The sequence below is a fragment of the Polypterus senegalus genome, chromosome 7 (genome assembly GCF_016835505.1).
Source record: "Polypterus senegalus isolate Bchr_013 chromosome 7, ASM1683550v1, whole genome shotgun sequence".
Classification (NCBI taxonomy): Eukaryota; Metazoa; Chordata; class Cladistia; order Polypteriformes; family Polypteridae; genus Polypterus; species Polypterus senegalus.
Window position 1 is genome coordinate 145,393,553 of NC_053160.1, and position 144,179 is coordinate 145,537,731.

A 144,179-nucleotide genomic window follows, 5' to 3' on the forward strand; every position below is an offset into this window, starting at 1 on the left:
ATTCCTCCAGAGCTGTAAAAGACTCATTGCAAGTTATCGCAAACGCTTGATTGCAGTTATTGCTGCTAAGGTTGGCCCAACCAGTTATTAGGTTCAGGGGGCAATTACTTTTTCACACAGGGCCATGTAGGTTTGGATTTTTTTCTCCCTAAATAATAAAACCATCATCTAAAAACTGCATTTTTTGTTTACTTGTGTTATATTTGACTAATGGTTAAATGTGTTTGATGATCAGAAACATTTTGTGTGACAAACATGCTAAAGAATAAGAAATCAGGAAGGGGGCAAATAGTTTTTCACACCACTGTAGATAGATACACAAACACTATAATCTGACCACAAACCAGAATGATTAAAAATTAGCAAAATTAAAAAAAAAGAAAACATCTGACTTCATTATCACAATCACAGTAAGGCCTTATGCAGACATATTGCTGCTGGTATTAAAAAGCCCCAGTAGTGTTTCTTGACACACCTGCTGAATGATTCATTGGCTGAAAGTCCTCAGTGTTAGTGTGCCAGAAAGAAGATGTGCAGCATTGTTCATAATGACACTCAGTTTTGTTTTAATTTGCTCTTGATTAGCTTGTTGATTTGGTGGGCCTCTCTTAAAGCGATGTTACCAGCCCAGCACCCCACAGCGTAGAAAATAACGCTGACCATCACAGAGTTGTGGAAGATGTGAAGGATTTTATTACCCACATTCAAGGAACATGGTCTCCTAACAAAAAACAGCCCACTCTGCCCTTTCTTATATAGTTCCTCTGTGTTACAAGAGCAGTCCAACATGTCATTAATGTGGACCCCCAAGTACTTGTAGGAGTGCACCATCTCTACATCTACTTATTGAAAAGGGACCAGACCCAGAGACTCTTTGCTATGGTCAAAGTCTATACCCATTTCCTTGGTTTTGCTGATGTTAAGCTGCAGACAATTCTTTCTGCACCAAGAAACAAAGTTTTTTTTTTTTGTTTGTTTATTTCACTTCATGCAATTTCTTGTATTAGAACTTTGTTAGTTTTTACATACCCCTTGGGGTCAGAGCACAGGATCAGCCATTGTCAGTCTCATCAGTGTTTTAGTAGCATGAAGTACAGGATGAAAATGATGATACAGGACAGGTAGGAAGACATATAATGGTGCTGTTGCCAAGTATGGCTTGCTATGCCCGTATAATTATAAACACAGCACTGAAGCTGTATATCTATAGAACTGGAGACGAGCACATCTGTCTCGCTTAAAACTATCCAAAATGTTCCCAGGTCAAGATCCAACCTGCGAATGCTGCAATCAAGTCAAAGCTTCACTGGGTCACATGTTTTGGGCCTGCACCAAATTAACATCATTTTGTACCAAAATTTTTAAGTGCCTTTCAGACAGCCTTGGTCTCACAATCCCTCCTAACCCATTAACTGGGAGAGCTGTGTTTGGGGTTCTCCCAGATGGGCTTAAACTGGAGAAGGACAAACAAACTGTGATTGCATTCACTACACTATTGGCACGCAGACTTATTTTGCTAAACTGGAAGAATCCTAACTCTCCTCGTTTAAGTCAGTGGGAAACTGATGTTTTATACTATTTGAAACTGGAAAAAATCAGGTTCTCAGTTAAAGGATTGGTACAGAATTTTTTCAAAACCTGGCAGGATCTAATCAATAATATTTTAGAATAAGCTCTTAAAGCACTGAGGAAGCAATTCTTTCCGCATTTCTTTTTCTTCTCCATTCATCTCTATTGCCATTTTAAACTAATCAGTTTAGGTATGTTTACAAGCTTTTACTCTGTTGGCCATGCTCTCTTTCTTAGGGGTGGGGGTCAATTTATTTTCATCCTATTTTTTTTTGTAAAAATTGATCTATTTGTATGGAATGATTACAATAAAATGAATAAAAAAAAGAACAAAAAAAAAACCTGGAGACTATGCTGGGGACTCTAAGCATAATGCAAAGACCTAACCTGGACATAACATTTGACCATCCCAGAACATATATCGACATTTACCTGTTTATAGTCCCCCAATCAGTCTTAAGGCCATGTCATGTTACATGACTTTTTTCCAGTCATGCTCTTTATTTATGTCATCACAACATGATCACATAATATGATATTCCCAACAGCTCATTTCAATTAGTCCAAGACTCGCTCTGACAAAGTCAAACAGGTTTAATTTTATCTTTAGTCGCAGGGTCGGCCTCTGTGTGCATGAGAGCTGACAATATATGAATGCTCACCCAGAAGTACAATGCATAAGAATGCAGTAATAAGGAGAAAATAATGCAGGTATATTTGATTTCACAAACAGAAGAGCAGCTCATCTGTCTGATGCCACTTGTTTTATGTATAATGGCAGAATAGTAAAAGAAAAAAAGGGCCAAAATGGTGGCTGAACTCACTGTAGCTGATCACCCTTTGTACAGAGCCTGCTCCGTCAGTCAGCAGTTTATTGGCTGTCACAAAAAGGGGCAAGCATTCAGTGCTAGAAGACTGGCACTCAGTCAGTAAATGTGACATGGCAAGCGATGTCCAGTCATGTAAACTGACATGGACAAGATCAGCAGACCTGACATACTGTACCTTTATCAATTAGGAGTCACGCTGAATTTGGACTGTGGGCGACACATCGAGAACACAGTGAGAACATTAATGCAAACTTGACACTCTAGTCATTATAGTTTAGAATTTGAGTCAAAGTAAAATGGCAGCACTGCCCACTTTGCCAGCATTCTGTCCAATTTCAAATTTGTTGAACGGACAAAAAATATGTAAATTGGTGGGACATTTTAATATTTGAAACTGATGGTGATTAGCATTCTAAAGAAAGCAGTGATATGCAATCCACCCATTTTCTTTACCTGGTTTCTCTGTATGTTTCTGTGTTATGAGAAATGATGCAAAAATAAAAATTATGATTTTTAAATAATTATTATTCATCCAAGAATCCATTATCTAACTTTCTTCTCGAGTAAGATTGCATATCCTGGCAGCAAATGGGGCAAGATAGAAACAATCTTTCTACTGAGTGCTAGGCCAGAGCAGAATAGACATGATTTATATTGTGTTCATAGGAATTACTTATGAATGCTTTGTAATCATTTCAGTTTTTTTAATCTGGTGCCTCCTGACTCAGTGGTACAAGAAAACACCCAATATGATCGTTTGACTCATTTTTAAGTCTAAAGAATTTCTAACTTAATGTCTAAAGGTTAAAAATGACAAATTTAAAATATATGGAAGTGGGTTATCATTTTAGACTATTTCAAAGTCAGTCATTATGAATATTATATTATTTAGATTTTTTACTAGGGCCCCACGCCTCTAAGAACTTTTATCAGAGAGTGAAAAATTACAAGTGAGAATGCATAGACTTTAAGCATTTAAATTGAAGCATAAGCTATTCTTCTTTATTATGTACTTCAACCTCATGAAGTAAATCATTAGACCTCTTATAAATACCCTGAATTAGGGCGACTTTTGCTAATTCAGACCTTTGACATCCTCCTTATGTCTCCTAGTTTCCTACAAAACATGAGGCCATGACAATCTGCTTCCATCTTGTTCTGTCATTGGCGGCATATGGTGCTTCGTGCCATGAGAAGTGTAATTATTTCATTTCATCTTCTACAGTGTTTTGGGCCTTCCTTGCCTCCTTTTACCAGATGGTGTGCAACTCTTAGCTACTTTTCGGGATGCAGTTCTGGTCCATTCGCAAGACTTGCCCAGGCCATTTCACTCTACGGACCCCCATCACCACACTATGCGAGTTGGTCTTCTTATATAACTCAACATTTGAGATCTTCTTTGGCCAGAAGATATCAAAAATTCTACCAAGGCAGTTATTGTGGAATACCTTGATCTTCTTCATGTCACTCTTAATGACACGCCAACATTCCGACCCATACACCAGAACAAATTTGACGTTGCTGTTGTATAGTCTCAGTCTCATTCTGAGACTGTTTTTTGTGAATTTCAAGATGGGCTGGAGTCTAATAAATGAACTGCAGGCTTCACCTAGTCTTGCCTTAATGTCCTTAACTGCAGCATTGTCCTTGCTCAACAGACCACCAAGGTAGGTGAACTGCTCAACATCTTCAAGTAGGTTCATCAGATCCTGCATGGCATTGCATCATCACTTGGGTTTTGGTGGTGCTCATGTTGAGGACTGATTTCTTGTCAAAGTTGTCCAGTCTAATGGCCTTCTGTTGTAGGAGGACATGGTGGGCCTTTTGTGTAATGATACTTTATTTACTTTTTTGCAATTTTAATTTTATTTGGTGGAAGTAATTATTTAAAAAGGGTTTGCTTATTGAAGTAATCCAGACAATTTTATTGTCAACATTTATAAAAAGAAAGGGAAGATAATATAAAGATGAGTCATTTCAAGTGGATGGATGGCCTGACAAGTTTGTGCTTCTGCTCATGAACATGATGTCTTCTAGATTATGATTTAGCCACTTCAGCTATCTTGCAGCCAGTGGTAGGCTCCACCATCTCAATCCTAAAATGAATTAGGCAGATTTAATCATGGATAGATGAAGGACTGGTGTCATCTCAGCCAGGGTTCCTCCCTTAGCTGGGGTGAAAATTCTTGTTATATGTCTCTTTTGTTAATTTTTATTACTTTTATTTATGTTAATGTGCATCTTCATTATTTTTGGTTTTGTCTATTTATATAAGCTGCCTTTGTGTTTTGTAGGTGGTCCCACAAGAGGCAGTGCCACTTGCCAGTCATCGCCATGACTTGCCCTACACCCTATAAATCTGGAAGGCCTTCAGCAGTTCCTTCCAATTCATTGAGAATGCATTCTGGAGTGGTGAGTTCTTGTGCTTTCATAAATTCTTTATGCCTTTTGATTTTTTTGGATTTTTTGACCTTCTTCTCTGTGTTTTGATGCTGCTTTCGAAATCTGTATTGGGACTCTGTTCACCTTAGATTGCCTTCTTGTTACAAGCAATTCCATTTTGCCTTTGTGCTCCAAGGAGCTTCACTGTGATTGGAATATCTTTTTGTGAAGAATGTAACTTTTATTGCTGTATATAAGGATTTAGTGTTTGCCCTTATTTTATGCTGGGGTTCGATGGTGATATCACCCTCTGGGGGGCATTACTGGAAATGTTTGGGACTATGTTATTTGGAACTCTTTATTGTTTGGGTTTCCAAGTGCACAACAACTGGTTTTATTCTCTACTGTTCTATTTGTGGTAATGAGCAGATAAGAAACAAAAGAAGTCTGACAACAGTGTGAGACCACTCAGTCCATCAGGCTCCTTTAGTTAGCTAATACCTAAAGTTTCCCAACGTTTTATCTAGTAATAACACATTTTATTTATATAGCACCTTTCCCATGCTCAAAGTGCTTAAAAACATCTTAAAAGATGACAAGCTTTATTTTCAACTCTGTATTTTTTTACATAGTCCATAACTCTTTGTGTGAAGAAAGGTTTCATGTGTTGTGAGATTGCCTCAAAGGCCAAAAAGAATAAACATTAAAAATATAATTAATTTAATTCATTAAATTACCTAATCAAGAAATGAAATCAAAAACACAAAAGTCTGAAAATAAAAAGAATCTTCAAAAAAACGATAAATCAATCCAAAAAATGTCCACAAAACAAATCCATTTACAAATTCCCAAATCAATAAACCAAGCCAAGCAAAGGTCAGAATCTGGTAGGTCATCATAAAAGAGTATGTTACAAGCAGGGCAGAACGACAAAGCAATGAATCCAAAGCCTCCACAGCTAAACCCCTCTCAAACATGACCATATACAGTGCAGAGCTAATCCCAGCCCTTGGGAACGATAGATTAATTAAGGGCCTCGTCTCAACACCATCAAAAACAATTAAAGACTTAATTACATTAGCAGAAATGAAGGCTTACTAACAAATGAGATAAACACAGGAATATAATTTTTTCTTAAAAAGTTACAACAGAAACCAGCAAAGGGAGAAGAGTAACTGAAAGAACGAGCACAAGATGAGATTCAGAGGTGTGACCCATAAAAAACCATGACACCTTGCCTTTCTGCATTGCTCCATAATATCCTCCAATATATGAATGAGAGATTTCTGCTTTTGTTTTTTAATAAATATTCAAATTGTTCTGAAAACATGTTTTGCACTTTGTCGTCACGTGTTATTATGTGTAAATTGATGGGTAACAATATCAGATTTATTCATTTAAAATCTCACAACACAATAAACCGTACAGAAAGTTAAGGGCTCTGAATACTTTATGAATACATTGTAACTTATCTGCTTGGTTTACCATCCAAGCTCATTCCAGATATGTGTTACCACCACAGGCCAAGAGGGGGCGCTGCCACTAACTGTCTTGAATTTTTTTTTTACTCTACAGTTTTAGGAAACTGCCCATTGAGGGTAACTGACTCCACCCCTTCAGGTTCCTGGGCTTTAAAAGGGCAACTGCCCAGTAGGAGACATCACTTGATAGAGAGGTGACCTTTGTGAAGGAGCTCCATATTGACAGACCCAGCTGTAGAGTCGGATTAGGGATAGCCACTCACTTCACATGGCATCTGTTTTGTCTTGCTCCTTACACTATCGAGTGTCTGTGTTTGTTGAAAAGGACTGAGAGAAAATGGGGAAGTCCATGTTGGTACTCCAGAATTCTTCCTTTGTCAGACTCTTCTATTCCTCGGATGAGCAGAGCTTGATGTATCTAATTGATGGTTGTCATCATATTAGGAAGACCTAATCAGTTTTTTTTTGTTTTACACTAGGGCCCGTCAAATTTCAGTTATGCTACTGGTGCACACCGTTGTTCCAAAGTACTCTGTTAGAAATGGAAAGACACACAGCACTGGTAGCAGTTAGGAACACAGGTGTTTTTTAAATATTCTTTTTTAGTCATTATGTAATGACTGTAAAGTGTTAATCATTTAACCAGAAAAGTAAAATTAGATCCTGTTTTCCAGTTCTTATCAGCCCTCATCAGCTATAATAACTTTCTTAATAGCTCTAGGAATAGACACGAGCTAAAAGGCTTTTTACTCATTCTACATCTTGATTATACAATGTACTCTGGGCAATATTATCTGACTAAACTCTGTTCAGATAAGGGCTCTGGAACAACAAGAAAGTCACAGACCAGAAGCTCACATGCCAGAATAATTATTGGTATTTTGGGGAGGAATATTTTTAATCCTAAGTAAGATTTGTTATTTGTGTCAATGTAAAGATTCAAATTGATTTATTCCAATGCCTTAAGCTTTATTACACACACGCACACACACATACATTGCTCTGACAAAAAAAGCTTAGACTGTTTTAGTCTGGCCATTCTGCATATATATTCTATTAGTTTAGTTCTAGTTTTTAAACCTTGCACTGTGTGACATTAACAAATATGACGATGCAACCAGTTGTTGGCCCAAAGAATTCAAATATAAAATTAGTTTTTTTTTTACCTTTAAGGCAATTACACACTACATACTGTACATAGAAAGATACAGCATACACTTGTTTTGCTTTAACTCTAATTATTGCAACTACACCTCTTTACACAAATGTTTATGTGATGTCCAGAAATTTCATTAAGCACAGAAGCACTCCTCATAGAAATTCAGGGCATCAAAAACATTCTTCTAAAATGCCCGTAATTAATATTCACTATTTAAAACATCATTGTATACAGTATGTAGTGTAAGTATTGTGCTAAACGTCTTCCTGTAGTTGTAAAGGTGAGGAATTCAGAGGTTATTTGCTGAAATAAGTTGACAGGTCTTTACTGCAGGCCTTTGTGGGCAAGAACAGGACAGTTCAAGGCCAAAGAAACCCAACCCGACCACCGCCATATCCAGTACATTCAGAACGTATTCAGACCCCGTCACTTTTTCACATTTTGTTAAGTTTCAGTCTTATGCTAAAATCATTTGGTAACACTTTAGTTTAGGTACTGCAAAAAAACCATCTATTACTCATTTACTCTTATGGGACAAGACCTTAACAAAGGCTTCTTTTGGTCTTTGTAACACTTCTAAAACATCAGTAAATGGGCTATTCATCTCTGTGCAGTGTGAGATACTGACATGATGGTAAAATGACTTGATAATATGAAAGATTCATAGATCTTGTACTAAATATGTATAATGAAGAGAAATGTGTCTCAGTTAAGCCACCTCTCACTCCAATGTTACATTTTGTTAGTAGGTCACATTGCAGAGATGAATAAACAGTTTACGGATGCTTTGTAAGTGTTATAAAGACCCAAAGTAGTTTATGTTAAGGTCTTGTTACATAAAACTAAACAAGTCTTCGTCTTCTCTCCTTTTAGGGGTTGCCACAGTGGATCATCTTTTCCATATCTTCCTGTCCTCTGCATCTTGCTCTGTCACATCCACTACCGACATGTCCATAAACCTTCTCTTAGGCCTTCCTCTTTTCCTCTTCCCTGGCAGCTCTATCCTTAATATCCTTCTCCCAATATACCCAGCATATCTCCTCTGCATATGTCCAAACCCAGGCAATCTTGCCTCTCTGACTTTGTCTCCAAACCATCCAAACTGAGCTGACCCTCTAATGTATTTGTTCCTAATCCTATCCATCCTCATCACAGCCAATGCAAATCTTAACATCTTAAACTCTGCCACCTCCAGCTCTGTCTCCTGTTTAATAGATGCATTTTTGCAGTACCTTAACTACAGTGTTACCTTTGATTTCAATACCTCAGAATGAAAAAGCAAAAACAGGATTCTATAATTTTTTTAAGACTTATTCAAAATAAAAAACAGATTTTTCACATTCACACCATTATTCAGACCCTTTTCTAGAGCACTTGAAATCTGGCTCAGAAGTATACCATTACTTTTATTATCATTAGGATGTTTATACACCTTGTTTGGGGTCTACCTTGTTTCGGTTGATTGGATATCATTAGGCACATCTTTTTTTAAAAGGTCCCAAAGAACAAAACCCAAGCCATGAGGCTCAAAGGAATTACCTGCAGAGCTTAGAGACAGGATTGTGCTAAGGCTACAAAAAAAAAAAATCCTGCAGCCTTTAGAGTTTCCAAGAGCGCAATTGCCATTATAGTTTTAAAATAGAAGACGTTTAAAACAACCACAACTCTTACTAGGGTTGGTACCCGGCCAAAATGAACAATTGTGTGAGAAGGTTCATGGTAAGAGAGGAGATCCAGAACCCAGTGATCACTCTGGTGGAACTCCAGAGAACCTTTGTGGAAATAGGAAAAACTTCCACAAGGAGAACCATCATTGCAACACTCCACTAATCTGAGCTTTATGACAGAGTAGTCAGAAGGGAGCCTCTACTCAATGTAAGACACACGGAAGCCCACTTGGAGTTTCCAATAAAATGCTTAAAGGGCTCTCAAACTGTGAGAAACAAAATTCTCTGGTCTGATGAAGCTAAGACTAGCATCATGTCCTGAGGAAACCAGGCCCCACTCATCACCTGCACAATACCATTCCAATGGGGGTGGCAGCATCATGCTGTGGGGTTCTTCTTCAGCAAAAGAGACTGGGAGACTAGAAAGAGGTGAGATAAAGCTGAAAAGAGCATAGTACAGAGATATTCCTAACAAAAACCTGCTCTAGATCTCTCTCTTGACCTCAGAGTGGGTGAAAGGTTGACCTTCCAACAGCACAGTAGCACTAAGCAAAAAGCAAAGACAACAAAGAAGTGGCTTAAAATCAACTCTGTGAATGTCACTTCCTGAAAATAGCTCTCCACCGTTGGCCTCCATCTAACCTGACAGAGAGCGAGAGGGTATGCAGAGAAGAAAGGCAGAAAACCCCGAAATCCAAGTGTGCATAGCTTGTCATGTCACACCTAAGAAGACTCCAGGCTGTATTCACTGCCAAAGGTGCTTCAACAAAGTACCGAGTAAAGGGTTTGAATACTTGTGTCAATGGAAAAGTTTCATTTTATTATCTTTAATACATTTGCAAAAATTCTTAAAATCCTGTTTTCACTTTGCAGTTCAGGGGTGTTGAGAGTTGTCTGATGAGGGGAAAAAATGAATTTAAAGGATTTTAACACAGGACTGCAACATAGCCAAATTTGAAAAAAGTGCAGGAGTCTGAATATTTTCTGAGTCCATTGCAGATGAAGATCTATATGTCTGCAGGCTGTATATCTGCATTTAGGCCAACAGTATTTCTTGGTCTATTATGACACCAGGGTCCAGTGGTTGGAGTTTTAAGGCATTTTCACACTCCTAGTCCACTGGCTTTGAGCCAAACCAGGAGATGACTAACTACTTTGTGTCAATTTCCAGTTAACTCGGTGGTGTTGCGCACACAAAAATTTTCAAGTGAACCAGAAGTAACAATAAAACTGTCGTGGACTTTTTTCCTTAAGCAGAACTGATTTTTTTCTTGATAACAATTATAAAGAAGGGTTGACAAGAGCTACGTTTGTGCAGCACCACATTTGCAGTAACTATGGGATTTGTTTTCTGAACTCAGCTTAGTGAACAGAATGCTGATTTTGTGATAACTGGAAGAGTATGTGCAAATGATTCACTACTTCACATGCAACAGAAAGGACACAGGTTTCAATTAGGTGTCATTGTACAGAAGATGGCAAACTCTGGTGGCGGCATGCAGTGATGTGTTTCATTTTCAAGTACACAGTGACCGTTATCAGGTAAACTTAATTTAATTGGATCATGTTGGATGTTTATCCTTCAGTCGATTACTATATGAATGTCATCTCTGTTTATTTTATCTTAAATCATTTTATTTTCTTTAAGCATTTAACATGTATTAATAATGTTCACTTTGTAATGTTACATAGATTCAAAGTTTTTTTTGTTTTTTTGTAATCGATTTTTTATTGATGTCAAAAACAAATATATGGCAACAAAAAAAGGAAAGATATTTTTAAGTACAAATTAAAGAAACCGCATAACCCACTCTATCACACCCAGCAGCTATTTAAGAAGAGTATATTATTAGGACTGACAGAACATGCAGGTCACTGACGGGGCCCAGAGGCCCACATGCCTGGCTGAGGAAAGAAACCTAATAGAAAAGTGTCAAACTGAAATGAGGAGTTTGCTGTCAGCCATGACATGATCAGGGACATAGTGTTTTCCCATTTACTAATAGTGTGCACAGGTAACAGAGCGGTTACTAAACAAAATTAGAAATGATAAAACATACGAGGAGTTGAAGTCCCGGAAAGTGGTGAACAACAAATGAAGGTGTTTGCTTATGTCGATGATGTGAGTATAATAATACGAGATGTTATGAGTATAAATCAAGTAACTGAATCGACACCAAACGTAAAAAAATGTGAAAATGGAAGGAAAAACCGTAAGGAAAGATAAGGCTTTCAAATACTGTTAAAATATTGGAGATAACATTTGGAGACAGCAATATAGAAAGGGGGGAATTGAAAGAAATGCTAAAAAATATAAATAAGAAAACAGGTTTTTGGAAACTACGAATGGAAAGGAAAATATTGCTTGTGAAAGCAATAATAATACCAAAATTGCCGTACTTAACTACCATCTTCTATCCACCAAAGAAAATGTTGAAAAAAAAAATCATAAGAACTTGTTTTGTTTTGTTATGAGGATCGAAATGTGAGAAAGTGGCCAAGAAAATAGTAATGAAAGATAAGGAAAAGGGAGGAAAAGGCTTTCTAGTAAATATGGCCATAAACAAAAGAGGAAAAGTGGAAGACATGATAAGATATTTATTGGGTACAGAGTTGAGGAAAGCAAAACTGTTAAAAATCGCAAATAACAGACCAATTGCATTTAATACGCTTAAACACTCTAAGGCAATAATAAAATGTTTAAGAAAATATATGTGGGAGGAAGGAGATGCCATAATACTGCATTGGGCAGGAAAATAGACTTAAGAAAATATATTGAAAGCAGAGTAAACAATAGTAAAAACTCAATTATTGTCAGAAAAGCAAGCAAAAAAGTGTGTCAACAAAATACAGATAAGGAACTAACGCAAAGACAAAAGGACCTGGGGCGGAAGACAGTGCATGAAATTTTATCAACACGAGCAGCTATGCATAAGAGACGAGTAGCAAAAAGTCCAACATGTCCAAGAGAGAACTGTTTAGAGCTGGAAACAGCAGTGCATGTCTTCTGTGTAGCATGCGGCCAGGGCTTTTGCCTCCATGCTGGAAGGACCGGGGGAACAAGCGTGGCCAGGGTGTTACCTCCCCTGGGATGGTAGATGGCAACTCCCCTGGGATGCAGCGGTCCCTTGGACTCCTGCAGGGGCTTCATGGGAGTTGGAGTTTGGTGCACCCCTGTTGGGAACCACAGGCGCCACCGGGGGGTGCTGCAGCAGGAGCTGCTGAGCCCTTATGGTCAGTTCTTCCGCGACACCCAGAAGTGCTGCCAGAAACAAGTAATCAAGCACCTGGAGCACTTATAAAAGGAGCAAGCAGCCACTACTCAGACAGCCAGAGTCGGGAGGAGGAAGACGAAGCTTGACCAGAGTAGTGGAGGAGAAGGAAAAGAGTGGAGAAAGAGTATTGTTTATGTATTGTGCTTGGACTCTGTTGTGCCTGTGGGAAATGAGGAAGGTGTTTCCCACAAATGAAAAAAGAAAATAATCAGCGGTGCGCCTTGAACTTGTGTCCTACGCTTGTGTGTGTCAGGTTAAGCTGGTGGTGCCAGACTGGTGGGCCACATCTGGTATTGTAGAAATGCATAAGACATGTGGAACAATGTGTTACAGCAATGGAAAGATTTCTTTGGAAAAGAGGAAATCACGAAGGAAGGCATATTGTATGGGTCAGTGGGAAAAGTGTTTAAAGAAAAAATGCCAAAAAGTCAATGGAAAAAAATAGACATAATTAAAGAAAATATGTGGTGTGAGAGGAATGAACTTGTAGTACATAACAAGAATATAACAATTTAGAGAGTACCACAGAAATGTGAGAAAAATGCAATGGAAGAATGGAGAATAAAAGAAGTACAACTGAGCAATGGTCAATAGAGAAAGGATAAGGACCTTTAAGTTTTATTTGGAAAAAAAAAAATTGTCACATGTGGTGAAATGGTGGTGGGTTACAATGAATTAGTATAAAGGCCAGACTTTGTGTGTGAAGCTGAAACACTGAAAAGATAAAGTAAATGTAAGTGAAAGTGGACAAGCAGAATAGTGTTCGTTCAAAGTACTCGAGCAGTGTACTTTATGCACTAGTTGCAAAATGGATATTTACACTCACCTAAAGGATTATTAGGAACACCTGTTCAATTTCTCATTAATGCAATTATCTAATTAACCAATCACATGGCAGTTGCTTCAATGCATTTAGGGGTGTGGTCCTGGTCAAGACAATCTCCTGATCTTCAAACTGAATGTCAGAATGGGAAAGAAAGGTGATTTAAGCAATTTTGAGCGTGGCATGGTTGTTGGTCGGGCGGTCTGAGCATTTCACAATCTGCTCAGTTACTGGGATTTTCACGCACAACCATTTCTAGGGTTTACAAAGAATGGTGTGAAAAAGGAAAACATCCAGTATGCGGCAGTCCTGTGGGCGAAAATGCCTTGTTGATGCTAGAGGTCAGAGGAGAATGGGCCGACTGATTCAAGCTGATAGAAGAGCAACTTTGACTGAAATAACCACTCGTTACAACCGAGGTATGCAGCAAAGCATTTGTGAAGCCACAACACGGCTGGGCTACAACAGCAGAAGACCCCACCGGGTACCACTCATCTCCACTACAAATAGGAAAAAGAGGCTACAATTTGCACGAGCTCACTAAAATTGGACAGTTGTAGACTGGAAAAATGTTGCCTGGTCTGATGAGTCTCGATTTCTGTTGAGACATTCAAATGGTAGAGTCAGAATGTGGCGTAAACAGAATGAGAACATGGATCCATCATGCCTTGTTACCACTGTGCAGGCTGGTGGTGGTGGTGTAATGGTGTGGGGGATGTTTTCTTGGCACACTTTAGGCCGCTTAGTGCCAATTGGGCATCGTTTAAATGCCACGGGCTACCTGAGCATTGTTTCTGACCATGTCCATCCCTTCATGACCACCATGTACTCATCCTCTGATGGCTACTTCCAGCAGGATAATGCACCATGTCACAAAGCTCGAATAATTTCAAATTGGTTTCTTGAACATGACAATGAGTTCACTGTACTAAAATGGCCCCCACAGTCACCAGATCTCAACCCAATAGAGCATCTTTGGGATGTGGTGGAACGGGGGTTTCGTGCCCTAGATGTGCATCCCACAAATCTCCATCAACTGCAAGATGCTATCCTATCAATATGGGCCAACATTTCTAAAGAATGCTTTCAGCACCTTGTTGAATCAATGCCACATAGAATTAAGGCAGTTCTGAAGGCGAAAGGGGGTCAAACACCGTATTAGTATGGTGTTCCTAATAATCCTTTAGGTGAGTGTATATACTGTACATGCTGTGAGGTTGTAATATAAAATATAGCAATAATTTTAAATTGTACATGTTTTTAATGCCGCGGCACAGTGGCGTAGTGGTTAGGGCTGCTGCCTCGCAGTTAGGAGACCCAGGTTCACTTCCCAGGTCCACCCTGCGTGGAGTTTGCATGTTCTCCCCGTGTCTACGAGGGTTTCCTCCCAAAGACATGCAGGTTAGGTGCATTGGCGATCCTAAATTGTCCCTAGTGTGTGCTGGTGTTGTGTGTGTGTGCACCCTGTGGTGGGCTAGCACCCCACCCAGGGTGTGTTGGCTGGGATTGGCTCCAGCATGACCCTGTAGTTAGGATATAGCAGGTTGGATAATGGATGGATGTTTTTAATACCATTGAATATCATATTACACATGTATCAAATTTCCCTTCAGTTGTTAAATATTCTTTGCAGACAAAGTCATTGCTGTCGTACAAAAGTAAGTACCTGCATGGTGTACCAAAAACACCATATGGAACTTTCAACTGCATCCAATTGCTGGGGACACACTGGAGGAAAACCTCTGTACTTGTAGTGAATCAAGCTGAGGATAGATGGCGGATGATGCTAGTAGGTTCGAGTAAAAGGACGCTGAACAAAGATAACTGAGATTGGTGTACAAAATACAGTGTGATTAGTTAAGGGTTAAGCTTAGAGTCCTGCCAGAGCACAAGTGGGAGCAGGAGCTAAATTGATAGTGAGGAAGAGAGGCCAGACAATTTAGAAAAGGGAGAGATTTATAGTTGTCTGTTGATGATTTGTTGACGTGTAAGTGGATGAACCACCCCATTAAACAAAAATGGAAGTTGTATCATTCAGTGCAGCGTTTCTCAACCTTTAAGTATTTGCAACCCGAGTTTTCATAACAGCTTTAATCAAGCCCCCCTAACGTTTTTTTGAAAGGAGCCCACTAATACCAATTTGTTCTTTTTAAATTAATGATATGTCATAGATGCATATTTTATTATACCTACTTAACTTTTATCAACATTTATCTAACTCTATATTTATTTTTCTAGTATCAGAATGTAGTTTAAGTTAATTTGTTTTGGTTTCAATAGATGTATTTTTCATATTTTCGATTCTTGTTTTCTTTTTTTCACATCTTCGTGCCCCCCTTTTTGTTACTTTGCACCCCCCTAGGGGGACCCACCCCACAGTTTGAGAACCACTGATTTAGGGTAACAGGACTGAAGTAAAGTGAAACTGCTATAAAACTATTGTGAAAAGCCAAAACAATGACCTTGGTATTAGTCTAATTTTTGAAACAATTGAATTTATTATAAACTAGCCGAAGCCTGCTGTAGCATACGGCAGTGTAAGAATAGGAACGGAAAACAGTGAGAAAGGAATTCGGAAATCAAGAATAAATAAATACTTCTTGAAAGATGCGTTTGTAAGTAGGTGTTTTGGTGGTGATGACAGATAATGAGTCGAAAGATCTAACCCTAGAAAAAGCCACGTACAACTGTTTGTGGCTGAAGACTGGTTGTTAGAATTATTATGAAGAGTAAACAGCATGTGGGTATGAGGAAGGCCGCGCTTCTGAAATTCGATTACGTAAATATAACCAATAACAACCTTAAAAAAATGTTGTAGTAGAATGTCTCTCAGTAATTCCTGCAGCTTAATCCAAAAGACTCGTACTACAATATCAGGTCTGTACTCAGGTCCTTGGGTATCCGACAGTGCATGTAGAATTTCCAGCCAAGCAAGATTACATGTGAAAGTGATAAATAAATGAGGCTGTCCCAATTTACCTACTATGGACATGGCATCCTGCTAGTTTTGTATGTTATGTATCTTGGACTTCCTGGAAATGTGGATGGTAATATGATTATTTTGCCTACACGTACATTATTATTTTCAGCATTTGCTTGCAGTGCATCTGACAGTCCTTAGTATTGTTCCACGCACATATCTTGTTGATCTAATCTGAGACAGTTGAGACGCGCACCCTCTGTTTTAACATATGCATCTACGATGTACTGTTGGAATAGTTCACCGCTGGAGTGCAAAATACTAAATGTATTCCCTCATTGCTAATCTGTACGCATAAAATTGGCACTGAGTAAGCCTTATTTGCTTGGCGGTTCTTTTATCAGGAACATGTTATAAATCTTTGTGCCAGCCAATGTCTCCGTAAAGCAATAAAAGTGGGTAAACCATAGGATCACAATTCATATTGAGTGTGGAAATGTCCCTTTCGGCAGGCAGTTTGCCATCTTCTCCGACGAAAATTGCTGCAACATTGGTGTGACATGTCGGGGCATTGTATCGTCGTAAATCCTGCCTTGGGTTTTCCTCGAAAAGCATTCGTACATATGCTGTTGGATTGGACTGAGCGATTTCGTGCATGTGTGTATGATTTAGTGAAGGGTTTGATGGTTCTGAGCATAGAATCTATCAGGAGAAGTATTTTTTTGCTGCATGCAGAGTTTGCTTTATTTTGTAAGCATACTTCAGAAGCTTGACGAGAAGTGCCATGTCGGCTGCGTGTGGGTGGGACCGGTTTTGAAGAGGAACCGCTGGCAGCATGGGGAGGGGTTTGGAAGAGGACGAATAGGAATCGAGAAATGCCGTGTCGGCTGTGTGTGGGCAAGACCGGTTTTGAGGTGGAAGCAGGACGAACCAGAAAAGGAATATATATAAGAGATTCATTTTGTTAATTTTGCTTGCTTTTTTTAATTATTATATTATATTATTTATAAAGATATTTTAGAAATATTGTACTCTGCCATTTTCTTTTTGTTATTTTTTCTGTTACTGACATTTTGGGAGTTTTGTTTCATGGTGCTCAAGTTTACTGTTGTATAGGATGCCCACTTGCCAGTATTTAAGATGATAGTGCAGTATTCAATTCATCCAAATTAACAGATTAAATTCCTAATTCTGTAAATCTTTAATTAGTGGTTAGTCTGAAAATCAAAATTACAAATTGTGAGAAGGATTTAGGAGTCATAGTGGACTTTATGCTATCGACTTTCAGACAGTGTTCAGAAGACATTAAGAAGGCTAACGGAATGTTAGATCATATAGCACAATGTGTGGAGTACAAGTCCAAGGAGGTTCTGCTCAAGCTTTATAACCAACTGGTGAGGTCTCATCTAGACTACTATGTGCAGTTTTCTTCTCCAGGCTACAAAAAGACATAGCAGTGCTAGAAAAAGTCAAGAGAAGAGCGACTAAGCTGAGCGACTAAGCTGATTCTAGGGCTACAGGGGATGAATTATGTAATTCATAATTCACATAATTTCAATGTGTGAAGATTAAAATAGCTAAGCCTTTTCAGTTAAATCAAAAGAAGAATAAGAGGAGACACAATTGAATTGTTTAAAATTATGAAGGAAATTAGTACAGTGGACAGAGACTGTTATTTTAACATGAGTTCATTATTATACAAATTTATGTAACATCTTAATTTTCTCACTAGAGGTTGATCTATATTTCCATATCAAGCCTAAACCACTTCACTAATTTGGCATGTTTGGGCTTAGAGCCCAAACGACTTGCAATGCACATTGGGGGCATAATTGCAACACAAAATTTTATTACTTTCAAGAAAAACAATGAAAATATGCACAGAAAGCTGTTTACTATTCAATGGTAGGGTGAACAAGAACCGTGAAGTGCCTTGTAGGATACTAGCTGCTCCCCAAACGTGTGCATTGCACCTCTCATTTTTCTTTCTAACAAATGTGCAAAATTGCCAACGTGAAAGTGAAAAAAGGGTTACAATTAAAATCAGGCGAATGCTTGAAGTTGTGAAAGTTAAACGCTTGACTGTTGGGGATTGACTGTAAAAGACATTGGAAGCAGGAATAAAAACCCAGACTGCAATCTGACACGCTGGAGACCTGTGTCTTGGGAGAGAACGGAATGAGGTCAGGAACACAACATTTGTGAATTGACATTAGACACTGTTTGGGGTGTTAGAAATTCTTCAGTAGTGTAACTGGCTTGGGCGGCACGATGGCACAGTGGTAGTGCTGCTGCCTCGCAGTTAGGAGACCTGGGTCCTCCCTGCATGGAGTTTGCATGTTCTCTGCGCGTGTTTCCTCCCACAGTCCAAAGACATGCAGGTTAGGTGGATTGGTGATTCTAGATTGGCCCTAGTGTGTGCTTTGTGTGTCCTGCGGTGGGTTGGCACCCTGCCCAGGATTGGTTCCTGCCCTGTGTTGGCTGGGATTGGCTCCAGCAGACCCCCGTAACCCTGTGTTCAGATTCAGTGGGTTGTAAAATGGATGGATGAATGTAACTGGCTTACACAGCTGCTTTTCTCACTTTTTTTAGGTTCCAAGTTCACATACTACAAGAAATGCAAATTGACAGAAATAGTGTTAGTTTCTATTATATAAAAAAGTCCTGGGGCGAGATGAGACATTTTTCAAGAGATTTTTTCAAATTCCGCAAGATGAGACTTTGGCCATGAGGTTTTTTCAAGTCACACCATTCTCTCAACCATATTCAAATAAAGCAGACGGTACTCTCACCTCTTTTTTGTGTGAATGCTTTTGACCGACACAGTTCCTGCTCTCTCAGCTCTTATAAATTTTAGTGTTTTCCTCACTTTAAGTTCCCAATTAAAGAAGACGTATTATGTCCAAATCTTTCATCACGAAGGGTTATCAACAGAAGAAATTAGTACACAGGCAATCCTAGCAGCGAGAAACAATGAATTCAAACAAATTAATGCCAAAAATATCGATCGGTTACACGGCAAATTGGTTAAATGAGTATCAATAGACTATGCTAAAACAGTTGGTGGTGATTGTGCAGAAGATGAAAACATCAACTTGCAATATCCCAAAGAATATCTATAACCGTTAACACTGTCCGGTCTTCCACCACACAAAATACTGTAGAAAGAAGGATGTATCCAAGAAAGGTAATGTAGTACATCTTCTGTGGATAACATTCATCAAAAAAGGAGATAGCTTTTGTAAAGACAATTAACAAATCTCAGAGCCAAACATTGAAAAAAGTAATTTTATTTAATAGAGAGAAAGAAACGAAATTCAAACACGGGCAGTTATACGTTGCGTTGTCACGATGAAAGTCTAAACACAGAATCAAAATTCAATGCGATATTGACGAAAATGTAATTCAAAAAATTGTTTTAACTGAAGTTCTTCAGTAAAATTGTAAGTTTAAAAAGTATTTGTATGTCAATACAAGCTAAACAGAACAAAATCATATTACACAACAAATAACTCTAATGCAACATGAAACATAATTTACTTTCAAACTATTACGTTTTACTATTATTTAATATGGTTAATTACTCACTGTAATGTAAAATCGTTAGTTCTATTATGCATATGCAACAATTTCTATGAAAGTAAAAATAAGTTTAAATTGTACATCCGCATCCTATTACTCGAGCGGCAGAACAGCAAAGAGGCTATTGTGTATCACAGGCCTGGGAGTTGGTGAGTGAAGTGAGCAGGGGGCAAAGCCCCCTAGTCTTTATGAAATAAATTCAATTACACTAGACCTGATGGGAATACTTTAGTTTTATCGTCTATGTCTTATGTTTGAAACTTTGCATTTTGCCTTTGATTAGCTCCTGTAGTTTGTGTTTTAGTTAACAGGCCATTTGACTCTTTTCTCTGGGTTGGGGTGGTCCTGCCTTTATCTGTATATTTAGCAACATGTAAATTGTGTGGAACTCACTGTATTGACGTGGTGTAGACACTAAGTACAGATGACAAGAAGTAAAGTGTGGCCTTTGCAGTAACAGATGTCTTTATTAATAGGCAAAGCAGATTTCTCTCAGCAGTAAAGTAATATTCCTGTTCCTTGAAAGTTTATATGGTTAATGACTGCTCAGTGATTTATGGTTACTAAATGCTTTGTTTTATTAGGAAATCTTTAGTTTAGGTCTGTGTTTCCCAAACTTTTTTTGGAGTGGCACACTTTTGTAACATAAAACATTCCAATGCACACCACTCTTCTACTAATCACAAACACAATATATCTCATACACTTGCTCAACTGTCTGAAGGGCTTGGACTACCAGAGCAGTCGGTGAAAAAGTAGCACAGAGATCAGCATTCGCAGTCACAGCACTTAGTGGCATCTCCCACCTGCTTCATCCCTATGCCCACCCCTCAGTTCCTCAGAGGCAACTCATATGCCCACTATCCACCAACCCTGTGAGACTCACTGGTGACCACAAACCCAGGTAGATGGACTCGAGCAGCCAGGAGATGCATCTGAAATACTCTAAGTGCTGTGTCTGTAAAATGGTGATCATGGAACAACTTCTCCAGGCAGTCCTGTCTGCCTCAGACAGGTCTGGAACACCTGTGGAGCTTATCTTTCTCAGGTTCAGATCCAAGTACGCTATATTATTATTTCCCTGGCACACCCGGGTAGCTCCCACAGAGCAACACTGTGCCACGGCGCATTGCTTGAAAAACACTGGATTAGGTTGATCTTATTACAGTGTACATTCATTACTCTGCAATTACCTGAGTCACTTTAGAGGAAAGGGGCACCTATTCTGTTTTCCATAATATGCAGCCGCAGTACTGTTGTTGACAAGCATGCATTGTGTATTAACGGCACTAAAAACTATACAATTTTAGGACAGGGTCTGGGTTCCAGCCCTTGGCTTGATCTTTCACACACAGTTTTCCTCTGCTCACACCCATCCTTATCTTTTGCTTGGCTATGATAATTGGGCTTCAGTTACATGATGGGAGAGGCAAGTGAAGTAAAAGAGGAAGCCTTGGTAGAGCATTTTACTTTAGCTGCATGAATGGGTTTAGTCAAGTTTAGTCCATTTTTTATACTTTTCCTTCTGAGTTAGAGTTTTCTGACCCCTAGTCTGTGCCACGTCTGCTTTTTTGTGTATTGACACCAAATTTTTAGACCACAACTTCTGTTTTGGCTCTCGTGATTGTTTGTCCAGGTCTCCATTGCCACTTTGGCTTGTGTATCCATCTGAGCCTGATGGACTATCACGTCACTCTTAAATCCTATGACCAAGCTCTTCCTCCCTAGATTCTGTCAGGGCATCCGGATTTTCTAAATTTTTGATTATATCTCACTTTATTTTAAGGATTTTGATGTCTGGATATTTTATTGGAAGTTGTTTTCTGTGAATTGCCTTTTATGCAATGCCTTTGTGTCTCTTTTTGATCCTTTCTTTGTATCTTGTTGTTTTCTATTAATAAATCTTTCAATTATAAGGATTGTTCATTTGCCCTCTGTGTGCAAGTTGGGGATTTACGGTTATCCTTCCTCTTTTGTTATATTTATAGTGGTTTTGCCAGCAACCCATTTTTGGGCCTGCTTCAGGTGAAATTATCAGGTAGTTTTTGGAGCCTAGCTAGGTTGAAGTGAGGCTGTGCCGAAAAGACCAGTGAAGAAATAACAAAAGACGAGAAGTCAGAAAACAAAAATATTAAATATATAAGAAATAAACATAAGCCAAGGCAATAATCCTGGCTGAACCATAACAGTTGTGAGTGAGTTTTGACATTTTCTTTGGGTTCATCCACAATTTGCCAAATTTATATTGCTTCATGCTGCATATTATTCTGCTTTTGCCTTAATAAGTTTCATTTCTTCAATAGGGTTAGGGTTGGACGTTAGGGTTAGGGTTACATTCTGTCATGTAATAAATTATGTTTTGTACAGGTGTCCGGTATTGCAGTAGAACAGTCAGTATGCTCTGAAATCATCTGAGTTAAGTATGCATCGGTGCCAGCGCTCAAGCACATGTATACTAAAGTCACATTATTATGACAAGGATACTAAAATCCTATAGACAATGCTGGAACAAATACTGAAACACATATAGCCACAGTGGTTAAACGGCTGATCTGTACTCAAATCATATGATGATTTTTTCCAAAATTTTCACCTATTACGTTCTGTATTGTTATTTTACATTCCTACGGCATGAGAATAACGCCATTTAACAGCATGGTGTGTGTATTGGTGAAGCGTGCACGTAAAAGTGTCATTGAATTTTGCACACAAAAAAATAAATCTAAACTGATTATAATGCATTACGGTTTTTTATAACATCTTTAAAATTTTAAAAGAAACAAGGCCAACTGTACCTTGATACTACATTCACAGGGCCAATCAACATTCAGCCTTACGCATTTTATGTGGCACTTCAAATGCAAGCACAATAACAAATTAGTGAAAAATTGAAAAGGGCAGATTATATGATAAAGCCAAATCACAATAAAGCAAATTGAAGTGCCACAAGCAAAATTTGGAATTTAATTTTATAGCACATGCTGAGCGACTCTTACTAAGTATGTGATGATAAATCAATGAAGACAACATTGTAGTTAAGTTAGTAAACATAATTAATAAGTTTAACTTTTTCTTCCTGGTACACATTTAGTCAAACCCAATATATGATGATTCGGAGTTTGCAACAATTTTAAGTCAACTTCTAACTATTTTTGTTATATATAGTTAAATAGTGAGTGATAAATAACAGGGATTTGTCAGTGATTTTTGTCTCGCTATCTGTTAAAAGGAGACAGAAAGTGACATCTAGGCATCAACATTCAGTAACATCAATAACAATATATGGAGACTGAATCTCACAAAAACTTTTTTTTCTTCCTAAAATGTCATGGATATGCTGTTTTTCTAATATGTGTGCACTCCGAAGCTGCAGATCAATACTTAATAACACTATGGGGTTTGAAAAATGGACACATTCAAAAGTTTTAAGGCTTTTGGTTTGGATGCCCTATCACCTCCATTTTAAAAAGTAAGAACAAACTAGATATATTTTTTTTAATTTGTAAAAATACTTCACTTCAGGCTTATATTTCAGGTGGTAAATCTACTTTAATAAAAGGTCAGGCATCTGTGTATCTGTGTCTGTCTCTGTCATCCCAACAGATGGTGTATCACAAACATTTGTAGCAATAGAATGCATTGCATTTGTCATTCCAACCGATGGCACATCACAAACATTTGTAGTAAAACGTTGTAGTACTACAAATGTTTGTGATGCACCGTCTATTGAGATGACAAATGTGTTGCATTTTATTACTACATTCATAATAAGATACATTCAAATAAATAGTGCACTACAACATTTTTATGTTGAGGTCTACATTTATTATATGGATTTTAGCCCTTCTTCATCGGGAAGCATGGCTGATTAATGTACACCATGATTGTGAAAAACAGAGAGCTTATTCTTTAAATTTACATGAGTTTTGTTAGGAGATGGTGCTGAGACATGGTGATGAGTCCAAAAAGGCAGTCAGCAATCTCAGACAATGGCACCCCACACATGCTAGAGTTGTGGCGTGTGGTTTCAGAACATTGTCTTACTGCAGTTTTGTCTGTGTTATCTTCATGTGTGGATCATACTCTAAGGGAGAAGTAGAGCAGATTCTGTGCTGAAGATGATACAACACTCCATTGCAATTCTGGCTGTACAACTTTAACATAAGATTAGGTGCACTTCACAAAGGCGAGCAGCCTATTAAGCCTAATTCACACTCTACATTTGCAGAGACAGAGTTGCAGTTTCCATCTGTTGTTTTGTGAGTTAACAATATGTACTTTTATGCACTTATTCCACACATGTCTGGTTGTTACTTTATATTCAAACTAGCTGTGTAAGCCTTTGCTGTAAAAAGCCCGGGGTCTTAGAAACTATTGAAATTGTCAGAAAATAAACTGAAATGTAGAGATGTCAGGTAATTGAAAGGAACTACTCAGGGCATCTCTCTCCTAGGAGGATTCGATTTGCTGACATGCTCACATCGCTTGTGCATTAGCAGCGGGAGGAGAAGTAAAAGGGATACGAATTTGCTGATGTTAGCAGCTAAGCAACTTTGTCTTTTGTCTAAGGCTTTGTTCTGCTGACGTGCTGGCCATGCTTGTGTTATTAGGGGCTAAGCGAGTTGTCTGTTTCCTTGGAGGCGGAGACCTTACCCCATCTCCACCTCTCACTTCCGGACTGGACAGACACACACACTTCCACGCGTAGATATTTATGTATAAAATAAAGTTCTTCAGTGAAGAAAAACACTGCAATTTCCAGCCACATGCAGAGACTGTGCGCATACATTTGAGCACACATAGTCCTATTCATTAATTCTCCTTTGATAATTTATAACAAAATCCTACCTTGCTCTCTGGTTCAAATGGAAGGAGCTCACAGCAAACAGCACTCCACTTTCCTGCAGATGAGGCTGACCACATACACTCCAGTCGCCATGATGGAAAGAGGAAAGGGCAGCTGTGAGTGGATGGCTAGGTGCAGGCTTTCTGTTTGTGCATTTTCCAGCAAAGAACATTCACTATTGTTGAGTTTATTGATTTTTTGTGTCTCTTTATGAATGGAAATTATACAGCATGTCACGTTTTTTATAACCATGGTTCTGTGAATGGGGGCTGGTATTACCTCCATTATGTAGCTATGGAAATCATACAGGAATAGAAGAGTGAATGAGGCCTTACAGATAGATGTCACCATTGATGCTGTGAATAATTTTTCCTTTCTACAAGTCACCACAATATGGTTCAACCTTTTGAACAGGCAATTCATGAAAGAGGGCACCTTCCTGTAGATGGTGGAAAGTGCATTCTTTGTGATGACCTGTCAAATAATCTGCTAGTCCTCTTGTGGTATTCCTTCCAGATCTTTGCGAACAAACATTGAAACATTTATTCACTGAATTATTGACATGTAAAAATTGACAATGCCTTCTAGTCACTGTTACTGTATAAGCAAAGTAATATGCAAACCCAATCATTTGAATTCCTGGCCATGCTGCTCTCTTATACTGGTTTTCATGAAAATTAGGTCATGGCTTATGGGTGCAGTAAAACATTTATCCATTTTTCAACCTCTTGTATTTCTTAATACATGAAGGTGCATCAAAAAAGCACAAAAAATATTTTGTTTTCGTAATTGATTACAGCAAAGGTGTATAGTTTTTCTACATAATCTCCTTAGTTCAATACAAATCTTCCAGCACTTACCAAGTGCATGAATTCCTCTAGCAAGCACTTTGAGCATGGGAAAGGTGCTATACTGTATAAATCAAATGTATGATTATTATTATTATTATAAAAAAAGTCATTTGAACAGCCACTCAAAAAGTCATTTGAACAGCCACTCATGCACAACCTGCCACACCTCTTCATTTAATTTGAAAGTTTTTTTGTCCATTGTGTCTTTGAGTGGTCCGAAGATGTTGTAATCACTTGTCAGCTACTGTGGCACCCACTTTTCAGATACTTTGTGGAAGTGGAGCACATCATGGATGATGTGTTGTGCTGAACCACAACTGATATCCAGAAGTGTGGCTAATTCATGCTCGGTCACTTAACGATTTTCCATCATGATGTGTTCTGCTGCTGTGTCAACTCTGGTGTATCTGACCTGGTCGAGTAGAGTCTGTCACAGAACTCGTGCTGTTTCGGAACTTTCAGCTCTACTTGTGCACTTGCTGGAGTGACAGATTGTACTCAACCTTCATTTGCTGATGAATTGTGATAGGCTTCATCCTTTCATCACTCAAAACGTGGATGACAGAAAGCTGCTCCTCGTTGGTGCATGTTTCAAGTGGGGCTGCAGTCTTTATACTATGACATCACCTGCTGATCACACCAAATGCCATTGCTAGTGATGTTGCCAACTTACATGGTAATGGTACAGTGTTTAAGTTTAGGCTTTTCATTTGACTCATCTTCATAATTGTTAGGTGGTTGTAATTATTATTATATTTTTAGCTGACACCTTTATCCAAATCAACTTACAATCTCAGAATATGTCACAAACCTTCAGAAATATTACTTACACCTGGAGCCCAGATGTTTTATATCAATTTTGCAGGTTCATAGGTGAGAACTGAATCAGCAGCCTTGTGGTTTAAAGTTGAAGGTTTTAGGTACTATAAACTATATAGGCTGCGCAATAAACCTTCAGGTGTCCCAATAATGTGTGCAGTTCTGTAGGTTCACTAACAGTAACAGAGAAAATAATTAGCATTTTCACTGAATTAGTACAAAAATTGATTTTTCGCCTTTGGATTGTGCCTAACAAAAAACAGTACTTTCTAATTTAGATTGAAATAGTTCTTTAATATGCAGCCAGCTTCTGAAAGATGTAACAAAAAGATTCTTCTTAACTTGAGGAGTTAACATGCTACCATTTGAAACACTCCTCTTTGTGAATTCTTGAATTTCCCCCCATGTAATAATTAATGAGAGAGAAAACTGAGATAGGAAAACCCAGCCAAAGAGCTGAAAACAAGGAAATTCATTAAAATGAAGTAAAATTATTTGGATCGGTATTTTGCAGCGTACTAAAGTAGGACAATAAGGAGCATGATTAAGCAAAGAAGTTTAATGAAGCACGTTAACCAGTTTCTCCCTAAAGATTTGGATGAAATGTAAAATTTGAGCATGGTGGAGGTGTCCGAGACCTCAGTTTAACACGGCTGTGTTTCCTGAACAAAGCAAATAAACCTCACTGTAAAATCATCCGGTTTGCAAATGACTGAAAATGCAAATAAATAAACTACATAAGCGTGGCAGTTACAACTAAAAGTTTATTCAGGCAAATGCTGCATTATCTCTGAAGGGACAAGATCCTCTTCACTTGTATCTCCTTGGAGTTCTTATTTGCCTTCAGCCAGTTGTACTCTGGGGACAAGATTCTTGTAGGCTTTCTCTGGATCAGATATTTGTTGAGGTAGCTCTCTTCAAAGAGAATTGCGTGATAGTTAATCTCCATATCCTGAAGGATGTATTGAGAACACACCAAAGTTAGCTGGTAGACCTCAGGACATATACCTCCATATAGTTCTGATGTATAATAATAATAGTCGCCTTCTGATATCGAGACATACGCTTTAGAATCCATATTTAGTTCATAGGGGTACAAGTCGATTGGTTTATTGTAGTATTCAGGATGAAGGGTGGCTACAAGGTTCCCAAGGATTTCAGAGCCAACTGGGTTGATAAACACTTGGTCGACATCCATGCAAAACAGATAATCCACTTCATCTTTTAGAAGCTCCTTAATGATGCTGCTCAGTAAAGACATCCTCATTTTGGACAAATGAACAAAGTCTGGCCTTTCAGCAATATAGAATGGCTTGATTTCACGGCCTCCTCCCAAGGTTATTGACGGAATCCCTCTCAAATTATCAGTCAGAATATAATATGTTACCAAATGTTCTGCAAGAAAATACTCTTCAGCTGACGCCAGAAACTGCTGAAGATACTGGGAGTAGGTGCCAATTGCAAATACTGCTAAACCTACAGTGGGTGACCTGTTTATGAACTTTTGCCTTACATTTTGGGATTCTGGGCTATCCCCCCATACAACAGGAGCCCCCCAGGAAGTCTTATTTAGAGAAAAGTCCTTCTTCTTTTCTTTCATGGAATGCTTCACCAAGGAGCCTTCAGGGATTGCGCTTAACTGAATAGGTTTGAGAAAATCTGAAAACAGCATATCAGAAATGTTAGAGCAGAGAATATCATTCATTTTACATTTGAAAGTATCATTCCAAAGTGCTAGTGTCTGTTAAAGCTGTTAGGCACTTGGGAAGAGATGGCAATAGCAAGGGAGTCCATGATCTTTTTAAGCTTAAATTGCTTTATGTAATTACTGGATACATTTACACCAGAATGTCCTGCCACAATGGAAAAAATGGACATGGAAATTTCATTACTCAGGAACTTAATGAATTAATACCTTCAAGAGCAATTATTGTCATACTTCAATATTTTTTTTATGAGCTTGATTTTCCATTACAAGACTGAAAGGGGCTGAAGCCTATCCTTCCAGCATCTGGTGTAAGGAAGGAACAAACCATGGACTGTGTAGTAGTTCGTTGTTGGGCACACTCATGCACACACCCATTAACACTTATATCATATCCGTTCAGTCACATCCGTTTATTTAACACTCACGTGTATATTATGTGTAGAGGGGTGGCTCTGAGGCTAAGGATTTACAGTGGTATCTGGAAGGTTGCCGGTTCAAATCCCCATTACTGCCAAAAGAGATCCTACTCTGCTGTGCCCTTGACCTGCAGTTGCTCCAGGGTTGCTCTACAATGGCTGACCCTACGCTCTGACCCCAAGTGGTATGCAAAAACTAACAAATTCATAATACAAGAAATTCTATAAGGCGAAATAAAGAACAAAACAAAAAGGAGAACTAGGAGAAAGTGAAACTGACATGGATAGAAGACACTGACTCCATACAGACAGTGAATTCAAGAGTCAGGTTCTACTGATCCATTTGGCAGAAAACACATTGGCCTGTTTACCGGCACTATTTTTATTTATTAAATTCATGTTTCATTTTGTGTTATTGGAGTCACAATCTTTTACTGCTCCAAGCATTCACCACATAATAAATTCAAGGGATGGGTTAAAATGGTTGACCTGGGATTTCACAGGGTGTATATATGTAAAATTCAGTGATTATACCACACTTTGAGAATAGACTGGGCTGTCAGGAGCATGTTATTAATTCTGTTTCAGCATTTCATCATTTTTTTTTTGATACCTGTATACTTTTAATCAACTTTTATTTTAATTTTTTAGAGATATTTTGGTAATGTCATTGTGTCAATGTTTGTTTTCATATGGGCAACATCTTTTTCTCTGATTGGTTGATTTTAAGCTGCATGGATCAGTAAATGTGTGGCTTTCTTGGGTCAAACAAATAGAGTAGCCTGGCATATGGTCAAAACATGAAGGAAACCTCAAATAAACTAAGCACTAAAATTCAATCAAAACACAACATCTATAAAAGAAAACTACAAAGTTCTAATTTGTCATTATTTCCCTTATTAGACTAAAAAATAATTTGTTTTAAGGAGGTGATTCCAAAACTTGATCACCTATCTGTGTGTAATACCATCTTTTATAATATTGGCATGATATGACCCTGACACGCCACATTGGATGTTGTTCCTAACAACACCATGGCTGTACAATGAGAACAGCATGGAAAATGGTGGTGCTTATGATGAAATTGACAGCACAAAGGAGACAGGATGATGTCACAAACAACACTGATAAAACAGTAATACCGAAAACGTTCATGACAATAATTCAGGAATTTCAAAAAGTGCACTTATGTCCACACATGCCATGTAACCTGTGATGTCATGGCAGACGTGATATGTAATATGGCCATTTGCATTAAGCAAGTGTCCAAACTTTAAATTGTTTAAAGGATATACTTTTACTGAAATTTTGTTTGAACAAACACAATATTTAGGGAAAATACATTAGCTTTTGACTTGTTATGGTTTTAACTTTGCACTTGCATTGCCCCTGTATTTTTATTATCGGATGCCTTGATTTTGCACATTTCTTATGAAGATAGAGAGATAATAATAATAATAATAATAATTCTTTGCATTTATATAGCGCTTTTCTCACTACTCAAAGCACTCAGCAATTGCAGGTTAAGGGTCTTGCTCAAGGGCCCAACAGAGCAGAGTCCCTAGCCTCAGACAGATAGATAGATAGATAGATAGATAGATAGATAGATAGATAGATAAAACTTCATTTGTTCCCAGGTGTAAATTTGGCATTTTATAGAAGCTCTTAAAAAAATTATACACACAGACCTTGGTCTTAGGCCGCATTGTGGCACAGTGGTGGCACTGCTACCTCGCAGTAAGGAGACCTAAGTTTGCATGTTCTCTACGTGTCTGTGTGGCTTTCCTCCGGGTGCTCCGGTTTCCTCCCACAGTCCAAAGACATGCAGGTTAGGTGCATTAGCGATCCGAAATTGTCCCTAGTGTGTGTTTGATGTGTGTGTGTGTGTGCCCTGAAGTGGGCTGGCACCCTGCCTGAGGTTTGCTTCCTGCCTTGAGCCCTGTGTTGGCTGGGATTGGCTCCAGCAGACTTCCATGACCCTGTAGTTAGGATATAGCTGGTTGGAAAATGACTGACTGACTGACTTTAGTCCTAACACACACTGGAATGACTAATAAGTAAGAAAATTCAAAAGAAAGAAAAGCTTGTCTGGGACTTGTCTGTCCCAGCGAGGCATTATGTAGATGTATTGTTGTTAGTATAAAACAACCCCAGAGCATTTCTTGACAAACTTCTGCTGAATAATTTGTTGGTGAAAGAACTCAGTTGTTAATGCGTCCAATTGAGGATGCGCTCTATTGTTAATAATGGCACTCAGTTTTGTTTTAACTCTCTACTTCGTTACTACCTCCATGGGGTCCAGAGTGTGTCCAATATCTGAGCTTGCTCTTTTAGATGTGAATGTGAGTGTGCCCTGAAATGATCTGGTATCCCATCCAAGGTTAGGCAGATAAGCAGATTAGAAAATACATGTGTTTGATTTAGCATGCAGGGCTTGCTGTAGCCTTTGAGGAGAGAAGTTATACTATCTATCTATCTATCTATCTATCTATCTATCTATCTATCTATCTATCTATCTATCTATCTATCTATCTATCTATCTATCTTATACAAAGTTATTGTCTGTTTTATCTGCATTTTTAGCACTCTTTAATGTAATATTGTTCTTTATGTATGCTGCTGCTGGAGTATGTGAATTTCCCCTTGGGATTAATAAAGTATCTATCTATCTATCTATCTATCTATCTATCTATCTATCTATCTATCTATCTATCTATCTATCTATCTCTATCTATCTATCTATCTATCTATGTGTGCGTGTGTGTTTGTCTACAGCTTAGACTTGCTTTTTGAGATAAAAGAGTACAACATCTCAACAAGTAGTATTGAGATGAAGACAACAAATCCATTCTTGTGTAAAAAACATTCAAATGTTTGTTAATTATAATGATTTTGAAGGTTTGTGGGTCTTGGTGGATAGTTGTACATTAGTATTGAAATGCTTTAAGAAGAAAGGATATGAACCTACGTCTACAACATGTTTCCCCTACAAATAATGTAATGGTTGGAATGGAAACCTGTAGCCACAGAAATGCCCCACAAATGAGGCCTGGAGTTACTCCTGATAGTTTTAACAAGAAATTGCATCAGTACCTGAAAGCATGCCTATTATTACAAAATATTTTTGTTCTTTTAACATACAAATATATTTATATTCTTTAAAAAAGTCTTGATGGCAATCTTATAGTAGGTATTCATTATGGATATATTAACTAATTATACTACTGCATTTTTTAGATGGTATTACAATGAATTTGAAAAGTTTAGAAATACAGCACTGTTAGACTTAAGTTGAAGCTTACATATTAATCCAGCGATGACAAGGACCATGACCAAGATAAACTGTCTTCGGGATACTGAGGGTAAAGAGAAAACAGAATGAGTAAAACACCTTGTTTTATTGTGTTATCAGATACACTTAACACAAAAGGTACCAATTAACCTCTTGGTTTCTTTTCTTAACGGGGAATAGGAAGAAATATCAAAACCAGCTAAGTAACTGTTAATCTGTAACTTCTTACCTGCCTCATTGTCCATGCTGTACCCCACATACTGAACTCTAGAGACCTCTAATGGAAGGCCATTTGTTGACTGGGGCTGTTTTTTATTTCCAAACCTTTATTTTAACTCAGAGGACTTCACAACAGCATCCACTCACTCGTGTCCTTAAGGGACCACAGCTAGACAAGGAATGGTCAATAGCATCTTGGCTATAATAATAGCAATCACACAAAGAGACACTGGCATTTAAGCTTTCACATAAAAAATTTATATTTAGACAAAAAGCAACTGCAGCGGATATAAGCAATATAAGGAATTATACAACCTAGGTGGCTTCATGCAGTCTTCATTCAGCCCCAGATGACATTTACCAGATGGTCTGGTTCCTTAGTTACAGATTATATATCCTTAATTGAAAAATGAAAAGAAAGATTTCTTGCCAGAGAGTTCCTTGGAAAGTGTCCAGCAGTTAAGCAGCAGCAGATACAAGCATAGCTGTATTTAAGTGTTCAAATTCAGCTGAGAGGCTCCATGTAAATGTTCATTTATTATAACTAAGCTGAGCTCTTTAAAAAAAGTGAGAAAAGGAATTGAAAACTCTATTTTTGCAAAAAGCTGTAACTGTTTAAAATAAGATGTACTTTAATATGCTTCTCAGAACCCACATAAATCCAATCAACACGATGTCCATCTGACATACTGTAACTTATCAACTGAAATTGCCCCAATAGCCCTTAAAAAGTAAAGTGTCTGTAATATATTTTTGTTGTTATTGGTTATTTCATTAATTCAGAATTTGTTATTATTATCTGATATTGTAATTTTGAAACATAAGACATATGGAAATAAAAAAGTATAACTCTCAATAAAGTATCTGTAGGATGCTTAACAGTGACAAATCTAACAGATATCACAGTACTGACCTGCTTATTACTTGCCATCTTGAAGACCAATAATTGCTTTAAAAATAGTTTTTACGGTAAGAAATTACATGGGCTGGCATCTCATGCAGGCTTTACTCCTACCTTGCCCCTCATCTTGCCAAGAAAAATACTGGACCACTGCACCCTATTAATGACTTGAGTGGGTTCAGTAAGTGAATATGTGGATAAGGGCTAGCACTATAACGCAATGGAATAGTCACTCTTGAAAATGACTGAATTGATGATATGAAAGTTTATTCGTTAAATGTTTAGAACAGTTTAAATCCATCCATTTTCTAACCCGCTGAATCCGAATAGGGTCACGGGGGTCTGCCAGAGCCACAGTTTAAATGATCTCACAAAAATATTAATTTTAGTAGAAAAAGATGATCAACTTGAGTGATACATCCTTGGATGTGATGGGATGCATCTTCAGTGACGTATCCTGGGGTCATCAGGTGTTTTGGGTCTTTCTCAACATCAGACACCCTGGCCCAGGTGACCCAGCCAAGGGTTAATAAGTCCCCAGTCTGCATCAGAGCAACTCTCGACCACGTAGTCTCCCTCTTCAGCCTCTTCACTCTCTGCAGCATCTGTAATGGCCTTGATGGCTCTCCTCTTTGCCACTTCCACCCACATTCCAAGTTTGGCCATGACTTGGCAGAAAGAGCAGCCTGCAAAGCCTTGCCATCCCACCTCTATTGGCTCGCAGCTAGCCTTTCAAACCTACCTCCGGCATTGTTCTCCTAGCTCATGGTACTTCACACGTTTTCTCTCCTGTGCTTTGTCCATGCGTTCCTCCATGGTAATAGTGAGTTCTATCATAAAATTATCATATATGGTGGAGTGATGTTGCAACCATATGCTCTGGAACCGTGAGCTGCTTGTCCAGGTCTATCCTCATCTGCTAATTGGCAGTTAAGTTGAGGAGGCCCACTGCAGAAGGTGATGGACTGCTTAGGTTGGTGATGTTTGGCAGCAGCAACTGTCTCTCAAACTGCTCTCAACACTTGGTCATGGCACCAACGATAACGTCCGATAACGAGGCACTTCCAGGCAGGTGGCGCAAGTGCATTGAGAAGGGTGGAGACTACATTGAGAAATGATATTATCAGTTTTGTTAGGGTTTGTTCCATTTTCTAATAAATCCCTTTTGATAACTTTAGCTTGACTCCCCCACGTATGTATAACTGCACTGTCTGGGTTTGGAAACGGATGAAAAAATTTCTAATATAAAAATGATAAATTAATGAGGCTTGTAGTGTATTTAATCTCACTTTAAAATAAATATATAAATTGAAATAAACAGATTTTTAAAAATGTAAATATTGCACATAAAACTAGTTTGTACACAAGCTTCAATCCCATAATGACATATTAATTGGGTTCAGAAAATGTCTAGTTTAATTGCGTTCCCACAGACACTTCAATGTGTTATAATACATTCATTTTTTTTTTATTGTGATTTAATTTTTATTGGTTTAACAAAAATATATAAATAAATAAATAATTGCATGTAGCTTTAAATGAACAGTGGATAAAATAAAAAAGTATGTCAATTAATATCTAGATCTGTGAGGGAAATGTTAAGAGAAACGATGAATAAAGACATTGCGTGGACATCAACAGGAGATGACTGCAGCACGACCATTGGGACAGAATAAGAGAACCAACAGAGAAAATTAGGTTTTCACAGCAATTCAGCCATGCATTTTCAAACCCACTTATCCTTATCAGGATTTCAAGGAGTTGCTGCCTGTCTGGGTGGTAATTAATTATAATATTAAACTGACATATTAATTCAGTGATGGAAGGTGCCGCTGAATGGCAAAAATAAGTGTTTTTTCATAAACATTTTAATAGGAAAATTTCCAAGCTATAATACTAATCTCAGGTGAATTATACTTGAAGGCTAGGGGCAATCAAACAGAACAGATATCCTGGTTCACTATCGTAAAATTCTACAGATCAGGTAATGAGAGCTATGAGTCAGCTAAGATGAACAAGCAATACACTAGAAAAAGCAGAAGATGGTCCTTTTGAAAATGCTGAAAGAATGAAGTGCTGTATAGTGTGCTACGTAGACATCCAAAGATGACCATATTGACCATGACCATATTGCTAGCCACTCATGACACTGTCCACATCCACATCACCAAAATTATTTGGATTTAAAATACGTTTATCATATTTGTTTTTTAACAAGTCATTTCCTTATAGATATTTTAATGAACACCTTTTTAAGTATAATCTGACTTGAAGAGGTGCTTCACATATACTTGCTGAGTGCAAACTTTGTAAATGTTATCTAAGAAACTTTGGAAGGAGCTATTTGAAAATTATTAAATGGAGAAAATTGTGAGATAAGGACACCTAGAATGTAAAAGGATTTTGAAGGAAACTATCTTTCTTTCTTTCTGTACTTTTTGAGACCTTTCATTTCCTGGGATGTTTTACAAAGCATTTTTATTCAACAGTGTATCCAGGTGAAAACAGATCAAAGATGCCAATGAAATGCTGGGGTGCCAACCTGGCAACCTAATTTTATCAGAGACAAAAACAAAAACAATATTAGTGCCCTCGGCACTCAGGTTTAAGGGCTTAATTAGCCCAAAGGTTCAGCATGAAGGCCTCCTGATGGGGACTGCCTGTTTTTATGGCGTAGGAACTGTGGTGGAGAAAGAAGAAACCGCTAGTGCCAATGCTACCTCTAATCCCTGAGAGGTATTGGTTAAGTTTTTGGAGCCTAGAAGGTGGTTCCCTGACATGTAAGTTTGATGACATAAATACATTTTTGAATCATTAAAAAAGTGTTTTATGTGAGTGTAAAGTCTAACTTAACAAATACAGATTTTAGAGAATTTTATGTTTTTGACAGTTTGCAAAAAGCTGCAAATAATAGTGACTCAGATTATAATAACATAGGCTCTAATGGAGATCAGTTAATAGATAGATAGATAGATAGATAGATAGATAGATAGATAGATAGATAGATAGATAGATAGATAGATAGATAGATAGATAGATAGATAGATAGAAAGAAATGTATTTGTCCCTTGGGGAAATTTGACTTTTTACAGAAGCTTATTAAATAAATAAATACAAACATACACAGTATTGTCTAAACACACACCAGAATGATGAAAAAAAAAAGAAAATGAAAAAGAAAGAAAACTTCTGCCTTGGCTGTCACTGTCCCAGTAAGGTGTATTGCTGTTGGTATTCAGGAACTTAGCAAAAATAGAATTTTGTTGTCAGCAAAATTCATGGCATTGACAAAAGATGAAAGGTGTTAAGTCAAGTCTGAAATAATTTCCGTGCATTAATTCCACACATGTTAGCCTATCATTTAGAATCTATATAAAGATCTCTTGTGAAAAAAAACAAAGGATCACCAGACTTAATTTTGTTAAGCTGCCAGAAGTGTTCTGATCTCCACTTTGCCAATTAGAATAACAATCTTAGTGATTTCAATCCTAAAGATGTATCAGAGACAGAAAAGAAACTCAAAGCTCCACAGTACCTGGAGTGTGCATATCTCCCATCTTTTTTGATGGACTCCAAAAACATGAAAGGGCAGTTAGTAGGTCACATCAGCACTGTAATAATGTGCATGATGGTGTGTTTCAATTTGTCTTTACGTGGAGAATATGAAGCATATCATGTTTTTAAAAAATGCATTGCGCTTCTGAAAGAAAGGGCATGAATACAAATGATTGTACAGGAGTGTGATGTGCATTACGCAGCTGTAGAAAAGAGCACAGGTAAACACAAAAGTGTGAACAAGGGTTTAGGGAGTAATATTCCTTGTTTTCTACCCAAAAAACTTAAAACCTCAAATAAAAAAAAACATTTTTAATGAGTTTTGCTTGCTGTAATTGTGAAATCGCCCACAAAACAAATTTCAGTGTCAATTTGGTGAAAATGTATTGTCACACACGTGCGACTAGGAGCGAGCTGAAGGGACCAAGTGAAGGTGATTACCCGCCAGGCCAGGGGGTGGCAGGGTGCTCTAAACCTTTGTCTGTTATTTCTGCAGATCAAATACGGGAAAACCTACCTGACCTGACATCACTTCCTGTCCCGGCACCAATGACGGACGTCACTTCCTGTCCCGGTACCCAAACTGACATCACTTCCGAGTTACAAGACATAAAAGCCTCCATCTTGGCTAACTAAAACAGTTCAGTGTGGAACTCGACTAAGCAACATCGCTGTACCCAAGATAATCCTTTGCAGCTAGAAACAATATACGGGTGGCTGCCCCAAACCTTTTTGAGAGTGTTGAGACTCGTTTCTTTTACAGTATACAAATTGAAACTTATCTGTTTTGCTCATCACTAATTATTGGCATATTGTCTAGCCATACATGACCTGGATAAAATCAGTTTAAGGGTGGGTGGCCTGGGCTTGATTCCATAAAAGGATAACAGACTTGAATTATCTTTGAACCAACAGCATTCATACACCGTGGTACTCTTGAGCATTAATAAAATGTATACTCTTGAGCATTAATAAAATGTATAAAAATTTCCTTAAAGCTGCCAAAAAGGCAAAAATTAGACACAGGTAGCAAATAGAGTGCACACTTTCTATTTTTCTTGTGGTTCATTACATTACTTCAGTGGAAGGGTACAATGTGAAGACAAAATGCTAAACTTTACTTCAGCAAATATGCATATGGTGTCTTCCTAAGGGCAGACCATAGGCAGTGTGGGCTAGGAGTACGGCTTGACAGGAAAAGGTTTCTCAAAACCCAATTAAGTACCACACTGACCCTAAAAGGGGCTTCTTAGCAAAATTCCCCTGGTGGCCTAAAATGGTGGCAGTACATTTCCAGTAAGTCCCTTATTGGCCCAGTGATGGTTTGTACCTCATTAGTTTCCCACTTTGTTATATTGCAGAGTAAGTATTGTAGTGAATTTACATTTTTGATGGGTTTTATATTTTGATTATAGAAATAAAAATAACATTTGAATGACTTCAAAAAGTACTGTATTTATATTGGCTAAAATGTTATATATTATTGTTAATTTTTTCATGATCAGGGTTGTAACACCATAAAAAAGCAGAATCTGTACCAATAAATGCAAAGGCGTTTTGTGTTTAGTAAGAATAAATAGTAAATCATATTTTGTATTCCTTTTCTGATAATGTTATATTAGGTACTACAAAACTAGATAGATAGATAGATCTACATGTATTACTCTTTTGTAATAAAACCTTCACAAACACTTCTTTGGGTCTTCATTGCACTTACAAAGCATCAGTAAAGTGTTTATTTCCGTAGTGTGATTGCCTAAAAAAACCTCACTTTGGAGTGGTCTTAGGTGGCTTAACTGAGACACATTTCTCATGATGTTACATATTTAGTATACAACCTGTGAATTCTTCATATTAACACATCATTTTACCATCATGTCAATACTCCATATTGCAGAGACATGATTAACTTGTCTGCGGATGTCTTACAAGTGTAATGAAGACCAAAAGCCTTCGTTAAAGTCTTCTTACATAAGAGTAAATGAATAATAGGTGTGTTTTTGCAGTACATAAACTAAAGTGTTGCCCCTTTTCTTATTAAGTAATAAATTATAAATTGTCATACTTAAACTTAATTTAACTGATAAAAAACAACTAATTGCTAAAAAAATGTTTCAAGACCAGGACCAGTAAGGGATGGTGCAGTGGTAGTGCTGTTTTTCTTCTAGTAAGGAGACCAGGGTTCATGTTCTAGGTCTTCCATGTATGGAGCTTACACATGTTTTCTCTGTGTCCATGCTGGTTTCCTCGGGGTGGTCTGGTTTCCTCCCACAGTCCAAAATCATACAGGTTAGGTGGGCTGGTGGTGCTATGTTGACTCTATACTGTGTGGAAGTGTGTTTATCCTGTGATGGGCTGGTGCCCTGTCCAGGTCTTGTTCCTGCCCGTACACATTGTTTGCTGTGATAGGCTCCCAGTGCCCCTGCCCTGGATAAGCAAGTGTAGAAATGGATGAATGGAATAGTAAGGTATGGACTTTCTGAGGTTCATGACCAAATGTGGGCTCACTATCTGTTTCCTCACACTGGGCCAGTGTTTTTTGGGCCCAAATTGCCTTGATGTGCAAATCCCAAATGGACATTGTTGGTTGCCCAAAACTGGCCTACACTGGCCCAGTGTCAGTTTGTTTGCTAGGACTTGAATGTATTTTGCTGGGCTGATCCCTAGCCTGGCAAGAGCTGATGTACTTCTGGCAGTCAAAGTCCATTTGTACAGTAAGTACATCTTGCACAGTGCACAGAAGGGTCAGCCAGTTCCATTTTACAATTAACCATCTGCAGTACTGAAGCAACAGCACTATGGCAATGAGGCATGAAATATAAAGAGAGGTGCTTTTAGGCATACTGTAGTTCATTTAGCTTAGGGTTGCTTGATAGTTTTTGTTCATTTAGTGTTTACAGCACTTTCTAAAACTGAGAAATAACACCTCCAACACCCTGTAAAACCCTGTAAGCATGACGGTAACATATTAGAATAGGTTGTTGGTTTGATTTTTACCCAACCCTCCTTCTTCTTCTCCTAATTGTAACACAGGTTCTCTGTCACAGTTTAAAGACATTCTGCCAAGCTACTTGCCAACTCTAAGAATACCCTGAAATATATTGACATCACATTCAGGTTTGGCACATGCCTTGAATGTGTACAGAATACTGCCATTTCAAAAAAAAAAACAAAACAGAGGGGGGCAGGAATAAAACATTTTATTCTGCCCTGCCTTTACGTTATATTGTAGGTAATTTAGAGTAGGATTTTTTTTTATCTTTCATGCAATGTATTAAAGCTAATTAAATAGGATTCTCTTATTAGCAGCATTTTAGCGATGCTGATCTAACACCATACCTCCATTGCCTCTATAAATAGTTATATTTGGTAATGTTAATGTGCTGCCTTGCAAAATGGTGGTCCAATCTTCAAGTGTGATAATCTCAGTCACTGAAGAATGAGAGGCTGAAGAAGGAGGGGCAGACAAAAATTAGCCGACATGAAATAACTGGATGAATATGAGTGCAAAGGGGCACCAGATATGGTGAACATCTGGCAACAGTTTCTTCAGTTAGGGATAGCTGCCAAAGATGTCATCCTCTGACGAATATTGTTTCATTTGAAGACACAAGCCTGACGCATTTGGTGAGTCAGGGAGCCACAGGAAGATAACACTGAGGCTTTCAATGTACTTGTATTCTAAAGCCCTTACATCTACACCACAAGTCAGCTGGTTCAGCCCATACCTCAGACTCACTACAGTATGTGTCTTTGAGCATGTCACTTTACAGTGTTAGAACGTTAGAAGAGCTCTGATGAAAACAGACCATTCAGATCATTTCTTTTGCTTCATTTCTCCAAAATAACATTAAGCAGAATTTAAATCCTACTGTCTACCACACTACTTGGTCATTTTCTCAGTGCCTCTTTGCATCAGTGTAAAGAAAAAATGATTAACATTTGTGTGTAATTTACCCTTAACATGTTTCTGTAACAGGTGACTACATCCTTGTATTCTTGTTGAAGACATATTTTAAACCAATAGCTGGGACCCACCAAACAGCTCCTGTTCATAATTTTAAAGATTTCAATAATGTCACCCATTAATTTCCATTTGTAAAAGGTTCAGCATCTTTCATCTTTCTTCAAAGCTCAAACACTGCAGTCCCAGAATCAGCTTTGATGCTTTTCTCTCTTGATTTCCTCTAGCCCTGGTATGTTTTTTTTGTGTAATATGGAGACCAAACTGAACACAGTACTTCTGAATAATGCTTAAGATTGACCTCCTTTGAGTTAGGAAAGGACAGAAGATGTTCAGTGGACTTTTTAATCTGTGAAGTACTAAGGACTTTTCCAAGATTTGGTTTCCTGGACTCTTTCTTTTCTTCTCCTCTTGTACTGACTGGCTTTATACATACAGTAAAATAAAACACTAATGACTCTGTCACTTCATCATTTCTTGTTGTCTCAGCTGCTGTTTTTACTTTCTCATATACAGAGTACTGTATAGGGAAAGTATTGTAATTGTCCAAAAATTCGATGCTGACATTTTGATGAACCTTGACATTTTTGACCTCCCTGACTTTCTCATATATGAGGTATAGGGAAAGTATTGGAATCCTACAAAAATGTTATGTCAAGATTTTGATGAATCTCAACGTTTTAGAACTCCCTGAGTCCAAAAATACTATTTTTGGAATTATGTCTGTGTGTCTGTGAATGTGTGTGTGTATGTAAACACGATAAACTCAGAACGCTTCCACTTAGGTCAACCAAGTTTTGCATACAAGTATTAGGTAGAAAACATAGATTTCTGTCAACTTTTGGGCTTTTTCCGCTAACCGGAAGTAGTACTTTACCTTTTATTCATGTAGCTGCAGTGTCCGATTTATTAACTTTACTTTTATAATAATTGTTCAATATATTATTAATATGATTTGATTTGTTGTTGATGGTTCTTTAATGTACTTAATATAAAAATATAATCATTGTTTTGTGGTTTACACCTCAAATATCTATCTCTATATCTGAGTGAGAAAGTCTAGGGGAGAGCACTCTCGATTTTTTTTCCTGCAAATTTCTTCTTTACACTATTTGGATGTGAACAGTGAAGAGTCCACTACTTCTTCTTCTCATAATGTGTACGTTCAAGTTTCAAACCTCTCAAAGTGCATTTACATCAAATGCTTTTACTACGAGTAATACTTTACATTTACACACATATCTGTAGTACTAGGGTGTTGTACCATGTTAGCCATTATGAATGTAGTGAGCAGTCAAGCAAAATGACACCTTTTATTGGCTAACTAAAAAGATTACAATATGCAAGTTTTCGAGGCAACTCAGGCCCCTTCTTCAGGCAAGATTACATATTTTAATCTTTTTAGTTAGCCAATAAAAGGTGTCATTTTGCTTGACTTCTAACTACTTATGTAAATAGATAGCATTTCCACTCTATTAATGTGCTGCTCTATAGTCCACAGAAAGTGTGTCGCATTGTGCAAGCATGTAGTGTGGTGCATAACTTGGCACACAATCATAGATTGCCTGTACCTGAAGGGATACGGTATGATGAACCTAACCCACCAAATGATCATTTAAATCAGATAGCGTTAGATCTTTGTTTGAATGTAATTAGCAGAATGCAAAAACAAGTAATCAGTTGCAGCATTTATTTTTTAACCAATTCATTTAATTTGTGGTCAATATCACATAGTATAGCCCTTATATTCCGTAGTTCATTGGCCACATCTCTTACAGCATCCACTATTGCAATTTGTAACTCCAGAACAGCGTCCCTCAGCACACAGCCAGATGGTCACCCAGAGGTTTCCGAGGCAGAGGAGTGAGAGCAGCCAGCGCCCAAAGAAGTGCTGGACAGCACTGGAGTCATGTCATCGGCATGGAGGGGTCAGCGTTTGTAATATTCTGAAATAGAATAAACAGACTCACTTTTCACAGCAACTTTGATATCTGACCACTTGTTTTTTATTTTGGGCACTGTGCAACTTTCTGAATTTGAACTTTCAATTGTCTCTGCCATGCTGTATCACTCCATAACTTCCTTTTGGTACTTATACCACTACTTAAGCCAACAAATAGTAAGTTTTTCCTTGCCTCCGCTTCATATTCAATGAAATTCTTCTTTTTTCCACGTGCTTTTGCCATTGTCTTTTAACAAAATACTAAACGAAAGGACCTGTTTATATTCATTGCATATTCACATATGATAAATTCTGAAAGGTGTTGGGGTGGGGCTGCAGGCACGTGCATTAAATTTAATGTTCGTTGGCATTTATTAAAGGGGAATTGCATGGAACTTGGCGTATGCACAATTTTATGCATCTGGGTTTTTTTGTGCGCTTCCAATTCCACTTTTGCCTGTAGGTCACATTTTAGTGTGAATTCTATGCATGGCATTATACATGAGGCTCCTTGAGATGGTGTCTGTTACAGAGAGGTGCTACATGACAGGTATTTGTAATTAATTTAATGTTTGCTTCTTGGTAGATAAACAAGTAACACTGGAAATATAAGAGGTCTGACAAACGAAACGGAATCACTCAGTCCATTAAGCTTGTTTGGTTAGCTGATAATTAAATTGTCCCATGATTTCATTCATATGCTTATTAGAAGTTGCCAACGTCATCATTTTGACCATACAATCTTGGTAGTTTGTTCCATTACTGCTTAAAATAGTGTTTCCCTGGTTTATGTCTTCAATGATGTACTGTTATTAAAAATTTGCAGTGACATGGGTAAGGGATCAGGAGATTAGACGGAGTTGATAGACAACAAAGGTCAACACCAGAAAGTAGTTAAGAAAGACACTAAATCCCAATATGCTAAACAGAGATCAAAGTTGAATAAAATTAAACAATAAACAAACAAGCCCATAAAGTTCTAAAAACAGGAGAATAAGGATACACGAAGTATGTATTATGTCTGAAGCCTTGGAGGAGAAACTAAACATTATAGTGATGGCTTTTTATCCAATTCCAAAAGTGAAACTGTGCACTTTAAATATTCAGTAGGTTGATTACAGATCAACAAAACCTCATGAAATCAAGGTGCCCTGTGAAAAACCAAACTGGCATCAGAAATATTGTAAACATTTTTTAACAATGTTAAATACAAACTGGGCAGCACAGTGGAATGGTGGGTAGTGCTGCTGCCTCGCAGTTATGAGACCGGGGTTCACTTCCTGGGTCCTCCCGGGGAGTTTGCATGTTCTCCCCGTGTTTGCGTGGGTTTCCCCCAGGTGCTCCGGTTTTCTCCCACAATCCAAAGACATGCAGGTTAGTTGCATTGGCAATACTAAATTGTCCCTGGTGTGTGTGTGTGTGTGTGTGTACATGCCCTGCGGTGGGCTGGCACCCTGCCCAGGGTTTGTTTCCTTCCTTGCACCCTGTGTTGGCTGGGATTGGCTCCTGCAGATGCCCGTGACCCTGTAGTTAGGATATAGCGGGTTGGGTAATGAATGGATGGATAAATACAAACTGAAAATAGAAGCCAATGTTCAAGTCAAATGGTCCATTAATCAAAACCCAAAATGGACCAACAAAATGCAAAACAAACATGTAGGGGAAAAAGTACAAAAAATTAAATCATGTAGGGTCAAACAACAAATTCACCTTTAATTAACTTCCACTGATGTTGAGCAAGTGATTCGATGTTTCATTGAAAGAATTCTGCTAAATGGATTTAATCAATACCTTTGAAAAGATTCCTCTGCATCCTTCTCTGCTCTGGACTAATGATGAGCAAACCCTACTGAATAAGCCCCTTATCAAAATGGTGTAATATTTTCATAAAATCTACATACATCCTTTTGTATACTTTTAACCATCTCTAGATTACTTATAATACATAATACAATGTAAATAATTGTTTAGGGGATAATGACAAGAAAAAAATGTATATGTTCAGTCCAGAAGCAAACAATGTAGGCCTAACTAAATAGTATACACATCAGCAACAATGTAACATTTGCTCTTTTTCAACACTTATAGATTGCTCACGCTTGCTCTCTCTTTCTCACAAAACTGTGCTAACATTCACCAAAAGTTGTTGGCTCATTTTTATTTTAATGATTCCTGCTGCTGCCTTTGTGGATCTGTCTGCAAAACTGGCACTCAGAGGGGCTGTCCAGTAACTGAGGTGGACCTGTTCATAGATCCTTATCACAGTTATGAACCTTATGCCATGATAAACACTTACTAACATGGTAACTCACTAAACTGCAGTATTTATGATGATATACTTCGTGATCTCTGATAAATGAATAGATTAATGGATGGAATAATGTGTGGGTGGATGTCTGTAGAATATTCTGCACCAAGGCAGATTAGGAGCCTGACTCTGTTTCAATGGCTGCTAGTCCAGCTGCTCAAGTACAGTTATTTGTGCTCAAATGCTCCAAAGCACACTTTTAAAATGAGTTACAGTAACAAAACAAACCTCTTAGAAATATTACACATGCACCATAAAAGTTTTTTTTTTGTTTGGCTTTGACTTACAGTAAATCATATCCATTGTAAATGTGTCACCACATTGCCCTTTTATTTTTAGCTTCACTAAAGTCAATTTATGTTAAACACAAAATCTTAAAAGGCGTGTATCCTGCAAGTCTGAGCAAAGACTAGATATGTATGTGGAATGAACCAATACTTTTAATTTGTTATTTAAAGTATTCATTTTTACGTGGCAGACGTGAGAAGTAATGGCTGGCCTTCCTCCAAATAATGAGAGATGCTAGTTTGTCTTCACCATCCCCACTAGCTAATTTTCTGGCAAGTCTCAACATTATCAGTCCATTTTCTAAAATTCACTTAATAGAAGTTTATGGTGATGGGGAGACCAGAATGCATTCTGGCAGAACTTGGCACAAAGCAAGAAGCAAACCCAGAAGGGGTACCCATAGTCTTAACATCAAAAATAAACATCAGTGTCCTCAACATTAGTAAATCATTGCGTCATCAAAGATAGTCTACTAGTCCCGCATGACAGACAGATGCACAATTGTAGTTCAAAGTGATCATTTTAGCATTGCAGGAGGTCTCAAGTGTAGTCCCGGATGGCTGCAGGTTTTTTCTTCCAACTCAATTGCTTATTTAGAAGCCAAGCTTTTAATTTTATACCTAGTTGTAGTTTATTCTGCAACATGTTATTGTTATATATCAGATTTATCATTTTTCAAGAATGAATTGCAATTCTCTGTCCTTAATTTTCTTCTCTCCCATTTTTTTCTATATATTTTTTTAAAACAGAATTCATTTGTAGGTTTCATGAAAATCTTGTCAGGATGTCACAAGGGTTTCATTTCTGTCTTTTATTTTTTCATTATTTTGCTTCCTTTCTTTTTTGCTAATGTGTTCTTTTTAAGCTGTTCTTCATTAATTGTTTAATGTTTTAATTACTTTCCTTTACTTACTTGTGTTTGTTCTGTTAATTCACTTCTGTCCTCTTAGTTATTTAGAAGTGTGGTCCTCTACATTTGGACTATTTAGCAAGCAGTGGACACTACTTCTTTGCAGTGGCGTTAATATCTCAAGTGTGTTATTCTGCTTCCTTTGTGTAGGATACCATTACCCAGCTGGAATGTTATGCCAACAGAATATTGACTGGGTTTGGTTCACCAGGTGGTTAGGGGGGCTCAGAATTTTTATTCTGCAAGACCCAATGGTTGCCTCAGAGGCTCTTAGGATCTGTAAGACTTGAAGGAGTCTCAGTGAGCTCAGAGGTGACCTGTAAGTGCTTCATGGTTGGCTGTAGTGGTGTTGGAAGTAATCATGCTTCTATGATATCCAGCTTTTATACATTTTTTGTATGCAGTTCTTAACAATCTATATATCGATTAATATGTTTTGAAACTCAAGAAGTTCAAATTTGGGGTTTAAATTTGTGTAGAACTAATTCTGAAACAGTTCATTGTGTAATCTTGTTTTATCGTGACACCATTTTGTTTCCAATTTGAATGCTGCCATGTTCTGTAACTGCCATCTCCATGAAGATCTTTCCCAGAATTCAATGGGCTGCACTCATTTGTGACATCGTTTTTGTAATGTTATAAATGTTACCCCACACTTTTCTGGGGTATCTGAGCTTGATGTATAGTATAATGTACATCTTGTTTCACTGCACTAAAAGGTCTTCATTTTGTCCTTCCTGTTCTTGTTTTTTGACTTTTGAATTTTCAACTGCTTTTTGGCTTTGATGAAAGATTTTCTTGACAGGTTTTGATCTTTGACCCACCTTTTGACTTTCGATTCTCCTGGTCATTTTTTACTGTCTCTTGCAAGTTAGTACACTCACAACCAGCCTTATTAGGTTATAAGGGGCTCCACATCTTCACTTGGAGGGAGGAAGAGAAGGCCATTGTGATGAAGAAGAGGGAGGCTGAGAGGCTTTACATACAGCTAGCCTGCACTAAAGGAGTATTGGAAAGCCCAAAAGTTGTAATATTTTCTTTCGTTGTACTTTTCTAAAGTTGTTTTAATAAAACCTCGTCCTGACGATCATCTAGACTATACTGGTGCCTTTACGGGTATGGGATCTGTTTCTTGTCACCGCCAACATGTCAGACTCTTTTGTAAAGAATCGGGAGTGATCTCCCCTAGACTTTCTCGTTTACTCAGATATAGGGATAGATATTTGAGGAGTAAACTGCAAGACAATGATTATATTTTTATATTATGTACATTAAAGAACCATTAACAACAAATCAAATTAAATTAATAATATATTGAACAATTATTATAAAAGTAAAGCTGAATAAATCTAACTCTGCAGCTGCATGAATACAAGATAAAGTACCACTTCTGGTCAGCAGAAATAGCTGAAAGGTTGATAAAAATGTAACTTTTGTACCTAATACTTGTATACAAAATTTGGTTGACCTAAATGAAATCATACTCAAGTTACCGTGGTTACATACACATACACACAAACAGAAACACAGACATAATTGTAAAAAATAGTATAGTATAGTAATAGGGAGGTCTAAAACTTTGAGATTTATCATAATCTCGAAATTGAATTTTTGGAGGATTCCAATACTTTTCCTATATTTCATATACGAGAAGGTCAGGGAGGTCTAAACATCAGGATTCATCAAAATCTTGACATTGAATTTTCAGATGATTACAATACTTTCCCTATACTTCGTATATGAGAAAGTAATTAATAACTATATAGTTCGGGCTTTATTGTTTTTTGAAATTTTTGGTGTTGTAATTTCAGATTTTGTAATTTGGAATATGCACTCTTGACTTTGGTTGTCATTTGAATATCCTTGCATCTTATTCTTTTCTTGCATTTAGAATCTCTGAATTTTGTGCTTTGTGATTTGAGTTTAGCAAATTTGTGGTTGTGTGTAATCTAATTTTTAGCATATTTATTTTTCACCAAATTAACATATGTTAATCAAGTTCTTTGTGGTTAGAGATTTTGACATTCTCAACAAGGTTTATTATAGTTATGGGTTCTACTACTTGTTTTCAGAATAATTTTGTGTAATTTGCCTTGTCAATCACTAAAGAACCTGGCATTTCATGATTAGCACATACAAGCGTTAGGCGGTGAACTGCTGGGGTCTCTGTCATTTATGTCTCTGTGCTGACTGCACTGGATGGATCAATACATGTGACAAAAATCATAGTAAATTGAGAGGGCAAAAATTCAAAACAAATAAACAGACATGTAACCTGAGCTAAAATATTAATCTTAACTCATAGTCAACAAACATAGTCAACAATTATTTTAAGGTGTAAGTTGCACAATGCTACCTTTATGCTCATGTCCCAGATAGGATACACAAAGCACAACTGGTTAGCCTTGTCTAGCATGTTCATAGAAACCATGAACAAAAAAACCCTCAAAATAGTGGAAGAAACAAAACAGCATGACGGGAGATCTTTGCTTATTTACAACAGTAAGATTCCTTGACTTGTAAAACAAGGTCTAAATAATTTGCTAAGATTAAGGAGAATTTATTAAAAAAAAATCAAGAATAAAAAGCCTGATCATGACTCTCTTATTGAAATAGAAAACAGTAAATGCATATGCATAAGACTGAAAGAAACAATTAAAGTTTTGAAATCTTTAAAACCCATCAAACTAAATGACTTACTCAATGATTTTCATTTGTAGCTTTCATTTACGTAATCTTAGCAAGTCCTGGACTGTTGTGACAAACATTTACAAATAAAAATCATTTTAACGGGCTGTCAGATGGTGCTTTGAAAATATGAAAAGGTGCTGAAAAATAATGAGTGAGTCTGGTAATCCTCCTTCAGTTGCTAGTCATATGATCTGACATCCTCAAGGTAACAAGATCCAGCAACTGTTGGTACATTTTGTGTTTTGTAGTGTCCCTCTGGACTAACAAGAAATAAAACCTTAAAATCGCTCCCTCTCTTCCTCTCTCTCATCTTGATTTGCGGATTAACCTCCATTTTCTTCGTTCACTAGGTTGAACAGTTGCCCCCCAGATTTTGGGGACATTATAGAACAAGAGTTTATGGCCGGATGCCATTCCTGACCTCAACCATGTTTAGTTTCCTTTCAGAACATGCAAGTGGTTTAATGCAAGTGAAAGAGTAGAATTGCGTTGGAACAAAAACTTGCATCAACTGCAACCTCCAGAACCCTATTGCATTATATATTTTGCTGACATTTCAACCCAAGAAAATTTAATGTACTTGATCAGTATACATTAAATAGTATAAATACTTACAGGGTCATTCACTGAGGCAGAGACAAGTCCTGAATGCCTTGTAGGGACTTGGCCACTATGTTACACTGCCTAAATGGAGAAGTATCAGTGAAGTAGTAGCGATAGGATTTCATTAAAAAGTGGGCCTAATGTGATTTTAATTAATTCATTTCAAAGGATGTATAAGAAGTCCACTCATACCAATGTAAACAGGGTCATCAAGTCTAGATGAATGATTTTTGTTAACACTAATTCAGATTCACTTTGAGGTTGGGAACATGCACTGATACAGTGCACTGCTACACCTACTACACAACAAGCCACCTCAGGATCCCAAATTAGAACCTGAGCGTAACTGGCGACACCTCGGCACCACAGTAGTTTGAATGGAATGGAACAATGTGAGGTTTTTTACAGTGGCTGGAGTGCCAATCGTACCACCAACCCGCATGTTTTCCCTGCAGGTTGGAGGAACTGCTTGCAGGGTTGGATGCAGGTTAACATCATACCCAGGATGGAGCAATTGCAGGTTAAGGGCTTTGCTCAATGGCCCAATGGAGTGGAATCACTTCTGGGATTTACTGTACCTTCCAATTGCCTGGGCAGATCCTTAGTGTCATAGCCACCACTCCACCCGAGATGTACTTACAAATGGTGAAAGTAAACCGAATCCCTACCTTTAGATGTTATGTTTGATTTACTATCCCATAGCCAGACACAAATGGCCAAATAACATCCATTATAATTTTGATCAGTAACTTTAACAAGTTAATGTAATTTCTGCATTTACAAAACAATGCACCATAACTTTCAAGTACAGTAAAACCTTGATTATCCATCAGGGGTCAGGACCAAGGCTGTAATGGATAAGAGAAAAGACAGAAAATGGAACAGCTACTGTAAAAAAGATATATAGTAGATTAGTTTAGCGAATAGTCGTGGTTATTTACAAAACAAAAACATAACATAGTATTAACAAAATGAATTAATTCATACAATATTGTGATGACCAGCGTAATAATCAAACACAGCTCAGAGTAACTGGAGATTTCTACGTTTTACTTAGAGTCTTCTTTCCTTAACAATGTTGCCCTGTTTTAAACTCTGTTATCTGGGTTACGGAGCCAAAACAATGAAAGAAAGATTTCCCTACCAATCAGTGTATCACCTGCCACCCACATTCTGTCTTTCTCCATACCTCAAAAATTCCTTCTTATTGTCTCCTGACTCCCTACACTTCCTTCCACTGTACCTTCCTTTTCTCCTGTCACTCATCTCCTAAGAGGCATGTCTGCTCCTTACAGAACAGAAGCCCTTCACCCAGGCCCATCACTTACAGCATTCATTTCACCATTTCTGCCCCTTAACAGTGCATCACAAGGTGCCTCCACATCACAATATATTAATAAGACATAAAAGAATTTAAAAAGAAAATTACAGTACAAAAGAACATTAATACAGAATAACTTTACTATCAGTGGCTTCCATTTTTGACACATTTTTCAGTTTTGTCAGCATCACAATTTATATCCATCACTGTTGCTCCTCCTACTCTGTAAATTGAAACAATACTTGAAGCACTTTTGCCGTTTCGTAAATGTTTAATAATTTACATTTTTTGTGACAATACCAACACTGCACGCATATGTTTTTTGGCTATAGCAATGTACAGTAGATTAATTACAACAAAAGAGAAAAGCTATGAAATGTTATTAAAACTGAAGGTACATAACTAACAGTGTGATTCAAAATGTGGTATTAAACATGGTGCTGGAGAAGAACATTATATGATAGCACAAGGGAGAGATGTTCCAATGCGCAGTGTACCACCTCGCAGTAGTAGTATACAGTAATAAATAGGCTCTGGCATGTGCAATTTTTTTTTTTTGGACGGTTAACAGAGACTGATGGTTCAACAAGTGATAGATAATCAAGGTTTCACTGTAATTAATGCTTAGAACATGCATGATTTGTGTGTATCCAGTCTCTGAATCTACAAATGAATCTGTTATCAATGAGGTTACCAGCAAAATCTTGTGTTCCAGCCACATACTGTATCTGATGTAGCAATGCGCTACAAGGCTGTGCGCTTTAATCGCTGTACTGTGAATATCAAACAAATCTGTAACACTTGCCAATCCTTCGACATTTGGTGGTGGAGTGGTTGTAGATTTTCCAGCATGCTCAGTAGTGGTTCTGGCAGCAAACCCATTGCTAAAGTTAATACAGCTAGCAATACAATACAATACAACTCATTTTGGTATTGTAATCTTTACTGAGCTCTGTGAACAATTCTCAGTTAAAATACATGTACAGATTATACTAATTACTAAATACAGAACTGGTGCACGTATAAGCACAGATTAAAACACACAAAGAACAAGGTAGAAATGATTAAACATACATTTCCAACCAACTATAGCTGTCCATTAATTAACTGATGAACTATGGCCAGCTGACAACGATGGAGGTTAAAATCATACAAGAGAAAGTCAAATATCAAATCACTTTCCTGCAAACCACGGCCGACTGGCCACCCACCCGTTCCTGGTTTTTCCATTGTGGAGTCTGTGCTGGCTGTCCAAGCTGATGAGAAAATTGTTCCATCTGATGATTCCAACGCTCCTTTATCCATGATGACTTTTCCATATGCCAAGTGCCACATCCAAATACTGAGAAGAGTTTTAGCAGTGAAAGTTTCACTTGGCATTAGGGCATCATTGTCAACATCAGACTCTGGAACATTTTATAATTCTGTTTGTTTCATTTCTCTAATGAAACTTGTTTGTCGAGGCATTATTAATGGTAATCATACCTTGTTCACGATTTCCTCCAACATCATACTAGTTATGTACGTTATGTCCTGTTAACATCACATGTTTTGAGCTTCTGTGATTGGCGAAATATAAAGTCAATCATTTTCTAAACATTGCTAGGTAGATGTACGCTGTTAAATCAACAGGAACAACAACAATATTTATTTCTACAAATTGCTATCCATATATAAATACTTTTTAAGAGATCAATTAATGCTTATAGTGATAAAGGAATAGTGGTGAGTTGCTATGTTGGTTCACGACTAATTGATATTTTCATCAGGGAGGTGTATATTAAAATGCTTGCAAGCAGTACGGACTAGTTTCTATTTATATATATATAAAAAAAAAAAAATTTAAAATCTAAGCCAATTAGCCACGTCAGTGGGCATAGGCCTACCCGGGCCCTATACTGGTGCTAAAATCAACTAAAGGAAAAGTAACACTTGAAAAAGTTGTCTGTGTTGCTTCAGTTCAATTTAAATTTATATTTATAAATTTTTATATTTACTATAATAAACTTTTTTTTTTTAGAAAAGAAAGAAAATTGGGTAAAACAAGTGATTTCAGTGACCTGCTTTGAAAACAATAGCAATTTAAAGCTTCCCTTAACTTGCTAGAAACACAGTGGTGCCATGGTTAGTGCTCCAGAAGCTCCAGGAGACTGCCTACCATTCCCAGCTTCCTCACAGTTGGAGTTCAGTTTGCATGTTCTGCCAATGTGAGAGTTGGTGTCTCTCCAAGCCTATTAGGCAGATTAGTGATCCTGTATTTTCCTAGTGAGAATGATTATGCTATGGTGCCCTGTACAGATTAGCTGCAACTCCCTGACACCAAAAAATCATGTTAAGTGAATTTAGCAAACAGATAATTACTTTGCTTTTTTAAAAAAATAATATTTCTTTGGTAACATGTGTTGAGTTTCTAAATTCAAATAATGGGTACATATGGTCCAAACCTGAATGGAACAAATGCCCAGTATAAGTATTAATTCATGGCCAGTCAGTTAACCTATAGAATATATGTCTGTGGGAGCAAATCAGAATCTGTGGAGTAAGGCCGTGTGAAGACAGGGAGACCATGCCATCTGAACTCAGACAGCGACCAAGTCAAAAATCAAGCCTGGGCTTCCAGGAGCGGTGAGCCAGTCTCAGCACCACCATACTGCAGATCTTTGAAGTAATGCTATAATTACCTTCAATTATTTATATTTAATTACAATAATTTAAAGCCAAACTCAACTTTGAAACTTAAACTGCAGATTTCAACAATCCTGAAAAGCTTTATGCTGAAACATTCTTTACCATCAGTTTTTTCATCACTCCTCATTTAAAATGGTAATTAGGAAAAAATGTTTAAAATGCTCTGCTGAACTGGAAATAAAGAATGCGCAGCGATCTGTCTCTAGGTTTTAATTTGTTTGGGTCTAAAATGCTTAGTCACTCCGTGTTGAGAATAGAAGCTCATTTAATTCAGTGTCAGCATTCCTGCTGTTACGTGCCATGTTAAAAACAGTAGCGTGAAAGCAGCAGCTGTGCCACCATTTGTAATCTTTAGAACTCATCCCCCCTTCATTGTGGCTTCAAGTAGCCTTTGAGCAAAGAAAGTGAGGTTGAGAAACATGCAGAAAAGATATACGTCTCCATCTTTACAATATGTTTGTTCCTCTTCAGTATTGTGTTTGTCCATCCGTGTACTTTCCTTGCACCTGTCCACCCAATAGACTATAATAATAATAATTCATTACATTTATATATAACACTTTCAATGTATTCAAAGCACTTTACATAGTAAATGGGGAGCCACTTCAACCACCACTAAGGTGCAGCATCCACCTGGATGATGTGACGACAGCCATTTTGCAACAGTATGCTCCCCACACATTAGTTGTTATGTGGTAAAGGGGTGAGAGATAGTCGGCCAGTCAGAGACAGGCCAGAATGACCAGGCCATGGTGTACAGTTTAACCAGCACATCAGGATACACCCTGCTCTTTACAAAGGATACCCAGGGATTTTTAATGACCACAGAAAGTCAGGACCTTGGTTTTAGGATGGTGCCATTTTTACACCACAGTTTCCCTGTCACTGCACTTGGACATAGATAGATAGATAGATAGATAGATAGATAGATAGATAGATAGATAGATACTTTTTTAATCCCAAGGGGAAATTGGGATCCACTTTCAGACCACAGGGGTAGGCACCCCCTGTTGGCTTCACGAACCCCTCTTCCAGCAGCAACCCAAGCTTTTTCCTTGTTCATCTACCATCCAAGTACTGGCTGGGCCCAAACATGCTTAGCTTCAGGTGGGTGACCAGTTCTGAAGTGCATGTGGTAAGGCTACTGGCCATAAACCGCACTCCCCACAGAGTCACTACCAGATTACGATTTTGGCAATGCTGCCAAACCTATACATCTTGAATAACCACTGATACCCAAAATTTGTTGAAAACACTTGTAGGGAATAGACTTACTTGTGTTGTTATAGTTTCACAGACGGATAGATGGTGGTATGCTGAAGCCTTAGAAAGACATTGTGGGGTTCTTCCCTAGAAATTCTGTGGTAAGGGAATCATGCACAAAAACCCTAGGGTCTCATTTATCAGACTTTGCTTATATTCGAACCTGAACATATGCATACTCCAAAAAACAGGAAACTGCATACCCCTAAAAAACTCAGCTTTATGAAACTTTGTGTATGAACATTAGTAGGCAATTTATCTTTGCTGTAATAAATCTCAATCATCTTGTATATGTGTAAACATGAATGTGCCTCAAACTCCATCTGGTTGCCACAACCTTGAAACAAACTTATATGGAATTTGCTAATCAACCTCATACATATTTAATCAAATTGCTGCAGATCTTCATTGGCTGTAGAGCAGTCTCCCACCTGACCCATCCATATACCTTCACATGCCCTTATGGTACACTCTACATGACACTGTAGCACTCCTCTGAGTTCGGGAAAAGGCAAATGGCACCAGCATCTAGTAGCCACTATCACTTAGTCACAATTGCTGCCACAATGAATAGTACTGGCCATTTGAAACACTGAGGGTCCAGCCAGTTACCTTACCAACAAGCCAGCCATCATGTACAGCACCTTCAGCAAGTTGTCTGCCAGCACTACTTTACCTCAGAATCATTGAATCATGGGTGAACTGGGCCACCATGTTTTCTTAGTCTCATCTTGGCATTAATGGAATGTAATGGCTTACAATTAATCAAAGCAATTTCTCGCTAAGTGTTCTTATTGTAACATGAGTGCTGTCAGTTGTCCTGATTACGTTAGGAAAACCAGACACTATTGAAAATTACCATTTTATGTTGTCCTGTACACCCACATCATACAGAAACTTAATGTACCATCTCATTTTTAGGTTAATGGATTCCAGTACAGCGAGCACAATGGAGGTCAAGCTTGATTGAGATAATCCTGACCTGTTGGCCTGTTCCCTCTGGTAGGTTCCAGTTACCAAAACGTCAACCATTGTTAAAACTTGGATAAGAACAGATGTAGGTTGATATCGGCAGTCTGTCTTTCTAATGCCAGGCCCAACTCAGTTCCAAGGGAATGGCTCCTTCTCTTTGTATATGACAATTTGTAATTTGTCTTCAAGCAGCGCCAAACAGGCTGTAGGGAATGATATTTATAGTTTTCTGTACACAGGGTGTGAATCAGATATGGGTTTTTACTTATTACATTGGTTTCTAAACCTGAGAAATGACAACAGGTAGCTGACATAAGCTAATTAAAAAGAAATGATCTTCAGTGCAAATACAAAGTATTGACCCTCTTAAAAGGAAACTGAAATAGAGTCTATACATCATGTTCATCAGTTGTAAGACTTATGTTTACACAAATTATAATCATGGCTTGTTGATATGAATTATTATGCGCGTGAGTCGTTATTTGGTTGGATTGACTACATTTTCCTTCTTGATCAAGGGTATCAACATTTCCCCTTTATCTGAAAAGCTGCATATGGATGGGTTAGAGTTGCCATTAACATACGCATGTTCTCCCATTAAATTTTTTTTAGGGTTAGGGATTTTTTTTAATGGAAAGCTACACACAAACGTTTCAAGCCTATTTTTCTGTATACACAAGTTTTATAAATCTGACCCCTGATGCCGATAGAGAGAGAGTAGTACCCATATTATGGTACTAGCAGAATACCCGCGCTTCGCAGCGGAGAAGTAGTGTGTTAAAGAAGGTACGAAAAAGAAAAGGAAAAATTTGAAAAACAACGTAACTTGATTGTTAATGTAATTGTTTTGTCATTGATATGAGTGTTGTTCTCATATCTATCTATCTATTATCTATCTATCTATCTATCTATCTATCTATCTATCTATCTATCTATCTATCTATCTATCTATCTATCTATATATATATGTTGTTCTCATATCTATCTATATATATATATCTCTATCTATCTATCTATCTATATATATATATATATATATATATATATATATATATACTAACAAAATACCAGCTTGAAATGTGAAGTACTGCATTAAAATTTTTATTAAGAAGAAAATTAAACCTTTTTAAACTGAGGGAAAAAATGCCAATAATTATTTGTTAAGGATCTCTTTGTATACCATGTTGTCAGTTCGGCCCTCCGGTTGTAATATGACCAAGCTGTGCGCTGAGCTTACTCTTGATCATGTAACTTACAGTTGGCCATGTGAACAGTAATCTTGTCTCAGATCTCACAGCTTGGATTGCTGCTGTCATAATCGGTTTGAGTTTCATGGTTTGTTTCAATTACGACAATATTTGCAGGATTTGTTGTGTTGAAGTGACATTTGGCATCTGTCAAGCGTTGTAAGCACACAATCGTTTCATCGATAAAATCACATCCAGCTTTTGAGAGTTTAAACATTCATAAACATCAAAGTGTCCACTACTGAAATCGTCATCTGTGAATCTAAGATGTTTAAGAGGCATTGGCGGTTGTCGAAAGGTGTAAAATATTTGGCCATTTCGGTACACTTGAAAGCGACAACCGAACAATTCAGCAGCAGCCATCAACTAACATGCAGAACCATAGGTGAAGGGCTTAAGCATTTCACTCTTATAGTGCTCCTGTGTAATATAATTATCTCCTGTACCGTCATCAGTCCACACCTTGAACCTGTCCCAGTCATTCAATACATAAGACAGAATGTTCCTCCGGATATCAAGAGTGAGCCTGATATGGCCGTGCAATATGTAACAAAGAGAATGGAAAAGGCAGGTGCCATCTCCGGGCATGGAAACCACTCGGTAAGTGACAGTTCTTTGATCGATGGTGATCATCTCGATAGACATGGTAATGGGGGTTGGAATGATAAAGGAAATGGGTACCTGAGCAATGTAAAGTAAGTGTAAAATACCTCTACAATAACTATAATTGTAATAAACAAACAATAAAACAGGGGAGAAGCCGTGGATTAAACAAAAGGCTGTAGTTATCAGTAGGGAGACGTGAATCCCGTGGCGAAGCAAGGAAGGGAATGTAGAGACCGGCGCGACGGATGGTCTTATATAGGCAGGCAGCCAACAAAGTGGTAGGCGCTGGGATGGGGGACCCAACGCCACCTCACACGGTGACCGAGGTGCAGGCTATGGACGTATATATGTATGTAAGTAGGATTCAGTTAGCGTTGGGAACCCGTGTACCAAATTTCTTGAAGATGGGCCCATAAGTAACAAAGACTGTTGAAAAGTTCAATATGGCTGCCAACAGTGGCATCATACCACCAAAATAAGTACGTACATTGGTTTCGGTTAGTGCAGGGAAGTCGCCTACCAAATTTCGAGAAGATGGGGCCATAAATAAGAAAGTTCAACATGGCGGATATTGTTGATCGTTATGACCATTACGTGTAGAATTTTGAAATGAAACCTGCTTAACTTTTGTAAGTAAGCTGTAAGGAATGAGCCTGCCAAATTTCAGCCTTCTACCTACACGGGAAGTTGGAGAATTAGTGACGTTGGAAAGTTCAATATGGTGGCCGACAGTGGTGTCATACCAACGAAATAAGTACCAAATTTCAGCCTTCTACCTACGGGAAGTTGGAGAATTAGTTTGGAAAGTTCAATATGGCGGCTGACAGTGGCGTCATACCACCGAAATAAGTATGTACATTGGTTTCGGTTAGCGGAGGGAAGCCACCTACCAAATTTCGTGAAGATGGGGCCATGAATAAGAAAATTCAATATGGCGGACGTTGTTGACCGTTATGACCGTTACGCGTCGAATTTCGAAATGAAACCTGCTTAACTTTTGTAAGTAAGATGTAAGGAATGGGCCTGCCAAATTTCAGCCTTCTACCTACATGGGAAGTTGGAGAATTAGTGACATTTGGAAAATTCAATATGGCGGCTGACAGTGGCATCATATCACAGAAATAAGTACGTACATCGGTTTTGGTTAGCGCAGGGAAGCCACCTACCAAATTTCGTGAAGATGGGGTCAGCCTTCTACCTACACGGTAAGTTTGAAAATTGGTGACGTTGGAAAGTTCTATATGGCGGCCGACAGTGGCGTCATACCATCGAAATAAGTAAGTACATCGGTTTCGGTTAGCGCAGGGAAGCCGCCTACCAAATTTCGTAACGATGGGGCCATAAATAAGAAAGTTCAACATATGGATGTTGTCGCCGCTATCGACTGTTATGACCGTTACGTGTAGAATTTCGAAATGAAACCTGCTTAACTTTTGTAAGTAAGGTGTAAGGAATAAGCCTGCCAAATTTCAGCTTTCTACCTACATGGGAAGTTGGAGAATTAGTGATGAGTGAGTGAGTGAGTGAGTGAGTGAGTGAGTGAGTGAGGGCTTTGCCTTTTATTATTATAGATCAGGAAACTGGCTTATCATCGGACAACCAGAAAGTGCTTGCCCTTTGTCATATCGAAGTGATTAAGACCCTGAATGTGCTGCTTAGATGGAAAATGGCAGATAATTAATAATAAATAATAACAATTAAAGGTGCTGAACCATAAGCTGAAAGGAACAACAAAAATCAAAATTAATAGGGGTCAAAAAACCAGAATGTCAAACCTAATATGCAAACTAAACAACCAGGCAAAAAAGCCCCAAATCGTTGCACATACTGCATGTAGTGAACCACCATCTACATAGTTTTGCAACTTTTTTGTAATCAAATATTTATTGAAGTTTAAGCAACATTAATGAGAAATAGAAATAATGACACCAACAGGTTTATCAAAAAATGAACAGTAAAAGTAAAACAATTGAAAATGTGATAATAACACTAAACATGCAACCCTGCCTCACTCACAAAATTTGCCCTGTTAAAAAGGTAAAAAGAAACTGGCCTGAGCAAAACCTAAGTGGGAAACACAACCCAAACATCAGACCACTCCAAGGCAAGATTTAAGAAGCAGAAAGAGGAGAGCGACAGCAACCACTGGCCATCCAGCTCCACAGAATTTCTAGTAGAGCAGTTGACCTCTTCATCACCACTGCTAAGAGTTCTGGCCACGATAACCCAAGGGTTTTGTTCTCTGTAATTAATAAACTACTCAAACCCGCATCTGGCCCAACTACCTTTTCTACTGAAGTCTGTGAGAAATTCCTCCACTTTTTCCATAACAAAATTAAAGATCTAAATAATTCAACTAACATAAATACATCATCTGTTTATATCTCTCCCTGTTTTCCCACTCCATCCAGCTCCTTCTCTAAGTTCTCACCAGTCACATCTGCGTTTGTTAATGACCTGCTTTGTAAGATGAGGCCGACTACTTGTGTACTGGACCCCATCCCCAGCACACTACTTAAATCCTGCTTTCATTCCATAATCCTGACTATTACAACAATAATAAACTCATCCCTTGACACTGGCTCTGTGCCGCTCATTTTTAAAATCACTTCTGTAACCCCAATGTTTAAAAAGTCTGGTCTTGATGCTGACAAAAAAAAACAATTTTTGGCCTATTTCCCACTTATCTTTTCTGTCAAAAGTTTTTGAGCATGTTGTAGCCTCCCAACTCACCAACTACTTAACTTCTAATAATTTGATCAAACCTTTTCAATCTGGTTTCAGGGCACAGCACAGCTGTGAAACTGCTCTGCTAAGAGTAACCAATGATCTGCTTATGGCAGCAGACAAACCAGCATATTAATTCTATTAGACCTCAGTGCAGCATTTGACACTGTCAGACATGACATTCTCCTGTCCAGAATGGAGAACATGCTGGGTATCTCTGGCACTGCCCTCCAGTGGCAAGAGTTTGTTAGTCTTGGCAACAGCAGGTCCAGCACAGCGCCAGTCACACAAGGAGTTCCTTTGGGCTCTGTGCTCAGCCCTCTTCTCTTCCTTGGCCATATTATTCGTAGCTATGGACTGGGCTATCATTTTTATGTAGATGACACTCCACTCTACTTTAATGTTAAAAGTGGAACTTCATCAGGGCTTTCTCAGCTCACAACCTGCCTTAGTGAAATTAAAACCTGGATGGAGCAGAACTCTTTAAAATTAAACTGCAACAAAACTGAACTCCTTCAAATTGGGACTAAAATGCAACTTAATAAAATGAGCTCCTTCCCAGTCCATCTTGGTGGTGATCTCATCAGACCTGCCTCTACTGCAAAGAATCTTGGTGTCATTTTTGATTCCTCCCTTTCTTATTCCGCCCACATAAATCACATTAAGAAACTTTCTTACTTTCACCTCTGTAACATATCCTGTGTTCGCTCCTTCCTCTCCTTTTCTAATGCTGAGAAACTTGTCCATGCTTTTATCACATCCCGCATCGATTATTGTAATTCCTACTGGCAGGTGCCCTTCTAATCTTATATCACAGCTCCAGCTTATTCAAAACTCAGCTGCAAGAGTCCTTACTCAAACCAGCAGCAGTGAGCTTATAACACCCATCCTGCTCCACCTTCACTGGCTCCCTGTGTCTTACAGAATCGAATATAAAATCCTACTAATAACCTACAAAGCCTTAAATAACCTCGCGCCAAACTACATCAGTGACCTCCATCACTATGTGCCTCTCCACCCACTAAGGTCCTCTGATTCTGGCAAACTTGTTGTGCCCCACACTAATCTACACTCCTTGGGTGGCAGGGCCTTCAGCTGTATAGCGCCCAGACTCTGGAATGACCTACGAAATTAATCAGATCAGCTGACTCCATGAATTCTTTTAAAAAACAACTCAAAACTCATCTGTTCAGAAAGGCTTTTAGCTCTACTTGACTTTATTACCCTTCTCTCAGTTTACCTCTCTGTCAAGATGCTCATGTAACCTGTATGTGTGTGCTAGACCATCAATTATGTTGTCTGTTAGGCTTTTTTCTCTGAATTTACTGGCTTAATCTTCCTTATTTATTTATCTGCATTGTACAATGCTAATTACTGTATACCCTGCCGTTATTGAGCATGGGAAAGGTGCTAAATAAATATAATGTTTTATTATTATTATTATTATTATTATTATTGTTGTTACGAGAGAGTTTTGCTACAATGATGCTACAACACAACTTCCAGCTGTCATAAATGCTAATGTAAGTAATGGTGGAATCCATAACCATTAAAAATACGATCACAAAGTCAAAATGACTTAAAAATAAATAACCACACTATAACTGAAAAGAGGGTTGCATAATGGTTCAGTGGTAGTGCTGCTGCCTTGCAGAAAGGAGACCTGCATGTTCTCCCCACATCTGTATGGGTTTCCTCCGGGTGCTCTGGGTTCCTCCCATTGTACAAAGACATGCATGTTAGGAGGACTGGCCTTAGTGTGTGTTTGATGTAAGAGTGTGTGTTCACCCTGTAAGGGACTGGCACTCCATCCAGTGTTCATTCCTGCCTTGATCCCTATGCCAGTTAGGATAGGCTCCAGCCCCACCTGCAGCCCTGACCTAGATTAAGTTAGTTACAAAATGACATTACATAGCTAAAAAGAACCCTTCAAAACTAAGGAATCATAATGCTGAGCTTATAGGCCCCTTCTAGCCATATGGCCTTTGTGATTGAAATAGGGAGGTAGTCATTAGATAAGGTCTCAAATGGCTGAATGAAGGAGGGCCAGAGATAAGAAGAAGAGTGGAACTGGAAAAAGGTGAGCAGACAAAAGCGTGCAATAGTGGATAAGAGGACTAGTCACCTTTTCCTGGGAGGTTTTGTTTTGGAAACAATTATGAACTGCACTTATTTATTTTTGTTATTTTTATTTAAATCTAATAAATACACACACTCTTCTGCATTCTGTCTCTTATTAAAATCCCAATGGCCACTTCGTCCAAATGTTTAACATTCATCCCTTAGCACTAACACCCTTCAGAGACATCTTTCATCCCCTGATCTTGTTATTCTTTAATTTTGTTAAATAAATACCCCATGTCTGGTTGTCACTTTGCTCTCAGTGGTCATCTTGGGCTAGGAGTCAGCTCCTGAGCACCTTTAAACTCCATATACTTTACAATAGGGCCGCCTATGTGCATCTATTCATCAGTAATACTGATCAGCGAATTATGCTAAAACGTTCTTCACAGCGAATATGCTGTTATTCCCAGTGACTTTGTTTGCTGAATATCTTTCTATTATAAAAAAAAATCCTGGAAAGGAAAAGCAGGGTGACGAGACGTCTTCTTGGAAGTTCTCGGAAGACACTTAAAAGACCCACAAGACGCAAACAATATCAAATAAGAGCATGGCCAGCAAAACACTCAGTTGTGTAAAGGCACATAGCACACACAGATCCTGTGCTCTCAGCACATATAAAGCGTATAAGGACAATACGTTCTAGATGAAACGTCAACGACTAAACAAAGAAGAAAGAGCAGTGCGGAGAAAAGAGACCAAAAAGTGTTGGAGAGAAAAAAAGGCAGATAAGAGATTATGAAAGCAGTGGAACTCGAAGGGTTCAAACAAACGATGGCGCGAGACACATGCAGAGAAAGGTAAAGAATATGAAAGCAGTAAAATTCGAAAATATTGTAGCATCCCAGCCAGATTAAAGCATTTTTTGTTTTAAGTGATTGTTAGTTCCGATTGAGGGAGGGCAGAGTACAGCACAGAAGATTGATAGCGGGGTATTGATTGATACCGGTGAGACCCAGGGGATGAGGGGTTGGAGAGAGTGCTAGAAAGTTGTGTTTGGGGTTACAAAGTCAGCGATTGTTGAAGTAAAACTTTTGTGACACTTTATTATGTCAGTTGCAACAGTATCAAAAAAAAGAAAGTAAAGATCACATTAGCGCAAACAAAAGGAAATTAATCATCGGCACCAGGTGTAATTAAAAAAATAGCAGGACAAAGCAAGGTCAGAGATAAAAGGCAAAGAGCAAAAAGTCTTTTTGCCTTCGCATCATTCAATGCACAAAATGTAGATTTACACAATAATGGATCATACGCTATGACAATCTGTGGTCCCGCAACAGTTAAAGCAATGACAAGTTTAATTTCAAAGAAAACACAATTCGGTCAGGTGTATATTTATGATCATGGAGAAGCGATGCAAATTTTAACAAGCGACAAGAAAGGTAATGTATATATTCCGCGAATAACATTAGACACCAAAGGAGATCATGATATGCCATTCATATTAAAATGTTTACAGTTTCCCGTGAGAATAGCTTTTGCTATGACAATTAACAAATCAAAGGGGCAAACATTAGAAAAAGTCAGATTATTTATTAGAGAAACAGAAATAATATTCACTCACAGGCAGTTATACATTGTGTTGTGACAATGTGTCTCCAAAAATGGAATCAAAATTCAATGAACAAAAGGTAATTCCAAATATTGTTTTTAATGAATCGTTCAAGTAAAAGTGCAAATAATGAAATTGAAACAATTTCAAAGAAAAAAAAAGCTGTAAAATTGTATATCTGATTACCCACAAGAGACACTTTAACTTGCTCCCAGCTCTTAAAACAATGAAAAGCGACAAGCAAAACACGCAGCTCACAGAGGATCAACTGACCACTTCTCCTTGCATGCGTTCAGCCACCCTAACCATTCACAACGCGAGCAGCAGAGACACGAAGTGGCAAAAAGGACAGCAGTTGTACAGGCTTTAAAATGATCAACGGGCAGCACAATAGCAGCTGCCCCCCCTTCACAACACCAGCAGCATTATACATCCTGCGAGAAAGAAATGTATACCATGCCTGGTTGTTAAGTATTGTTTTTACAAAAATTTTTAAAGTGAAAGTGAAAATAATGCATATTAGAACATTAGAACACTCTAGACGAGAACAGGCCATTCAGCCCAACAAAGCTCGCCATTCTTATCCACTTATTTCCTCCAAGAAAACATCAAGTCAAGTTTTGAAAGTCCCTAACGTCTTACTGTCTACCACACTAGTGTCTGTTGTTCTTTGTGTAAAGAAAAACTTCCTAATGTTTGTGCGAAATTTACCCTTAACAAGTTTCCAACTGTGTCCACCTGTTTTCTTGATGAACTCATTTTAAAATACAAGTCTCGATCCACTGTACTAATTCCCTTCATAATTTTAAACACTTCAATCATGTCACCTCTTAATCTTCTTTTGCTTAAACTGTAAAGGCTCAGCTCTTTTAATCTTTCCTCATAATTCAACCCCTGTAGACCTGGAATCAGCCTAGTCGCTCTTCTCTGGACCATTTCTAGTGCTGCTATGTTCTTTTTGTAGCCTGGAGACTGAAACTGCACACAGTACTCAAGATGAGGCCTCACCAGTGCATTATAAAGGTTGAGCAGAACCTCTTTGGAGTTGTACTCCATACACCGTGCTGTATAACCTAACATTCTGTTAGCCTTCTTAATGGCTTCTGAACACTGTTGGGAAGTTGATAGCTTGGAGTCCACTATGACTCCTAAATCCTTACTGACATTAAGGTGTACTCTCGATTTTCCAACCGCCCATTGTGTATTCAAACCTAATATTTTTACTTCCTATGTGTAATACTTTACATTTACTGACATTAAATTTCATCTGCCACAAATCTGCCCAAGCCTGTATGCTATCCAACTCCTTCTGTAATGATATAACGGATTCCAAATTATCTGCTAATCCACATATCTTGGTATCATCTGCAAACTTAACCAGCTTGTTACTTATATTCCTATCTAAATCATTTATATATATTAAAAATATTACTAGCACTGACCCCTGTGGAACACCACTCTTAACATCGGCCAGTTCTGATGAGGTTCCTCGCACCATCACCCTCTGCTTCCTGTGTCTGAGCCAATTCTGCACCCATCTAAAAACATCACCCTTAACTCCCACTTCTTTTAACTTGATGCCCAACCTCTCATGTGGCACCTTATCAAATGGTTTCTGAAAATCCAGATAAATAATATCATAAGCTCCACTTTGATCGTATCCATTTGTTGCCTCCTCATAGAATTCCAACATGTTAGTAAAACACGACCTCCCTCTTCTGAACCCATGCTGACTGTTCAGAATAACTCCTGTCCTTGCCATGTGTTGCTCAATCTTATCCTTAATAATTCCTTCCATTAATTTTCCTGTGATGTATGTTAAGCTTACTGGCCTATAGTTGCTTGGATCTGCCCTGTCACCCTTTTTATATAATGGGATGATATTTGCCATTTTCCAGTCCTTCAGAATCTCTCCAGTGCTCAGTGACTTCCTAAAAATATGTGTCAAGGGTTTATATATGTACTCACTAGCCTCCTTAAGAACACGAGGATAAATATTATCTGGGCCTGGTGATTTGTTTGATTTCATCTTATTTAATCTGAGCAGCACTTCTCCCTCTACAATTTCCAAATCCCTCAGTACCTCCTTAGTAGTTGCATTTACCTCTCTGGAGGTTATCAACTTGCTCACTTGTAAACACCTCAGAAAAATGTAAGTTTAGGGCATTCGCTATATCATTGTCTGTATCTTTTAATTCCCCTTTACTATTCCTGATGAACTTGACCTCCTCCTTAACTGTTCTTTTCCTACTAAAATACTGAAAGAATCTCTTGGGGTCTTCTTTCGCCTTATCTGCTATATTCCTCTCCAGCTGTCTTTTAGCCTTCCTGATACTTCTGCAACTTCTTTTTAAAATCTTTATTAATCCAATGGAGTGTTTTTTTTAGTTTTAGTTTCCTATTAATTCCAAATTTAGGTATGTATCTGTCCTGCATTACATGTAAAACATTTTTAAACCATGTTTAACATATGTAACAATTCCCATGAAAATAACAATCTCTTTAAATTGTATATCTGGTAAACCAAAAAAGGGGGTGGGCGAGCGAAGCGAGCAGGGGCAGAGCCCACTAGTTTTGCTATAAAATTACTGTGCGGTTGGCATAGGCAAACTTTTTTTTTCTTAGTACTTTGCGTTGCTTTGCAAGACCAGTGTAACATCACAGAACTGTAGCAAGCATACAAGGAACTTTTACACATGCATACTGCAAATGTTCTCCACCTCACACATTTTATGTCGCTCCCCAATCTTCTCTGCAGTTGTGTGAGGTCACTACCTGCACATTATTCTAACTGGATTTGCACCCTGCATGCATTTAAAAAAAAAAACCAAAAGAGAAAACTTGCAATACTTTCATTTAAAGCGTACATTAGTTGATCATAATGAGAATATTATGAATACTGCCACTACATACAGTTTGTATAACACTGATTCTGCTGTGAGAAGTGGAGTACATATGCAATTGGCCACACAGTTAATGATGAGTCAAAACAAACCTTAAAGCATCCCTCTCACTTCCACTTCCTGAGTCAGAAAACACACGAGACATTGTGAAATAATAATAATAATAATAATGAAAGGTTTATTACAATGATGAAAGAAAAAAGTGTGAAGCATCTGAACAGATAGATCAGAAACAAAAAAAGATATCCTTGCCGACCGAAACTTGAAACAACTTGAAAAAATGCTGCATGGCGCAGCCTCAAAGAATGGAACTCGACGAGTACAATAATATATCTAATTTTTTATGTATTGCTACTTGTGGCCATTTGCTGCATTTTGTTTGTGGGTTTCATTCCATCTGCGTCTTTTGTTGTTTGAGGCCTCCTTGCTCAGTGGTTAACACTGCTGCCTCACAGCTCTGCTCACGTTTCTGGTCCCAATAATCATTCCAGCAGAGTTGGCAGATGGTTCCCTATCCCTCATGGGCACTTAAGAGTTTATTGCACCATTATAATCCAATCAGAACTAATTCAGTTACTCCTTCCCCTATAAATGTAATGCAGTTTGGCATGTTTGGTGTAGTGTCTGAACATCTCCGTGATTTCCTCAAGCTCACAGTAAAGCAAACTATGCAGGGTTCACTCATCATTATTCCTTGGTTATTTCTATGCAAGAAAACCTTGGCAAATAAATTTTGGGGGTTAATAAGACCTAAAAAGAACCAATGATGCTTAACTACAGGGTCTACGTATACTGCATCTATTAGTAACTTAGTGTTAAGTAACAACACTTTAACAAAGGCTGTTTTGGTGTTACATGGTGAGGCCTGTATGGGGCGTACCAGAACCCCAAGCCACAGACACAACTACACACATATATACATAGCCCCAGTGCTTTTATTCAATAACAAAGTGTACCTTTGACAGGCTTCCTTTCCAGGAAGTCATAAACAGCTTCAGCTCAAGACAGTACAGCACAGCAGTTTCTTCACTCCTTCTCCTATTCCATCCATTCTCCTCTAGGCCACCCAATCAAGTCTTCTTTCCTGGCCCAAGCAGAGGGCTCTCTTTAAACACCTGACCTGGGAGGACTTTCAGTGCTTAATCCATTGCCACTTCCAGGTCAGGTAAGACCACCCTGTTCTTTGTGCAGTCAATATCCAGCAGCTCACCCTGGTGGCCCCACAGATGCCCATAGGGCAGCACCACTAAGCTGCCCTGTGGGTTTCTATACCGAGTTCTGGCAATCTCCAATGGTGTCCCTCTATTACTACTGGGATGCCATCTCCAGTGTAGTGTCAGCAGCAGGGTCCTTCTATGTCCATGTATTGACATAGGAGGGGAATATCAGAGCTCCCTCACTGACATTCCTTTATAAAGGCCTCCTGGCCAGGCAAGGGAGCAGGGCCAACCGCAGCCGCAATGCCAGTTCATCCATCACAATATCAATATGACTAATGTATGCACTTCAACAAGCCCCTTAAGCCCTTGTTCTAAAGTGTCACCATATTTTTTCCTTATGTTCTTGTATCATTGTGACCCTTTTAAAAAGTATGGTAATAAATGAATGAATGCTGTTATGTGCACCCCAGACTTAAGGTGACAAATACATATTGTATGAGGTTTTTTGAACTTATTAGAACTTTAGAATCCTCTTGGCTTACCAGAATTAAGTTTACTTCCGACTATTTTAAACTTGCTAACTCCTTAGGACTGCTTTGATGCTAGTGGTTTTATTAATGTAAATTACAAGTTTATTTATGGCATTGGCCCTGGGCTGAGATTTCCCCATATGATTGCCACAGCAATTCTTCTCAGATCCACTTTTTGTCTCTCAAGGGACTACAGATAGGTTGCACTTTATAAGTTTTGTGTCTTGTGATCTCCCCTCACATCTGACATTCCTCAAGCCTCTATTCTGGGCTGCCATCTGTCTGATAACTGGGTGCCACCTGTCCAGGTCAGTTTGCAGTGACATCTTGGAGTTACCAGCTTCTTGTCTTTCACTCTCAGTCATAATAGTATCATTCCTTCATCTTCTGCCTTGAAGTGTGGCATCGCTTTTGATTTTCCCTGTCTTTTTCAACCCACATAAGTCCAATTGAGAATGTTTCTTGCTTCTGCTTCTGTAGCATATGCCATGTTCACTCCTTCCCACAATTTTCTGATATTAAAAAGCTTATCTGTGCTTTCATCACATCCCACATTGACTACAGCGGCTGTCTGTTGGTAGGTCAGTCAGTCAGGGTCACGGGGGTCTGCTGGAGCCAATCCTAGCCAGCACAGGGCACAAGGCAGGAACAAATCCCGGGCTGGGTGCCAGCCCACCGCAGGGCAAACACACACAAACCCACGCACCAAGCACACTTCTTCTTCTTCTTTCGGCTTCTCACATTAGGGGTTGCCCCAGCGGATCATCTTCTTCCATATCTTTCTGTCCTCTGCATTTTGTTCTGTTTCACCCATCACCTGCATGTCCTCTCTCACCACATCCGTAAACCTTCTCTTAGGTCTTCCTCTTTTCCTCTTCCCTGGCAGCTCTATCCTTGGCATCCTTCTCCCAATATACCCAGCATCTCTCCTCTGCACATGTCCAAACCAATGCAATCTCGCCTCTCTGACTTTGTCTCCCAACCGTCCAACCTGAGCTGACCCTCTAATGTACTCATTTATAATCCTATCCATCTTTGTCACACCCAGTGCAAATCTTAGCATTTTTAAATCTGCTACCTCCAGCTCTGTCTCCTGCTTTCTGGTCAGTGCCACCGTCTCCAACCCATATAACATAGCTGGTCTCACTACCGTCCTGTAGACCTTCCCTTTCACTCTTGCTGATACCCGTCTGTCACAAATCACTCCTGACACTCTTCTCCACCCATTCCACCCTGCCTGCACTCTCTTTGTCACGTCTCTTCCACAATCCCCATTACTCTGTACTGTTGATCCCAGGTATTTAAACTCATCCACCTTCACCAAATCTACTCCATGCATCCTCACCATTCCACTGACCTCCCTCTCATTGACAGACATGTATTTTGTCTTGTTCCTTACTGAACTTCATTCCTCTCCTCTCTAGAGCATATCTCCACTTCTCTAGGGTCTCCTCAACCTGCTCCCTACTATCGCTACAGATTACAATGTCATCAGCAAACATCATAGACCGTTGGGGACTCCTGTCTAATCTAGTCTGTCAACCTGTCCATCACTATTGCAATTACGTCAGGAAAGGGCATCCGGTGTAATATTTTGCCAAATCAATATGCAGACACACCAAGCACACACTAGGGACAATTTAGGATCATCACTTCACCTAACCTGCATGTCTTTGGACTGTGGGAGGAAACTGGAGCACCCGGAGGAAACCCACGCAGACATGGGGAGAACATGCAAACTCCATGCAGGGAGGACCCGGGAAGCAAACCCAGTTCTCCTTACTGAGAGGCAGCAGTGCTACCACTGTGCCACCGTGCCACCCTTGTTGGTAGGTGCCCCTTTCAAGCTGTTATTTCATCTTCAACTCTGCTTCAATGGTCCTCTCTCAGACCCACAAAACCATCTGCACAAAACACCAGTTCTGTGCGAACTTCGCCGGCGTCCTATTTCGTATACGACTAACTAAATAATTTAAATGCCAACTTATAAACTTATAAATGACCTTACAACTGATTACGTCAGTGACCTCCTGCAGCTCTTTCAGCAATGTTGGCCCACTTCAGTTTACTGATGCTGGCAATCTTGTTGTGCTCCAAACTAACCTGGATAACGCAGACTTCACTTTTTTTGCTCAAAGAAATTGGAATGACCCCTGTAAAAGAATTTGATTGGCTGAATCAATTCATTCTTTTAATGGAAAACTTAAAACACATTAATTTAGCTATGCATGTAACGTACACTGGCACACTGACCCTTTGTCTCAGTTTACTGTCGCTCTGTCCCAGTGCTTATGATGATAACCAGTAGCGCAAATTATGGTTTTCTTGAATTTTGTATTTTTATTCCTATTTATTCTTTCTATTCAAATTCATATTATTTCTTATTCTAGTTTCACTTATCTTTTATTTGGTGCTTAATGCTTGATATTACCTTTATATACATACAGTATCTGATCTTTTCCTGTGCTTTTATTTGTATTGTACCTTTTTGAATATTTATTTGTAAAACAAATTTGAGCATGACGGAGGTGCTATGTAAATAAGATGTATTATTGTCATTATCATTACTACATTCAAATTTGTAAATTTGCCAATCGATGAACCAATTAGCAATACAGGAACATTTACAGACAAGAGGAATGATATTTTAACACCTTGGCACAGCATGAACTTCACAGTGTGGTTCCGGATGCGTGCAACTTTCAATAGAAATATTCCTTATGTGCAGTAGTGCCCTTCCAAAATTCAGGGGAGAAAGTGGGCATTGAATTTGAAGGGGTAACTGTCTAGGAGTGCAAAACGTATACCTGCTGAGCCAGGATGCCACATCTTAGGTGTGGGGGACTTATTGCATTTTTTTAAATTGTTAATTTTCTTTGCAAAAGTGTGGGGTATAACTGTCAATGTTGCAAAAAAAACTGGAGAAAATATGCCTCATGACTTTGATGAAATGTATGTTTCAGGGTTATTTAATGGTGTAATTGTCCCAGTAACCTCATCTTCTGGAAACATTTGTAGAATAAGGGTTCCAGTGACCTCTTGTGTGAATTAGGTGCTTCTTGGTTTCCATCTTGACAGCCCTTGCCCTTATTTTCAACTGGTGCTCGAATGGCCATGTTTTTCCATGTTTCTCCGTGTATTTGAGGGTTTTGAAAGCTTGAATAAGTGTCCCCAAATTGTGAGAAGATTCAAACAATCCATCCATTCATGTTCTTAACTCATTGTTTTCAGTACTGAGCTGTGAGGAGATGGTATCTAACAGCAAGGAGTATAGTGTAGGAGCCAACCCTGGACAACTCCTAGTTTGTTCTGGAGTCCCACAACTCTTTACGTAATGAAGTGCTTCCTGGCTTCAGTCTTAAATGCACTTCTCCATAATTTCCACTGAAGTCCTTCAGCATGTGATTCACTGTTACTTTATCAATGCCTTTGGGATTTTAAATACCTGGATTAGATCCACATGCAGTCTTCTCTGCTTGATAACTAAACAGGTTGGATTCTCTGAGTCTGTCACAGTAGGACATGTCCTTAAGTCCTGGGATGCACTTGGTTGCTCTCCTCTGCACAGCTTCAAGTGCTGCTCTGTCTTTCTTGTTACCAGAACTGCACACAACACTCCAGATGAGGTCCAACCAGTGTATTATATAGTTTTGAGCATAACATCCCTGGAATTAAATTCAGCAGTTATTATTTAACCTAATATTTTACTTGCCTTTTTAATTGCTTCTGTACTTTGCTGAGTCAATGCAAATGTTATGTCAACATAAACCCCTAAATGCTTTACAGAGGTTGCTTCTTGTATGACAGTGTCTTCTGTCTTGTATTTTAATTGATGTTCTTTTTGCCCACATATAGTACTTTGCACTTTTCATTAAACTGCATTTTCCAGGTGTTTGTCCACGGGGAGCATTCTCCTCTTATCTGTAGTCTTTGTCATCTTCTGGTTAACCAATTTGACACCCAGTTTTGTAGGTTACCTCTGCTGCTTCTAGTTTCAGAATTAATCTTTGGTGTAGGACTTAGTGCTGGGCGGTATACCGGTTCATACTGAAAACGTTTTTTATTTTTGTTATGATATGGATTTTTCTTATACCGCAACACCGGTTTAAATGCCTAAACAACGTTCGGAATGTGGCGCAGCGGGAAACTGTTTAAGGGGGACCTTTTTCACTGCTACACAGCTAAACACATACAATGGAGTACATGTGTTAGTGGAGGTGTTGCGCGGGGACTCTTTTTCACTGCTACACCGCTAAACAGGCATGCAATGGAGTACATGTGGTAGCATATGTATTGTGCGGTGAAAATGGACAGAGAACATTCCGAAACTGAAGCTGTAGCCAGATGATAAAGTTGAGCATGATGACACAGAAGAACTTTTGCTGGAAAAATATTAGTCATGTCTGTTGTCTGGAGATACTTTGGATACTTTAAAAGGTTGGATGTGGACCGTTACGTTCGAATGTGTGAATACTGTTTCTATACTACTGGATAATACTGCAAGCCAAGTTGTACTTGTTTTATTTTTTTCAATACTGTGTAATGTACCTGGGTACTGTGTAATAGTATTGACTCTTTTATCGAATTTTTTACTTTATTCTCTCCGTTTATGTCAAGATTAAAGTCAACATGTTTACTTTATTCTTGTAATTTGTCATTAAAGTAGAACATTGTGAACAATGCACACAGTGCTTGCTGGGATGGGCGCAATCCTGAATGGATGGCATATTTAAACATGTATAATGAAGATTTTTTTAAAGTTCTGAATGCTCCGTGGTCTAAGTTTATAACTAGTTTTAATTTCACAAAGACGTTTATCGTGTGGTGATTGGTTATATGGAGAAGGAAAAGTATAGGAACTGGGGGTTTGGTATGTCTGATAGAGACAGTTTGCGTGCAATAAAGAAAGCCCACTAAGAAGAACATCCAGAACATTTCCGTGTTCGTGTCTCCGACCACCAGATCACAAACCCAACATTTACACAATACTGTATTCAAGTTAAACCTGTGCGATACCCATTCATACATCCAGTTTTTTGAAGCCTCATCACACCTGACATAAAATTTACACTGAACATACACCTGTGCAGCCCTGACCTCGAGGGAGCAACACTACCGCCGCAGTACTGTGCATGTTTAATACCTGCTTTAATGCATTTCATCTTGAAAATGACATCAAGTATTTATCTTAGCATTCTAAATTTTCAGAGAGCAGGAATGTCATGAAGTGATTGGATTTTGTGTGGCGATCCCTCCCTGTGCCTCCTCTTAGAGTAGAGGAAGTCAGTTTAAGAAGTGCATAGCAATTAACAACTGGGTCGGGGAACACTTAACACAAAGCATTTAATGTGCTACATAACTTATGACAGGGTTTGAGAAAATCTAGTAAATTAAACATTCATTTTAGGGTGACGTTTAGTTTACGACATTCTACTTTAATGAGAAAATAAACTATGAGAATAAAGTGGAAATGTCGAGAATAAAGTGAACATGTTGACTTTATTCTCGACATATAGTTTTTTCTTCTTCACTGTGGCCCTAATACGCTTCTGTAGGGCTATACCACAAATAGCATTATAAATGCAAGTTGCACTTTTATTATTTATGTATATAGCTTAGCTTGAAGCAAGGTCCATATTAATACAATTTGCCTTAATAATGGTTCAGTTGGTAAAGATGTCATCACCAAGTTGCACTTGTTTTGTTTAATTTTATTTTTATTTGGTGAATACTGTGTAATGCACATGGGCTTGAAGTCTTGAAGTAATAGTATTATAACTGGAAGTTGTACTATTATTTATTTTATTGTTTTTATTTATTAGTTTAAATATTTTGCAGTTTAATGATGGTAAAGTTGTTTAAAAAGTCACTTTAACGTGTCAGTGGACAGAGATTGTTAACATTAACAGAAAGTGTAGTTGGCTTACAAAAAATATTTACTATTCCTTTTCTAAGACATGTTCAGTGCAATACAACGTCTGACAAGCACCTCTAAATGTCTTTGAATGGTTGAAATATGTTGTCAAAATTTTATCTTAAGATGTTTGCAAAATTTGTTCATTAAAAAAGGTTCTATATTTTGACTGCAACTGTCATGCAATGAGATTCCTTCTTTTCATAGTGCCACCCCCTTAAAAACTATCACTTTATGGGGCCATGCAAACCTGTATTAATACTTGTGTGCACATTTAAATTGTTTTTTTGCACAATGTACAATTCCCATGACAGTGGAATAGGTTATTTTTAGCCAGTCTTCTGCAGTAATTGCAGTGGAAAATGTGGTTAACATCCACTCATGCATGGGAAAAAATACCGATGAATACCGTGAAACTGGTATAATTTTGAAAAATACCGTGATATAGAATTTTGGTCATACCGCCCAGCACTAGTAGGACTGTATCACAGGCTTTTTCAAAGTCTAAGTACTGTAAGTTATGTTTTATGATCTATTTTTGTCAAAATAAAAAAAAATCTACAGCAAAAGATTGGTTTGGCAGGACCTTCATAAAAATGCTGGTTGTTATTTAAAATATTATTTTCTTTTAGGTAATAATCTAATTTATTTCTTATTATAGCTTTCATAATTGTGCATGGCTCAGACGTAAGACTTATTGGTCTGTAATTACCAGGACTCTCTTTGTATCCCTTCTTGAAGATTGGAGTCACATTTACAACTTTACAGTCTTCAGGTAGCTCTCTTTTCCCAAGTGACCTGGTCACGGTTTGCTCTTTGTCCTGACCTTCAGTGTGAATTGTGGGATCTCACATACACGGGCGTGTGCCTTTCTAAACAACGTCCATTCAATTCAATTTGCCACTGATGGACTCTAATCACATTTTAGACCCATCCTGAAGATATTTAAAGCAAATATAGGATGCACTTGACCACAATTTTCAATGCCACAGCAAAGGGTCTGAATTCTTAACATAAACGAGAGATTTCAAGTTTTGATTCTTAGTAAATTTGAAAACCTTACTGAAAACATGTTATCACTTTGTTATTATGAGTCATTGAATGTAAACTGATAAAGAAAAATGGCAAATGTATCTATTTAAAATTAAGGCTACAACAGGATAAAGTGGGCAGAGGGGAAGGGGTCCGAATACCATACTTTCTGAATCCACTGTGCCTGCTTTTTAAATTAGATTAGACTAAATTAGATAAACTTGATTAGTCCCAAGAGGAAATTTAAATTCAGCAATAACATAACAACAAAGATTCAGACTCTTAAGACAAATACTACAATCAATTAATAATTAAATAAATAAGTAAATAAATAAATGTATGTTGCATAGAAATTGCAAAATCAGCATTTAGTTTGGACACGAGGAGGAAACATTGAATTGCATGATAGCTGCAAGCAGAAAAGGCCCCCAGAGGGGCTTCTTAACACACAGTGGTGGAATGAACCTGCGGCCAAAAGTGCTCCAAAAGAGCACCTCCTGGAGGGAATGGAGGGGACTTTCCATGATGGCATCTAATTTTGCCACCATCCTCTTTTCCACAACTGCTTCTAGTGTGTTCAGGGTTAGGCCTGAATGGAGGAGGCGTTCCTGATAAGTTTGTTCCGGCATTGTGTGTCTTTTGACCTCAAGTTGCTTCCTAGCTCCACAGTGTAGAACAACACACTGGCTACTCTGGACTGTTAGAACAGCGTTTCTCAAACTTCTTTAGAATTTCATGCGTGGTGGTCCCTTTAAAAATTGTTCAATGGTTTTTATTAAAAATTAAAAAATCTATATTATTTCAAGAAAAGTGGGGGCACCAAATACTTTGCACATGGGTGCCACATTCCCACTGCACGGCACTGCATAGGTACAGGCTGCTATGAATAAAACATTTTTTGACAAACAATTATTGATTCAGAAAATATTATGAACATCTTAGTTATTAAATTTAATTTAAAATTTTAGTGGGATGGATGCATCTGCTTTGCCTTAACCAGTTCTTCTATGTTTGGATTTGTTTTGGCCAGTGCAACTCCAATATCATTTATCATATCATCATTACTTCCCCTCAGATAGTAAAGGTTGATAATTATAAAAATAGTATAAATATGCAATCATTTCTCATGCTGTGAGAATGTAACAGCTTGCTGCATACATCTAACGGCCCGAGTCTCCTCAGGATTTATAGTCTTCATACTATACTTCATGTATAGAGCCACCGTGTTGTCAGACCAGTCCAGTTATATAATATACCCTATATCCAAATATTCCATTATTATTTATATTATTATTTTTTTGCTTGAGGTTTGTCAGTAAACCATAAACTTCTTAAACTAAGCAGGTGAAAACTGTAGCCTTCAAATGAATGTGACACCTAAAAACACAGCCTTCTGTAAAAATGGGATTCTTTGCATACAAAGTGTGACATCATAAAAGAAAAAAGTGCATTTATTACATAAAAAGTCAGACAGAATCACTTGTGATTGCTCTAACAAGTCAAATATCAATGCATGGTGAGCAGGTCTCGACCCAACTTGATACTTCACATGACGAGTCGGTATTTCGGTGCTGTGGTCAGAAGCTGGTGGTCAATGAATAATATAAGGACCTAAACTAAACTTATTTTTCTTTTCTCCAGTTCACAATTACAGCTAAAATGAAGTGCAGTAGGTGAGTTTAATATTTATTTTTCATTATCCCTTTGTTTTATGCATTGTGTATCAAGCCAGTAGCCACCTAAGGCACAGGTTGTATATTAATTGCATGTTGGCTAAATGTGCATTGCTTACATAAAAATTGCTTTTTAAAAGTACGACTTAAAAGTTCTTATAGTAACAAAAGTAAAATCAGGAATATGGAACTGTATAAAACCTTAAAAACATGGAAGTTTAAAAGTGCATGATGAAGAAATATGAATGAACTTGTCTCACCTAACAACAAAGAAATTTGCAAAACTTTCCAGTCATACGTGAGTCACTAACTTTAGCAAATCATTCAGTAAAACATCTTGCTTTTAGTTGTAAGCATGTTTTTTTTTTGTTCTCCACCCTTCAAAAATCTAGCTCTCTATGTAAGTACACTTGATCCCTGAGGGACGACCATAAAAAAGTTTGGTAAGCATTGGAAATGTGGCCAGGCATGTATCATAATGCTTCCATGGTGTTGACATCGTTCTCCTTTACTTACCTGCAGATCATTCATCTCATATATAAAATATCATTAATCTTATATCAGCTACTGGACCATACAGACCATAAAGTATAAAGTAACAAATCGTCACTTTCTTCCAAAATCTCCAGTTAGCCCTGCCACCTCAGCCTTTCTTGGTTTTATAATCTACTGTTTTGTGAATTTACAGATTAGCTAGATGCTGAGCTTTCTGACATCCATCACCAATATCAGATTTCATCTCAGGTGTTGTTGATCCTTCTTCTAGCAATATGGACGTTCCCTTTGATAATTTCCTGTTTTTGTGCTCTCATTCTGGTTTTCTAACATTTAGTTTTTACTTCATTGTAGATTGCTTTGCTGCATTTCAGGTTCAAATGTTGTCATTCCATATCTCTACCTACTCTGCTCTTTGTTCTTCTGTGGTCCTTATGCCTTACCATAAATAGATTTTCCTTATTTTATATTTGTCATTTATATGTGATGATACTTTAGTTTGCAAATGCACAGCCTTCTGCTAATTTTTCTTCATTTCTCTGGTCAGCAGATCACCTACTCACAACCAATGCAATGATATAAAATTTTGTTGCGGTAATAACTCCAAATCTTTTACGTTGTCTGTTTCCTTTCCCCATATTTATATATTAGTATAAAATTTAGTATTTATAAATTTTATCAGTCTCTTTACACCCGTCCTTTCCTTCCTTACTCCTTGGACACATCAAGTTATGTTCTGCACTGGCCATGTCTGGAGAAGAGGCCTTCTGCCATGACTCTTATGTGATAAAGTCTTGGGCACAGTAACAGATGTTTGCACTTTGAGAAATTAAATAACCAATAATCAATGACAGCAATGGAATTGAGATGTGATTAGGTCAGTTAGAGCTAATTCAAAAAGTTGTGCATGCGAGCTTCCCATGAAGCTTACAGGGATGGATTTGGAGGGGGTGAAGGGGGTTGCAGACCAACTCGCAGGTTTATTGATCTCCTCTCTGACCAGGAAGTCAATGACAAAGATGAAGAACAGAGACCCACTTGGTCTCCACATACTGCTTGTTTGTTCATATTTCCAGAGCGTAAAGCCAACCAGATCAATAAGATACTGTTGGCCATTGAACCAAAGAGTCAAAGGAAGCACCAATGTTGTCCAGAAGCTTTACTTGGTCCAATATGTGCTAAAATATTGCCATCTAGTAATAAATGTGTTATTTCATTTGAATCTGTAACCCTTTCATTTTCTCCTTTTGTCTCCAATTCTTTTGCAATACATCAAGTCAGCCAATGACACAAATGCAAAAAAAACACTGATATGGGAAACATTCTTACCATGTAAACTCCTGAACCATTTTGTCTCATTTTCTGTCCACAACACTTATCCACTCTCCTTTTGTTTAACACCTTCACCACTCGAACTCACCATCCAACTATATCTTGTATTTCTAGTGCTGCTGTCTATACTGTCTCTCTCATATCTTAAGCCGCCATTGCACTCCACACCTTTTCCAATGATTTTCAGTCATAGCCTTTATTTGCAGAACATAATCTTAGAGAATGACTCTCCTGTGACTTACCTAGTACAGTTGTAGCCAAAAGTTTTGAGAATGATACAAATATTAATTTTCATAAAGTTTGTTGCCTCAGTTTTTATGATGGAAATTTGCATATACTCCAGAATGTTATGAAGAGTGATCAGATGAATTGCAATTAATTGCAAAGTCCCTGATTGCTAATGAAAACGAACTTAATCCCAAAAAATCCATTTCCACTGTATTTCAGCCCTGCCACAAAAGGACCTGCTGACATAATTTCAGTGATCCTCACTTTAACACAGGTGAGAGTGTCGATGAGGACAAGGCTGGGGACCACACTGTCATGCTGACTGAGTTAGAATAGAGAGGTTCAATTGTTGTGAAGAAGGCTTCAGGGTGCCTAAGAAAGTATAGTAAGTGCCAGGTCCATCTCTCCTAAAGTTGATTCAGCTGCGGGATCAGGGCACCACCAGGGCAGAGCTTGCTCAGGAATGGCAGCAGGCAGGTGTGAGTGCATGTGCACACACAGTAAGGCAAAGACTTTTGGAGGATGGCGTGGTGTCAAGAAGGGCAGCAAAGAAGCCAAGAAAAAGATCAGTGACAGACTGATATTCTGCAAAAGGTACACGGATTGGACTACTGAGGACTGCTGGGGTAAAGTAATTTTCTCTGATGAATCCCCTTTCTCATTGTTTGGGGCATCCGGAAAACAGATTATCCAAAGAAGAAAAGGTGAAAGCTACCATCAGTTCTGAGTCATACCAACAGTATAAAGCATCCTGAGATCATTCATGTGTGGGGTTGCTTCTCAGCCAAGGGACTGAGCTCACTCACAGTTTTGCCTAAAAACACAGCCATGAATAAAGAATGGGACCAAAACATCCTCCAAGAGTAACTTCTTCCAACCATCCAAGAACAGGGTGGTCACAAACAATACCTTTTTCCAGCAAGATTGAGCACCGTGCCATAAGGAAAAAGTGATAATTAAATGGCTTGGAGAACAAAACATTGAAATTTTGGGTTCATGGCCAGGTAACTCCCCAGACCTTAATCCCATTGATAACTTATGGTCAATCCTTAAGAGGTGGGTGGACAAACAAAAACCCACAAATTCTGACAAACTCCAAGTATTGATTATGCAAGAATTGGCAGCCATCAGCCAGGATTTGGCCCAGAAGTTGACTGACAGCATGCCAGGGAGAATTGCAGAGGTCTTGAAAAAGAAGGGCCAACACTGCAAATATTCACTCTTTGCATAAACTTAATGTAATTTTTAATAAAAACCTTTGAAACTTATCTAATGCTTGTAATTATACTTCAGAATACCTTAGAAACATCTGACAAAAAGATCTAAAAACACTGAAGCAGCAAACTTTGTGAAAACCAATACTTTTGTCATTCTCAAAACATTTGGCCACGACTGTAGTTTGACATTCTCAATGTCTCAGTCAGACTGGTCTGTGACTCACCCTGACAACTTTTGTAAAACAATCAATTGTATACATGGGTAATATAGTGAGTGAGCAAGTGCTGACTACCAACAACCACTCATACAGAGGAAAGTGAATGTTTTGGTCTGTGCAAATTGAATACAAGCTATCCTGTCTGACATCTTGTGTTCGTCATACCATGACAGATTATAAAATAAGACAAAAAAGGGAAGAGATTGTGGTTGAACTCACATACCTAAAAAACCTTCTTACAGCTACCTGCATTGCCAGGTAGCATGTCAATTGGCTGTCAGACTGCAGCAAGCTCACAATATTTTGGAAATTTGAAACTGTGTTGGGAAGTCATGAGATAATCATATAATTTGTCATCCCTTGCATTTCATACTTGTGTAATGTGATATCCTCAAGGTAATTCAACAACTGCAATCATGAAGGTTTGAAATCACATAATGTGCCTCCAGTTTTACTTGCAACCTGTTGTTGATATTCAGAAGGCATCTGATAAGATCCCACAGGGGAGGCTGGCCATCAAACTAAAAGAAATGGGAGTTCAGGGTGTAGTGTGTAGGTGGGTGCACAATTGGCAAACTTTCAGAAAGCAGAGGTTTGTGCTGTGAGGAACCTTATCAGAATTAGGTGATGTTACAAGTCCTTTTCCTCAAGGGTTAGAGCTAAGGCTGCTGCTATTTTTTATACATATATACTGTAAATGATCTGGAATATAAACAGCAAGGAGTTTAACCTTTTCAATTGAAGCAAAGTGTTCAAAATTATGAAAGGAATAAGTACAGTGGATTGAGTCTGTTACTTTAAAATGAGTTCAATTAGAACATGGGGGAACAGTTAGAAAACTTTCTCAGGGTACATTCTGCGCAAACTTTCAGAAGTTTTTCTTCACATAGAGAATTATAGGCACATGAAATAAGTTACCATGCAGCTTGGTGGGCAAAAGGGCTCTAAGACTATTCAAAACTCAACTTAATGTTTTTGGAAGGAATTAAGTGATAAGGATTGGCGAGCTTTGTTAGGTTGAATAGTGTGTTCTCCTCAAACTTTTTCTAATGTTCAGGTCCTTTTCCACTCAAGTGGCATCTGCTCATTGTGCCAGTTCAAGGACCAAGTGATGACGAGTTCCTAAATTTATAAGCAGGTGAGGGACACTCACATAGTACATTACCTATGCTTTGCAAAACTCAGTTTGCAGATATGGGGAGAAGGTTTTTCACAGCTGATGCCAGCATCCTCATAATATGAAATTCAGAGGAGCAAGTGAGCCAATTCTAAGCCCTGTTCATTTAATGGCAATGTCCTATATAGGAAGGTTACATCTGCAGTTTATCTCATTGATATTGTGGCCAGAAAGGGTGTAACAGCACCCCAAACTTCAGACACAATTGCACAAGTATAGGCTTGTTATTAACACAATTGCCTTTATAAAGTTTCTGTCTTCACTACGTGTTATAATAAACTTTCTCTTCAAACATTTCCCCTCCATTCTTCCTGGCAAGCTTTGCCCTTCTTTTGCACCTGACATCAGCTCTCCTAGGTGAAGCAGAGTAGTCTCCTTTATACTAGACCCTGGAGTACCACCACACCACATCCAGGAAGCACATCTGGGTTAGGAGGAATCTCCCTAAACTGGGAACAGCTTGTCCCACCAGCTTCTCTCTGGCAGCTCCCACGCAATCCAGGAGGGCTGCATGGGAGTTCCAATGTGTACACATGGCAGACCCACCAGCGAGTTGTTGCCACCTATTTTTTAGGGAGAGAACATGTCCCTTGGAGGCAAACTCTTTTCAATCTTCCATTATCAAGGCTTCCCATATGGGTAAGGAGCCATTTATATCAAGCCGGTATGCCAGCAAACCTGTTTCTTTAAGGACTAATAAAAAAAGCAAGTTTTAAAGACCGGGCTAAACTAAATGGAAGATTTAAAAACTGCTCAACGATGAAATGGATGTAAGTTTATAAGAAATATTCAGCTACTGCCAAGCATTCAATATTTTTCCCGCAAATTCTACCATTTGTGTGCAGTCATTAGCAATTAATTTTCACTGAGTAATACTTTTACATTTTCACCTGATAATTCTTGGGCTTGTCAGTGAGCCCATAATGGGCTTGGAAGATTAAATTCTAACAGAGCTGGATGCATTCTACAGTCTTTTAACATATGTATTTTTTGAGATTTATGGCAAATGATGTGACACTGAGTTCTCAGAATTGCTGCGTGAGTCATATTTTTTAGAACAGACTTATTTTTCAGTAACTGCCCTCCTTCTCTTTCATGCAGGAAACATTTAACAACTGCACCACAAAATATTAGTTTTTAACTTGTTACTTGGTAGGCTTAACCAGCTTTTTTATTTATTAAAATGACACTGCTTCCTCTTGGAAATTACAACATTTTTTAAAAGAAATAACAAGTGGAAGGGAGTATGTGGTATCAGCTGTGTGTTAATCTTCACATCCTTCTGATGTAAACACTTTGTGATCGAGTTGCTAGTAGAGGTCATCCTGCCCAGGACTAGAAGAGCCAAATCACATAAGAGAGTACTGGCTCAGCTGGTGGTGTTCTTTTAGAATTTAATAGGTTTGTGTACAGAATACGCTTATATTTTTGCTTGCATGGTGCTAATCAACATGCAACACATTCTACAGTAGTTTGAGCTACATGCTGGACATTTTTTTACAATTAAAGAAAATAAGTGAAAAGTCCATCCATCCATCCATCCATCCTCTTCCACTTATCCGAAGTCGGGTCACAGGGGCAGCAGCTTTAGAAGAGATGCCCAGACTTCCCTCTCCCCGGCCACTTCTTCTAGCTCTTCCGGGGGAATCCCGAGGCGTTCCCAGGCCGTGCCCGGAACATCTCACCAGGGAGGCGTCCAGGAGGCATCCTGATCAGATGCCCGAGCCACCTCATCTGAATCCTCTCGATGCGGAGAAGCAGTGGCTCTACTCAGAGCCCCTCCCGGATGACTGAGCTTCTCACCCTATCTTTAAGGGAAAGCCCAGACACGCTGCGGAGGAAACTCATTTCAGCCACTTGTATTCGCGATCTCATTCTTTCGGTCACTAACCATAGCTCATGACCATAGGTGAAGGTGGGGCTCGATGGCGAACGCCTGGTGGCCGGGCCTGCAGCCATGGGGCTCGGCCGGGTACAGCCTGAAGAGGCAACATGGCTCCCCCTTCCCATGGCCTCACCACCTATGGGAGGGGCCAAGGAGGTCGAGTCCGATCCTCGGCTACAGAAACTGGCTCTTGGGACATGGAAAAAGTGAAACATTGGAAACTTTACCACAGGTCTAGTTTCTTTACCTCTAGCATGCCCCTTTACCTCTTTGAATTCACATAACTTTCAAAGAACTCTGCTTCTGTAATTAAATATAGGTGCAGGAAAATGTCCCTATAGCTTCTACAATGTCCCCTGCATTTATAGAATCTACAGAATTTTTCAGATGCCCATCATTGGCTGCATTAACACTGGAGATCAGTCAGAGTACAGGAAAGTCATGGAGGACTTTGTCTTGTGGTGTGCAGACAATAACCTGCAATCAACATCAGCAAGACAAAAGAGCTGGGGGTGAACTTCCGATATGCCAAGAAGCCTCTGAGACCAGAATATCATTCAGGGGAGGACATGGAAGTGGAGCAGAGCAACAAGTACCTGGGGGTTCACATTAACAACAAATTGGACTGGTCTGACAATACAAATGGTGCTGTAAAAGAAGAACCAGAGCAGACTGTACTTTCTAAGGAGACATAGGTCTTTTGATGTGTGCAGCAAGCTGCTGGAAATGTTCTGTCAGTGCATAGTAGCCAGTGTGGTGTTCTACGCTGCAGACTTTTGAACCTAAAACTCAAAGGAAGCACAATGCTAAAAGAGAAGCCTGCTCCATCACAGGGCGAACCCTGGACACACTGGAATCTGTTATGGAAAGGAGGAGGATGGGAAAATTGGAAGCAATCATGAAAAATCCCTTCCATTCCCTCCAGGAGGTGGTCACTTGGAACACTTTTAGCCACAGACTGACTATGCCACCATGTGCTAACAAGCACCTCTAGGGATCTTTTCTGCCCACTGCTATCAGGCAATCCCATGGTTCCACCCAATGTACTCATTACGTTTATTTATTTGTTTGTTGATTGATTGATTGGATGTCCTGTAAGTTTGTGTTCTTGTTTTTTATGTTTCTGCTGCTATATGCATTTGAGGTTTCCCATGGGATTAATAAAGATTATCTAATCTAATCTAATTTTAGGGCTCTATAACATTTGGGACAGTTGGCACCACAGATGTTCGTGATTAGGTGTGTTTCATTGCTTCATTAGTGCAGGTATAAGATGTCTGGGCTTGCTTCTACCTACAGACAGCCTTTGGAGTCTGCAGTTGGCATTGTTCATAATGAGGACTAGAGCTGTCGAAAAAAACATTATGAACCTAAATAGCAAGAATAAAACCATTAGAAACTTCAGTTAAACCATAGGATTTCCTTCATTGCCTTTCTGGAATATCATTAAGAAGAAAGAATGCATTGGTGACCCCTGTTGACACAAAGGGACTAGTAGGCCAAAGAACACCTCTACTGATCACGACAGAAGAATTTCTCACTATGGTAAAGAAAAATCTCCAAACTCTCTTGTCCAATAGATCAGAAATGGTCTTCTAGAGGTAGATGTGGATGTGTCAGAGACTACTATCTGCAGAAGACGTCATGAAAAGAAATAGAGAAGTCACACTGCAAGATGCAGATCACTAGTTAGCCCCCAAAACAGGATGGCCAGATTACAGTTTATGAAAAAGTACTTAAAAGTGGCTGCAGAATTCTGGACAGACTAGATGAAAATGAACTTGTACCAGAGTGGCAGCAAGAGCAAAGTGTGGAAATGAAAGGAACTGCCCAAGACCCAAAGCATACCACCTCTTCTGTTAAACATGGTGGCACACTAAAAGCTGCCACTAATACTGTATCTTCATTGATGATGTAACTGTTGATGGATATTGCATAAGGAATTCTGAGATGTAAAGAAACATCTTATCTGAGTTCCACCAAATGCCTCCAAACTCATACCACAACAAGATAATAATCCCAGGCATAATGCTAAAGGCAACATGGCAATTTTTCAAAGCTAAAAGATGTAAAATTCTTGAATAGCCAAACCAGGATTTAAATCAAATTGAGCATACCTTCCATATGTTAAAGAGAAAAGTAAGGGACAAGCCCTGAAACAAGCAGGAGCTGAAGATGACTACTGGCAGAGCATCACCAGAGAAGATACTCAGCACCTGGTGATGTCTATGAATTGCAGATGTCAATCGGTCTCTGCATGCAAAGGATATGTGACAAAGTATGAAATATGACTGCTTTACAATACCTGCCATTACTATATCCCATCCATTATGGTGCCCTGAAATGAGGGACCATGCATAATAATAATAATAATAATAATAATAATAATAATAATAATAATTAATAATTAATAATACATTTTATTTATATAGCACCTTTCCCCATGCTCAAGGCACTTCACAGAGTTTAAGAAAGAACGGCAGGGGATACAGTATATAGCATTGTACTAAACCAGATAAATAAATAAAGAAGATTAAGACAGCAAATTCAGAGAAAAGCCTAACAGACAACATAATTGATGGCCTATCACACACACATACAGGTTACATGAGCATCTTGACAGAGAGGTGAACTGAGAGAAGGGTAATAAAAGGTACCGGACCCTGAAGGTCCTATACAGCTGAAGGCCCTGTCACCCATGGAGTGAAGATTAGTGTGGGCACAACAAGATTGCCAAAATCAGAGGACCTTAGGACAGGCACATAGTGATGAAGGAAGGTCACTGATGTAGTTTGGCATGAGGTTATTTAAGGCTTTGTAGGTTATTAGTAGGATTTTATATTCGATTCTGTAAGACACGGGAGCCAGTGAAGGTGGAGCAGGATGGGTGTTATAAGCTCACTGCTGCTGGTCTCAGTAAGGACTCTTGCAGCCGAGTATTGAGTAAGCTGGAGCTGTGATATAAGATTGGAAGGGGCACCTGCCAGCAGCGAGTTACAATAATCAATGTGGGATTTGATAAAAGCATGGACAAGTTTCTCAGCATTAGAAAAGGAGAGGAAGGAGTAAACACGGGATATGTTACAGAGGTGAAAGTAAGAAAGTTTCTTAATGTGATTTATGTGGGCAGAATAAGAAAGGGAGGAATCAAAAATGACACCAAGATTCTTTGCAGTGGAGGCAGGTCTGATGAGATCACCGCCAAGATGGACTGGGAAGGAGCTCATTTTATTAAGCTGCACTTTAGTCCCAATTTGCAGGAGTTCAGTTTTGCTGCAGTTTAATTTTAAAGAGTTCTGCTCCATCCAGGTATTTAATTTCACTGAGGCAGGTTGTAAGCTGAGAAAGCTCTGTTGGAGTTCTACTTTTAACATTGTAATAGAGTTGAGTATCGTCTGCATAAAATGTATAAAAAGTATTATCAATTCTACATGGTGTGACCGAAATGTATGCTATGTGCACTTTAATTAAATCTGAATTGTTTGATTAGCAATATTAATCTGTGGAGAAGACAAGTTAATCAAGGAAAATTGTGTCTTTGTCCCAAACATCATGGAGGGTACTATAATTTAATGCAAGACAGGTACTATGTAAACACTCGTGGCATGCAAAATTGGGAAAAAGAAAACAGCAAACAATGTTGCTGCTCTATTAGCCCTAATGTCACAGGTTCACTTCTAAAAAGAGGTAGATTATCCTGTCTACTAAACCAAATTAAAAGTACAGTACTCCTTATTCTTTAGCAGGACTGCTTCCCTACTGTTATGTGTGCAAACAGACAAGGTTTGAGACAGAGCCAGAAGAAGAACGAAGCCCAAAAAAATTGTCAAGGCCAGGAGAACAATAATGGCAAGTGTCTAAGGCAAAATGTCAGACAAAAATTTGTGGTAGAGATTCAGAAAAATGTGCAAAGGTCAAAATTACCAAGAATCATAGATAGAAAAGAATAAGATATTTGGATTTTGAATCGGCAGCTTGTACAATGAAATGTTTTCATGGGTGGCCTTTTATCCTGTTGGTCGTCTGAGGACATGCCTATAATAAATGGAGAGCTAGCCCTAGCAATGCCCTAATTAGTGACAGACACAAATTTACCAAACAGCAGATGAAACATTCCAGGAAATATTTCATAATTAAAATGAAAATAAATTGAGAAACACAGGCACAAGAAATAAAATAATGATGCCTCAAAACTTAAAAACTAATGTATAAATAATCAAATTGAAACAGAAACTCCTATAAAATTATAAAAAGGGAACATCTCCTAACATCTATGAGAACACTTTCATCCTAGATCATTGCTTAACTTTACACTGGTAGAATCTGATTATTTATATATCAATCTGGAATGAACTTCTAAGGCATCTCAAAGTCATGTGTTTCAGAATATTCACATCTTGGTATAATTAAAAATTTAGCAGATATCAGTATATACTTCCAGACTGAAGCATCTATTTTTGCTTAACAATATTAATGATTACTTGTGCACACAGATGTGCCTCTTATTCATTGAATTGTTATTTATTTAATTATAATTATATAATTTATTATAACGCTCTGCTACTCAAGAAGATTTCATTGAAGGTATTCAACTTCTCAACTCAAACAAATAAATGTACAGCTTATTTCTCACTTACTCTGCCTCAAAGGAAATGCAGAACAATAATCAGCTTTTTACAATCCATTTTTTCCACTGTTTCAAACAGCAACCTTTAAACATAAATGCTTTGTCAAACTTAGGGTCATGATTTATGATTTTTGCTATATTATTATTCCTATTATTAGTCTTTAGAATTGTTATTCAAATCTTTTCCAGGGTATTTTGCCTGTAAAATTCATTGTTGAGGTTGTTTTATTTTTATATCTCTTGGATACAAAATTTACTTTTTATTTTCATTACTTTGCAATACAATGAGCTTCTGGGAGAGAACATCTGACATCATAATGTCTGACAGTATTTTAATCGCCATGTACAAACTCACTTTTTCCAAGATTGGATAAACTAAACCCTCTTTTGCACTACTACTTTTGTTTCTATATATTCTGGCTTTTTAAACCTCCACTTTATGATTTTTAACTTTGATTTTTAGTTAGTGATTGGTTAGACTTTTTAGTACTTTGACCCCAGTTTTTTATTTTGACCTTTTCATAAAACCCCTTCCTATCTCACCGAAGTAGAACATAGAATTACAGATGGTTGGATTACTGACTACACTAGGAAGCAGAAAAACGAAGAGAGAAATGGAATTAGGAGATGGGTATGGTAAAATAAACTAGCTAGGTTCAAAACCGTGATAACAAGAATTAAGCAACAGGGCCCAGAACATGAGACAAAATCATAGTGAATATTTGATAAAGAAACAGTAGAAACCAAAACTTCAAGCATAAACTTGAAAAAAGTTTGCATCCAGAATTCCAACTAAGAATTCAAGAAAATACTGCTGGGCCTTTTAGGCTTTATCCCCACATTTGCAGAGATTAAGATGTGTCTGAAGCCAACCTTCACACCTACAACCCAGTGCTGTCACACATCACACAATTCTTGCTGACCTTACCTACCAACTGCATTGCAGCTGAGACAACAAAGATTAGAAAATGGTGGCACCCATAAGAAAAGCAAATTGCTGCCGTTGGAGAAGGCAATTCGATTTTTAATTATAGAAAACAAATGAAAGTAAAAATAAATATAACTATATTGATTGACCTTTATAAACACCAGAATAATGTTTCAAATATTTTTAGAAGCTATAAAAAATGTAAAAACTTCAGATCATGACAGCTAGAGCTAGCATAAGCTCACCAATCAGGCTGAACCATATATCAATATTCTTAAGTTTACATACAGGTCTGAACACTAAGACATTATCTTTACGTTACAATACTTCTCTATGCAACTGAATCCTGGACTTCCAGACACATAGAATCCAGACCATCTGTGTCAGAAACACCATCTCTAGGACCATCACACTGAACATTGATGCCCCCCAGAGATGTGTACTCATTCCACTTCTGCTGACTTTGCTGACACTTAAACTGTATGGCTGTATACAGCTCTAACAGCATTAAGTTTGTGGATGACACAATGGTGGTGGGTCTTATCAGAAATAGGCATGAGTCACTTTATAGACTGGAGATACGATGATTAGTGGTCTGCTTCAAGTGCAAAAAAAATCTATCTGTTAATGTGGACAAGACGAAAGAGATGATTGTTAACTTCAGGATGGCCCATGCTGTCCACAACACACTGCACATGTAGTGGAACTGGTCAAAAGCACCAAAGTGCTTGGTGCATACCTGGCAGCTGACTTTACTTGGTCAATTAACACCACCTCCGTAGTCAAGAAGGTGCAGCAGCATCTCCACTTCCTCCTGTGGCTGAAGAAGTAAAGCCTAATCAACATTATCAACATTTTACAAGGGCACCATCGAGAGCATTCAGACCTGCTGTATCATCACTGTATGGTTTGGGAACTGCAGTGTCTCTGACCGTATGGTTCTACAATGGATAGTGCAATTCATAAGATCCTAAGATCATTAGGACTTCTCTGCCCTCCATTAAAGTGTTCTTTCTAAGGCGTTGCAAAGCCTAGAGCATTCTGAAGGACTCCTCCCACCCATCCTACCATTTCTTTGTCGAGCATCCATCTGAAAGAAAGTACTGTATTATCTGAACCAGTCCTTTCAGGTTCTGCATCAGCTTGTACCCCTTGGCTATCCAGATTCTGGACACTGTTGCCCCCCAACCCTCAAATCTGCTCATAATAGTTTACTTAAATTTTAAATTTTCACTTACTGATTATTTTTTTCTTAATTTATTTATTTATAGTATAGTATAGTAAAGTTCTTTACCTGCTTGCACTTGTCCTGCACTTATGTGTATTTTGCATCATCATCCTGGGGAATATTGTTTTGTGTCACTGTATGCTGCAATTCAGAGTATGGATGGTATGACAATAAAGCCATTTGACTTGATTTGCCTTGACTACGACACTAATAAACTAACATAAAATCACTTGTATCCTTTTGTATCCAAAGATTTGCATGTTTTATGATAGGACATACTATATGCTTTAATATGTTCACACTAATTTTTAACATACCAGTAAACTGTCTTTTTTTTTATTTCCAAACCTCAAGAAGAATTTCACCCAGTATACCGGACTAACTGGTTTACTGTACATTTCTATGTGCGATATTATAATTGTTTGCAGACAATAGGCCATTATGCCTTCAGCTGGAAAATGGTTCCTCTGTGGCCCTTTTTACCTGCCTTGCAATGAAATGTTCTGGTATGGGTATTTTTTTTTTGTCTCTTCTATAACACCATAGAGGGTAAAAGTTTTATGTCCGACGGCATCTTCCTATATGATGCTATACTATTCTTCATAATACTGCTCTTAACTTAGTGCTTATAAACCCCCTTGTGAAAACCTTCTGTCACACAGGTCTTGCTACAACCCTTTCTAAGTTGTTCAATTTCTAATATATAAAGTTTCTTACCATAAAGAAATAATTAAACATGCCTTGCACTTTCAAATGAATTCCTGCAAGTTTATCTATAATTCTTAAATGCCACCACAAGTTGGTAGTATATATAACTTTAAATCCTATTGTCATGACTCTTCACACGCAATTCTTCCATTCGTTTTTGTGTCACATGGGCAGGAGTCTAAGCACAGATGTCCAGACATACCTTTCCCTCATCACCTCCTCCAACTCCTCCATGGGGTGTTTCCAGGTTAGCTGGAAGATAAAATCCCTCTGCCATGTTCCGTGTCTGCTCCAAGGTCCTCTTGGTTGGTCATGTTCGAAACACCTCTACAGGGATGCATCTAACCCAAAGCCTGAACCTGAGTCTGACTCTGGACACCATGCAGAAGAAGCCTGTTTTTGCCACAGTGCTTCTTGTGGCCATTGGTGCCACTCTACACTGCCTTACTTTAATACCTTAGTTTAGATTTTTGATGTTTTTCTCAAAAGTTGAGAAATGCAGGCATTGTTTGAATGTATTTTCCAGGTGAGCTTAACTTTAAATTCCCAGTTCTAATTAAAAACTGTATTTTCCATCTATAGAGAATATACAGTACATTTCCTAAAATTGTGAAATATTCATTAGTCTATTTTACATTATCAGCGATTTGTTTAGAAAAGATGTTATAAAGTTAAAAAACAACTGATTACATTTACTGTATATTAAAGGCAATTTGAGTCAATTTATACACAGCCCGTAAATGCCAGAGATGATTCCACCCTGTTGGGCAATTGAGCGAGGCCCTTAACCTGCAATTGCTCCGTCCTGGGTATGATGTTAATCTGCATCCAGCCTTGCAGGGAAAACTTTGGGGTTGGTGACAGGATTGGTATTCCAACCACCGTAAAAAAACTCACAATGTTCCACTTTATTCAAACTAGTGTGGTGCTGCGGTGTCTTCCATTGCCTGGCTGCACTCTGGTCTTAATTTGGGATCCTGAGGTGGTTTGTCATATGGTGGGTGTGGTAATGTGCTGTATCAGTGCAAACTCCTAACCTCCTCCTCCTTCTTTAAATAAACATTAAATTAAAAATGGTGTCCAGGCTGAGGCATTATTCAACCAATTATTCTGAACTTGCTATCTTACTGGGGACTTCTCCAATGACATGTATTTCCAAGGTATGTCACACCATGCAGAGGTGCCCTTGCGTTTTATGCCGTGCTTAATATGATCCTCACTATATGCCTTGAAAGGGATCTTGATAATGTAGTAGAAGCAGGGATGGATCCCAAGTCCACAGGCCCCAGGAACTGAGAAAACATCAGACACCACTCCCTAAACCCCAACTGCCAGCTAGAACCAACCTACAGATACATAGAATAAAAGTGCATTTGCTCAACCAAATATCAATATTTATTTGTATTTGTAGGACATCAAACACAATCTAATAACTTGATTTTACTGGTTGAGTAGATAGCATATCTCCTATATATAAAACACTGAGGTCTGTGTTTTCAGTCCCTCTCAGCAATCTGATTGGTCGGTTTGGCTTTGGTGTGATGGGTCAGTTTGGCTTTGGTGACACGACTGAATGAGAAAGTGCGAGTGTTAGACATCAAGGTGATGAAATGGCATTGGAAACAAGTTGAATGAGTCGCTTTCAAACACGGAAAATATAATATCGGACAGGAGGCGAGAAAGGCACCTCAAAAATAACGAGAGTGTCTGGGAATGGGGCTTTACAGGAACGCCAGTAAAGAGACTTTCAACCACACATGAATACAGACGAATGGCGCTGAAGGTAAGCGTAAGGCAAAAGTTAGCAAATATTAAAAAACCAGTAACGGAGCATTGCATAATACACTTGACTTGAGCATTCATCGTTTTCACACTCTTTCTCCATACGTTTAGCATTTGTTTGCTCAGAGGTCGATGCACTTGCTGCTTCCTGAGCAGCTCTTTTTTTCTCTTCTTTTGTTGGCATCTTTTCTCGTTAAAACTGATTGTCAGTTTTTGTGTTGCAATTACTTCATTCGTTTTCCTTCATTTTTTACTTAAGCTGGCACTTAAGTCTTCAATCTGCCTCAAGAATGATTAAAGATATGAAGAGGCAGGGAAGTGACGGTGACGGCGGTAGGGATGAGAACGGCGCCCGTACGCATGCGCCACACAGCTGCCCTGCTGGCCTCTGACGACAGTTGATTTTACAATAAAATAAAATAAATATAAAATGAGGAATAACCTTGAAGGTCAATCATCACCCCGAATAGTAGACGTCACATAGTATATGTGTACCAAATTTCAGGTCAATACGTCAAGCGGTTTATGAGCTACAGGTGATTTAAAATCCTGAACAGACAAATAGACAGGCATGGTAGCATATTATATAAGAAGATGATTCCATTACATGTCTTAGGCAAGTACCACGACTAGTACTACATGATATAAACAACAATAATATGCATTGAGATTACATGAAGAGCTGGGAATCAGGGAAAAACACAACTGCCCATACGTCAGTTGTATGTAATAATAAAACATGAATACAGTAAATAGTACAATAGTGATATGCAAACCGTGATAAATTACCTTCACCTCAGATTTGGTGAAATACTAACAGAAATGTTCGGGAACTTTGCCGAACTCAGCAAATGAATGGAAGTCAATAGGGAAGGAAACAAAACTAGTTTTGAGTGAATTGTAATGGTGCAGTGACCTTTTAAGTGTCCATTAGTGATAGGAAAGTGTCTGCCAAAGATACTAGACTGATTATTGTGGGCAAAAATGTGACCTAAGCTGTGAGGGAGAGTGCTAACCACTGTGTCACTGTGCCTTCCAGAATTTCTTGCACACAGAGGCAAAAGGGAAGCATTAATGCACATTAGGCTTTGATAGCAGGTACTCATCTCTCGCATTGGCCAGTTTAGTGTTTGGTCTGAGTTTTAACTAATCCATAGAAGACTTTTTGCATTATTGTCAGGACGGATAATTCTGATAACCTATTCCTGACCCTCTAGCTAACCTGTCCATCTCTATTACACAACAGCAGCAGCTCCTCACCAGCTGCTCAGATTCAACTCCTTTCATGTCATGTAACCTCAGAAACCTTTGTCAGACTCCTGGGAATTCCTCAATAAAGTGTCTCAGACAACCCCCATTTTGTTGTACTTTGGAGAAACTGTTCAACATGGTTTTGTAATTGCAACGGCTTACCAAATAATTTGTTTCTTTATTTTTGGGCTGCTGAGATAGTGAGAATTTGTTTGTTATTGTAACAGGGGCTAGAAAGACCAAGCTTAAATGCAAAATTCATTATATTGATAGGATAAAACACATAAAAGTTCAGTGTGGTGATGTGTGTTAGGAGTCCGTGGCAGTGTGTGTGTTTTTAGTAAAAACAGTACGGTCAGGCTGTGGGTGGAGTTGGGTGCATGCGGTAGTGTAGATGAGTTACCCAAGGGTGTTGATGAGGGAATCGGTGGAGCCTGCAGACATGCACGGTTTAGACAGATTCCTCATTACCACTCTGGAGTTCATAATTAAGGTACCTGCTCCCACTAAAATATAAAAGAGCCTGAGCAGGATAGACAAACGGTCAAGAAATAAATAGTCCGAGAGATAGCAGCATGGCTCGTGGGGTCTCCACCGACACTGGATGGTGATATAGAAACAAGCTGGATAAACAAGGATAACTGCACCTGTCAGAGGACATCTTCTTTAGCTAAGGAGACCAAAAACGTTAAGCAAAAGAGTAGGAAGGACAAAGGCTCGGGAATGAATTGGGAATGATTTTAAAGGACAGATCCTATGTTATACCCTTCGATTTTAAACTGTTTATGGATTATTTATTTATTGTGACTTTTAGCACCCACTGTACAGTGGAACCTCAGTTCACAACCATAATTCGTTCCAAAACTCTGGTCGTAACCCGAAGTAATTTCCCCCATATTGTATGTAAATACAATGAATCCATTCCAGACTGTTACAGTTCCATATGAACTGTATGTAAATATATTTTTTTAAAGATTTTTAAGCACAAATATAGTTAATTATACCATAGAATGCAGAGCATAATAGTAAACTAAATGTAAAAACATTGAATAACGCTGAGAAAACCTTGAACAACAGAGAAAACTAACACTGCAAGAATTTGCGCTATAGCGCTACGAACCGCTCACTAAAAACCCTTTTTTTAAATGAGTTTTAAGCACGGGGAAAAAAATGAAAAATCTGTAATTTAATAACATTTGTAACATTGCAACAATGCACGCTACAAACCGATCGCTGTAAACAGAAGTGAAAACAAAAACAAGCCTAGTGCATTCTTTAACTGCCTTCTCTACCTTATGCGTCCAGCCCGCTCTCTCGCGCGCACGCGCCTGTGTGTGTGTGTCCGTGTGTCTCTCTCGCTCTCTCTCTCTCTTGCTCGCTGCACAGGGAGAGACTGAACACGTGCGGAAATCATTGGCGCGCACAAACCAAAAGGGAAACTGGCTTGTTTGTATACCGAGTGTGTGGTCGTGAACAGATGCAAAAGTTTGGTGAACTTTTTGGTCATAAACCGATTTGTACGTGTTCCGAGACATTCGTGAACCGAGGTTCCACTGTACATTGATTATATTGGACTAGCCAACCTGCGGCGGCGTACCATACGCCGCATAACCAGGCCGTTTTTTTAATGATTTTTAAGCACAGGGAGAAAATTAACATTTGAAAAATCGGTAATGTAATAAATCAGCAAGAAAAGCAACATTATAACAATGCACGGAATGAACCAACACAGTAAAACAGTTTGCTATGGTGCACGCGTGCGTCACAACCGAAAACTCGGTTTTTAAAGACTGCTTACTTCATTGTGTTTTAACCTCAGTTGTAAAGGATTGTTTTGAGGATCCCATGGGATACCCCTCGCAAACCGTTTAACACGCTGCATATGGCGATTCACATCCGCAAGAAATACGCCTCTATGAACAGTCAACGTGGCTCGGAGGTGCCAGGAGTTGGTGGGCATGGCTCCTTCTGCGTGCGCCATAGGTGTCTTACTTGTCGGTGGCTCAGTGAGTCCACGCCCCTTCTGGCGTGCTTTCCATTGTTGTCTTGCCTTAGTGAATTATATATATAGATTATTATGACCTTAATTGATGACTGCACTGCACTTTTCATTTTTGAAAGCTTTATTTTTGAGAAAGTAAGGACAAGCACATCTTTTTTTCTGTGTGTGTTTGTGTGTGTGTGTCCTCACTGCCCAGTCCATTTTGGCACATGACTTTCAATGTCTTGGTTTCAAGGACATAGATGCCAGATTTTGGGCACCCGGGGCATCACATTCCATAATACACATTCAGAATTCAAAACTACAGCAGCCCATACACTTTCCTTTCTTATTGAAAAGATTTGGCAAGAGATACATTTAGCTCCTACTTATATAAAAAAACACAAATTGACACTGTAGACTGTAGGCAACAGCAACTCTGTCTATTAACCAAAACAAAACTAATTATTACAGAATAATGCTATTGAAAAATATAGGAATTACACCAAAAAAGGATCAAAGAATGTTTAGAAACTTGAAGGGACCATGTAGCACGCTGCAAAGAAGTCACCCTCAAGTGATAAATGCAATACAACATGTAAACAAAGCATATTAGTAATATAACGAATCATGGTGTATAGCATGTTTCAATGACTGTACATCCTTATGCCCCTGACATTTTGGCAATGCATTTTGCACATAAAAATATAGTCCAGTGGTCTCAAATTCTGGTCCTAGAAGACCACAGTGGTTGCAGGTTTTTATTCTAACACTTTTCTTAATTAGTGACCTGTTTTTGCTGCTAATTAACATCTTTTGAATTCATTTTAATTGACTTGCTCTTGATGACTCAAACCCCTTAATTGTGTATTTTTCCTTAATTAGCAGCCAAACAATAATGAGATACAAAATAAGCCAAAACATGACCAACATTGTTGAACATACAATATCTGAAAATAAAGAAAGGTGAAGGTCTCAGGAATGCTGATCCTCTCAGGTCCACAAAACACTTTAACAGTGCTCTCAGAAAAGAGAAAATCAATAATTTTGGAAATATATGCCATTGCACAATGAGAGCAGCAATGAGCCATGGAATTAAAGAACGGGTTTAATTAACAACAAGAATCAGAGCCTAATTAAGCAACTGGTTGGAGGGAAATTGGTTGGAGTTTGAGACCCTGACTTAGTTGGTCTTCTGTTGGCTCACTCACTTCATGTTTAATTTCTGTTTAAGGAAAGAAATGAAGCAATTCAGAGGAACGATGAAGAAATTCAGGGGAACAAATATTAAAAAACAAGTCAATTAAAATGAAAGGAAAATGAGTTAATTAGTATCAAAACCTGGTCACCAATTAAAAAAAGGGTTAGAATGAAACCCTGCAGCCACTGCGCCCTCCAGGACTGGAGTTTGAGACCACCGTTATTATCCATATTTCCACAGTTTGCTCAATGTGAATTATAGAATACTTCAAGTACTGCAAAAATGTGCCTCTGGGCACTGTAACCTATATAATGCTGGCTGTACCCCCTTTTCTAACCTGCTATCATGGCTTCTCATTGAAATAATTAAGGTAACTCCTAGATCTCTCTCTTGTCTTCTTTTTGCACTTTTAAGATTAAAGCTCAGTCACTGATCTGTGACTCTTTCAATCACATGCTTCCAAAATCAGATACAATGTGGATAGACATCTTGGTTTATGCACTGCATGGCACAATCACTGTCCCTTATTTCCTAATTTAGCTCTGTGCATTGGAGGCAAGCTGTCTTTTTTCCTCCTTGGTCAAGTGAAGAAATTGCAACACAAAGGGACAATGACAAGAGCTTAGAATGTTCCAGCTTATAAGATCTAATTTCATATATTCTTCCTTCTCCATCTGTTTCAGTTTCTTGTGAAGATCTGATTCTTTTTCCTCAGATCCTTTACTTATATTTTCTTGTGGATTTCATTCCACCTTGAATCCCAGTGAAGGAGTCTCTGTATGGCAGAATCAGGCCCAGTCACATTACACGGTTTTTCCAGCAATTTTCAGTTGTGTCTTCAATTGTGACTTCAATTACCTTAAGTTGTGAAGTGTGACATATCCAGTGACTCAGTCCAACTAGTTTGAAACTCACCTTGTGTAGGAGACAGACAGCTGGGAAAAGGGCTGGTTTACTACCAGGGCAGAACAAATGTAGAATTGGCCAGCAAGATGAAAAGAAGCATCTGTAATCAGCCAGTAAAAAATAATGGAGGGACCATTGGTAGCTGGAGTTGGTTTTGGGTCTTTACCTGGACAAGATGCCCATAATGTGGAAGGACAATAGAGCAGTAATTCCTGCCTCTTGTCTCCCCCTGTACGCTAGATGCAGTAAACATGAATATCGGTACCTGTTTGGACCACCACGAATTGTAATCTGTTAGTGCACCCCTGCTGGGGTCCAGAGGTGCCGCTAGAGGGTGCTGCAGAGAGTTATACTCAGTACTATTTGGGGTGCTCCCTAGCCTTCACACCTGACAAAATCAAACAGGTTTAAGTTTGTCTTAAGTCATATTAGTGGCCTCTGTGTGTGTGTGAGAACTGATAACCGAAGTGCGCCCACTTGGAAGTGCAATGAATGTAAAACATCTATGGGAAATAAGGAACACAGATGATTTGACATCACAAACAGATGTTCGTCTCATGTCTTGATTTTTACATATCATGATAGGAAGGAATAAAGAAAAAAAGGACAGAGATTGATGTTGAGGTTGCTCTACCTATTAACCCTTAGCATGGCCACTGGCTCTGTGCGACTTCTCATTATTGGCTGTCAGACAAAGTGGAAAGCTCGTGATACTATGGAAATGTGAAACTCTAATAGAAAGCCATCAAACGGTCACATAATTTAACATCTCCAGCAATTTCTAGTCATGCAATCTGACATACTCAAGTGACGAGATCAGCAACTGTGGTCATTAATTTTGACATCCCCTTTGACTTTAGGTTGTGTAATGCGACATCAGCTTAACGAGTGCTCTGCCTGATAAGGAAATGGACAGGTAATATACTGTAAGAATGAGCAGGAGACAAACAAGACAATATTGTGGTTGTTAATAGCAAGGTTCCTTACAAAAAGTCAAGATAAGCCAAACTACAAATCCATATACAAAAACCAAATATTTAAAAAGTTGAGGAGACAATTTTCAAACCTTTAGTCGATTCACTCACCACTGCAAAAGATTTCTGTTCATGTATCCGTAATTTTGGACAATCATGAAGTGTGTGATGCTGACCTTTATGTCATTGCCACGGTGATGTCACTTGGTGGTTGTACATGGTAACGGCGGGAATGGAACCCATACCAAATGCTATCCAAAATGGCAGTGTCCATTAAAAAATAAAATATTGGTGTGCCAAGTGAAATATGTATGTTTAGGTGTATGCAAACAATTTCTAATCGAAAAACTAATTAAAGAAATGGACTCCATGCATTCAAAAGTAAACAGACGAAAACAGCAAGAAAATACGTGGAACTGGCATAGAGAAAAACTTGCAACTGCTTCAATTCATAACAACAAGCCCTTGTAAATAACCTCAGGCTGTTTGATTTACACTCAGCACTCCCCTTATTAGGAATTATGTTTTAAAAAATATTCCTCTGACCTCCAAAAACCCAAATTATAAACAACTTTACTTTATATATGTCCATTACTTATATCTTGCTATCCATGAATATCAAGCTGTGGCCAAGTTGAGGCCCCTTACTGTCATTTCTTCCCACTTAATGCGGTATATTCTTAGGCGTGCCCACTGACATGATCCTTCTGATCTGTAATTTCCAACTTTGTGTCCACTATTCTACCAATTAAATTTCCTCTTCATCTTATAACCATCCCAACATTAATTTTCTGGTTTCCAATGGAAGTAATTCTCTTTGAGAACAATAGCTGCAAAAACCCACTCAATGTCTTGTATTTAATCTATGTGTTTTTTTTCTTAAATAGTGTTTGTGATGGGTCATGTGACTGTGAGGTAAAAATAGCCAAGTTTGTCTAAGCAGAAATTCTGTGATACACCACCATCTGTTTATTGCGTTAGTGTGCAATGAAAGACATAGCCTATACTGTAAATACCATTGTTGACACATCACAGAAAGATTCGTTTCGCAAGTAAGACAATGTAATTAATATTCCCCAACCTGTGAAACAGTCAAACTGAAAATGGCAAAGACACATAAAAGAAATGACGAGAGCATGAAGAAATGATAAAGGCAGACTTGTTAGGTGAAGGGACTGTGAAGCTAGCTTGAAATGTCATAATGAAAATAATTGGTGCAGCACAAGGATGTGACGATTTTCGGGGTGTTGTAGGGAGTGGGTCAGTATTGCGTGAAATCTAACGGGCCTCGCCATTTAAGCGGCTTGATATATTTCAATCTGCTAGTAGCGTGAACTACATATTTGTAAGACCATTGAGAAAACCAGAAAATAGCAAAAGTGTAAGATGGGCTGTAAAATCAGAGCCCCCTACATTCAGCACAATGTCACTCAGTAGCATTACACATTTCAAACTGGACTCTTCTCCAGATTCTTCATCAAGATTTATCTTATCACCCATGTAAGATACAAATAGTGGCAAATTTATAGAAATAATTTAGCAACGTGACTTAAATGAAAACTAGGATCAACTGAATAATTTGCAAACTCACACAGAAGAATATAATTTGAATGAATATTTTGAAAAACGTTCTTTGAAAAAAAATAATGTTATTTAAGACATGGTAAATTGATTAATATTATTGTATTTTTTGACCGCTTTATTCCTTATCTGACATCATAATTCAAGTTACCAAGATAAGCGAACATTCATATTGTTCTTTCAAAAATCTTCACACCCTTTTCATGAGTCATGAAGAAGAATTGATTTCTTTTTTTCTTCTGAAATTTATAGTAAGAGTTTACATTGACAGTGCTATACATCAGTAATCTATTCCTTGTTTTTAATGATAATTACAATTTTACAATCAATTTGTTTGCTTCCACTTTTCTTTGTCAGTAATACTCATGTGAGAAATATGCTGGAATTGAAACAGAAGTGTTTCTTGTTTTTCTTATCATATGGCCGTTCTTATTTGCTTATGCATAACTCTACAGTCATTATGGTAAAAAAGAGAGATGTGTTTCTTGGGGCCCAATATGGTGCTAATTTTCTTATTTGGGTCGTTAGATTTAAATCTTTATAAACCCCTAATCAATGGAAATCCTAGTTTTTTTATTTAACCCTTTTTGAGCTCTCTGCAGTGCTGATTAATAGGTCATTTGACTCCAGCATTAAAATATGGATGCCTATGGCTTGCAGTTGAGTGGGTCGGTGATCAGCCTCATAACCCTACTCCTTAGCTTCAAGTAATTACTTTTCATCCACAGTTCCTACTGCGTGTGCTCTCACTACTCATCTATGTGGGTACTGACTAAAAAAGGGGGCAGTCAGGAGAAAGAAAGTGAGGATCAGGAGTAAAAATGGAGTTGTAAACTAAAGCAAAGGCCAAAAGAACCAATCACGAGAGTCATAATGCCAACTGAAAATCAAACTCAAAAAGCAGAACATGTTTCAAAAACCAGATTTGGTCCAATCTCAAATACTGAATGACTGCTTAGGTGTCCTTTATACTAGTTGCCCAGATGACGTCATAAGTGGCAACAAACTGGTGCATTTTGGGATAGATTGGGCAAAGTGGTGGCTCTGAGGATAAGGATGTGTCTTGGTATCCCGAAGGTTGCTGGTTCGAATCCCCCATCACTGCCAAAAAAGATGCTACTCTGCTTGGCCCTTGCGCAAGGCCCTTAACCTTCAATTGCTCCAGGGGCGCTGTACAATGGCTGACCCTATGCTCTGACCCCAAAGATTTCAATGGATACAGATGATGCAAACTACACATAATTGTCATACAACATTATAGCGAAAACAAAACGGTATAGGAAAAGACGATAAAAAATAACGAACTTCAAAATGAAACTGCTAATTAAAATTCTGAGTTCTGGGCTGTGAGAACCCCCAAAAACAACACCAAAATTATGTTTCTAGCTGTAGAGAAGCCTGAGAAAAATTAAGCTCATAACAATTTCTGGTCAGGCATCCCTTCATTCTCATCCTTGTCTAGGGTTTGTCTGGGATTTGGGAGTCAGGGTGTGCATCTTGGGTTCAATGGTTCATTATTGTCATATATACTGAGTAGGATGGTCTTTGACCAATTTACTGCTATTATTTTTCGAAATAGTTTGACATATTATTGTTCCTTTTCATTATCTGCATTGGTTTCATTTTTGATCATCAAAAAATGTACCTGGTGGTAAAATCAAAAAGCTTAATTTTGTTGAATGAACAAAAATGTTTATAACACAGAGGAAAAGAGCAACTGGTAATTAAAATTAACTTCAAAACATTACATTAATACAACATATATGAGGTACATCACCTCAAAGGACGACAACGGGCTTACCGAGACATCGAGCTTTTACTTCTAAAGCGATGATTACAACGTGAATGGCACGCTAGAAGCAAACCCGTCAAATGTGGTTAATCAACCTCATAAACAAAGCAGGTAAACAAGTCCAAGGTGATAATGAGTCCTCTGCTACAGCTTTTCCCCACGTTACAAAACACACTCCAGGGCAGCATTTAAAGTGTTTACAGAGTATTTAGCCTCCTGCAGAGGTAAGGCACACAGACTGTAGTTATCTGCCTTATGTATAATTTACAAGGGCAATATTTAGCAATGCTTAAAAGAAGATGCTGTGGAGTTAGTCCAGCAATATAATTCATGGTTACTTTGCTCTTGAAAATATTATTACTGCTATTACTTGGCCTTGATAGCCATCACTATAAAAAATAATGCTTTGGGGGGAAAAAATGATAGCTTTATTAATGGTATGAACTGTGGCAGAGTGAAGCCAAGCTGCATGTTCAACTCACTGAGCTGTGAATTTTATTGTGCCCGGTCATCTTTTTATCACTCAGCTGCACACGCTGTGTTCTGTTGGCTTACTGTCATCTTTTTTTTTTTTTTGTGCCCTCTGAACAGCGTTATCTTCATTTTGGTTCACTAGGACACGCCTTTCAGCTGATCAGCTGTTTAGGATAACCATAGGCCAGTATGAGTCCCGCTCAGCCATCCTCCAGCTTTGTTTGGGTATTTAGGAAACAAGAGCAGCTGAGGTAGAGACCTCTGACCCTCATATTGAAGGGATCTGCTTGCTTTTTTGTTTTTTTTTCACATTTTGCCTACAAAGCTGTCATTTAGATGAGTCAGCCATGCTTGAATAGGAGGCTATGTGCAGTTCTAAAGAAAACTCTAGGTTAAAACAAAGACAGTGGCTTTGAATTTAGATCGTTTACCTCTACATTATACAGGAATATGATACACACATATACATTATAAAGAGTGGCATGGTTCGACACAGCAGTTAGCAGTTTGCACACAGCTCCAGAATCTCAGAGATATACAGGCAGGCAATCCTATGGTGTCCTGGATAATGTACCACAGTTTGTAAGGCTCAAAGGACTGTGTCTCTGATGTGGGTGTGAGTGACACTGGAGCAGCACAAGGAGCAGTCCTGTCACCTGTTCTGTTCACCCTGTACATCTTGGTTTATAAATACAACTCCTGGTCATGTCACTTGCAGAAATTCTCAAATGATTCTGCACTAATGGGGTGTATTGATAAGGGGGTTGAGACAGTACAGGAGTCAAATGGAGAACTTAGCCATTTGGTGCAGAAAGAATTGTTTGCAACTTACCAAATAGCCTCTCCACACAGTCACAATTCATGGTGTGGCTGTGGAGGTGGTGCTAGGAATACTGTGCCTAGGGGGTCCACATCAATGGTAGGCTGGACTGTCCAGTATCACTGAGGAACTATACAAGTAAAGCCAGAGGAGACTTTTATTTTTAGGAGACTGCGCTCCTTTAATATGAGTAGTGACATTCCTCACATCTTCTACAACTCTGTGACTGCCAGTGCAATTTTCTATGCTGTGGTGTGCTGGACCAGTAATATCACTTCAAGAGTGGTGCACTGAATCAACAAGCTGATTGAGGAGGTGAGCTCAGTTATGGGATGCAGCCTGGACCCCCTAGAGGTAGTAGAGGAGGAGAGAATAAAAACAGAAATGAGTGCCATAATGAACAATGCTGCACATCCTCTCTCTGACACACTAACACTGATGGCTTTCAGACAACACATTCTTCAGTAGAAGTGTTCAAGAAACACAACTGGGACTCCTGTATACCAACAGCAATGCACCTGCAAAATGCCTCACTGGGACTGGGACTGCCAATTCAGAGGTTTTCTTTCTATTTAGCGTACATTAATATTATTATTTATTTATTTAGCCTCTGTAAAAAGCCAGATTTGCTCCAGGTACAACAAATACATTTCTAACTACCTATCTAGTGGCTTTACTATCTATCTATCTATCTATCTATCTATCTATCTATCTATCTATCTATCTATCTATCTATCTATCTATCTATCTATCTATCTATCTATCTATCTATCTATCTATCTATCTATCTATCCATCCATCCAGGAGACTGGGCTGAAATTCTATCACTATCTCTGCAGAGTCTGCACATTCTCCCAGAGCTTTGCATTTTTTAAATTTGTGTTCCCATAACCATGCCTGAAGAAGGGGCCTGAGTTGCCTTGAAAGCTTGCATATTGTAATCTTTTTAGTTAGCCAATAAAAGATGTCATTTTGCTTGGCTTTTCTCTACATTTATAATGGCTAAAACCGTACAACACCTTAGTACTACTGTTTCCATAACCCAAAGACATGGAGGTTAGTTTCACTGGTTACATTAGGTTGGCTCTGCTTGAGTGAATGTGGGTGTGTGCACAGGAGTGCCCATGGACATGCACCGTGCTGAAAGTGGCCTCCTGCCTTGTATCTAATCCAGAACAGACAAAAACATCATACAATTTGATTAAGCACATTAAAAAGTGAATGGAAAATCAGTCAATATGTTTATTCCCTTTGGATCAGTTTATCAATTTTTTTCTCTGTTTTTTAAAATTATGAAAACCTATTAGAGAAAAACTAGTACACAAATGGAAAAGCAGAACTGAAATGAAATCATTTTTATTGAATACGATTATACAGGGTGTCCATAAAGTCTGTGTGTAATTTATAAAAGTTGTAACTTTGTAAGTATATGTGATCGAAAGAATTCATAAAAAGCATTAGAAAGTTTGATGTACTGTATCTAGTTTTTTTTGTCTTTAGAAGTTTTATTTTTGCCATATTTGGGGAACTGAAAATCCATATGAGTCTGTTGAACACGAGAGAGATTCTCCCAAAGTTAATGTGTGGTGTGCTTTGGGAAAAAATCGAGTCATAGGGCCATTCTTTTTTGAAGGGTGTGTTGTTAATGGTGATAGCTATTTAGAAATGCTGAAAAATTACTTTAATCCTCAACTTGAACAATTAGGACTGATAGAGAATACAGTGTTTCAACAAGATGGTGCTCCTTGTCACTTTGCTTTGCATGTTAGACAGTTTCTACATGAGAAATTCCATGATAGATGGATTGGAAGGGGTGGACCATTTTCTTGGCCTCCACGTTTGCTAGATTTTGACTCCCTATTTTATGGGGACATGTGAAAACTAATGTTTATTCAACCAAACCTCGATCTTTAGAAGACTTGCAAGCTAAAATAACTGATATGATTGCTGGTATTACTGAAAATCAGCTTAAAAATGTTTTCCGAGAACTACAGAATCATATTACCCATTGTATTAGTAATGATGGTGGATAAGAACAATACAAAACGCAAGTGTTTCTTCTTTCTAATCCTTTTTACAGATTCTTTCCATCACATATACTTTGCACACGGACTTTATGGACACCCTGTATAAGACAAGAATATCACCTTGGTCTATGGGATGACTTGTGTGCCATAGTGATTTTGAAAGCTTTGTGTGTTGCATTTGCTACACAAATTGGTCTTAATACCAAGAAAAGACAAAGAAATTCTCAAACGTTTATTCTCTTTTTTTGGTTGTCACTAAAAATAACTGAACCCTGACTGAAGCAACAGTAGCCGATCCTGGAAGCAGGCCTGGAGTGAAGTTTGACACTGAGAAGCCCAAGATGGGAGGGTTCATGTTTCATGTTATAGGTTTAATTTGAAGACACCAAAAAGAAACAAAACCCACAAAGAAAAGAGAAGTTCAGGATCATGAGAGACAGTACCTATCCTGGCAGCATCTACAGCACCTTAGAAACCACCTCCAGACAGAACACCATTCTGTCAAAATCAATTACTTCCTATAAAGTCAAACATTTAAAATGGTTGTACTCTGTAACTTGTACCATACTTTCGTACAATCAAATCTTTTCCTAACAGGTATTCGCTGAGAGAACCCACTCTGATAACAACAGGCACAAGTCAGAAATTAGAATTAGATGGGAGACCAGGCCATTACTGGACGTTTTTATTTCAGTTTCAAATCACCAATTAACTCACTCTGCACCATTTTGGGATGTGAAAATGCATGAAGAATGTTCTCATGGACATGAGGAGGACATGCAGACTCCATACAGCAACCACATCAGTAATGACCCCTAAGTAACAGCACTTGTGTCATGAAGAGGCCCATTTATTTCCTATACACTATTGTTCATTTCATTTTTTCTAATATTGTATTTTATAAAGTTTAAAATATTCCACAAAGGGAGATATATTTTTGTGTTTCTCACTGAGTAGTGGAATATGTTTTGAAAATATAATAGAATGAATCATTGTAGTTGCAAGCTGGTTTGATTTTCTAGTTTTGTTACAGTTTATAAAAAATATATAAATATGCAGACATACGTTAATTACATTTTGCAATGCACTTTTATATATATATATGCACAAGCCCCCCATACACACACACACACACTATATACAGTATTTACAGAGAGAGAGAATTTTAAACTAAGGCTCCATATGCTCAGCAGCTGAAAGTCAGGAGTCCTGGAGGCTCGATTCACAGGCCTTTCACAATAAAAGAAGCAAAACAAGATCACCTTGAACCGAAACAGATTAGATAAACACATACAAGCTTTACCAGGATAACATGGGTTGTTCGTGTGCACACAAACAGTGCAAACCTCCGAGAAATTTGTAGTTTGAGGGACCATTAACCATCAGCTCTGCATCCAGACTTTATATCCCTGCTTTTGCTCTTTCAGGCTTACTAAGTCTGAGAGCTGTCATAAATATTAAAATGAGAAGGAGCAGCTGCATTAATACTAACCTGTTAATCGCTTGCTGTAGGACAGTCGACCCATGGTGTTAACAATGTGCTGCAGTTTCAGGCGGTGTGCCCGTGTGTGTGTGTTTTCTTTGTCCCTAGAGAAGTAAGTTAAGATGTTGTGCACTACAAAGACTCCTGGCTGCTGCAGGCCTGAGGAATGTGAAATAGTGTGCTGGATTGTGCCCAATGAGAGCCAGATGTGTAGAATTTAGAGTTATGCAGCACAGTAATTCATAAAACATTTTTCCCCTTAAAGCTGTACAAACTTTAGCAGTTATGGGCTGTATTAGTATTATCTGACATGCTTCAATGTACATTACCATGTATATTCTGCCATTTTTTTCAATTATCACATGTTCACATAATATTCAAAATCTCTCTAGTGATTAATAAATGATAGTGAATATCTACCAGTATCCATCAGTCATATTTCTGAGTCCTCTCATTTATGGGCACAACCCGCTGTTGGATTCACAAATGAATGTGTGTAGTAGTTAGTTATTAAATCTGTTAAGGAAGACAGAAATTGATGACGGGGCCTTAGATGCCTCGAAAGCTTGAATTTGTAATCTATTTAGTTAGCCAATAAAAGGTGTCATTTCACCCTACTTTCTCCTGTATCAATCTATGGCTGACACGGTACAGCACTCTACTGCTATGATCAATGACGGGTGGGTGAAACAGCAGAGATTTATTTTGCATCATTGCTCTTATCATTCATTTTGCATAGGAATTGCAAAATGTGAAACTACCTGAAATAAGGTTTTGGGAGATTTTCTAGATATTTTTTTAGGGTGGAAAGCAAGGAATATTGCTCACTAAGAATTAATTCTCAGTCAAAGCCACTGTCTCCCTCCTCGGCCACTCTCCAACTCCACCTGATCTTTCACGGCTCCAAGTACATTCATGGCACCACTCATTTGGGGTCAGAGCCTGAGGTTGTACCTTCTGTGATCACTTTCCACAATCCTGTAAACCAATCCAAGCCAGAATCTTTCTGAAGGTTCGCTGACTACCATACTGTATACCCATTTTAGCAGAAGAGAAGAGCCTCCATAGTGCTGACACATAAGTGTTCTCTAGTCGCTCCCTCGCTGTCCACACCCTCCAACAGAATGACATTTCACATTGCTTTTACACACAGAGGAAACAGTTGCACATCAGAAATTTATGTGTTAATGACATTAATGCTGCTTAGGGCAAAAGACGGTTTTTTGCAAAAGGAAACTAATTTTCATTCAGTACAATTAATTAAGATTTTTATATTTTGTTCTAGTTGTTTACCTTGATTTGTTTTTGACTTTGATTCATCTCATGGTTCACATTAAGACCTCTCTCCTGTCATTTTTCCATCTGGCAGAGCACCGTTGTTGCAATGTTTGGGAATTGTTTGTTTAATCGCATCCTGCTCCACCTTCACTGACTTCCCGAGTCTTACAGAAAAATTCTGTTACTAACCTATAAAGCTTTAAATGGCCTTACAATACATCACTAACCTCCTCCATCACTATGCTCCTGTCCGCCCACTAAGGGCCACTGATTCTGCCAATCTTGTTGTGCCCCACACTACCCTGCACCCTATGGATGACAGGGCCTTCAGTTTTATTTCACCCAGATTTTGGAATGACCTCCTCAAATTAATGAGATCAGGTCAGGTAGAGGAGAATGCGCTGGTACAGCACATTGCCGCACCAAGCACACAACAAAACAGCTCAGGATCCTGGTTGGCAACCCCCCAGACACACACGCGGTCCAGTCCCACCCTTAGGAAATGACCGTCTATCTGCCATAGCCAGGTGTTACGCAGGTGTCCTCTTGCCCTGGTCCAGCCACTGGGGTCCTCAACAATGTAAATCCTGTGAGCTGGATCACCTTTGGGGAATTGTGGTACATGGCTATAGTGCCATGACTGACGCTCTCTCACAGTGAAGGTAATGTGCCTCATTCGGGACTCCATGAGCAACCGCTCAATCGAGACCAAGTCAAACCAGCAGTACCCAAGGATTCTCTGAAGATAAACAATACTGAAGGAGTCCAGTCCTCGTCTCAGGTCATTGGATTGCATCCATGTCTCGCAACCACATAGCAAAACACGGAGCACCAGGACTCTTTTGCAATGTTATCGGCAGTGCTACAGACCCTTCTCCTGTGACTTTATGACATCCCATGATCTCCCAATCTGTTTACTGACTTCATCAGAAGAGTCACCAGAGGCATGAATGTCACTGCAGAGGTAAGTAAACTTCTCGATGCGGTCGACACTCTCTCCGTGGTCAGACACACTGCTGATGGCTGTGCCAAGGAGGTTATTAAAGGTGATCAGCTGACTCAATTCATTCTACCAAGAGACAACTTCAGACTCTTTTGTTCAGGAAGGCATTTAACTTCCTCTGACATTTGGACCCTTCTTTCAGTTTAATCCCTCTGTCCAGATGTCCAGGATAATTTCCGTTTGCACCGCAAATTATGTTATTTGTTCAGGTCTTATAGTAATCAAATTTTTATATGTTATTTAGGTTTATTGTGTCTTATTCTTTTGTCATACACATGTGCATGGGAGACGGTTTACGTTGTCAAATATAGGTGCTTCTCAGCCAGGTGAGGGGCTGTCGCTGTCCTCTGATACTTTTTCTCTTTTTCCCTCTGCAGACCATCAGAAGAGCCTGCATCCTAATGACATCACTTTTGGTTCACAAGATATTGCAGTTCCGGTCCCACAAGATCCCTTCTCTTCCTGTTTCCTCAGCATAAATCTGCCATCTTATGATTGTTTGCCAGTTTTGTTTTGAACTTAAGTCTGTAAAGACCTAATGATTTTGCTTTATTTTCAAGTATACAGAGTAGAATTTCACAAAACTTTTATGCTCTGTACTGACTATTATTAAACTTTTTTCATTGCTTTGTATATCCTGTGTTTACCTTTATTTGAGGTTTTTATGTTATTTGTTTCCAATGTTGTACATGCCCTGTTGCTTTTTCTGAATATTTCTGAGGTGCCTTGAGCATGGGAAATAAATACATTTTTTACTATTAATTGTTTTTTTTGTTTTGTATTTTTTTGTATAACTAATAATGAATTTACTTTATTTTACTTTATTATTAGTTCTGTTTTCACTTTTACCCATTTGCTAACTTCTGCTTTTGGGCATGATTATATTATTCACAGTTCCCATAAATGGCTGCTAAAGTCACAACACAGAATTCCATATTAATAATTAACTATTCTCACTCTTCTTTTGTTGCTTATTCTTTTTTTGACGCCTTGCAAACTCACTTTTGACTTTAAGTTGTAGACGTCAAAATCTTTTACTTCCATATAATGGAGTTTGGTGAAGGGGTCACAAATTTGCTGTTGTGTTAAGTTCACATTCTGATTATATGATGTTCAAATTGCTGAGAAAAGCTGATTTTAGCTTACCGGTATGTCTGTCTGTGAAAGCCTGTATAAAATGATAACTTCCAAAAAAGTTATCTTTTTTTAAACACGTTGCACTATGGTTGTCTTGTTATAGGCTCCAGGCCTATTTTTGGGTCTGGTTTGGTCCAATACTTATCTCTACACCCTTCAAAAACAATTTAACCAATGTCCAATGATAACTGCCATAGTATCTGTTAAATGTAACTGGAATTTTTGCCATCTTTTCCACTTAGAAATAGTGCCAGACCTACCGAGTTGAAAAATGTTTGCATAAGTAGTCTTTGAGATACATAATTTGTTTAAATATACATGTACGCACATACAGGGGCACACGCTCAAAGAAATTTAAAAGTGAAGAAAGCTGACAGCTTGTTTGCCATTATAAAGCACATGGTGGATGATGAAGAGAAAGATATGAACACACACAAGCACAGACAACACGTACAGACACATACAAACACCTTTAGATCTGTTAAGGTCGGTGTGCAAAGAGGTATTAAACCACCCTCCATCGATCCATCTACCTGTAACCCAATGTACTTAGTTTCAAAATAAATAGTATTTGAGTTGTTTATTTAATTCAATTTCCTGTTTATTTTACTTTATATTTATTTGTGCACATAATACATTTAAGATAATGTACTTGATTATATATTATTGTACAGTGCAATTAATTGTACTATACTGTTAAATCTTCCATTTAATGCTTTCAAGTATGCCATTAACGGGAAATTTACATGTAAATACTGTATGGATTTTTTCATAATGATATGTTTCTTCCTAAAGTTCAATACCCTATGTAACAGTATAATTCTCTTCTGCAATTCACCACAATCACAGTAACGTCAGAATAACCAAAGACATAAATTAATTTTTTATAAATAACACAACACATATTGTATGTGTGTGCAAATAAGACAAAGATAACCAAAATGGCCTTGTCTCTTTAAGCCTGCCTTCACAGCTTTTCATTCTCTCTAACAGGTTGGGTCCACTTATGCACTTTGTAAATGCCATTAAAAAACACCCTCTGCTCTCTTTTCATCTCAACCCCTTACTCTGTCACATGACCATAACCGCTTTCTCCCACCAATGAGGCTTCACTCTGGATTCCCTCTCTGACCCCAGACTGATTTGGACCTTTGCCGTAAACCACGTTTGAGGTCCCCTTTGAAGTTACTTCAGAGTCCAAGGTCAGCCCAGTCTTCTACTTAAAGCTTGAGCTCTCCCTGATGGGTCTCATGTAAATTGTGTTTCCTGATCTGGTCTTTCCTGGTCTTTCAGTCCCTCACCAGTCTGTTAGGTTTCTGTTTCAGTTGTGGATGTCCAGTTCCCCCGATCATAGTTTTCAAGATTTAATGTTTAAAATCTTACTTATTGTTTTTTAATGCATAGTACTGCTTTTTTAGAATTTAGTCGATGCAAATGTAAATCGATCATTTCCTTAAAAATGATCTCAATGAGTAATGCCTCCGCACAAGTTAACTGCTTTTTAACTATCTGGTACATTGGAGAGAAAAACAAAAAACTCCCTTTAGAGGAAAATATTCCATATCTCAGAGGCCTAATGTAGACCTTCCCTTTAGCCGTACGATCTTCTAATTATGTGGTAAGGCCTGTGGAAACATTCAGAGGATATAGAGATGAATGGATCAGACTGGGTGAGGTCTTTGAATAACAATTTGTCATTTTCTGTAAAATGGCATAAACGGTCCTTTAGGTGAGGTGTACTGATCAAGTCTCCAGAGTATACTCTGGTTAAAGTGATGGTAGTGTGTGTTTATTTGTTATAATTGGTATTTTGATGAAGGTACAAGTCCTTCAAAAACACTTGGTTCTGAAACATGTTTAGAGTGAAAATGAAGGGTATTATTCAAAATTAATTTATGGTTGAGCAGAATCTACCAAGCTCAACTTTTCTGTTTACTTTAATACATGAAAATATACCGTTTTGAAGTGGTATTGTCTTAAGCCCTATTCGGAAAGGGTTAGTTTTACACCAGAAGGTGGGGTAAAGAAATTACTGGACATCCTGTCCCATTTTTACTGACACGTCCATTCACATGGGACTGGTTTAACCTGGGGTTATTTTTTATAGACTTTTAATAGAAGGTAAAAGGCTCTATATTCTTCACTGACAACATTCTGTAAAAATTTACTGATATTAGAACATTAGAATATTTTAGACGAGAAAAGGCCATTCAGCCCAACAAAGCTCACCAGTCCTATCAACTTAATTCTTTTAAAAAACACTGTCTAGTTTTGAAAGTTCCTAAAGTCTTAATGTCTACCAGAGAGACATTTATTCCAAGCGTCTATGGTTCTTTGTGTAACATTACAGTGGGGACGTCTAGGAATAATTACTCTATCTTTTGGTGTAAAACTAATTCCCTAGAAATTGAGCTTTAGTTGAAAATTGTATTTTCAGGTCATTTCACCTTATTTATATTTCATATCGTTTCTAAAAAGGTAATCAAAGGTTAGCATTGCTGTCTGTGGGTTTGACAATATCATTGTATGGTGAGAGGCTTACATGTTGAGCACTATTATGTTTTCTCATACTTTTTATATATTCACTGTCCTTGTGGAAGGGCATCACAACTTCTGTCACCATTATAAACAAGTTTGGGTTTGCCTGTCATGCCTCCTTAGCAATTTGGGATGCAACCAGGGTGGACAAATTGTAAATGCATACCTGGTAGTTCAGGTCCACTTTCCCATAGACCAGCTTTATATACAGTGATCCCTCGCTATATCGCGCTTCGACTTTCGCGGCTTCACTCCATCGCGGATTTTAAATGTAAGCATATCTAAATATATATCACGGATTTTTGCTGGTTTGCGGATTTCTGCGGACAATGGGTCTTTTAATTTATGGTACATGCTTCCTCAGTTTGTTTGCCCTGTTGATTTCATACAAGGGACACTATTGGCGGATGGCTTAGAAGCTACCCAATCAGAGCATGTATTACGTATTAACTAAAACTCCTCAATAATATACGATGTGCTTCCCGCGTAGTGCTTGATTGTTTGCTTTTCTCTGTCTCTCTCACTCTCTCTGATATTCTCTGCCCTGATGGAGGGGGTGTGAGCAGAGGGGCTGTTTGCACAGAGGCTGTGTGCCTAGAGGATACGGATGCTCCTCTCAAAAATGCCGCTTTATCACGGTGCTTCGGCATACTTAAAAGCCCAACAGCACGTATTGATTTTTTGATTGTTTGCTTTTCTCTTGCTCTCTCTCTCTGACATTCTCTACTCCTGACACGCATTCCTTTGAAGAGGAGGATATGTTTGCATTCTTTTAATTGTGAGAAAGAACTTTCATCTCTGTCTTGTTATGGAGCACAGTTTAAAGTTTTGACTAAAGGGTGTTATTTCATGTCTAGAGGGCTCTAATAATGTTAACAGCGTGGGAGAGTTTATAAGGACTTAAAATATATAAAAATAACCACACAAACATATGATTTCTACTTTGCGGATTTTCATCTATCACAGGGGGTTCTGTAACGCAACCCTCGCGATCGAGGAGGGATTACTGTATGATGCAATTTTTTACAGTGATGATTTTTTGTAAAGTTTGCTGTGCATGAATGCATAGCATTCTTTTATCAAAATATAAACACAATCACAATCTAGTAAAAGAATATTAAAAAAAATGATTTTTAAAGGATTACATCATTTTGATGTATGGTCTTTTTTCAATATACACAAAAATATATTATCAAAAAGTATCACTAATGTATTCTCAAATTTTGTTTTCAGGATTAATTTAGATCCCACCTAAAACATCATCAGTTTGAGCTTCAGGGTTACTCTGAAGTACATTATGTCCTTCACAGTGTCATACATCTTTAGTTGACCACTAGTCTCGGTGAAGCCAGACGTATGTGTAATACATACATCTGGAGACAACCAGGAGTGAATTTTGCTTTTGCTGGGTGGGAACAATTAGACAGCTTCCCTGAGTGTCACATTTCTAAACCAATCTAACACCTCAGGAAGGCGGCACTCAAAGTAGGGCTGGTGATTTTGAACTGCAATGATCAGAGGGGCTCAAGTTAACCTGGTCTGACAGAGAGCAAGCTTCTGTTTATGATGAACAATCTACATTTGAAAAGTTTTCCTAAAAAACCCTATTAGACATATAAAGGTGTGTACAGAGAGCTCATTGCATGTTTAAAAAATAAACAACTTGTTTTAAAAATAAGCATGACCTGATGCAAGGGAAAACCCTTTCGGTAGCATCAGATTATACACATAAATGGTAAATCTGAACATTACATTTTCACAGGCGCTGTGTGTGCTGTGGTGTTCAGCGTTAAGATGATAGTGTAGAAGTCGATTTGAGTTTGAAAAGAATTGGCAGCTATGCTTGTGAAAATATGAACTGCGAAATATGCATTACAACTAAACAATGTGTCACACTCTGTCGAAAGGACTGCCGTTAAGAGAGCTGAAGACCCATAGGAGATGCAGATTTCAGTACTCAAAACACCCAAATCAACAAATCTGCCTAACAACATCATTAGATGCACAAATGAGGCTGCCGAATATCCAACTTCTGACAGCACAGCTAAATGAATAACTGAAGAAATGTAACATTACTGTCTAATTAGAAATGCAAACATGCCATGACAAAGTAGACACAGAGTTGTAACGTGTCGTATACCAATAGACCACAAAGCTTACAGTATATAAACACTGTTTGCTGTTGTTATGTCATATAATGATGCAATAGTTAAAATGACAGAAAGATAACATAGCAGATAGTACAGAACAGCCCAGTATGGGAAACATTTTCTGCAAAAAAAGGAAATGAAAATTTAAATTATAAAATGAAAATGCAATCTCACTTTTGCAATTTTATTTTCAAAGACTACATGTAAGAATGCCGCAAATATTAAAAATAAAATGACATAGCACTATTTGCAATTTTATTTTCAGCCTGAACAGCAATGAAGCTGCAAAAATGAAAAGTAAAATGCAAATAAGCACTGATGCCACCTGTTGTTACCTGAATTCTCATTCTCCACTTTGCATTTTCTTTTTCAACTTCTCAACATGCAAATAGTGTGGGTCAATGGGCTTCTATTCTCTATATTAGAGATTCAGATCTCTAAAGTGAGTATTGACTCAGCTTTTCTGACTGATCGTAAAGCTATTTTTTATCAATTACTTTTAATAAGTATCATCATAGATGTTATAGTAAATTTAATACCTGACTTCTCAAGGATAGAACAATTATAGAAGATACTAAAATGATTATACAGAGTTGTAAGGAACAAGCCATATTGAATGAAACTTTTGGGAAATATTGGGAACAAAATTAGACAACTGGCCATTAAAAGAGGTAAAGAAGTATCTATACATAAAACGATGAAAGAAGAACAAATTGAAATAGATGTATACAAAGTATAGTATAAAATATAATCAATTACAGTGTAACCAAATCAGCTAAACTTTAAAGTAGATCAAATAACCCTCAAATGAAATTAGGTTTTGGCACAAAACAATTATTTAGTTATTATAAAGTTATTATTAACTCAAAAGATGTTTCGGAAGTAAATGATTACATTTGGACTTCTTTACCCTCAATATATGCTTTAACTCCCACAAAATAAGTTTTCTTCTTTTCCTTTTGTGCTGACTCTATCAATGGCCATAGCTGATTCCTGATAGCTCTTCTGGATTGTGTCAAATCTTCTCCAAATCTGAATTTATTGCTCCTCAAAAATTCACCCCCCTTTGCATATTTCCACAATAAATCCCATATAGATCTTGCTGTAATCTGAACGACGATGGCTCTTGGTCTACTATCTCTAGTCGGTTTTGTTTTCCCCAGCCAGTGTACAATGTCTATTGATGATTCAGTAATAATCCTTGACTTTGGCAAGACAGTGTGTGTGATTTCAATTACTTTTAATTTAATGTCTTCATTCTCCTGCTCTGGGACTCATAAAGCCTCAAATTCCACCTTCTTTTATATCTTTCTGTTTCATTTATGTTAATTGTAAAAGCTCTTTTATTTGCTTTTCTTGTTCTTTATTTATTTGTTTAACTTCCTTCATTTATTTTTTCAAACGGTCAGTTTCTTTAAATGAGAAATCTATTGATTTTTTTAAGGCTACTATACCAACGGGATTACTTTTTATCATTCCAGCTAGGCTAGCTGCACTCTCATTGATTCTGTCAGAATCAAAATAATTTTTTCTTGAATTTCTAGTAACATTGGTTCCATTTTTTTTCCTTTCTTTGGAGTGGAGCGTTTCACAGGAGTATTTGCAGCCTAACCTGAATCTTCCATGACCAGATTGGCGGACTGTGTGCTTGCAAATAGGAGTGAATTGACGCAATTTTGTCACTATGTACGATGATCAGTTCTTAACCTTGTACATTCATAATATCTTCTTAACTTTTAGTTATATTACTGTTCATACTATACATGAAAGGCTGATGAACTGTACCTTCAATGATTTTTTTGGTTTACTTGTTCTTCCTTTTCATAGATCTCATTCCATGGCCAACTTCTTTTCTTAACAAATTAATTATTTTACTTATTAATCCATCCATCCATCCATTATCCAACCGGCCAAATCCGAACTACAGGGCCACGCTGGAGCCAATTCCAGCCAACACAGGGCGCAGGCCCCGGGCATGGTGCCAGCCCACCGCAGGTCACCCACACCCACACACCAAGCACACACTAGGGACAATTTAGAATCACCAATGCACCTAACCTGCATGTCTTTGGACTGTGGGAGGAAACTGGAGTACCCGGAGGAAACCCACGAAGACACGGGGAGAACATGCAAACTCCAGCAGGAGGACCTGGGAAGCGAACCCGGGTCTCCTAACTGCAAACTGTGCCCCCCTCTAGTAATAATATATACTATATTAATTTATTGAGGGTTAATATGTTGATTGGTGCAATAATGAAATAACATTTCAGCCAAAAACCCGGTTTTCTTTTCAGCACTCAGAGCTAACGTCTGATTGAGCTGCCATCTTGTACTGCCTCCCACCAGCAAAATCTCCCAAGTGCACCATAATCTCATAAGACTCTAAGGGAAGTGTAAAAGGACAAACTTAATTTAATAATAATAGAACAATACATCAGAGATGTCTACACCTATTATGAACCATTGTTAACAAAATAAAAACAACAGCAACTTTTCTCTGGGCTGTCTCTGTCTTTAAAATAAGAAATTGTTGGGAGAAAAAAAATTTTTAAAACTGTGAACTCTTTTCCGGGCCACCTAATGTAATTTGTACACTGTCCATTTAAAAGAGTGGCATGTACTTCTCCCACATGGGGGCCTCCACCAGTTTTCTTTCCTGTTAGTTTGCACATCCTTGGGTGGGTCAGTCATGGGTATATTGAGGTGCACACACATGTAGGTGCTGCCGATATCCAGACAGAAGAAGCTCTTTGTGTCGTGTGAGCTTTGTCCCCCATAGCTCTGCAAATCAGGCAGGTGTATTTCCTCAGAAGTGGGCAGCACACTTTGCAATACACCTGCACGGTTTCCTCTGTTTTGTTTGCAAAAATTGCAAATATTATGCCACTCTTGGCACTGGAGTTAAACTGCAAAGCAGCAGACCCCTGCTCCTTTTGTGAGGTCCCCTGCAGCACATCAGTGGGTGTCTCCACCACTCTATGTCTCCTGAGGGCAACTTGTTGGACGAGCTTTGTTTCAGCTGGTCATAATCTGTTTTAAAATATTTGCCAGGCGAAACTGGTCACCCACATAAAAAAAGCGTGTTTTGAACGCTCCATATTTCCAGTGACTTTGAATACTTGGGAGAGTTGGTGTGACAGATTTTGTCGCTATTTTCTACATACTTTTTAATGGTTTGTCCCCAGACATGTATTCTTGTTTGAGAATCACTTCTGGTCCTGTGAAACTATTTGTCCCCAGCCAGTGATCTATGTATAGAGCTGCATTAAAATTTGTCACACTTGGGCCATTAAGCAGGTCCTCATGTTAGTAAAGATGAGGTTTAGGCTTTAAAAAGCGCATTCACACTCTGCAGCCTTTAGGCTAATAGTAAGGAGTATTTTCACAACCTCCAGTGTACCAGAGAGAATAATGTTATTCTCTGTTGGGAGCCATATCAATTAATGGTGACCATCTTATTTTTATTACATTTCTCTCGTGCCCTTTCTGTGAATTCATGGCAAGGCAAAATATGTTAGTAATAGAGTATATATATATTGTGAAGCCTGGGGCGTATACAGCCATCCTAACCTGACACAGACAGACAGAGACACGAGTGCAGCACACAACAGACTGGGGAAGAATGTTTCTTCGCTCTCCAGAGCACAGTATAGTACAGAGCACAATTCACAGTCCTTCCTTACTTTCCAACCCAAAGTCCTTCCTCCTCCACTCCTCCCTCGCAAGCCTTGTCCTTCTTTCTCCCGATTCTGGGTCCTCGAATAGAGTGAGGCGGTTCCTTTTATTCAACTCCTGGGAGTGCTCCAGTTGGTTCATCAGTATTACCTGGGATCAATCCCAGGTGTGGTGAAAGTTCACTGTAGGGCTCAGCAGCTCCCCCTGACAGCCCCAACAGGGCTGTACCAAACTCCAAGTCCCAGCGTGCTCAGCTGGAATCCGTGGTGCCACAGCCACCAAGGAGGGCTAGCCCTTTACTGTCATATGTGAGGTAGTGCCTTGAATATGCTCTCTCCCCCAGTCCTTCCAACGAGTTGTTGCAGAGGCCACCAGTCACTATACATATATATATGCCTGGGGTTTGATTCCTGCCTTGCGCCCTGTGTTGGCTGAGATTGGCTCCAGCAGACCCCCGTGACCCTGTAGTTAGGATATAGCAGGTTGGATAATGGATGGATGGATGTATATATATATATAAATATATATATATATATATATAGTGGAATGAGCCCTGGACACAGATAGGTAGACATGTTTAAGCACCACCACACATTTATTTACAGCTATTAATTACAAGTTGTGGTGTATGGCTGGCCGTTTATCCTGGCCAATACCTCCAAGCCGCCAGGTGGAGTCCTCCTTGTAGTATGGAGGTTCCCCGTAGACCAGCAGGGCATCATGGACATTGCAGTTTTTATATGCAGCCCTGCTGGATGCCGTGGGGGCCACTAGGAGATGCTGCAGGGAGGAACAATGGGTATTTTCCCTACGCCCCAGAAGCACACATGGACAAGGGGAATGACCTGCTTCCAGGGTGAAGAAAAGGACATTTTACCTGACCCGGAAGTGATTGAGAGTCACATGGACTGGGGATTGGAATGCCTCCGGGTCAGGGTATTTAAAAGGACTGTGGGAGCTCCCAGACGGCGAGCTGAGCTGGGTGGAAGGGTGGCAACGCATCTGGGAGCTGGAGGATTGTATTTGTGATTGATTATTGTTGGTTTGTGAGTATAATGGAGGAGAGGGTGCTTTGTGCACTGTGGCAATTTAATAAAGTCAATTATTGGACTTTTACCTGGTATCTGGAGTCGTGGACAGGGGTTCAAGGGAGCGAGAGCGACCCATATCTGTCACAAAGTATAAATGCACACAAATCCCCAAGACTCCCCAAAGTCCAGGCCTCATATTCAATGCCTCACTTCTTCATGCCGCCTCCACTCCTCTCCACCAAGCTCTGTCCTTCACCTTACCCGACTCCAGCCTTAAATGAAGGGAGGCAGCCCCTTTAATAGTCACCCGGATGTGCTCCAGGTGCTTCCCGGCAATATTCCACTGGCACTCCCCAGTGTGGCGTAAGTGCCAGCTGCGTACCCAGATGCACTCCTGGTGTCTCCAATCCTCTTCACCCCAGCACTTCCGGGTGTGGCAGAAGTGCTGAGGTCCGGGGCTCTGTAGGCATTGGGGATGACCCTGGCGGTGACCACGGGCCCCTACAGGGCTGAGCTTCAATGCTCTCTACCTGTGGTTCCCAAAGCTACCAGGGCGGTTGCCCCCTCGTGATCTGGAGGAGGCACAAGTCCTCCTCCGGTCTTTCTGGGTGTCCCGGCTGGGTACCACCCCCAGCCGCGTACCACAGTATATATATATATGCTTGATTATATATTTAAATGATGGTAAGTTATATAACATTGTCATTTCTTGGTACAAACATGACAACACAAAAAAAAAGCACAATTAATCTGTGCTGTGTGGCATTTGATATGCTGACAAAATTACCAATGAATATGAGGGATTCACAGGTGTATTACATATATATTACAATATTATTACACATAATATACAGTTCATACATAACACATTATATACAATATAATTACAATATATTACATATATTGAAGTATGCAATGTCACGAGAAATATATCTCACTTAAGACACTTCTGACCACTCCAAAGTGAATTTATTTAGTAGGCCACATTACACAGATGAGTGATCACTTTGATGAATCTTTGCAAGTATTATGAAGACCTAAGGAATCATTTGTGAAAGTTTTGTTACATAAGACAAAAGCAGCAGATATATTTTGCAGCACCTAAACCAATGTGTTACCAAATGAACTTATCTAAACAAATTCAAAATGCATAAAGGAAAACATATTAAAATCATAACAATAGTACACTTTACTTTTTGTCTCTTTAAAAATTAAAAAGAGTTTCTATTGCATGATATACCAAGCTGAAACTAGAAATGCAACATTTCTCCTTTCCATTCCTGTACCTGATAACCTTGGGCAAGGTTCTTGTAATCTTTAAAGCATAACTGGATAAGATATTTGGGCAACTTAACCATTACCTAACCCATTGAACCTGAAAGACTGAATGGTCAATTTTCTGCATTGCCAAAGTGGAACAAGCTAGGCCATTGGGATGATTAGATTGATGGATCAGGAGAGCATTATCAAATACCAAAGTGAAAGTCAAAAACTGAGAAATCAAGAAAGTGATAGTCAAAACCAAAATGCAAGGAAAATGTCAAAGTCAAAAAGAAGAGCAAAACAAGTCTAAATTCAAAATTCTTAAGGAGTAAACATAATTTAGGATGCTAGGATATTAATGGTACTGACTGTTAGATGATATCACCAGATTGTGTCCTCTGGTCCTCCAGGATGGTGAAATGGATAATATAAAACATAATAGTAATAAAAATGAACATATTGTTCCAAAGACAATATATAAAGAAAATGATCATAAATTGGAATTCTCTGACATCCCAAACCCATGGAGAACTATATTTAACTGTAAAAAAACACAAAATAAATTTACATAGACTGCAGAATCAGGACATTCTTGTTTGTGAAACTTCTTTTCTTCTTATGTTCTTGTGAATCCCATCCTGCAGTAATGAACATAAGGAACTGTAAAAGGACACCAGAAATACTAATATTTGTTTAAATTAGATGAGCCAGTCATACGGACATAAAATTGTATAAATCCAAAATCAGGGAATAACATGTTAAGAGTTTAAAATTATGGAGTAAATTAGTAGAGTAGATGCCAGCTGATGATTTAAATTTAAATTTAATTCAGTACAGGTGCAGATGGAAGCTTGTGAAGGGCATTCTCCACACAGAGAACTATAGATACATGGAATAAGTTACTCAGAAGAGTGTTAGATGGTATTTTGGGGACCATCAAATCTCAGTTTTCATTGGAGTTGTTTGATGATTAGTGAGTGAACAGTTAAGTTGGGCCAGATGATCTATTCTCATCAAAATTGTCTTATGCCATTAAGACTTCATACTGTCAATGCTTTTGAGATAGTTGAGTGTCTTTATGATGTTCTTGTAATGTTTTCTCTCCTGAACATTGATGTACATTAAAAATGGGGTAAATGTATTCTTTATTTCAGGGATACGCATGGATACCAAGCTACACCATTTGCACAATGTGATTTTAGCTATCGCCTTCAGTGGAATCAGAAAAACAACAAAGACTATATCCAAAGGAACAATAACATCAGTTGTCAAATACAGCATTGATACTTTTAAAAGAATGGCCAGCTTGTTTATCCTGTCTCTTTTTTAGTTTTTAATTTATTTGCACAAGTAACGTGAGAATTTTTACATGGATGTTTTTGATAAATTTGCTGTTGTCCAGCGTTGGTCACCATTGGGTCCCATTCCATCAGAAACTTTGTTATGTTTGTTCTGCATGAGAATGTGACATTGATGGTTTTTCTCAGCCATCACTAGAAACTACATGGGGTGAGTAGCACATAAAAATACCTTTTTGGATGGAGTATTCCTTTAATATAACAGGAATGAGTTTTGTATTTGTAGAATACACAATGGCTGCCTTGCTTTTCCTGCAGTAAACAATTCATTTAGGACATTAGAAGAATTTTGATGAGAACAAGTCCATTAGCAAACTTTAGGTTATTAAACATTTTAATGTTGCTATTAAATAAAAATGTATTTTATTATTATTTGTTATTTCATCTTTGGGGGAAGTTTTATAGAATATGATAAGTCAAAATGCTAACGTTGTGCTATGCTACGGCATTACGATTAAACTGTAAAAATGAATGTTCGTAAATTTGTTTTACTATATTCTCAATTTCTTAAAACATTATAACAATGAATAATAGTTTTCATTAAATGTTGTATCTGATTCCAAATACAGCAACATTATATAGTATGTTGAACCATCTTGTTACGTAGCCTCTACTCCTTTACCGCTGCAGTCGTATCCATTCCATTGTACTGTACGGTATAATCTTTTTTTTACCTTCAACATTTGAACCCACCATAACAGCTTTAGATTCACCATCTTTGGCCACCAGTGGGCACACCATCTCTCCAAACCAGACACAAACAGAAACAAGGCCCAAGTCCAGCACACACAAAGGCTTTTATTTGGCCGTGGGAAACTCTTCCCAGTTAGTTTCCTGCTAATGCAGCATAGTACACAAGCACAGACAGAGTTAAAGTGCCATTGCAACACTTTTCTTCTCTTTCTCCTTCTGCCTCCACTCCTCCTCCAGCAAGCTTCGTCCTCCACCTCCCGACTCTGGCTCCTAGAGCAGTGGCATGGGCTTCTTTTATCCTACGTCCAGGAAGCACTTCCAAGTGAAGCGGAAGCCTGACAAAGTAAGGTTCCACAGTTCCTGCAGCACCCATTTGCGGTACCCACGGAACCCAGGAGGGCTGTGCCATATTCCAAATCGCTTGGCGCCCTGTGGGAATCAGAGGCACTGCTGCAACCCAGGGGGGATGTCATCTAGGGCTCTAGGGGGAGGTAATGCCCCATGCAAGTTCTCTCCCCCAACATATGGGTGTCCTGGTTGGGCAAGGGTTCTGATCATCTGCCACACATTGTAGACCCTGACCTGCACATAACTGAAACTGTGTGGAATCACTTGAATAAGAAAAGAAGAAATAAACAGCCAGAGTCTGAAGAAAAGTTGTGGAATATCCTGCAAGAATCCTAGAAGAATTTAACACATTAACAGTGACCAATCTTTAAAGCAGTGTATCAAAGCAAACTGCTTCATGTTTCCATTGTAATGAAGGCCACACAAAATACTTGTTTTAAAAAATCATGACACTCTTTTTATTGTATCAATATTTATTTATATTTATTATAACATTAATGTTTTTGTGAGCACTATAAGTCAATAAGACATGGAAGGAAACAAGAGGAGCCAACAAACATCCATGAGGTCACAGCAGAATGTCCATTCAGCACACAGGAAGTGTTTTGAAAGCTCCTGTATGACGTAGTGGTGCTGACCACTGCTTTCTGTATCCCCCTTTGATCTTATGCACCCAAAGGTGCGACACTGAGGACCATCACCTAGGACCTTACCATCAAAACATCTCCATATCTGAATTTCCACATGTCCTCTTGTTGTCTTTGCTGGATTACAAATACCACCGATAGCCAAAGTTGGATCTTCATATTCTTGGTAAGTTTATGGCTGCTGATGTGTGAAATGTTGTGAACTGACTTCAAACCAGATATTCATTTTTCTTTTTTATTTGCACTTCTTTATTTTACAGGGGAAAAAAAAAACCTGTCCTGCAATGAACTTTTTCCAACTGCTTCCAATTCAGACTGCACTCAGTCCAGAACCACACAGACTGTGCGTTGAAATTTTGGCTGGAATGCCACTGCAAAAGCAGATTTAGTCATTTTATTTGCTAGATGAAAGTATGCTGCATGATGTGAAGAAGCACCTTACTTGACACCAAAAGGAGTTTGTGAAACAGCAGTGAAAATCATGCTCAAGAGGAAGCAAACAATTGACGTGCTGGCAGAAACAACTGCCAATGTAAACTGGGCCGTCAGCATGTGTTGTGGCAGTGTTTGCCATCCGGAAATATGTTACAATATTAATAAGCACATTAAAGCAGTTGTCTTAAATGTTCTAATAAAAAATGACATGGTGTTATAGTGCCTGTGGATCCTTTTATGTACATCAGTAAATGGTGCTGCTATGCATTACTATTTTTTTAAACAAATAATTTTTACAAGCTGTAGTCATCATCTGCATTGAAAAATGCCTACTTCAACTCACAGTAGCCTCTGCCAGGATTTGAAAAAAATACACATATAAGAATCTATTTATGTATATAAAATGCTAAGGGTTGTCCACCTGTCACATAAAAACTCACAGACCAATGGGCCTTGAACTTTGCTCTTGGTCTTAATTGAGAGCTGGTGACTTGACACGCACAGATGTAGCAAAAATCTACTCAATCTAATCAAGCCTGGCCTGCTTAAAAACACAAAATGGTGGACAGAAAAAGAAGTACAGTTTAGGTGCACACAATAGCTAACAGGTAAAACACTGCAGTAACATGGTTATGACCTAACATGCATGGGATTGGCATCTGTTGGTGATGACGTAACAAGTATCGCTGTACTAGGAAAGGCATGGCGATGTGGCCATGCACAACACCATATTCCACATTACACAGGTCGTTCTAACTGTCTACAGAGTAAGATTCTGATTACTAAAGAAAGTCATACACAAAACCTAATGCCATGAAAAAGAACAAGAGCCATGACCTCTGCTCATCATCAAGGCAAACTGATGTTTCACTGCCAATGATCACAAACCGATCACACGACAGAACACTGCGCCACATAACAAAGTGAGAGGTCAGCCTGACAAACCTTTCCATGATAAGACATGATGGTGACATGACAGACAGAAAAATGGTGCCAGATCAGGGGCCTACGTGTTTCCTCATGCAATAATCAATATTTATTGCAGTTTTCTTGTTTATTCTAATTCAAGGTCAATGAGAGCCATAAACCATCCTGGTAGAAATGGGTGTAAAGCAGAAAGCTAGTCCATCACAGGGCACCTGAACCACCACCAGACTCAATCACATTGGGCAAGTTTGAAATCCACATTTAACAAAACATGGAAGTGTCTGGCATGTAGGAGGAAGATTGGTTAAATAAGCTGCAGACATGGGAAAAATTTACAAACATCACACAGGCAGAGTGTGAGCTGGGATTCAAATGCAAGTCTCAGGAGGAGTGAAGAAGTCAGTGTGTCTTTAAACTGCAACATTGCTTGTTCAGTCTCTTCCTCCAGCTTATTGCTTAAACCCCCCTTTTGTTCCAGCTGTTTAAAAAATATACACAAGATGACAGATTGCCAGATTTGGCAAGGAGGTGCTAGGGTCTAAGGGGGCATTTGGCACAAGTCAGACAGAATACACGCCTGGAAAACCCATTTCAGAGGAATTTAACTCACACTGGTAACCTGAGAAGTACCTCTCCTTGGGCCAGTGTGGGTAAGTAAGCAGCTGCTAAGAAACAGTTTACCGCAAGGGTTTAAGGAGTGCCCTAGAAATAAACATACTGGGGGCAATAAGGTTATGGAGCGCAGGCCCAGGAGAGTTCCTCCAAACCAACAGGTGGCAGCATAGGATGTGTGTGTGCATGTGTGTCATTTTTGGACTAGGTTTGGTCAGTGATACAAGAAGAACCTCTTCCTTTGTTGTGATCGGCATGTTTATCTGGGGTTGAAGATAAAACTTATATGTCATTTTTAGGGTCTGGCTATCCTAGGGATTCAAATCCAACATTCATTTTTAGTTTCAAGTAGTTTTATAGTTGTTAAATTACTTTTGCTTCTTTATACGACACCACCATTTTCTGGCTTCATTTCCATAATGTGGTGCATCTTTGTTAGAGGACGAGGTCTCGGAGGTTGTTACCTCAGACTCACTAGTGTGATGGTGTAAAGGTTGCACTATCTGGCCATTTGAGATTCTAGATAAAACTTAAGAGTTAGTGATTGTGTTTCTTTGGTTAACTTTTAGTGTATTGATCTTGGGCTTCAGCTGTTGACAATTGCTATTTGTGTCTGCACTTAATGATTATTTTAGTAACGATTAATTTTGTGCTATGCCTTATGGAATATTTCTAGCACTAGTTATTTGATATTTAAATTTCTGCTTATCATTATCTGCGGTGGGCTGGCACCCTGCCCAGGGTTTGTTTCCTGCCTTGCGCCCTGTGTTGGCTGGGATTGGCTCCAGCAGAGCCCCGTGACCCTGTAGTTAGGATATAGCGGGTTGGATAATGGATGGATGGATGGATGCTTATCATTATATTTTTTGCTACCTCATGGCACTGCTTTACTAATTCTATGGGTGCTGCCATTACATGAATTTTGATGCTAGGTTGCTGTTCCTAGATGCCAGGAAGCAGGGCTCATAGGACATGACATTTGACATCAATTACACAACACTTATACTAATGTGATGCATAACTCAGAATCTGCGATTTGAATTCACCACAAATAAAAGTCTATCTATCGTGGATGTCTTTAGTAGTGTTTCTGGTTTCAAATTCTTGCTGTTCCTCTTGACAATTGTTTTTGGTTCTCTGGTGTAACAATCTTTTTGACCTAAACATTCGACTCCTTTCGAGTATTCTGACCACATCTTTTTTCATTTCCTAGGTGTTCCAGTTTTTCTCTCTGCTCAGGTCATTGACAGAATAACAATAAATTTTGCTCTGTGATTAAGCTTATGGGAACAGCAAGGATGGGTCACTGATTTAGAATCTCTGCTTGGATTTTCGTCTTGTGGTCCCTTAACATTCCCATGTATCTCTGCATTCTTCATAGACGGGACACATCTTTTAGTATTCATGTGAATGTAGAGAGGCCTGAGGCCACCAAAGAAACTCAAAGGTGAATGCTGTAAGAACTTCTGGGGACATTTCTGATTCTGAAAAAGGATGGCGTTGCAAGTATCCCCAGGATGGGCTTTAAACCTACTTATTGAGCTTAGAGGTGAAAAGTAAGTTGGGCAAAAGGTAAACTGACAGGAAATTGACCAGGCAGACATTTGGATAAAGAGGATAGGATAGAGATTGAAGGTATAGATTTGACTAGCTAGACTCAGTGAGGCCACTAGGATTTCCTTTCTTGTTTGTGTGTTAATACTTTGTTGGCTCTCCCACTATTTAATCTTTCCAAACATCTTTTTTGTATTAAAAATGCATTATTTTGATAAGGCGTTTTCCGGCACTTTCTTCCTTAGTTATAGAGGCACACAGGGCTGCATCCCATCCGAATATATTTTTAAAGAATTGTAGGATATTTTGATCTTTAAGCCATTTTCTAAATATACAATAATAATAACAGATGGTAAATGCAGTAGTCAACAAGAAAAAATGTAAACATATTAGTCCAGGTTGACACAAAGGCTGATTTAATTCCCCTGGAATGTCAAAGCAGCGCCAAAGCGTGCCTTGATGACCTGTAATGCGACTAACAAAGACACTCAGGACCGCTAACTACTGCCTGCTAAATTCCTGACAAGACAGACAATGGAGGCTAAGTGCAGAGAAAATTACTCACAGCCTAAAAGCCCGGCACACCTGATATTATCTGCACAGCAGACTGAAATGCATTGTCTAAGCATTAGCTATTGATTTTCTTCTTATTTTTTTGAAGTTGAGGATCTATGAATTCATGTGTTTACATAATATTCACTTCATTACTTTTTCCATTACACTGTGAAACAAGTTGAACGGGATTTAGAAAGTGGGAAATTTTTAATATGTCAAAAATTAAAATTGACTGTTTATGAGATGATCAGATTGCATACGTAGAGAATGATTTTAATGGTGGGCTCGTGAGAGAGACAAGGCTGGTTAAATTAAAGCCAGACCATTTGTTTCCTCACCTTTGAACCCTGCAGATCAGTGCTGACCTTGTATCCATCCAGGAAAAACATTCTTCTTGACAGAGTAGTACACTAATAGTAAAAGTATGTTTGTGTTATTGATCATCATCAAAGGCAATCTATTTAGGAAAAAACTGACAAACTGGTTTACAGATTTCTAGGAAAACAAAAATGAAGCCTTATCCGCTATTGCACTGTTGAAAGAACTCGGCATATGTCATATGATAAAGGAAGAATGGACTCACGCTTACAAAGAAATGGCACCTGTTCACAATATGTGCTGCAGTTATCTGTGCCAGGCTAGCAGAGAGATAAATGAGCTGCTGTTAACTGCCTGAGATCTTGGCTCAGTAATAGTAATGTTGATACAGTGGATGGTGATGTGGAGCCTTTACTCCAGTCTCAAAGGTACAATATTCAGCAGATGTTCAGCTCTGCATTCTGTGGCCTGCACGGAGCACTCAGCTCCCCAAACCCAACACAGTTCAGCCACACACGTTTTTACTTTTTTTGTGGGAAACGCTTCTCCGCCATTTCCCACCTGCCCAGCACAGTGCATCGTCCAAAGCACAATGAAAGCAAGAGCTTTGACTTTGCCTTCTCTTCTTTCTCTTTCACTCTCTCTCTCTTTGTCTATCTGCCTTTCTTCTGCCTCCACTCCTCCCGGCAATACAGTGATCTCTCGCTATATCACGCTTCAACTTTCGCAGCTTCACTCTATCGCGATTTTTTTCTCATACACGCTTACGTCACTACGCATGCGCTTTCTGAGAACTTTTATCTAAGCCCTACGATGGCTCCTAAATGTGCTGCTTTTTCTAAGCCTTCTGACAATAAAACTAAGCGCTGGAGGAAGATGCTTACTATCCAGGAGAAGGTGAAACTCTTGGATATGATTAAAGATGGCAATACCCTACAAAAGCCTCCTCACGCATATGAAAAGACAGCGCCAGCAACTGCCTATCAAGATGTTCTTCAGCCGCGCAGCCAGACACCCACTGCCTACTCCTAGTACTCCTTCAGCGGAAGAAGACAACAATGCACCTGCTGAAGATACTGCACCACCTCTGAAGATTCTCCTACTGAGGTCGTGCGTTCATAGGTTAGTGGTTGTGTGTAATTAAATGTACAGTACAATAGTCTACTATATAAAAGCGTTCGGGATTGTCCTTCCGTCCCGTGAGTGCAAAGCTTAGCGGTATTCCGCTTATTACAGACTTACTACTCGTGGCTTGAGGTACGAAGCGACGCGATGTGAGCAGAGTTCTGGTGCTCTCATCGTTCCCTTGCTTTTGTGCGTGATGCGCTGGAAAAATAGACAAAATTATGTCTCTGGAAATAATTAATGTTGATGGAGTACAAATGCCTCACCATGTAGTAAATATCAGGGGAGATGGTGCTTGCTTATTCTCGTCTATAGCTTATTTAGTGCATGAAACTCCGTCTTTAGTGGTACAGATTCGGGCTGACATTGTACGACTTTGGACAGGCACTTGAGGGGATAAAAAAAAACTTAGGTTTTTGGGAGATGTTATGAATGGGCACTTTGATGTTCTCATTCCCTACACTTACATGCCTGATGTACACATGGAGCGCACAAAAATTGAGGATAAAAGTCGGTCGCCTTAAAAGGCGAGTGCGCCTAGTAATATGATATTTGTAACGTCTAATATGTCTTATTTTCTCTTATTTTGTCTAATATATTGGGTAATACGAGTGTAATGGTGACTAAAGGGTGTTATTTCATGTCTAGGGATCTCTAATAATGTTAAAAAACGTATTTAGAAGGTCGTAAACAGGTTTTCTATACTCTAACTGCGAAAATATTCGATTTATAAATGAAGAATCCTACTTCACGAAAATTCATTTATCACGGTAGAGTCTGGAATGGATTAACCATGATAAACGAGGGTTCACTGTAATCGTCTTCAGCCTGCCAACTCTGACTCCTGAAGCAGTGGCGGGAGCTCCTTTTATCCTGCACCCGGGAGTACTTCCGGTGGCCTGTTAGTGTGGTCTGGAAGCACTTCTAGGTGAGTCGGAAGCCTGACAAATTAGGGCTCCACAATACCTACAGCACCCCTGGCAGGACCCATGGAACCTAACAGGGCTGACTTACAGAACTCCAATCTCCATGTGTCCCTGTGGGAAACCGTGGTGCTGCTGCAACCCTGGGGGGGTTGCTATCTAGCACTCTGGGGGAGATAATGCCCTGTATTTGTTCTCTCCCCTGGTCCTTCAATTAAATTAAATAACAATTAAAGAGGCGTCTCAGCCGGCTAGAAGACAATTCATTATGAATCCTGGTGGCATTGAAATCAAACACAATAAAGACAAAATAGAAGTAGCTAGCTCGCTTGGTTGTTGAGAATGTAGTCCATCCATCCACCTATTCTCTCATTTGCAGTGATCACTTCAGGGTCGTAGAGAGCTGGAGTTAAAGACTGAATAGTAATTTTTTCATATTGAGTTTAATCAGTAATTAAATTAAAGAAACATTGCAAACACTTTATTGAGACTCTTTACATTGTCACATATGCAAGCTTGGAGGACAACTTCTCATCTGACAGTAATTCCACTCCGAGTCACAGGTTGATGCCGTCTCTAACTGCCTCTGCTCTTCCTGCCTCTGCAAAGTGGAAGATTGACAGATGAAGAATGCTGAATTGCAATTTTAGGCAACTGCTTTGTGCCTAAAATTTTTTAATAAATAAATAATTTATTTGTTAAGATACTTTGTTTGCCCTGGTAATACAAAATGAGCGTTTCCTGTCATCCTTTCTCTTGTAGGGCTTTTAATGTATTGTTTGTGACATTTATAGTTGTTTAGCCAGCTCCCCATTTTCACTCCTGCTCATGTTGAAGCCCACAGGTAACCTGGTGGTATTCGCAGTCCTGCTCACTCTTTTGGTCATTTTGTACTGCAGGTTTGTCAGACAGTCTTGCCTTCACCACCTGTAACTGTGAGTCTTCCGCAAATATAAGAGAAGGTTGGATTTAGGAGGTGATTTATTTGTATTTCCCATTCATTGACCACCAAGGAACAGAATTAAACAGTCAGTAAACAGAAATCTCTGGGGTGTGTGTGGTCCTAAAGCATTGACAGATGTACGGTTCATCTGTGGCAGACAGTTTACACTTTGCACAAAACTGTTATGAGCTGGAGGAAAAGCAATCGAAAATAAGCAAAAGAAGCAAATGGACAGGCATAAATTTAGGAACAAACTGAAAGAATATTCAGGAAAAGAGCATTGGGTAAAGCTAGGAAATACAGGAAATCCAAACATTAGTGCCAATTCATGCAAAAAAACAAGTTGGTGGTAAAAAAGAAACTAAGTTAAAATCCTGGCTAGCTAAAAGTCTGATACAAAGTTTTGTGGAGTTTGTTTTTTATTCTAAAACTGGAGTGCTGATGATATTACAACATCATCTTAAACGGGGCATGATCTTCAACATAACAACGTAGCGACCGCATATAACTGATAAAAATACAACTTGGCCATAAATGACATCTCAAAATGGCAAACACAACATTTAGAAGTATTGACAATGTCACAAAAATACATGAGAAAATAAAAATGAGAAACTTGAATCAAAACCGGCCAATATTATGGAAAAAAACAGGCACACAAAAACTTCAGTATGTGATATTTACTAGCAGGCTGCCATGTGTGTCCACCAGTTATCCACACCTCTATTTGAATAGGATACGCATATCATTTTGATTACACTGCAAAAAAATGAAATCTAAGCAAGTGAAAAATATTTATATCATGACATTATATCTTTTATTCGTAAGAATATTTGACTTATCAAAACGTTTGTATTTATGATTTTTTTAGCTTACTTTAAGAAACCTTGTCAAGTAAATTTTGCCCATTCCACTGGCAGATATTTTTGTTAAATAAAAGCAAAACAACTCTTTAAAGTTTTTTTGTCTAGTTTTTGTATATGCATTTTTTGCAGTGTACAGTTTCATAACTTTTTGGAAAATTATGTGTTTTTCAAGAGATTTCAGAGTACAACTGCTCACCGCATTTTGTTTCTACATCACTGGGTAGTAGCCAGTCCAAGTATCCATCCATGGAGCTATTTGCCCACGTCAGTGACATATTGTACTCCAAGAATCTTTCACAGAGAAGCAAATGGCATTTCTGTTGAGCTGGGTGACCAAGTGTTATCTATGGTACATGAAACCCACCTGGGCAAGTGGAAATATCAGAAATGTTTCTACTGACCTGAAATGTTGTGGCTCTTGTTTGAGATGTTAACTACTAAGCAGAACAACTGGTTCGACCACTTTGCAAACTTTAGTTTGGAACTCCCAACCCTAAGAACATTCCTAAATAAATATCTCCAGGGGGACTACACAATGTCTCACCTTGTCAATGTTTTACTTGCTTTTTATATCTTTTTTTTCTAGGTGGCCTTGATGTTTTCCCAGTACAGTTGATAACACCCAAAGTTATAGTAAACACTGTGGACAATAGAGGGCGCTCCAGTTCCCCAAACCCAACAAAAACAGACACGAACGCAGGTTAAAAGGCAAAAAAGTTTTATTTTGGGAAACTCTTTACTTATAAGGGTTTCCCACCACCTCAGTCACAAGTACAACAAGCACAGCATAGCACACTTTTTGTCTTTTACTTTGTCTGTCTCTGCCTTCTCTGCTCCTCTCACCACCTTCGTCCTTCACCTCCCAACTCAGGCCCCATGGTGTGAGGCAGGCAGCTCCTTTTATTTTATTTTAGCCGCCGTGGAAGTGCTCCTGATCTTCCGCACACATGGTCAGCCAGCACTTCAGGGTGAGGCAGAAACCCCATGATGTAGGGACTCTACAAACCTGTAGCTCCCCCTGGCAGCCCCTTTGGGACCAAAGGCAGTTGTTCCCTGTGAATGCAACACCCAACATGCCCTGCAGATACCCATGTGGGAATCTGAGCCTGGGCTTGCTGCCATCTAGCATACTGGAGGAGATAAAGCTCTGTATAAGCTGTCTCCCTCTGAACCTCCATCCTGAGGGTGTCCCAGCTGGGTAAGGATGCTGGCCGTCCTTCACAACACTCTTTAAAACTAAATGTCTCATTACTAATTTATACATGTTAACTTTGGACATAACAGCCTACAAAGTCATGTAATTTTCTAACCCACTTAATCCTGAACAGGGCCATGGGCGGGTGCTGGAGCCTAACCTAGCTAACATAGGGCATAAAGCAGGAACAAACCCTTGACAGGGTGGCAGTCCTTCGCAGAGCAAACACATACACATACACACCGCAACCTGACACACCTCAGCCGCACGCTAGGGCCAGTTTACTATCACCAGTCTACCTAACCTGCATGTCTTTCAGCTGTGGGAGGAAACTGGAGCAGATGGAGGAAACCCACACAGACACAGGGAGGACATGCAAACTCCACACAGGGAGGACCCTCAACATTAACCCTGGTCTCCTTACTTTGAAGCAGAAGAGCTACCACTGTGCGACACCGCCTACAAAGTTGGTCTGCTAAATATATTTTTCTTAACAGAGTTGTATAAGGCATTTTATGTTTTTGTCAGCTGGATACAAACTGTGGTTGTAGAATGAACCAATAAAACACTGCTTAATAGCACCCAAGCCGACTTGGCACTGGGTTTTTCTTTTCTAACTGTCCTTTCTGAGGCATTTTGTTTATATCAGGCAGCCAAACATGCCACAACATTCAACTCTACAGTCCTTTTGATAAATGAAAGTGTGCTACAGGCGCTGATTGGCAAACTCATATCATTCAGCATAGATACAAATGCTGTATCATTGACTGCATTACCAGGCAAAATAAAAAATTGAATGAATGGATCAAATGGTCCAATGGAAAACAGAGGAACCAGTACCCTATAGCTCAAATGGATGAGTTGTCACTTCTGACTTGGAGGCCCTGGGCTTGTGTGATTCCTTGCCTGTGGCAGAGGTGCACACAAGGGGGCTTTGTTAAAACAACAGGTTAGACGCATCACTTTCCCAACTGGATTATCCACTTTTTAAACAGAGAACGGTTTATAATGGATCACTTCCTGTTGATTCTCTGTCCTGGCTCTGGGGGTCTCTACTAAAGCATTTGCTCAATTTGATCTTCTCTGGATTAACACACAGTGACGGCAGGCCAGGCAAGTCAGCCCAGGCCTCCTTGTCTCCAGCTACAAATTGCAATTCTTCCTGGGAAATTCCCGGGCTATCCCACACCATCCGTGTCCAGGATCTGCCACAGGGCCTCCACTTGGTGGGATGTAGCTGGAGTATTTCCAGTGGGAGTTGTCAGGACGTATAAAATAAGTTCTTATTTTTTATTTCAGCTACTGTTTATTAGCAAATCACAGCTGCAAAATTCTTGGATCAAATCTTGGCACAGGAGATGAATTACTTCATGTATTGTATATCTTGAGCCTCTTTGTATACTATGTATTGTCACAAGAACGAGACATGGACAGATAAAGAGTTGGGGCAGCCACCCGTATATTGTGGTATCCTGGCTGCAAAGTCGTTTTCTTGTAAAATACAGAGCACTGAAGTGCATACAACCGAGTCCAAAACAAGACTGAGGAAACAAAGGAAAGGGGCAGGTTTTAAAGGGGAGACAGGAAGTGAGGTCGTATGGATCTGGCACGTGGTCTTCCACCATTGGCTCAGAGCGGAGGTGACATCAGAGGGACTGGAGCTGGTGTGGCGAGTTCCATTGGCTCAGTCCCGGAAGTGATGTCAGGAGATCCAGGTGAAATCCCGGGATGGTCTACAGGCAAAGGAGAAAAGAGTCAGTGCACTCTGCCACACCCGGCATGCCTCGAACTGCCTTCACTCAAGCCCTTTAGCTGCCTCCCATGCGCACGTGTGTGACAGTATATTATAGCTTGATTATGCAGAACTAATCCTCCTGGTTCATAAGTCAAAACTGTCACACTGCTTTCTTTAAATCTGGTGGTCATTGTAGGCTAGTGGCTAAACAGATTGATCGCAGTCAAGGAATGAAAGTGACAGATATTGCAAACTTGCAAACAATTGTACCATATGTGTAAAATTAATTGGGAATGGTGTTGAACAACAACATGTATTTATTTTATATATATAGCACACTTTCATACAAATGGTGTAGCTCAAAGAGCTTTAGAAGATGAAGAAAGAAAAGTTTATAAAAAGCAAAAATAAGATTAGGGAAAAATAAATAACAAAGAATAAAGTAAAGTCCAAAAAAACTCCAGAGGAATGGAAAAAACAAATCTGCAGGGGTTCCAAGGCCACGTGACCACTAATCGGGCCTTCTACCAAACATGAATCATCTCAATCTGTACTCATGGTTTTCAGACTTCACATGAAAGAATTAGACAATGATGGTCATGTGGACATCTGGCTTTCAATCCATCAATGCAGGGACTAGATGGTGCCTTGATCAGGTGGTGGTGGTGCAGATTGCCAACACAGAAAAACTGAAAAAAGAACAATAGAGAAAAGTTAGGATAAGTACGTATTTCTGAGCTATGAAGAAAATAATTCAATCCATATATGGTTTATCGGGGGTACACTAAAATGTAGTTATGAGAAAGCCATGTTAAAGTAATGGGGTTTTAGTAGTGTTTTTAAAATGCTCCATTGTATTAGCTTGGCAAATGCCTATCAGTAAGTTATTCCGAATATTAGGTGCATAACAGCAGAAGGCTGCCTCACCACTTCGTTCAACATTAGATCTTGGAATTATAAGCAGACCCTCATTTGAAGGTCTGAGGTTACGATTTGGAGTGTAAGGTGAAAGGCATTCCAAAATATAAGATGGAGTGAGATTATTTAAGGCTTTGTAAACCATAAGCAGTATTTTAAAGTCAATTCTAAATGGCACAGATAACCAATGTAGTGACATCAGAACTTGAGAGATGTGCTCGGATTTTCTTTTCCTAGTTAAGATGCAGGCAGCTGCATTCTGCACTTGTTGCAAACGATTGATGTGTTTTTTGGGTAGTCACGCAAAAGCGTGAACTAATTTTTCAGCTTCCTGCAAAGTTAAAAGGGATCCAACTATTGCTATATTTCTTAAGTGAAAAAATGCTGTGCTCGTAGCCTGATTAATATGAGATTTAAAATTTAGGTCAGAGTCAACAATTACCCTTAAATTCTTTAAATCCATCTTGACTTTTAAGATTAATGGATCAAGTTTATTCCTAATACCCTCACTTAAATCCATTTTTGCCAACAACTAAGATTTTTGTTTTCTCTTTATTTAGTTTGAGAAAATTAATACATATCCATTCAGAAACACAAGTAAGACATTGTGTCAGTGAACCAAGATAGTCGGGGTCATCAGGTGCTATTGATAAATACAATTGTGTGTCGTCAGCATAGCTGTGGTAGCTCAAGTTATGCCCCAAGATAATCTGACCTAACGGAAGCATGAAGATCGAAAAGAGCAGCAGACCCAGGATAGATCCTTATGTAACACCAAATAGAATATTATCTGTCTCTGAAGTATAATTACCACAACTAAAGACCACAACTAACAAAGAATTTCAACCTGCCAGGTAGGATTCAAACCAATTTAAGACACTGCTAGAGAGGCTCACAGACTGACTAAGGTGATTTATAAGAATATTGTGATCAATGGTATCAAATGCAGAACTAAGATCTAGGAGGATGAGAACAGATAAATGGCCTCAGTCCACATTAATCCTCAAGTCATTTACTACTTTAACAAGTGCAGTTTCTGCACTGTGATTTGTTCTAAAACCTGACTGAAACTTGTCAAGAATAAGATGTTTATTCAGGTGATCATTCAGCGTAATGACTGTTTTTTCTAGAATTTTACTTAAGAAAGGCAGGTTAGAAATAGGTCTAAAATTGTCAAAAACAGAGAAGTCGAGATTATTTTCCTTGAGCAGGAGTTTAACAATAGCAGTCTTAAGACAGTTTGGGAAGACCCCCGTATCTAATGATGAGTTTACTATGTCAATAACAATATCAATTAGCATGGTGGATACTTCTTTGAAAAAACTTGTTGGTATTGCGTTAAGGACACAGGTGGAAGTTCTCAGTTGAGAAATTATTCTATATAGATCAGGTAAATCTATCCTGGTGAAAGAATTTAATTTGCTTAAAATGGAATACTGGGATTTAATTTTGTGTTTAAAAATATAGCAAAAGCCTCACAAGATTCACTGAAAGTTTTTTGGTGGCATTCCATTGAGTGACCTGGGTTTAGCAAACGATCAATTGTAGAGGATAAGGCTCTGGTATTACTAGCATTGTTATTTATAATTTTAAAGAAGTGGCACTGCCTTAGTAACACATTAGATAACAAAGTGCAACATAGTAAAACATAACATTCTCAAATCTGCTAATCTAATCCGGGTTTACCAGGGATCAGAGCCTGGTAGCAATAGATGCCCCAAACAGAGTGCCAGTTCATAGTAGGGCCCAGTCATACATACACCCACAAAGGGTTAGTTGAGAATCGTCATTCAATGTAACATGCAGATTACTGAGAATGTGGGAGGCAAACCTGAGAACACTGAGGAAAATATGGCAGATATGAGAACAGGTAGATGTAGGATTTAAACCCATGACAAAAATATTAATATAGCAGCAGCACTAACCACTACACTATGATACCAGTATGAAAGGTGCCATACCATACTATTTTCTAAGCGGCTTTGGTCCTGGAGTCAAACCCAGAAAACACAGGGTGCAAGGCAGAAACAATCTCCTGTGCTAGGTGCCAGTCCATTTCAGGGTGAACACATACACACAAGCACTCGACATACACTTTAGTATCACCAATCCATCTAACTTGTATATCTTTGGGCAGTGGGAGGAAAACCATGCAGACACAGGGAGAACATGCAAACTGCGTGCAGGGTGGACCCAGGATGTGAACCCTGGTATCCTTACTGCAAGACAGCAGTGCCACCATTGCACCACCCAGCATAAAAGGTGTTGTATAAAATAAAGTTCATTCTGACTATGGTCATTAACAACAATATTTCCATTATAGACTGTATATGGATAATCAATGCTTTGTTCTGTCCATAATCCATCCATCCATCAATTATCCAACCCGCTATATCTTAACTACAGGGTCACATGGTTCTGCTGGTGCCAATCCCAGCCAACACAGGGCACAAAGCAGGAAAAAAAACCCTGGGCAGGGCGCTAGTCCACCACAGTCTGTCCATAATGTAAAGTGCAAATCGAAAAAAATAGGATTAAGCAAAGATACTACACTTATTTTTCATCCATTTATTTGAAAAATTAATTTGTAATTTCCATTCTTTCAGCTTCAAGTGTGGTAAATTCAAAGGTCAAAATTACAAAAGTAAAAGCAGTAGATGGATGGCGGGGCAGGAAGTCAGTCAAGAATAGAAGACTGCAACGGGAGAAAATGAAAGGCAAAAAAACAAATCTCTCTTTTTGTTTGTTTTTATTTGGGGGATTGCAAATGAATTTTGAACAATATTAGACATGTAGTAGCATTCAAATAACAAATGAACAGATTTATATGAAGGATGAGGTGGAATAAAAAAAAAGTCATAATTGAAGAAGTTCACAAGAAAAATTGCACATTAGGCATAAACACTTCTTTCATATAGCGCCTTTGTACAGAAATCTCAGAGTAGTTTTTGTTAAGAAAACATTATTCGTTTATACTTAACCTTCAAGTCCTGTGGTGCTCTGTCACCTCCTTCAAGGTAGCGGTTTGCCTGCATGATCAGGAATTGGACAAAGCAAATATGGATAATGAATGAATGAATAAATTAATCCATCGATATAAAACTTAACTTGTGAAAAAAGTAGGCAAAGTGACCTTATTCTTAGGTTATTAACTGCATGGCTGAAGACAAGTGTTGGGAAATAAATGGATGAAATACCCTCCATCCATCCATTTTTAAACCCATTTATCCTGAGAAGAGTTGTAATAAAGCTGGGGCCGATCCCACCAAGCATCGAGTGTAAGGCAGGAACAAACCCTGGACTGGATGTCAGTCCATTGTAGGGCAAAAACACACACACACATTTCTCTTTATGTCGAATAGGACAAAAGAAGGAAAGGAAATGATTTAACGGTTTACTGAAAGCAGACCATTTACAAGGTTCACAAGAAGAGCACTTTTAGAGAAAGCAATGATGCATTCTTTTCACACAGAGTGCTATAAATACAGACGGTGTAATAATATGCCATTTCCATAGTTTGGGCAAACCTAAAAAGAGAGTTGGAAATTAAAGGGGAATGCTTAGTCCCTGGCTTGGCACAATAACCTCTTGGCCTGGCCCTGGGACAAGGCTATCAGGCTCAAAGTGAGACTGAAAAGCAGCAGGGGTGCAGGAGCCAGGAGAAGGTACAGAAAATGTCCGACATCTTTTCAGAACGATCGTACTTACACCAGAAATGCTTTTTAAGGCTGCAGCCTGAAAAGGAAAAGAAGCAGCAAAATTGCTCTTGTTAGTTTCTTTTTTTTTCTTTAATTTAGAAGTATGCTTTATATAATGTAACCAAACTTGGTTTGATGAGCTTAAGGCTGGGTACGATGAGCCTGAGACTGCTTGGAGACAGGGCCTCTCATTAATGCTGTCAACGGAAATGCAATGTTATTGAGTTACACCCAGCCACAGAGTGGCTCCCAGGAGCCACATTAAGGGAGACAGAGAGAACCACAATGGGCGTTGGACAGTCAGCCACAGTGGGGATGAATACCACAGGAGGACATTATACTCGGAGGGCATAACTCACTTGCTTTTCTTTTCACCTCTTGTCTTCCTTTGTCTCCGTGAGCATTGCTCTTTCTAAATTCCCCATGGAGAAAGCACAGCGACTGCAGATCCCATATTGCTGTCTATCACTATTCTTGATACAGACACTGTCCCATTGTAAACCTTCTATTTAACTTGTATTTATATTCATATAAATAAATAACCTGTGTTTATATATTTTTATGTAGACCACAGTCTCAAAGTATAACTCATACTGAACAGGAAGTTAATACTTGCTTGAAAGGCGTTCTTTGAAAATTATAATCTCACAGAAGCTGAAATATCCCTGCTCTTTACCTTCTTGGTAGAGTAATCTAAACAAAGAAATGAAAGTGTTACAGAAACTTGAATTTTTAGTGTCAGCTTATTCTCCCCAACCAAAATAGCTGTTGAGACCTTTTAGATCATTCAAAAAATGAAGAAACTTTGAAAAGAAAAGAATTAAACGTAGCAGGATACATTCACCAAAACAAACCACAAAACCTATGAAGAAATGGACTGAGAAACCGACAAGTCTTTGCTTTATTTTTCCAATAAAGAACAGAAAAATTATAAATACTTCCTTCGCTTTTTAAAGAAGGCCAACACATTTCTGTGAGGAATTAAGTTAAAGAAGTGTTCTGCTGGGAATGAAAAAAGAAGAGGAGGAGGAGAGGTTAGGAGCACATGCTGATACATACAGCGCATTGCTGCACCCACCACATGACAAACCAACCCAGGATCCCAGATTAGGACCCGAATGCAGCCATGCAATGGGTGACACCTCAGCACCTCACTAGTTAAGATGGAATGGAACCAGTGTGAGGTTTTTTTATGGTTGCCGGAGTGCCAATTCTGCCACCAACCCCCAGTTTTTCCCTGCAGGTTGGAGGGCCTACCTGCAGGGATGGATGCAGATTAACGTCATACCCAGGATGGAGCAATTGCAGGTTAAGGGACTTGCTCAAGGGTCCAATGAAGTAGTGTCACTTTTGGCACCTTCCGAATGCCAGTGCAGATCCTTAGCCTCAGAGCCACCACTCCGCCCATAATGAAAAAAGGCAGGAAAAAAAATTAACAATGGACCAGGAAATGTAAGAGACAAGAATCGAGATTGAAAAATACAAGCAGTAAAAACAAAAAATATATATCTGGGGATAAAAACACAACCACATTGCCCAAACCAGAGTGTAACTGGAACTCTGTAAGTCAGAAAGAAAACACACAAATACTGTACAGCAACCTGCATAAAGTTTCGGTGAAAGATACATTTTTTTTCCTTTATTGACCCCTCTACTCCATAGTTTAAAATTACAAATCAAACCATTCAGATGTGATTAAAGTGCACATTTAAGGGGATTTACATGAACTTCAGTCACACCATGCAGAAATGACAACACTGTTTGCACATGTTCTCTTCATTTCAGGGCACCATAATGTTTGGGACAACTGTCGTCACGGGAGTTTATGATTCCTCAGATGTGATTCATTGCTTTATTTGTGCAGACAGAACATACTTTGGTTTGCTTCTAGCCTTTGGAGTCTGCAGTTGCAATTATCCAACATGAAAACAAGAGTTGTGCCAATGAAAGCCAATTATGAGGCTGAAAAACAAAAATAAAATTATTAGAGACATTGGTAAAACCTTAGGAGTACCTAAATGAACTGTCTGGAATATCATTAAGAAGAAAGAACACACTGGTGAGCTCAGTAATCATAAAGGGACTGGTAGGCCAAGGAAGACCTCCACTTCTGTTGATAGAAGAGTCTTCACTATGGTAAAGAAAAAGTCCCAAACGCCAATATGATAAGTCAGAAGCAGACTTCAGGAGGCAGATGTGTGTGTGTCAGAGGCTACTGTTCATGAACAGAAATAGAGAGGCCACACTGCAAATTGAAGAACACTAGCTAGCCACAAAAACAGGATGGCCAGATTACAGTTTGCGAGAATGTACTTAAAAGAGCCTACAGAATTCTGGGAAAAGGTCTTGTGGGCAGACAGGAGAAAGATGATCCTTCATCAGAGTGATGGCAAGAGCAAAGTGTGGAGACAAAAAGGAACTGCCCAAGATCTAAAGCAAACCACCTCACCTGTTAAACCTGGTGATGGGGGTGCTATGGCTTGGGCATGTACAGCTGCCACAGATACTGGCCCACATATCTTCATTGATGATGGAACTACTGATGCCAATTGCACGAGGACCTCTGAGGTGTATAGAAAATTCTTCTTTGCTCATGTTCCAGTAAATGCCACCAAATTCACTGGATGGCACTTCATCCTACAACAAGGTAATTAGAATCATAATCACTTTATTGATACCATGTGAAACATACCAGAATTGACTTTGGTTAGGTGTAAAACATGGGATATAAAACAACACAATTTCAACCCACCATTAACATGACACTGTGCAAACCACTATACAAATACAATTTCTTCAACAAAAACACTTACAAACTTCAATTGTTAACTCAAATAAATAAATAAACTACACAAAATAATATAGATACCAAATAGTACAAGTTGAGCTACGAATTGACAAAGAGTACAGTTACCAGTTATATGTTGTTAAAACAGCTAGGAGTAACCCTATATAAATTTATTAAAATCTGAATAATTTGAGGCAAGGGTGGCACAGTGGAGCAGTGGTAGCACTGCTGCCTCACAGTAAGGAGACCTGCGTTCGCTTCCCGGGTTCTCCCAGCGTGGAGTTTGCATGTTCTCCCCGTGTCTGCGTGGGTTTCCTCCCACAGTCCAAAGCCATGCAGGTTAGGTGCATTGGCGATCCTAAATTGTCCCTACTGTGTGCTTGGTGTGTGTGTGTGTGTGCCCTGCGGTGGGCTGGCGCCATGCCCAGGGTTTGTTTCCTGCCTTACGCCCTGTGTTGGCTGGGATTGGCTCCAGCAGACCCCCGTGACCCTGTAGTTAGGATATAGTGGGTTGGATAATAGATGGATGCATAATTTGAGGCAGGGTGGGCAATGTCAGTCCTGGAGTGCTGCAGTGGCTGAAGGTTTTTGTTCCTTCCCAATTGCTTAGTTAGAAAGACCTTAGTTAATTTTATGGCTTGTTAGTCTGAAATGTTAGGTTCTTATTTCGTAGATTTTTTTTCTTTCCAAGGATATCACGCAATATAATGTGAAGCCTAAAATAGATAATTTTCTGTCTGTCACGTTTTTTCTGTTAAGTGATTTATTAAACCAAATAGTGCATGATGACTTCACACTGGTGTAAAAGGAAACAAATTAGACGGAGAACTGCTGGCTCCTTTGTCATTTGCATCTTATTGCTAATAAGGATCCAGTAAAAACAGCAAATGCAACTGATTAAGACTAAAATAAGCAATTAAGGTGAACCTTAACAAGCAAGACCACTAAAATAAAGCATCAAAATGTCACTTGAGCAATAAGTGCTTCATCAGCAAAAATTGACTTCTTATTAAGAAACTGGGTTGGAACAAAAACCCGCAGTCTCTGCCGCCCTCTAGGACAGACTATGCCCACCCATGATTTGAGGAAAGAAGCTGCGAAGATGGCATGCTGCTAAGGCAACACAGGAGTTTTTCAAAGCTAAAAAAATGTAAAATTCTTAAACGGCCAGGCCATTAAATCCAATTGAGCTTGCCTTCCATATGCTGAAGAGAAAATGTAAGGGGATAAGCCCCCAAAACAAGCAGGAGCTGGAAATGGCTGCATTAGAAGCCTGGCAGAGCATCAACAGAGAAGATCCTCAGCACCTGGTGATGTCTGTGAATCGCGGACTTCAAGCAGTCATGACATGCAAGGGATACACAACAAAGTACTAAATATGACTGCTTTAGTAAACCTGCCATTGCTCTGTCCCAAACATTAAGGTACCCAAAAATAAATG

General features: G+C 38.7%; 1 protein-coding gene across 2 annotated transcripts; it reads right to left on the reverse strand.

The window, feature by feature from the left end:
* Positions 1–26,477: 26,477 nt before the first annotated feature.
* On the reverse strand, positions 26,478–107,208 carry LOC120532902 (globoside alpha-1,3-N-acetylgalactosaminyltransferase 1-like). Of its 2 annotated transcripts, none has more exons than XM_039759380.1 (3): positions 107,035–107,208; positions 31,631–31,684; positions 26,478–27,863 (listed from the first exon to the last, which is right to left on the reverse strand). In XM_039759380.1, exons 1-3 carry the CDS (start codon positions 107,066–107,068, stop codon positions 26,989–26,991), a joined length of 963 nt encoding a protein of 320 aa, XP_039615314.1. In that variant the 5' UTR covers positions 107,069–107,208; the 3' UTR covers positions 26,478–26,988. The 2 variants fall into 2 exon arrangements, with proteins under 2 accessions (XP_039615314.1, XP_039615315.1); XM_039759381.1 differs by lacking the exon at positions 107,035–107,208 and adding an exon at positions 31,850–31,909.
* Between the last annotated feature and the right edge of the window lie 36,971 nt (positions 107,209–144,179).

Bases quoted from the DNA above. Each gene is read 5' to 3' on its own strand.
- LOC120532902 (XM_039759380.1), bottom strand. From the start codon at position 107,068: ATGGGTCGACTGTCCTACAGCAAGCGATTAACAG. The intron at 31,685-107,034 runs GTTAGTATTAAT...CTTTACCCTCAG, and splicing joins CTACAGCAAGCGATTAACAG to TATCCCGAAGACAGTTTATC. The intron at 27,864-31,630 runs GTAAGCTTCAAC...TGCTGTTTTCAG, and splicing joins TGTCATCGCTGGATTAATAT to ATTTTCTCAAACCTATTCAG.